We start from the raw sequence: 120,855 nt of genomic DNA, 5'->3' as shown, positions 1-120,855 counted from the left end.
GAACCCCGGACAGCGTCCACTGCCCCTCAAAGGCATCCCAGAAGTCAGTGGACAATGCTTAGAGGAACTCTACCCAGAGGCGTGACTGGATGAGACACTGGAGATAGGCCCCTCAGTCACAGAGCAGTATCTCTATCCAGCTTCCTCCTCCGGCTATGATGGATGGGCATCTTGGCTCTGGCCTCTGCAGGAAACAGGCTACTGGACTAGATCCACAGGTCTGATCCAGTCTTGCAGTTCTGTGTTTAATAGCGTGAAGTCCCTGTCAGGAGTTAATGTTTATCAGCTGGTGTTTTCTCTTTTTGATTGTCAGTGAGTGCCATCCATAACATCAATCATTGTTATTGATTGGCTTCAATCCAGACACTTGCATTTATAAACTATGATCAGAGTTGCAAAGTTTGATTAGCATAGACCATAAGGAGGGGCAGAGGGAAGGGGGAGGGGTTGGAAACAGTTTAGCAAGCCTGAGTCTCTGCTTGGCAATGCTTTTCAGACAGCAGCATTTGTCTTTTAATTATTATTTCCTTAAAGACAAGGAGAGTAGCTACAGACAAAACGGCCCTTCTTGTAGTGAGCTGGAATTTGATGTCATAACAACTGTTTTTGTACATGCCTGTTAGAAGAAAGAGCTCTGCAGGAGGGGGAAGGAAAGATTTAATTATAGAGCTGCATTGTGATTTTGCACACATAGCTGGCGGTTGTAATCAGGTTACAAGTGTATTTGATTTTCTGTTTTCTTTTTTTCTTTTTTTTTTTGTGGTCCAAATTAGTTGTGTATGTTTGGGTGTCTCTGAGACAAGCTGTTATTTGGCTTCTCTGACGGAGATTTTGATCAAGTGAGCAACATTTCAGAAAAGAAACCATTACAGCCCTTTGCCCGGGAAATAAATGCATGCCAGGGTTATGCAGAAATCTGACAGTTGCCTATGGATCTAAAAGGTTAGGGGGAGTTTGGATTCCCCATCCTTATCTTTTCAGGCAGTACTTCCCTTGCAAGTCTGCATGAAAAAGAAATGGGGAAAATATTTCTTCCCTCATACTCGACCTTAGGAACCCTAACTCCAGCATATTTATTTAGATTTCCCCCTGAAAGACTTTGAAGGTTAGGAGTTTGATTTCCTTCTGTTGGGAAGGGGGAAACAAATATTAAGAAGGAACTTAATATTTTCCCCAGACCATGTGAGCTATGTTTCATGTGGTTCTTGTACAGGTGGTTCATTTAGGAATCCATTGTTGGCCCTGAACATTCTTTTTTACATTTCAAATAACAAGATTATTTCCCCAGGGGGTAAAACCCTGTAATTTGAACACAATAATAGGAATAAATTAGTTACTTAGAACTAATAAGGACAGCCTGACTCCAATATATATAGGGACTGTAACAGCTTTGGTTAGTTAAAATGTAATTGTGTCAACAGATGACATTTTCTTTCAAAGGAATTTGAATGACTTAATTAAATTTGTTGGGGGGTGGGGAAATAAAAAAAGAAAGAGAGAAGATTTTTGTAGATTGGGTTGTTATTTGCTTTATGGCTGGGGCAAGGACTAACGGAAGGAGAACTGGTAACACATTTCAGCACAGGCTTCCCTCATCTCATTGTATTTTCACAAAGTTCCTGCATTGCCAAACCAGACACAATGCAGAAAAAAATCTAACTAAACTAGAGCTGTTTGAAACTAGTTAGAAACAATTGCTAACTTATTTTTAAGGTGACTTGGAGCAGGATGCAAAAAATCCTTTTTGGACATATTCTGGTTTAGGCCCCAATCAGGAAAGTCTGTTGTTCCAATACTTATTCAGGTGGGAACAACAAACCATGGTGGACTCTTCCAAGGTGAATAGTCCTGGGGGAATGGAGAAGGGAGAGGTACCGATGAAAGTGTAGAGTATTATTAGACATTTTACTTTATGGACACTTCAGATTGAGATTTTACCAGCATATGGATCATATAATTTCTTCTGTTTCAAAAATGCATAGCCAAGCATGGCTGCTACTAGAAATAAATAAATTAATAAATCAGATTTGGGGCAGTGGGGGAAATGTTTGTTCGGCCCACTCATTCCACAGTGCAGCAAGCTGGTGGTGGCTGATGGCAGGAGCAGGGCATACAGCTGTTGCCGTGCCAACCCAATAAGCAGGAGGAGAAACTAGGGTTGCCAACCCTCCGGGAGGGTCCTGGTGTCTTCAGGAAGATTAATCTTCAATTAAAGATTATGGTATGTGATGAAACCTCCAGGAATAGGTCCAACCAAAACCGGCAACCCTAGGAGAATTCTCAGCCCAAGAAGGTCCAATTGTTTTCCCACCCAACCTAACCTGGACCCAACACTTGCAGGGCTCTGCTAGGTGCTGTACAAAACACAGAACAGACGACCAAAAAACCAGTCCCTGCCCCCAAACGTGCTTGCACTCAAAGGGTATGTCTTCACTGCAAACCCTAACCCCATCCCATCCACACACAAAACCCTCTCATCAGAGCTGGGTGGTGCTTTCAACCCAGGCTAGCTGGCCTGGCTGAGGGTATAGAGCTCAGGTGCTGCTTTCAACCCAGGCTAGTAACTCACCCACTTTGCATTGAGGATGCAGAATAAAATCACAAAGGCATGCATAGTCCTCCAATGCCTTCCCACAATTCCCTCTCTCCCCAGAAGGACAGACAAGTTCTTCCACAATTCCCAGGGAAAGATTTAGACTGGCTCAGCTTATTGCAACACAGAGAACCATGGGACGTGCCCCCAGAAGTCTTAGCAAAGCGGACTCGGGCATTGGCATTGCAGTGTAGCTGTTCACACAGGTTAGGCTAACCCTAATGCTGATCACCTGTGTTAACTCCGCAGTGAAGACCTCACCCAAGAATTTACAACAAAGCTGGTTAAGAGCCTTGCTGGGCCAGGTAATGGATTGTTTAGTTAGTTAGACAAGAGCAATGTTAGTTATTATATCTTCTTTAGCTCCTTCCATGCCCAGTCCTGACGTTAATTTGATGCTGTTCATCCTTGTCTAATGTTAGTAAATTAAAAAAAAAAAAAACCTTTATTCAGCGCCTCCCCACTCTCACCCCCCAGCAAATTCACCCCTGCTTCAGTTTGCAATGAGCCTACTGTAACCTTTCACTCTTTTTCAGTTTAAGAGTTTTTATAAGATAATGCTGGGTTGTTCTTCCTACTGTCCCCAGTGGCCCACAATCTTGTATTTTTTGCTTAAGCAGTTGTTTTTGTTATATGCCCTAGAGAATTCCTTGAACTTAGCCTTCATTTCTTTCTCGTCTCCGCTCCATGCCAGTCCCCTGCTCTGCCAGTATGTAAAGACTTTCAAAGCAAATTAGCATCACTATTATGGAACCCACTTGAAGACAATCCAGCATGTCTCCATGGTGCCCCTTGCTTTTGCTATGACAATGGTTGGGTTTAATCTTTGTGTCCAGCACACCTTTTTATTTGTTTCTCCAAAGATTCACACAGTAAAATATTTTCTTGGCATCCTTTGTCCGTCCATCAAGAGATCAGGCCACCATGCCGTAATTGCTACAGATCTCCAACCATCTAGTGGAATCAGCAGTAATTAGAGTCTCAATCCTGCAGTTCCATGCAAATGGTCAAACTGAAGTCCCAATGGGATGATTCCCATGAGCAAGGGCGATCGGATCAGGCCCTCTTCCCCTCCTGGCACTATGAAACGTCTTTCCTAAGAACTCAAAAAGCCCCTGGCTGTTGGGTTAGTAATGCGTCCTGCTGCCCACTGAATCCTAGATTTAAAAAAGTCTAAACATTTCTTTTAAAACACACTTTTCAGCCATGGTACATTAAAAGCAAGTATCCTGCTACAAAATATTTCTAGGATCAGCTTCTAGCTGGGTGACTGCAGGCAGCCTCAGCCTTCTCCAGAACTCATTTTCCCTTGTTTACCTTAAAAATATTTCTGTGCTGAGGTCCCACCCACTGCCAGGGAGCCTTTAGAAGCCAACTTCAGCCTGACACACACGCTGTTGTTTATCTAGACAGCTTTACAAATGGCTTATTAAGCCCAAAGTCTTGTTTACTTCTCTGAAGAGCCCTATAGGAAAACTGATCAAAGCATCCAGCCCTGAGGCAGCTTCCATTGGCCTTGGCAGAGTCACTCTTTATGCTTTACCCAGAGACTGTGTTTTCAAAGTATCTTGTGTTTTCACCTTCTACCTCATCAGGCTATATGTATCAATATAATTAAGACCCCTCTAGAGACAGATCACAGAATCTGTTAACTGTTACTAAGTTTTCAAGTTACTTGGAGCTTTAAGTATGTAGACATTCATGGTACCAGCATCTGTTATCTATCGTCTTATGGCACCCATCACTAATGTCCATGTCTCCAGGTTGCCAACTTTTGATCATGTGATTACATGCGAATTGCCGTCTTTTTTTAAAACAAGTTTCTAACCATCCTGGTTGCAGAGAAAAAGCTTGAAAATGTGACTTGAGTATAACCTAAAGGTCAGACTGCAGAAGGCAAAAAAAGAGAACTGCATTTTTTTACCAAAGAGTCTCATGATTTTTTGTGGTCTAACTTGGGATTTTTGAATACTTAGGATAAGCAACAGAGCAGATATTAATAAAATTAGCCTAACTCCCCTTGAGAGAAGGCAAGTTTTATTCCAGTTTCTACACAAGTGGAACTGAAGCACAAAGATTAAATTACTTGCCCAAAGTCACATACAAAGTTTGTGGCAGATCTGGAAATTGCACTCAGATCTCCCAAGTGAGCAAGGCTGCCTGCATCTATCTGCCTTTACATTTAAATACTATACGAGTGTTGTTTATTCAGCCTAGTGATTGTAGCTTTTTAAAAATATAACTTAATTCAAGGAAGTCCTATGGCCAGTGTAACACAGGAGATCAGACTAGATACTCACAGTGGTCCCTTCTTGCCTTGTAATCTATTGTTTTAGTAACAAATGTACTACTTTAACGTAGGGCCCTAAACAATGAATGAAAGCCATCCCACATAAGAGAAAATGAAATACTGGTAACAAGCCATAATCATCATACCTCAGGTGGGTTTGGTTGTGGATGTATAATTCATCTGAGCCATTTATTTGTTCTAGTGCACATTTTTTTTAAAAGCCAGGGAGGTTTTTTTTTTCAGGAAGATACTGCCTAACTGTGCATCACTGCTTTATTTTAATTTAATTTTATTTATTTAAAGATTCTGGCCATCTGCATATAAACAGAGCTGTGTGGATGTGGTATGGTCACAGACAATATGCACACAGCTTGGCTTGGCTTACGTTTTGGATTTACAATAAGTGTACTGATTTGTTCCTAAATTATTAATATACAGAATGACCTTCACCCTCCCTTCCTCAGTATTCTCTCCAATCTAGAAAACAAAGCACACTTGCAATGGTAATATACTGTACATGTTTGAAAGGGAGGTTAGGTGTGGGGCCTCCAGCCCTTGATAAAGTCCCTTTAAGGTAATCTCCACACATCTGGGTATTACATTGCTTAGGAGATTGATGTTAATGGAAATGTGCAACTCTGTTATGTAATATAAAGCATGTCTAAACTCAGTGATGGATGAGTATGTGTAAGTAGAGCATTAGCATATCTGATGTTATTGCTTTACTATAATCTCAAGCAGACACACTGGATGGGGCCCAGAAGGCCACACAATGAGTAGGGTGGGGGTGGGGGAGAAAGGAGAGCACCATGGGTGAGGAGCAAACTGGACCATCATTGTTGATTTTCAATAAGTCTTGGCGCACTGGGGAAGTTCCAGAAGAAAGCTAATGTTGTACCAATTTTTAAAAAGGGTAAATGGGATGACTTGGGTAATTATAGACCTGTCAGCCTGACATGGATTCCAGGTAAGATAATGGAGCATCTAATATGGGACTTGATTAATAAAGATCTAATACAACTAATGCAAATCAACATGGGCTTATGGAAAATAAATCCTGTCAAACTTACTTGCTATCTTTTTTCGATGAGATTGCAAGTTTGGTTGATAACGGTCATAATGCTGATGTAGTACACTTAGACTTCTGGAAGGCATTTGACTTGGTACCACATGACATTTTGATGAAAAAATGAGAACGATATAAAATTACAATGGCACACATTAAATGGATTAAAACTGGCTAATTGATAGGTCTCACAATGTAACTGTAAACAGGGAATCATTATCGACTGAGTTTTTCCAGTGGAGTCCTGCAGGATCAGTTCTTGTCCCTACACTATTTAACATTTTTATCAATGACCTGGAAGAAAACATAAAACAATCACAGCTTAAAGTTTGCAGATGACACAAACATTGGGAGAGTGGTAAATAATGAAGAGGACAGGTCACTGATACAGAGCGATCTGGATTGCTTGGTAAACTGGGCTCAAGGAAACCATATTTGTTTTAATACGGCTAAATAAACATACGATAAGATAACATAAGAATGGCCATACCAATGGTCCAGCAACCCAGTATCCTGTCTTCTGACAGTGGCCAGTGCCAGATGCTTCAGAGGGAATGAACAGAACAGGGCAATTTTGAGTGATCCCTCCCGTCACCCAGTCCCAGCTTCTGGCAGTCAGAGGTTTAGGAACACCCAGAACATGGGGTTGCATCTCTGATCATCTTGCCTAATGGCTACTGATAGACCTAGCCTCCATGAACTCTTCTCATTCTCTTTTGAACCCTGTTATAAATTTGGTCTTCACAACATCCCCTGGCAAGGAGTTCCACAACTTGCCTGTGCACCGTGTGATGAAGTACTTCCTTACGTTTGTTTTAAACCTGCTGACCATTCATTTCGTTGGGTGACCCCTGGTTATTGTGTTATGTGAAGGGGTATTGAACATTTCCCTATTCACTTTCTCCCACCATTCACGATTTTAGAGACACTCCCTCTCTCCCCCGTTAGCCATCTATTTTCTAAGATGAACTGTCCCCATCTTTCAATCTTGCCTCATATGGAAGCTGTTTCATACCCTTAATCATTTTTGTTGCCCTTCTCTGTATCTTTTCCAATTCTAATATATCTTTTTTGAGAGGGGGGTGAATAGAACTCACACCAAGCTTATTCTTGATTCACTCTGGTGAAAGTGAAATCAGAATCAAATTTGCTGTCTAGGAAGAGGCACCTCTGCATCACAATTACTAATGGGGTCATATTGCCAGTGGCCAGTTCAACACCTGCAGTGGTGCCAAACAGCACAGCCTGCGAAGAGCAAGGGGTGCCAGATGTGGAGCTGCTCTATAATCATTTAGGAACACTATGTTGACCTGGTTATTAGGATGTTTAATGTATGAATATGTTGGTTTAGATTAATTGGGGCTGGAAGGAAGACTAACAGGAAGGAATCAAAATGGCTTTAGAGAAGTCAGTTCTCTGCAACCACGAGGGTTGTTAAGAGAAAATGCCATTATGGGCCAAGCCTGGGAACCAGAAGAATAAAAGGACTGACGCAGTTTGAAAAAGGACCTCTCTTTCAAGACAACAGAACTCAGCCTGACACAGATACCTGCGGGGGAGGTCTGAAGTTAGGCCTGCCTAGTTTACCAGCAGGGGATGGTAAGACAGACGTGTGTAGACTTATTTTAAAATCCTTTTTCCTTTAAGTGCTTAGTTCCTACTGTTAAAACAAGCACTACTTTTGTTTAAGAAGGCTGTCTGATCACTCTATTCACCACTGCTCATGCAGGTTCCTCAAGAGAAGAGCCACAGGTGTCTGATCTCAGCTGGGTAAGAGGGTGGATGCCCAGCATTCTACTTCATGGGGGCAAACACAGGATGTGTGAGACCTGGGGGGGGGGCCCTCAGAAAGACCTGAGAGGGGACAGAGACCTCTATCCATGATACAAGTGTATGTCTAAAAGCACTCTCCTGCTATCAGATGATACACCTTTGTGCCTAGTCCTGTCTGGAGCTGAACTGAGGGCTCTCAGTCAGAACTTTGTAGAAATGAGTTATCAGGGTAAGTGGTGCAAGGTTTCTATGTAGCATAAGAGCATCTGATACAACCTTCTGAATTACAGACTTCTACAAGTTTCAGAGTAGCAGCCGTGTTAGTCTGTATCAGCAAAAAAAACAAGGAGTACTTGTGGCACCTTAGAGACTAACAAATTTATCCACAAAAGCTTATGCCCAAATACATTTGTTAGTCTCTAAGGTGCCACAAGTAGACTTCTACAAGCCTCATCCCACAGCCCTTACTCATGTGAGGAGTCACTTAACATACCAGGGCTACTCCCGCATAAAGGCAGCAGGATCTCCGTTTACAGACCAGAGAGTGAGGCAGTGTATTGCCCAGTCATATCCTGACTCACATTGCTACGCCAGGAATTCGAACGCAGGGGCCTCAAGTCCATAGCCGCTTCTCTAATCACTAGGCAGACTCCCATAACAGCTCTCATTCTCCAGCGTCAGAGTTGCACACTTTTAAACCTTGGACAGTTAGGTTAGCTGCTCTGACATGTGTTCATTTGGGGCCAGCAGGACCAGGACTTGAATTTGGAGGGAGCACAGTTACACAAACAGATGCCTCCCAGAATGATATGTACACAGGAAAGAGAAGGTGTGTTTTGCATCAGAAGAGATACTCTATGGTCCTGCTCCTGTTTCCAGTAATGCCCTAAGTTGAGCCACTCTGCTTTCTTTGATTTGCAAAGTGTGTAGCAGCCCCTGTTCCTTCTACATTAAACTGCAGCTCAGATCAGCACCATGAATTTAAATAAGGGGGAGGGTGAACAGTTGCAGGCCAAGAACGTAGGAGCCTTCTCCCCCCTCCCCCATTTGTCTTTAAAATTAAGACACTACGTTCACAGCGCTCTCATTAGAGAGCGGTGGATAAAAAGGGATGTTAGGGCCCAAGAATTATTTACTTCTGGTGCTTTAGGAACAGATTGTCTTGTGGCATTTACCAAGCAAATGAACACATCTGTGGTCTCAGCCCAACCCCAGGTCACTGAAGTGTCCAGTTGAAAGCAGTGCAGCATGCTTCAGATGTTTTCGTATTCGCCGCGTAAATCTGTAGCCAAAGAACTTACAGCGCAAGGGCAGCAAGCTAGAGGAGTTACCATAGCGGAACTTCATCACTGTCACGTTGGAAGGTGGCAACTCTCTCTGAAGAAATATAGGAACAGCCAGGGCCATCCCTAGACATTGTGGTGCCCTACGCAGCCCCCCCACGGGGGGAGGAGGCTGGCCTCAGGCCTCCGCGGTGGGGAGGGGCGTGCCATCCCTCAGCACTAGCTGACAGAGCAGACCGGGTTGGGGCTGGGTTGCTCCACTTCCTGCTGCCTGGTGATGGCAGGGTGGGCCTGACCCCGCACTCACAGGGCGGCGGGAAATGGAGCGACCCAGACCCAGCCTGCTCCACTCTGCTCCCCTTGCTCCCAGCCTGGGGACTTGGGAGGCAGGGGGGAACCACCCCCCGGCACTTACCATTGGCATGGCTGGGAGCCAGCAGCCCAACTCCTTCTGCAGTTCCCTGGGACATAGCTCAGGGGAAGGGATGGAGTGGGGGCGGGGTTGGGGTGGGGGCCGATCGGGGCAGGGGCTTTGGGGAAGAGACGGGCTGGGGACGGAGCAAGGGCCAGGGCAGCTTTCCTGGCCAGTTTAGCCAGGGATCAGGCTGGCCGCTGGAGCAGCATGCAGCTCCGTAGGTGCCCCAAATTTCCAGCTGCGTAGCTTGTATATGGATCAGGACGGCCCTGGGAACAGCAAAAGTTGGAAGAAAAAGTGTCACCAAAACTATACAGGCAGCTGTTTCAACAGTGCCCTTCTACCTTGCCTCCCCACAGACAGAGCTGCTCTCTGCGCTCATTTTGCTCAGTCCCATGATGGTATATCCTCTTGGAACTCTTCCATTGCTTCGCTGGGGACAGAGGATTGGCTAGCACCATCTGGGACACAGACTGGTCATTTTCTCAGAACCCGGGGCCTTATCAGGGGGTGCCAGAGGGAACCAGGAGAAGATTGGCTGCAATCCTGTTGTGCAGGCTGCCAGCAAAGGGGACTGGATGATGCGCTGTCCCCCGCCCCCACATTTGAGATAGCCTCCTTCCGACACCAGTGAATCATCTGACTCTGATTTGAAATATTCACAGAATTTGATGCATAATTTCTCCCTTCTCATATGGCAGCATTTAAAAGGTTCTTCTCCCTCCAGATCAGAATCTCTGGCCAGAGGCCCAAATTCATGTCTGCCACACTTTCGGCTGTACGTGCTGGAAGTCACAAAGCTGCCTCCTCCATTGTTTTGGGAGCAATTCTTCCAAGCCCCATCCCGCCATGGCCCAAGGTGGGGCTGGATTCTTGCATGGGCTGCGTTAATGCCAGCTCTCCTCCCCAGGGTTTTGCCTGTGAGCGGCGAAGCTTCCGGAGGTCAGTCAGGAAGAATGAGAGGTAATGTGAAGGAGAGTGGTTGCGTGAGACTGGAGCTGATTTGAGGCCATTCACCTGGAAAACTGGGTAGTAGAGTTTGGTCCTGTGTGACCCTGCTTCTCCTGCACAGGGCCCAGTGGTGCCTACTGCTGGTTGCACCTGGCTCATATCAGCCTGGCAGTTGCTCTGTTGTGATCACTACAGGCCTCGGTCACCCTTTGACATTCTGGTTCGTATCACATTATATTCTAGCCACTAACATAAATCATGCCCCCAAACTGCCAGCACTTTGGAGTTAAGCTTTCTGCTAAAACCAGTCCCATTTTAGGATCCAAATTTCTGCCCAGCCCATAGAAACTTCATATTCTTAGATCTTTAAAATAATTTGGAGGGGGGCAACTGGACTCCTGGGGCAATTCTGCAAGTCTTTTGTTTGGCCATCTGGGGTGAATTGTTACCTATAAGAGGGAGGGATAGATTAGATCCATTAGAGGCATCAGCACATGGCTTTTCCAGTGCAGTGGTCTCAGAACTAGAGATGGGCTCCCACAAAGCCCCACATGTCCACTCCCTGCACTTTGGATCCAGCATGGAACTTCTAAGCTTCTCAGTTCAGGCCATCTATGGTGGGCCATACTGTACCATACACTTATAAGTGTTCCTAATGCTACAAAAGGAAGAGCTACAACTTTGATACACTGAAGCAGCTTAGGACATCACGAGCAGTGTCTAAAGTGGCAGGTTGCAGACATTGCAGCCCTGGCTACAGAGGAATCGCAACCCCCTTAGTTAGCTACAGTATTTTAATTGAATTTAAGCCATGGTTGTTAAGAAGTTAGAAGGGCAGGAGATCCAGGGCTGTGGTGCACAGTGGGCCAGGTTTTCAGAAGAACTTTGGGTTAGACTTTGAGTGCTCAGCAGCACCCCACAACTGGGCCACATCCTCAAAGGACTCAGCACCTACCATGCACCCAACCTGCTGAGCTCTTCTGAAACACTGACCCAAAATGGCTAACACTGTTTTCAGGAAAGACATCCCCGGCGACACTCATTTGCAAGGTCATATTAGAATAGGGTGACCAGACAGCAAATGTGAAAAATCGGGACGGGGCTGGGAGGGTAATAGAAGCCTATATAAGAAAAAGACCCAAACATTGGGACTGTCCCTATAAAATCGGGACATCTGGTCACCCTATGTTAGAACCCTCCTAGCAATAGCCATATTTAAACATGGCTGCATCCTTACTTTCAAAATTTCTGAGCCTCTAGGGTCTACATTTTCATTATAACCATTTTTCCTTCCTGACCCACAACCCTCTACTTCTTATAGGGTGTCCCTTTCCTTCATGTACACAAAACCCACCAAACCTCCCAACGGTTCTTTTTTGGCAGTGGTTTGAGTCATTCCCCTTCATCTCCATAGCTCACATTTCATTAGAGAAGGACCCCTGCTGTGGGATCATAAATTTCCCTTTTACAACACCACTATGCATTTCATTCCAGCGCTGCCCTGAGATTTGGGTATACATCACTGTCTGGCTTTTGAGCCAGTGTTGATGAACCAATGTGCTAGTCAAATCACAATCCTGGGCTAAGACATCCATAGATTCTAAGACCAAGAGGGACCAATGTGATCATCTATTCTAATCTCCTGTATTATAACACAGACCATAGGACCTCCCTGAATTAATTCCTGTTTGAACTGGAGCATATCTTTTCGAATAACATCAAAACCTTGATTTATAAATCTCCGGTGATAGAGAATCCACAGTCCTTGTTAAACTGTTCCAATTGTTAATTGCCCTCACTGTTTAAAATTTGTACTTTATTTCAAGTCTGAATTTGTCCAGCTTAGACTTCCATTGGATTTTATATCTTTGCAAGCTAGACTGAAGAGCCCATTATCACGTTTGTTCCACATGCAGGTACTTAAACTGTGATCTTTTGTTAAGATAAATAGATTGACATAGATTTAAGGCATGTTTTCCAATTCTCTAATCATTATCATGGTTCTTCCTGGAAGTCTTTCTGATTTATCAGCATCCTTCTTGAATTGTTGACACCAGAACCGGACACAATACTCCAGTAGCAGTCACACCACTGCCAAACAGAGATAAAATAACCTCTCTATTCCTACTTGCTATTCCTCCACTTATACATCCAAGGATTGCATTGGCTCTTTTGGCCATGGCACTACGTGCTCACGTTTAGCTGATTATCCACCAGGACCCCTCAAGACTTTCAGAGTCACAGCTTCCCGGAACAAAGTCCCCCATCCCTATTATCTCTATACAAGATGCATGATTTCTTGTTGAGGGAGCCTAAGGTTAATCTCAACCGGTTACATTGAGGTCAAGTACAATTTGTCCTGTCTCCACTAGAATGTTACGGGAGCTCTCTCATTCGAAGAGCACATCTTCCCCCCAGCGTAGGCCTTGTCTTACAAAGCTGCATCTGGAGTAACTACACTGGGAAGTCAGTATAATTACCCTGGCTTTATATTGGTATGAATTAGATCAGAATCTGGTCCAACAGCCTAATAGGGATTTTCCATCTCTAGATACTATGGGCCAATTTCTGATCTCTCTTAAAACTAGCACAGAAAGGAGTAACTCCACTGGCACTGCTGTGAGAGAGCAGGAATTGGCCCTATACAGACAGAAAATTATTCTACTTTGGTTTTACTTTCAAGGCTGCAGAGTTGAAAGAGCCTGTTCCCTTGATGCTAAAGCCTACATGTCAAATTTCATACTGATTAGAATGTGTGCAATTTCCTCCTTCAATTAAAATAATTTTTATTTTTTTTTACATTTTGGTAATAAATTCCTCCAATCATCAGGCATCTATTATAGTCTGAGTGATCAGCTAAGGTGGGGGGCAGAGGGGGAAGAATGCATTTCAATGCTTGTTAATGTTGGGCTAATAGCCCCGGTTCATCATCAGGTGTGACTCTGTCATTGTTACTCAACAGACACATGAATTAAGAGATAAGTCCTCACAACCACACTTTTTTTTAGAAAGCTGGGTGCATTTCTTTGTTAGCAGAGATGGACTAGAATTCCAGATGGCATGGAAGAGGTTCCCTCCCTCTCAATACATACTTTGCAACTGCCTCTATGTCTTCCCCACTCGCCCCCTTTAAGAAGTTGAAGTCTAGAAAGAAAAAAGGGGATAGAGAGGAAAATCAACTCTGTGCCATAAGGGAAGCCAGTTGTTGGGCTCAGGGATGGTTTAGCAGGGCATCTTGCACGGAGCTTGCCATTTTTTATTTTCAGATCTATCCCATTGCTGACAGCCTTGAGAAGAAAAGAAAAATCTATGTGACAGCAGTAAAACCAGCCTGCAGAGCACTTCAGAGATAGGGGAGAGACGCGATACCATTTTTAGTTTCCACAGAAATTTTCTGCAGTTAATTTTGAGACACAGCTACATGGATAATGATTCTTCCTCTTGGCATAAGAAGTTAAAGTGGCATGAGGCAGAGTGCAACCTTCCGGGCAACCTTTGCAGAGTGTGTAGAGACAGGATTCCAAGAGTATTGGCGGGAAGGGGGGCGTATGCACAGTGGGGTGGGAGGATAAAGCTGGCAGATTTGGATTTACTCTATAGAGTAGTGAGATGCAAAGAGAAATGTGATTGGCTAACAAAGGTTCCTGCCGTACCTGACCTAATGGGTCTGGGCTTGTCGGACAAATGTTACAAAACAGTCTTTCTAGAAAAAAAAGCAGCTTTATGTGTTGTATCTGTACCAATAGTGCTTGTCTGACTGAACGCAGTGTGGATTAGTGATTAATCTGAGAGTCTGGGTCTACTTCCAACTCTGCCAATGACCACAGAGCCTTCAGCAAGTCATGGAACCTGTCTGTGCCTCAGTTTCCCTATTTGTATACTAGGGGTAGTAATCTTAACCTATTTTTGGAATGCACTTTGATAGCTCTTCTGAAATTCCAGATGGCGTGGAAGATAGGTGTGTTGGCACCTGGAATAACCTTACTGCATGTTAATTACTTAACTTAGATACATTACTACAGAATAGGAAAGATATTTCTACTAGAAACACCTTGTTTCCATTCCAAATTCCATAGCTAGCACTACATGATGTGTAGCATCCTATTGCCAGAGAGAGGGAGAGGTACCAGCTTCTTGGCACACACAGGAGATTCATGCAATTTTCTAAACTATTACAAGCATTTTTAGACAGCAGCCATCAGGGTAAATAGTTTCCAGCACAGCTAGAAACCACTTTGTTGTGCTGTTTAAATGAACGACTCAGTACCATCTCACATCCTTTCTTCTCCATTATAAGGGCTTGTCTACACATGAATGTAAAGTGGAATAGCTATTCTGGAGTAACTATTCTGCTTTAAATTCACACACCTCCGCCTTATTTGGGAATAACTTTCATAACTTAGGGCTTGTCTACAAATGAAACTCCAAGCAGCGAGACTGAAGACTCAGTCCCTTCGTAAGAGGAAGAACTGGAAGACTCAGAGAGAAGTAACACGGCGGGTTTTGTTCCGGAGCAGTTGGTTTTGCAGGTGACTTGGGTTCAGGAGAGGACCTGGGTCCTTTGTGGAGACTGTCATGGGAGAGAGGATGAAGGGATTTCCTAGCTTTTACTTGCAAATTCCAGTTGCATATTCCAATAAGTATTCAGGTCCATCCACCAAACAAACACTCAGGCAAACAACCCTGCAACAAGCCAATGTGCCGGGCTAGGCCCTCAGACCAGCAGCCCTACAAGAAGATATTCCAGTCCAGAATAGAGAGGGGATTTTTCTCCTTTGTAAGCCTTGACAAGCATGTGAGAGGAAAGTGAAGTGAAGAGCTGGTCTTTTGCGATTCTAGTGAACCTAAGGATTTGACTAAATCTGAACTAGATCCCAGATAACAGGTATATCCTGAAAGGCAAAAAGGGTGAGCTAGCTTAACATGGTTGAAAAGCCCCATCAAGATGAAGGTGAACATGTTTGAAGCAGCATTAGCTGGCTGTATCATAGACGGGAGTCAGGCTACATCTACACTAGAGGCCTTACAGTGGCACAGCTGTACCATTGAGGCTGCACCCGCTGTAAGGTCTCCCATGTAGCTGCTCCATGCCGACAGGAGAGAGCTCTCCCATTGGCTTAATTAACCAATCTCTAACGAGCAGCAGCGGCTATGCTGGCAGGAGAGCATCTCCCGCTGACATAGCACTGTCCACACTGGCGCTTCTGTCGGTGTAACTTGTCATCAGTCAGGGGGGATGTATTTTTTACACTGCTGAGCGACATAAGTTTTACTAACAAAAGTGCTATTGTAGACATAGTCTAAAACACATCCAGTTCGCACAGCTTCAAAGGTGCTAGCCTGCTTTTTGATGGGGCGTTTCAGCCATGTTAAGATAGGGTGTTTTTTGCCCATCAAGACAAGGCCAGTGGGACAGTAATGACACCTGGCTGTTTGGTTTTGAGTGCTTACGGCAAGATGCCATTAAGAAAGGTGATTCAGGCCAGGTCTCCACTAGAAGCACTTTGCCTATACAGCTATAGACCCAGTATACTGTCCTGGCAAAACACTTTGTGGATGCAGCTACACTGGCAAAACTGCTTTGCTGGTACAGTTTATTCCAGTTCCCCACAACCCTTTCCCCCCAAGCAAAATGAGCCACACTGCACGGGTAGGAATGAACCAAATGAGTTCTACCAGGAAGAGCACAATGTACTGTAATGAGTAACGTATATTTGTACATTAATCTCCTTGTTATGCTCACTAGTGCACTATAACACAGGACTGTTTCAGCACACACACACAGACTCTCCTTAGATTAGCCCTTAGATAAAAGTAACCCTTCCTAGTGTTTTTCTGGTGTTTATTTGATAAACATTGCTTTCCTTTTTTATAGGGGTGTGTCATCCATGTTTATCAGCTAAAACAAAAATCAGAAGCCCTACTCATGACCTGTGAGCATGTGTCTGTGAAAAGTGCAACCAAGCCCTTGCATCTCCAAAGTGACCTTCCAAGGAGGAGACATGGTAGACAATCCTGTCTCTTTCCATCACAGTTAGTTATCTAAGGTACATTTCAAATACCCACTCCAGGCTGAATAAAAAGAGGGGCGAGGCCAGAGGTTGTTACAACTTTTGATCCAACTCCTTTGCTTCCAAGTTCTATGAACAAGAACCGTTCTGAGATGCAATTAAAGAAATGAATGGTTGGTTTGTGCCCCATTTGTCACCTAAATTATCAATTTGCACCACGAAAGGGGCAGGAGCTCCCCCAGGAACAGGACTATTGATCACCTAGCATAAAATTTCGTGGCCTCAGGGCCATCAGTTAAGTTAATTTCAGAGTTTCTGCTGCTGAAATCTTCCCTAAGGGCTAGTCTACACTAGAAATGCTACATCAGCGCAGCTGCACTGATGCAGCTGTGCCGCTGTAGCGTGTCTGGTGAAGATGCTCTATGCGGCCAGGAGAGCTCTCCCATTGGCATAGTTAATCCACCTCTATGAGAGGTGGTAGCTAGGTCAGCAGGAGAAGCTCTCCCAGTGACATAACACTGTCCACACGGGTGCGTAGGTCACTGTAACTTGTGTTGCTGAGGGGGGGGGCTTAGTCACACCCCTGAGTGATGCAAGTTATACCGAAGTAAGTGGTAGTGTAGATGTGGCCTCAAATGCATATCAGAGGTAGCTGTTCCCTGCCAGAGTGTAACCTTATGACTCCCTCTGCAGGGGGAATTTAAGCGTTGGAAAGATGGAAGAGATATCAGAGTTCCACAAAGCTTACGACATCGTCCATAGCTTTTTACTATAAAGGGACACTCTTTGGGTTACAGATCATGGGCTAACAAAATCAACAGCAGAACTCCAAGTAACTTCAACAGGAGAACAATCAGGTCCCAGATGTTTTCTTACAAACGCATTAGATTATTGCAACCAAAGAGATTTGAAAGACAGTTGACCTGTCATCATTTCTACTTTTTCCTGCCTGTCACTCTACTTGGACAGTGAAAAAAAACTATACAGTTTTTCATGCATTAAGACAGTGCTGAATAGTCTGAGCTATAAAGACAGCAAGGGATATTTAGAATCCAAACATAGGAAGCCCCTATTTTCATTGAAGTGTACAGAAACATTCATGGAAAAGCCTAGAATTCTCAGCTGTGTGTAACTTTTTTTTCCAGTGGAGATTACATGGCCAGATGTTGCTCCCTTTGTTTATTATTTCATTCACAGATTTGTATGTCCAGAACGACCATGATGACACTGTAGTCTCATCCTCTTGCATAAGGGCAAAAAATGTCACCCTTTTAATTTATAAAGGAAACACACACACACACACACACACGAGTCACCTATAAACAAGCTGCTTTTTTCAACAGGGAGTTTCACTTTGATAGCAACCCTCTAGCCATAAGAACCTTCACTTACTGACCCAAACTTTCCAATTAGCACATCAAAAACCTAATTCCATTTACCCAGCTCATTTTCCCTTTAATATCAAGATGAATAAATCCTCTACCCCTCCATCAGGAGTTCCCTTATCTTTTAAACAAACCTTTAAGTGTATAAAACAGGCTGCACTTACACAGAGGCAGTTAAATCCCCTTTATGAAATTAACCATTTCCTTTGACACTTTTTGCTAATTAGCAAAGGTATTTGCATTGAAAAAAGAGCTGGGCCAGGAAGGGGATTGGGAATGGCAAGGGGGCTAACGGGAAGAGAACAGACAAGACCTTTGGGAGCTACACACCAGACTTAGGATATAGCCGACATGCCAAACTCATGAAAAAAAAAAGTAGAAATTGGGCTTGGTTTTGGCTTAGTTGGCTTGTGAGTTGCTTGTTGGCTAGTTTTTGGCTTGTTGCTTGCTGCTTCTTTTTTTCTGATCGGCTCCCGGCAAGCAGAGGTAAAGGGGGGTAAGCGGGGACAAGCGATAAGCAGGGGCAAGGGGGGGAGAGAGTCAGGGGTGCACAGCGGGCCCACCACAGTCCCAGATGACATGCTGGGGAGAATCTAGTCACAGAATGTTGGGGTTCTTAGGGATTGGCTTGTTTTGAAATGGGATTACCTTGATTTTTGGCTTATTGTGAAAGTCGGGGTGCTTATTTACTGCGTGAAAGTTGGCAACTGTGGGATATATTGGTCTACATTTTAAGCTTCTGAATCTTTTGGGGGGTGGCAACCATTTCCAATCAGCACCGATAATGGTGGTGGTGGTGGGAAATAATCTGTTCACACTTGAAAATTAAACCGGCTGGACTGGACCCAGCAGAAATGGAAATTACACAAGGCATTAACCCATGTGCAAGCAAGGAATGCCTATGGACTGGCATTCAATGAGTGTGAGCCATTAGAGTCAGAGTCACGACTACTACAGTTATGCTGGTTTGTGTGAGACTTGGATTTTCCTGGGAATGAAGCAGATGTCATTGGGGCAGGAGGCTGGGGGGGGCAGGGGAGGGCTGAAGTGGGGAGCCTACTTTATTTGACAGCCTTCTGCTAATTGTTCTCCCTGCTACACTCCCTCTTCCATGCCCTCAGCACACAAGTTATTCTTGTTTGGCTATCACTCACACCCACTCACTTACCTTGTCACTACATCTGGCCTGAATTTGGCCTCAAGCTGCCCCGGGAGTGGCCCTGGCTTAGTCCAGGCTGAGTTTTGTGCTCTGGTCTCTTTTTAAAAAGCCACTGTTTAAAGCAGGCTGAAAGTAACATCATGGCTCCTCCCGCAGTTGGGCTCAGGCAGCTGAGACACATTTCTGACATTATGCGATGGCAGCCTTTGCCCAACAAGCCGATACACTTATCGGCGCTGAAGTGGCCAGGGACTGTGCAGGCTGGAAGGTCCCTGCAGCCTATTTGGCAAGGATCTGGGTACAACCGTGGGCCCAGCATTCTGCCCACCATTTCCTCTCTCTATTGGCCAGGACAGTGCAATCACATAATGCGGCCACCACGAAGTTTCCTATTACACTGCTAGAACCTAACTCTGTAGTATCAGGGGCCTAGGGATACTTTAATTATGGGAAGTGTTATAAACAAATCCAATCCTATTCCTTTCCTTTAAGCAGGTAGAAGACCCAGGAGATTACAATCTATTTCAGGTGGAGGCCTTGGAGGCTGAATTCCAAATTTACAGCGATAAACAGTCTAACAAAGCCCGCCTAACCAGGGCACACACAAACCATAATTCAAAATAAGCAATGGAAAATACAGCTGCACACAAGAGAACACAACACAAAATGGCTACAACCCCACAGCATGCTGCAGAAAAGGACAGGCATGGAAAAGAAGGCAAAAGGCAGGCAGTGTGTTTTGGGTAGTGGCAAGGGAAGAGATGATTGCTAGGCTGTAAATCAGGGGCTAGGTTCTGATGATGCTACAGGCTTGCAATAGCTTCTGAAATCAGAGGCTGATTTACACCTTGGTAACCACCTATCCCCATTCATTATTTGCACACAGAAAAGAGGTTTAAAACATTGACAAAGCAAGGAAACATTTTGTTCTGCTGATTTCTTTGACAGAAGCATGCTGGCAGCAGGCTGGTGGTGTGACCCATGGGGCAGCATGATTGCCAAATGCTCATAAGGGAATCGGGCTGTTCCATCGCCATGTCAGTAACGGGCAGGAGAGTAACACAGAGACTGCATACAGCAATACCTGGTGCAGTGTTCAGTCAGGGGGTCGAATCCGTGAGGTTAGGGCAGTCCTATGCCCATATGCTCTGACAGATTTGCAGCTGGGTCATCAGATAGTTAGAAGAAAAGGAGTACTTGTGGCACCTTAGAGACTAACAAATTTATTAGAGCATAAGCTTTCGTGAGCTACAGCTCACTTCATCGGATGCAGATAGTTAGGAAGCCCAATACCACTGTTTGAGAAGACAGAGGCATAAGAATTTCAGGCTTGCTTCAAAGAGCAAGTGCACCATCAATACAGCCACAGACAGTAGCTTGCAAGCATTGAGAGGCTAGCTCGCCTGAGTTCACTGGGGCAAAAGGATAAAGTAGAATCCGAATCACTGTATCTTGCCTGGAGATGGCAACATTTTCTGGGAATATTCATTTGACTTTTAACTGAAATCATTCCAGCTGCCTTTGAACCCCTTGAGAATTTGCTTTCGGAGAACATTGATGCAAGATCACTAGTGTAATGCACTGGCCTAGTGGATGCTAGCACAACCCCTCTGGTGGCTGGCTCTAGGACGACATCCTCCTCTAAAAGAAAAGAGTACTTGTGGCACCTTAGAGACTAACAAATTTATTAGAGCATAAGCTTTCGTGAGCTACAGCTCACACGAAAGCTTATGCTCTAATAAATTTGTTAGTCTCTAAGGTGCCACAAGTACTCCTTTTCTTTTTGCGAATACAGACTAACACGGCTGCTACTCTGAATCCTCCTCTACTATGAGAAGTAGAGTTCTCCTATGGCTTGAGTGGTAGGGCCTCATGCCCCACCAACAAACCTTGATGTCAGTGTATCTGATCAAGGCTCATGACACCGTATAAACGCTCGCAAGAACCAGTTTTGAAGCTAGCACCTTCTACCTCAGACAGGGGTGTTTGGGTTCACTTTGTGTAACCATTCACAACAGAAATCCAGTTGTAAAGTCAGGCTCATCCAATCAGGAACAGAAAAAAATATCACATGGTTTATACAACCAGTCACAACTCAGAAGCCGTTCAGATTTCTAATAGAGCCTGGAGAGGTTTTCCCAGATAATATCAAACATCAGCTACATCTGGGAAAACTGATCAGAGAAAGGAGCAGAGTTTGTTGTTCCAAGGCGGAAGATTTCTCCTAGAACTGAGGCACAGTCTTGCCTTCTCACATGGGGAAAAAGGGTGTCTCCTTACTTTGTGTTAGGGAAAGCCAAAGAGTACGTCTACATTGCAGCTGGAAGCGAGCCTCCTGGCCCAAACAGACGGACTCACACAAGTGTGCTAAAAATAGCAGTGATGGTAGCTCGGGCTAGCCACCAGAGCTCGGACAGGAGGGCTTGGACTCCAGCAGTTAGTCTGAGTTGCCACTCGCGTTGCAACGTCCACAGTATTTTTAGCATGCTAGCTTGAGCAGAGCTAGCCCAGGTCTGTCTCCTGGACTGGAAGGCTCGCTCCTAACTGCATTGTAGACATACCCTAAGAGACTGGGACAAAAAAAGATCCCATCCTTTCTACAGCAGTTTGGCAGCACCGATCAATGGCACAGCCGAGTGAGAGAGTGGTGAGTGTCTGGAACTAAAAGGCACATAGGGATCAGTGAGGAGGAGGAGAAGGAGGAAGAGGAAGGCGAGAGCAGGAGAAGCTGCTTTGTTTGCCTCTAATCCAATCTGCGTTTGGATCTGTCACTGCTCTCTTCCCACAGCCCATCTTTCATCTCAGCGAGTACTGGAATCAGTCTCCCATTTATCACAGCGATGTCAGGGTACCAGCATTAGGATGTCAGAGTGCAATCCAATCCCACAGCCCCCTCTCCTTTGTCCTTCTCTTGTATCTTCCAGCCAAGGATCTCAAAGCATGTTACCCAACATTAATAAACTAAGCCTCCCAAGTCCCCATGAGGAAGGGACGTGTTACCCACACTGCAACTGGAGGGACTGGATGATCAGGGCCCACTCCTGCCCTGTGGTCACTGGGAGCAGGGTCAGGCTTTGGGTGACCAGCTCAAAAGCTCTCAGAACATGATAGAACTGTTGTAGAGCCCAGATCTCTTATTTCCGCACCATGTGCATGGTGGGGAGATGGACTGGGAAAGGCGGAAACCCTAGTTTAAAATAAAGTCATTTGATAGGGAGTTAAAATTGAAAGGGACATTGGCTGGGGCAGGAGGAAGCAGCTCAGCATATGGCGAGGGCACTTTGCTGCTCTTTGTGGGAGGTGTATTGAATTAACAAAGGTGAAGGGCAGTTATTACACTCTCCAATAGCTCAGGGGTCTTCACATTCCCCGCCCACCCACGCCACAGAATTCACCAATCGGTTTTGAATAAACATGAGAAATGTCACCACAGGCTGTACTTGGAGTGAGTTATAAGTGACTGAAAACAGGGATTTATCTACTGGACTGTAGTGTGTTGTATGCCACATGGCTCACTTGGGCAGGCTATTTCCGCCTCCAGCTCTAGACTGGATCAGCGTTCACCCCAGCACCTAGGGGCTTCCCAGAACCCAGCTACACACAAAGACAATACCTCCAGGATGGGAAAAGCACTCTCATGCCACCCACAGATTAAACACAGTCCCCTCACAAACATGAAGTGGAACCTCATTAAATGGGTTAGGCCATTTAGCGCCCTTTGGCTCTTCTTTCCCCATTGTTTCTACAGACAATGCACTATGACAGGTAATTATTAAGAAGGGCAAACTATGCCCCAAAGTACACGGCCAGAGGTCCACCTGCACAGGTCAGCCTCTAGGCTTGGGGCCCAATGGTGTGTGTGTGTTTACGTGCCTATATGTGTGTGCATTAGAGCAGTGCCAACAAGCCCCAACTGGAATCAGGGCCCCCACATTGCTAGACACACAGTAAGCGAGTCTCTACCCTGAAGACCTTACAGTTTCAACAGATAAGACAGGGTAGGAGAAAGGGAATATGATCCCTATTTTACAAAGAGGGAACAGAAGCACAAAAAAATTAAACTGATTTCCCCAAGTCTGTGGCAGAGCTGGAATTTGAACCCCCATATTTAGATCCAGTGCCTTAACCATCCTCTCTGAATAAAGTGCATGGACCTTTGGTGTTCCGACATGTTCGTTCTTTTGTATGTGCGGAGAGAAATGCATCACAAATATTAGACCAAAAAGGACGGATCTTTCCCTGAGCGACAGTCAGCTCCTTTACCCTGGATAGTGCTCCCTTTCGTGGCGTGATGTCACTAAGAGAGGTTAATAACCGGGTGATCCGGAACATACAGTATCTGTCTTTTCCAATGAGTTCAGTTCCGTTTATTACAATAGTTATTGCACCATATTGCACCAGCAATGGATTATTTGAAACATGCTGTTCTGAGGTTTAACTCTGTTCTTTATCTCTTACACAGCTGTTAATCCTCAGTACACACGTTTCCTATCCACCATGGTATTTAACATACAATAAGTGTCTTATTAAATCTAAACTATAGATTTATTTTTGGAGCCTCCATACAGAGCGTTACCCATGAAATGGAGAATTTTAAAAAAACCAAAAACAAACCAGGCTGTGCTGTCTGGGCTCCCCCCTGGGGATATTCAGGGGAAGGGAATGCTTTACTGGCAGCCGGTTCACCAGCCACAGGCAGAGACATGCTCACCTGGGGCGTGAAATATTCAGGGAGGCTGGGAAGCATGCGATGGTACTTTGTATAAAGCAAGTTTGCTTAACCTTTAGAGCTGAGACTCCAGTGTTTTAGCTCTGTGGACATGGGGTCTGTTACCATTTATCAGCTCTTGAGGCTGGACTCGCAGACATGGGAATGTGTGGGAGAGTGTCAGGCCTCACCTATGCTAGAACAGTGCATTGCATTAACTGTACCAGTATGGTCAGAGCAGTACAACCCCTGGAGCATGGACAGTGAGCCTGGAATAAAGGTGCTTATACCTATATAAAGGTGTACAGATCAGACCTTAGTTACGCACCACACCAGAAGGTGCTGCAAAAAGGAGCTGGAGAGGACAAACTTGTCTTTCTGGAAGCAGCACCCCTCTGCCTGATCCTTCCAACCATTACATGGTACTTTGTTTCCCCTCAAGCAGCAATGCTGGACCTTTTCAACATCCTAGGAATGTCTGACTCTCAGGACACCGGCTTCCTGTCTCTCCAATAGGCTGTCCATTGGGATATACGGGCAAAAATGAAACTTTTGGCATCTTGGTTCTTGTTATTGTTGGACGTGGCCGGACAGCACTTGGAGCTCTGACTCTTGGACAAAGCCTGGAGGGAAAAGGGGAAAGGCGAGCTAAAGGAAGAACTTTCCTGAGCAGTTTTATACAGAGCTTCACCTTGACAGAGACTATGAGCTGCCCTTTGGCTCTCCTATCAGTTTGCAGATTTCCAGAATAGTTTATAACGGAGTTGGTTTTTAGACTGGTTTAAAAAAAAAAAGAAAAACTGTCACCTGGCACGTGGTGTGAACTCAGCCTGAAGATTGTGTTAAGAAACATTTCATCCCACAGTTACTATTAATAGAGTTGGTTTCATGCCCTTTTAAAAAACGGATTTTGGTTGGATTTAAACATTCCCTGCACCGTGTCTGTAGGCTGAGCATTCCAGCATTGGCTATTCCTGTAGACATATTATATCTTTCACCTCAGTAGGGCCCTGATCCTGTGCCATTAAAGTCAATGGGAGCTCTGCAATTGACTTCACTGTGTGTAGGATCAATTCTTATCTGAGCGCTAGTGTATGACAGCCAGGAAGCCAAATGGACTTGAGACAAAAGTGAAAGTGACAAGCCCAGTAGAGACTAGGGGGGTATAGGGCTGGGGGGGTAAGACTAGCCCCAATAGCAAGAAGCAATTTGGGCTTTTGAAATTGTCCTTTTTAAACATGCCAGGCATTATTCATAACACCGGCAAGGAGAATTCTGTGTGTTTTAACCAGCTGGTGGTCCTTTTAATGTAGCCATGTAAATAAAGACAGCAGCCTAGCGCTCATAAACAACCCCTACCATAACAAGCCAATGAGCAGGATGGCACAGCTAGAAATGCACTGAGGAAAATACTGTAGCATGAGCTCTTGGACCAGGGGCAGGGGAGGATCACAACCAGGTTTCAGGGGTCAGGGCCAACATCTAACCACTTTCTAGCTAGATGTGAGGAAGTGTCCTGAAAAATTTGCTGTACCATGATGATGGTCGGGGAGAGGTTTTGAGAACTGTACTATAGGGACCAGTCCTGCAGTGGTAGAGACTGGGAATGGACTAGATCACTAGATGGAGCTTTTCCCCATCTCTGAGGGCCGATCTGCATTGATAAGATGGTGTATTTTTTACCTCATGGTAACTTACACACAAGCTATCCCAAGGTACAGAAAACACCATGAAGGCCAGTACCATGAAGGCTAGTTTTAGTAAAAGGTAAGCAGCCCTATACCCCTCCAGGATTTGACTTTGGGGAGTTTAACCTCATGATAAAACCAGAGTGCCTAATCTGCCCTGTTTTTACCTCAGGATAGCGGAGGTGTGCGTTAGTTACTCTGAGGTTTAAAAAAAAAAAAAAAAAAAAAAAAAAGCGCCTTCATTAGCTGTGAAGACAGGCCCTTACCGTGGAAATCCTTCAATGGTCAGACTCTGAGCCTCAACTAATGAGGGAAGCAAATGCTAAGGAAAGTGCTTACAAGGGGGTGGCCAAGAGGAGCGCAGTTTTCCCATTGACCCAGGGAACCCCGACAATCCATGGTGGAGCAGATACTACTCGAGGAAGCCCACTGCTGTGAGGCATGCACAGTGGTACTATGCTGATTGAGGGTCATCACCGCAGCTGAGAGCAGGTCTAAACATAAAACGCTGCATTGGCGCAGCTGTCCCGCTGTAGTGCTTAAGTGAAGATGCTGCTATGCCGACAGGGGAGCTTCTCCTGTCTACATAGTTAATCCAGCTCCCAAAGTGGCAATAGCTCTGTTGACCAGAGAAGCCCTCCTGTCAGCATAGCACTGTCTACACAGGGGGTTAGGTCAGTATAACGGTATTGCTCAGGGGTTTCACACCCAAGTGACACAGTTATACTGATATAGGTCTGTAGTGGAGACCTGGACGGAGTAGGGAGAATGCTGCTGGGAGCTGCAAATATACACAAAGTGTACTGCTTAGGGTGAGCAAGGCAGTAGAGTGACTATCTGGAACGTATCTGCAGGAAAATGAGACACCCCTACACACACAGCTACAATTTTATCAGCATCTGACCTTTATACAGTCGCTTAGAAACAGACTTTATAATCTGATCAGACACTCCCTGGCCACTCCTTATTGGGTACAGATAATGGTTGGTAAGCACTACATAAGGGACATCTATTAACAGACAGGACGGGTGGTCATGCTACAGGAAAGACTGCATTGTAGATGTTCAGAGAGCAAGTATGAGCAATGCCACTACAACTACATGTCCATAGAGGGAATAACGTACGGATCTGAACTGGAATCCCCTCCTCCAACAGAATCATTTTTTCTCATGCCTCACATGAGCTAGGCTTCCACCCCTTTGTCTGTTGGAGGATACACATTGTCTGAAGTAGTGTTTCTTCTATGGCCATCTTGGCCGAGTAGAATCTCAAGGTTGCTCACGGCATTACCAGATCAGAAGAGCAAATGTCACCCCGACCTCTGGGAGGAAGGCACGTGTTTGAAGGCAGAAAGCAATGTGCCGGATGAAAAGTTGCCCAGGATCATCTGCTCACCATTCAGAGCCAGGGTTTGAGACCCAGGAGTGAAAGGAGCACCCCCGAGTTGCCCAGAAGAACATAGGCCTTTTGAGCAGGCACTGAGGCTGTCCAATTGAGGGAAGAGATTGAGAGACATGGCCAAGAGACTGAAATGGCCCACAGCCCAAAAGGAGCAGCCTTAATGGTGTCAGTGCACCACTGGAACGGAAGCTATAGCACAGCTGCTTTGCAGCAGCCATCAGGGCATCACATCTTGGTTGCTGCGGCTCAGGCTTGAAGCGTGCAGACATTCGGAGAAGGAGAAGCGTTGTTGCACAAGAGCACTTGTAGGGCTCCTGTTTCTACTGTCTTTCCAGCATCTCTGGGATCCTATCCGCTGCTGAAAGAGTGCAAGGGGAAAGTGACAATTGGAAGCAGATCTAGTTGAAATGTGGTTGATTTTTACCATGAAAGATTGAAAGAAAATATACAGTTTTCATTTCATTTAAAATTTCTCACTTTGAATTAAATAAATTGAAGTGGAAAATAAATTTGTTGCATTTTGAAAAATTCCATTTCATGCCTACACTTCTTAAAACTCAAAACCAACCCGCTCCCCAGCATTTCCTTTCCCTCCTCCCCTACTTTTTCAAGTTTTTTGGAAACAAAAAGATGTTGCAAAAAAATGTTCTACAGCCAACCCATTTTCATCCAAAACAACACTATCATATATATGTGGACAGGTTCCTATTTGGCCGAGATTACTTCTGTTCCTTCTCTCTCTGCCCACTGAATAATCCAGTCAAACAAAGGCTGTCACCCTACAGGACCAAAATGCACCTGCGCGCGCGTGCACCCCTTCCCCCCCCCAAAAGCAGGATATCAGCGCATGGAGCTCTACGGCAAAGCAGCCTGTGGTGCTGGAATGAAAAAGTGGTCACTTGCCTTGAAGCTTCCTTAATTGCTTTAATTTGCTCACCCCCTCTAGTGATGGCATGTTTGTAAATGACAGAAGAGGGTTGCCGCCTGCAGGAGTGCCTGTCTCCCCATTTCAATTTGTAGCAGTGATGGTTGCTACAGCGATGAGCTTACAGCTTCAGGAGAGTGGGAGAGTTTTGGGGCTCTGTTGCAGGCACTTTCATTTGTGGCAGGGAGAGGGAAAGTGCTCAGAGATCAGGTAGGGCTCAATTCCTCAAGGTGCCAGGCACTCCCTGCAAACATTTTCAGCACAGATGCCAGAAAGTTTGTGGGTGCTCAGCACTTCCCAGGATCAGATCCCTTACAGAGGTCTCAGGAGTCAAGATAGGACTTTTTTTTTTTTTTTTTTTTTTTAATATAATGGTTGCTCCTCCTCGGTGAGGGCTCTTCAAAAACCACAACACGAAATCTCATTCTGTTTCTAATTTGGGGGTTGAAAATAACTTTCCATCCTCCTTTCCAAACTAAGCCATAAAGTCATCATTCCAAAAAACGGCTGAAAGGACGGCGGGGGGGAGTGTGTGTGTGGGGGGGAAGGAATGACAAGATAAAATTTAGTGGAAAATGGTGGGGGTTGGAGGGGGGGGGGGAAGATGATTGCCACTTATCTGTAAACGATCCCAAGAAAAACCAGGGCAGTTAAATATAAAGCAGTCTCAGTGAGCCTCTACAATTAGACAGTTTAATCGTAGTCTTGGCATTTGCCTTTCCAGTCCCAGCGGGCAAACTTTGACCATAGATGGTGTTATCATGCAAGAGGTTCAGATTGTCCCAGGGATTCTGCATGCAAACTGGCCCACGATGAATCTCCCAAGTGCCTCACAAGGGAAAATAAAATGAGAGTCTGGAAGGAAATGGGACCCTGATGTTACCAGTTCCTCCTCCTCTCCCCATCCCTCCAACAGCCACAAAACCCAGTGCCATTTTCAGAGGGTTCTAACTTAGCACTGCAATGGTGGGATTCCCCAGCCAAACACAGGTACCCTCATGAGCAGAATAGGAGACAAACTAGTCTGGGTCACTCCTGACACGGATCCCTAAGTAGCATCATTTAAACTTGGAAGTCTCAAAACAAACCAAGAGTCTGAAGGCTCAGGAGAGTTTCTGGACATTAGGAATGTGACATTCTATTCCTTGGGGGAGCATCCTGGAACCCCCATATTCTACATTTTCATATAATCGTGATCTTACATATAAAGCATGCCTTGTAAGGTATCAGGGGAAAGGGTCTGATCTGCTGAAAGTCATTTCTCTATCCATATATGTATATCATTAATGCATATGAAGTTATGAGAATTATGTTTTATGGTGGTCATTAAAACATGCTGTAAGTTGGGGAATAGCTAGATATTAGCTCCCCTGAGGCAACAGCAAGGAAAGTAGCCAACACCCAGGCAGAGTCAATCAACCCATCAAAAACCATTGTCCAGCAAGGGAACTATGATGCAATGACACACCTGCATGAGGCCACACCAAGGGAATTGCTCAACCTTGCTGGAGACTCAGCAATGCACCCAGACATGCCTGGATTTGTCTTTTCCAAGCACATGGACTGAGGGTATAAAACAGACAGTGGCCACATGCTTGGCCTTTTCCCTTCATCCACCTAAGCTGCAAGCAACAAGGACACTCTGAAGAGGAGACTGGCCCAGATTTCAAGGGTGAAATCTGCAAAAAGAAAAGGAGTACCGGTGGCACCTTAGAGACTAACAAATTTATTAGAGCATAAGCTTTCGTGAGCTACAGCTCACTTCATCGGATGCATCCGATGAAGTGAGCTGTAGCTCACGAAAGCTTATGCTCTAATAAATTTGTTAGTCTCTAAGGTGCCACCGGTGCTCCTTTTCTTTTTGCGAATACAGACTAACACGGCTGCTACTCTGAAAAGGGTGAAATCTGTGTACTATGAACTGCAATATCCAGTGGGGTGAGAAAAAATTGCTGATTCTAGTTGTTCCTCAGTCTAATAGGGTTGAGAGTTTAGACTGCATGCTTATATTTTATTTTGGTAACTAACTGACTTTTTGCCTATCTATTGTTTGTAGTCCATTAACTTGTTTAACTGTTTATCTTTACCAGCGAGTTTGCTTGAAGTGTGTGGCAAATCTGCTCAGGTTTGGCAAAGGCTGGTGTCTATCCACTTTTCATTGATGAAGTGGTGAACACATAAAGCAGTCTGCATTGCTCATCTTAAGCAGTGCAAGACAGTATATTCCTGGGATACAGTGCTGGGAGCTGGGAGGGTTTGGCTCTGGTGCCTTTCTCCGTGTGATTCATGAGTGGCTCTGGGAGCATTCATGCGATCTAGCTGGGTGTGGGGCTCCACATGCGGTTGCGCTGAGTAAAAACAGCCCCTGGAGGGGTTTGCAGCTGGTCACTAGCAAGGCATTGTGAGAGATAACCCAGGCTGGGAAGTTAAGGGGGCATGTCCCACAGTCCCAGGCTGCACCAGGGCGGGGGGGGAGGGAAATCTCATCACAAGGATCATGAGAAGCTTTAAAAAAAAAAAAAAAAAAAAAAAAAAAGGCTGAATAGGAGTCGCATCAGCTGCAGCGTTGGGAGACACCTCCCACCATTAGAAGATGCAAAATTAGGGCAGGAGAAGGGCACATGGAAATCAAACAGGAGAACTGGGAAGCAGGGGTTCTTACACATGGACGCTTCCCCCAGACCAGTTGCTTAAAGAACCTGAAAACTGTCCATTCATCCTGATGTTCCATGTGCAGAGCGGCTGAACTCCCCTGGGCAGAATTCAGCAGCTCTCTGCAGCAATGAAGAAAGTCTTTCAACGTTTTCTGTATTTTCCAGTACAGATGAGCCTAGCGGCAGAATTCAGATCTGGATCCAAACTGCTCTGAAATCTGAGACTATGCAAACTCGGGGGTCTGATTTAGCCCACTGCAGAGATTGGAGGCAATCAGGAATTTCAGATTCAAGTGTCCTGAAAGCTCCAGGCTGCTGAGATCCAGAGCTTTGGTTCTGACCCATCACTAATTTTTGGATGGCAGTTTGACAATACAACGTATTTCAAGACACAGGACGGGCCTACTCATGGGAAGCTTGGAAAAAAACATTCTGTTGAGATGCATCTAAACCATATGTTCTATATTTTTTTCCCCCACTCATTTATGTTAGCAGGGATATTTTCATGAAAACAGGCTAACAGTGCATTAGTCTGAGTAATATTTCCAAAGGGGCCTCTTTTGAGCCACTAGAATTGCAAATGCAATTTTGCACTCTGATTTTGCATAGCCACGCTTGGGTTCATGTGAACACTCATCCTAGCCCACACAAACCACAGCCGGGCACACGTACACCAATGCACTTGTGTATGCATAGTGTAACTTGTTGTTGTTCATACTAGGGTATAAAAAGCTGCACAGGCAAGATGGAAACATGCCAGATTCCCTCTGCAGTTTCAGGGCTGAATTCAGGAGCAGCCTCTAAAAATCCAGTCAGCTCATTCCCCACCCAAAAGTGTAATCCTCCATTAGTGGCATCATAATTTCCATAGCAAACATTCCAGACAGAGCAATGCCTTCAGGTGGAGAATGAGTAAATAGGCTCTGAAGGTCAAGGATCCTGGAAGTTTTCATTCTAACGTCCCTAGAAGAAAAAAAGGACAAAAGATGGAAAATTTGACAGAGTTGTCTCTACCCATGAAGTATTTTCCATTTGTGGGTTTTCCTGAGCATAAGAGCAGATCACTCAGCAGATCAGCAGACAACTGCTCCTTCACGGTCATGCGCAGGCCAGCACAGAGCAGGTCTACACTACAAACTTGCATTGGAGCCAGTGCCCTGATGCAGCTGCACCACTGTAGCGATTCTGGTGAAGACTCTCTAAGCAGACGGGAGAGCGCGCTCATGTCAGCGCAATAACTCCACCGCTGCACTGTCTACACGGCAGGTTATGGTCGGTGTAACTATGTCACTCAGGGTGGGATTTTTCACACCCGAGAGACATTGCTATCCCAAAGTGCGTAGTGTAGACCTGGCCTCATTTATACATCCTTGCTCCCATTTCTTCCCAGTTCCCCTCCCTGCCCTCTTCCTGCTTCACCACACCCTCTAGATCCTCCTTCCTTTCATGCTTCCTCTGGCCTTGGGAGTTCCCCCTCAGCCCAACTGCTGCAAGGGTGCCATAGGCTCTTCGCACAAATCCACCCTTCTCCCTCCAGCATTAACTCAGCTACATTCAAAGCACTTGGCCTGCAGGCTCCTTGGGGCAGGGGCCAGCTGTCTAGAAAGCACCATACAAACTTATGGCACCAAGTAACCTGAATCACTTCCTTCTGGCCAAAGAGCCATTTGCATCCATTATGCGTCTTGTTTAAACCAAGTTCCACGCAGCAAGGACCCCATCCCAGTGTGTTCTGTACAGGGTCTCACTTTCTCTTGACATTGAAAGACACTTAAATGGCTTCTCCGTTTCAAAAGAAAGAATCCCCCCCATTCCCCAAATAAAGCTGGGCTCATTCTGGTTGCTCGGAGCACACGGAATATTTGTAAATCAGAACAGTGTTCAGCAAGCAACACTATGCATGTTTTCCTCTGTTTCCTCTTGTAGCTCCTTTTTTACAGAGGCCAGGCCAGGGCTGTTTGGTTAACTGTCCGTGGTTGGGTTGGGTTTTGGCTGGCAAAGCCCACACCCCGGACATCAGCGATCCAGCCAGCCAGTGCAGGGCACTTGTTTACAGAGGAGTGGTTCCAGTCTGTGTCCACAGCACGCCCTTTATGGGCCTTAGAGGTTCCTTAAACCCTCAAGCAAGACATCCAGGATCTGGTCAAAGCACAGCCTTAAACCCAGCCACACAATAAAAACCCAGTTGGGTGGCAACCCCTAGGTGAGATCTGCTGAAATTTCAATACTTGACTCAGGTTTATTTCAATGGTAAACAAGGGATCCATTTAGATGAAAAACTGGTTAGGGGTGTGGTGGGGGGGGGTGTTGAATTTTTCACTCCTTCCTGCTCCCCCCCACCCACCTTCAACAGAGTCAGGGAGAGATTCCCCACATGCAGCAGACTGAAGCTCTGCAGAGAGCCAGGCTGTCCCAGTGCTGTCACACGAGTGCAATTACTGCAGAGAGAGGCCATGGCAGGAAAATGAAACAAACAGTTTTGATTTATTGTTCTCGAAAAGAAATGGAGCATGTTGAAAGAAAGCACAGGAAGTCCTGGGGATAATAAATCCTGCTTAGGAGCAGATAAAGAAAACGTGCTTCAATTCTTGGGGACAGCAAGGGGGTTATTGGGAGGGCGGCCGATTAAAGTTTAGGGAGTCTGTTTTCAGAGCGGTTGTTACAAAGCCAGTCACAGCTTCTGCTGCTCCAGTAAAACTGAAATTTACAAATACGATTCCAGCCAGCATTTGGGTTTGGTCTAATTGAAGAGGAGAGGGAAATATTGTAAGCACCCCCTAAATCAGAGAAACACAGAGTGGCCCTGGCAACTTGACAGCAGCCCAAAGGCTGCACCTAATTAGCATACATGTTTACATACGAGCAATACACACAACCCTAATATTTGCTTGTACTTGACTCTTCCGAGGCAGATGATTAGAAATTGCTACTTTGCATTCATCAGCAATAAGCCTTCAGCCTCCTCATTTCCCAGTAGTTACAAGGAGAGGGCTAAACAATTGGCCCAGTTCCTAATCTTCAGTTGCTCTTCCTCCCCCATACATTTGCTCTCCACTGAGGCCCTATCTATACTGCAATTCCTACCATGTGGAGGGCAGAGGGATCTGCTGGGGGACCTTGCCTTGAATGTTATTATTTATTACTTTTACTGCAGGAGCACTTAGGGGCCCCAGTCCTGGATCAGGGCCCCATGATGCTAGACACCATATACTTATAATAAAGAGGCAGTCCCTGAAAAGCCGACAGTTCAGGAACATGAATGGTGCCTCTATGCCACAGCCAAGGGCTTTTGCAGGGTGAAAGCATCAAGGTTAACACATGGCTCAGTCCCAAGGCCAAGCAAAATGGAGATTAAGGCCCTTCCCCATGCTACACGCCTTTTTGTAACCAATACATGCCACTCCCCTGACCCAGTTGAAACAAACATGGCTGAGCTGGGTCTACACGGCAACATTTTCACAACACAGCCATGCACCACTGCCTACCATGCTCCCGGACTGCGTTTGCCCTGGTGCATCCTGAGCAGTTCTCCCTTAGTACTTCAGCAGGAGAACGGACTCTCTCTCTCTCTCTCTCTCACACACACACACACACACACACCCCCTCTGAAGCAGCGCACTTGAGGCGCTCCTACTGTAGAGAGCTGGAAGGAACGAGGAGCAGCCCTCACCATTACATGGGCACGTGTAAGAGGGCCCAGTACCACGCCCAGTATTAACACTCTAATCCTGGGCAAAGTTGTAGATTGGCTATGGTAGTGCCATGGGGCACACAAGGGGGTTCCTGCATCGGGGGAGCAGCACTGAAGGGGAAGCTGGTGCTGGAAATCCTGCACTTCCCCCTTGGCCCCATGCAAATGTGTGGAAGGGGCAGGAAGTGGCTCCACCCCAGCACGTGTAGCTGTGCCGAGACGCCTACGGTGCACCACCTATAGATCCAGCACAGTTTACTCTCTCCCTGTTGCTGTGGGGAGACCAGGAGAAACACAGCAAGTCAGGGCTCCCCTCCTGGGCTGCTCCAGAGGCAGTGCAACCATGCCTGACCCCTTGCTTGTGTCTCATGGTAAAACTATGATTCATGCCTCTTGCAAGAAGGGATTCTACTATAATGAAGAGTCATTCCCAGCATGAGAGAGTTTAGCTGCGGGCAGAGTACGTGACCCCATCTTAGTGCTTAAAATGGTACAGTGATAGGTGGCCAGAAACGTCTCTGAATAATCCAGGGAAGAAGGCAAAGAATTTACAGTCAGAGTGAATCAGTCACTATGGGTTTGATCCTGCAAGGACCTGTGCACTCCAGCTCCAATCCAGAAGAGCACTTATAGCCCATAGACATCAGTAGGGCTTTGCATGTGCTTAAAGTTAGGCATGCACTTACATGCTGTGCTAGACGGGGCCGGAGCACTCAGCACCCAATAGGACTGAATACCAGCAAGATCAAAAAGTAACAGAGGTGCTTATGGGTGGCAACTTAAAACCTCTTCCAATCAACCAACCAAATAAAAAAAAAAAAATAAGAAGATTGTTTTGCTGTGGGTAGAATCAGCACATACTTGTTTCTGGCTGCATTTCCTGGCAGCTCCAGCGAGGAGTTGGCTATGCACGAATTTGGAAGCCTTGTTAAATCCAAGAGAAGTGAACAAAAAAGGTTAAACCTGTTTTCTGAACAGAGGTCGCTGACAAATCTTTACTCAACGGTGGCCAGCAAAGGCAAAAAAATAAATGTTGCTGCCCTCTCCTGCTTCTGTGTGATGTACAAGGGCCGCATCGGAGTTTTAAGAAGCATTCTTGCTGGCTTGCTTGTCACCAGAGGTGAAAGTAAGCTGGTACACCCTGGTACGGCATACCGGCAAGAGCCAATGCACTGTACTGGGGCAGCCCGGCTTCCCCAGGGGGCAATTTAAAGGGCCTGGGGCTCCCAGCAGGGGCTGGAGCCCCAGGCCCTTTACATTGCCTCCAGAGCCCCGCTGCTGGAGCCCTGGGGTAGCGGCTGCAGCTACCCCGGTTGGAGAGGAGGAGGAGGAGGAGGAGAAGAAAGGGGGGGAAGTTACCTCACAGGGTGGGCTGTCTCTGGCCCCCTCAGCCCCGCCCTTTCCGGGGGCCAGAGCTGACCCTAGCATACCGGTAAGTCACTCGACTTACTGTGACAAGCAGGGTGAAAGTTAGAATGATCAGGTCCTCGATTCGCTTGCTGTGCTGGAGCTTGGCACAGCCAAATGGTAGGTGAGCTGTAGCTCAGGTTATATTCTCACAGGCCATCACTAGCAGAGTCTTCCTAAGATCATCCTAAATTCCTTCAGCAAAAAAAGGGAAGCACAGACCTGGGTTTCAAATGGGAAGAAGCAAGCACACAGAAAGATTGTTTTAAAAACTTTGAAGCCATTTTTATACCAAGTGGAGGCACAGTCAAGGGCAGGCATGAAAGAGGTTTTAGGTTGCTTAAAATCCTGTCTGATGGTATAAGCATTGGAGCTGTAAAAATACAGTCACCTACACCCAGACAAAGTAGGTTACGAGGTTCGATTCTACTTCCAATCCAGGGGAAAGACAGTTCTGACCATCTCATCAAGTTTGCATTCAAGCGTGGGAGGTCTGAGATGCACAGAAAGGTTTGGTGTCAAGAAGGTGAAAGTCTTTGCGACCTGAAGCCTGGTATCTTAATTGATGAGCCAATGCAGAAATAAAGCCCTCAGTTCACCAGGGTAATAACACAATACCAACAAAAGTACCTAAATTTTACAGCTTCTCCCTGCAAGGCATGGAAGACAAACTCCCCAAACCTAGAACGGCCTTTCGATAGATTCCCCAGCAAACTGGATCCAGATGCCCTGCCCTCCTCCCTAGAGCTCCTCAGAGGATTCCTCTGGGTCCAAACACCCCTTCTTAGTGAAACGCTGGCATAGGGGATTCAAGACCATGATGGCTCTTCTCTGAGTCCTGATGGCCTTTATCACCCATCACACTACCTAATCCACACTTTGACTATTCTGGCCACTCAGCTGCTAGATTCATCTTTGACCCATGCTGGGTCCTAAGGAACACACAGTATCTGGGTGACGGTGACAAGCTGGAGAAATCCCAGCTGCGAACGGAAGGGAGGGCTGGGGTGATCTCTCAGCCTCGGAAAGAGAGTCACCCCTACTCAATGACCCTACACAACCCCTGCCACAGATGGCTTCTCTAGGAGCCGCATCCAAGTCCTTCTCCAGAGCACTGTCTTTGCCTTTGGAGCCCTGCAGCCATTTTCAAAATGTTCCCTGGGGCTGGGGAGAAGGAAATGATTATTTCCTGAACCCTGCCCTCCCCCATCCTCAATGAGCTGGGCTGCACACACTGCTATACTCCCACGACACTCGGCATAGTTCTGAGAAGCCAAGTATAAACTTTCCCAGGTGATGTGCCCTTAGTATACGTTTCTTTGCCTTCTTCTTCAGTTATTAGAAAGCCTTTATGTTTCAAAGGGGATTTGGATAGATTCCCTGGTCATTCACTACAACCATGCCTGCCTTGGGACACAAAGGCTAAGGAAGAAAATATAGGTTGTAGCTTCAGAGAGACTTAAGCCCAGATCCTCAAAGGTATTTAGGTGCCTAACTTTCACTGAAATCAGTGGAAGTTAGACATCTATATACCTTTGTGGTTCTGGGCCTTAGCCTTAATTAATTAAGAGATGGACCAGAATCCAAACCCTGGCTCCAAACCTTCCTTGACTTCAAGAGTGTTCAGCTCCTGGTCACAATACTTTAGTAATAAGGAAAACAAAACACCTTTGGAGGGTGAAGCAGCAGCCTCCATCCAAGGTACAAAAACGACATTCACTGCAACAACTCCCCCCCCCCTTCACCCACTTCCCCAGCTCCGCACAAGCAGAGACCGAAGAAAAGAGCAGGAGAGGCCATGAATTCCCCCAGGGACTTTGCTATTGCCAACCCAAACATATACTGGTATAACTATGTTGCTCAGGGGTATCAAAAAATCCATACCTCGGAGTGACCTCCCACCCCTCATATAGACAGCACTATGTCAATGGGACGGCTTCTCCCATCAACATAACTACTGCCTCTTGGGGAGCAGCTGTGTCACTGTAGCACTGTCCATGAAGACAAGCCCTAGCACAGGGAGTATTCTGATACTACGATGATGAGCAGCAGAATAGAGCCCCAAGATAGAAAGAGAGGAAGGGAGGCAGACAACTCAAACAGTTGTTCTTGATGCTATTTGTGAGCTAAAAGTAGGTGTGTGGCACAGTCGATATAGTATCTCCCCAGCCAGAGTTACAGGTTAGTGTACAGTGACAACCTTGACACACTGTATTCTGTGCATAACTCCACATTCACACTGTTGGTGGAGCCTCTCCATTTTTCATTGTCCTTCTTAAATGGTATTGGCAAGAATCTTGATTCCCACAAAGAATTTGCAATAGGCTAAAGAGAACCCTCAGCTTTTTTGTGAGAACAGCCAGCAGTGGAAAAGCAAGGATTAAAAAACCCTTCAAAACCTACGAGCCATGGAAGGGATAAAACCGACATGCTTCAGGGCACAAGCCAACCTCTAACTAGCAGGGGCCAGGAGGAGATTATCCCGTGAAAGCCTCCTGTGAGCTTTCTTGAACCTTCCTCTGATGCATCTGGTGCTGGCCACTCCTGGGGACAGATGGGTTAGATGGGCCACTGGTTCAGGATGACCATCCCTCTGTCCCGAATTCTATGCCAGGTCTCTCAACGAGAGGGACAGCCATTTATCATCAGGGGTGGGATATCAATGGACAAAATTTCACCCATTGGCTTTGGAAGAGATGGACACAAGGATTTTAGTCCCTAAAGGAGTCATCCCACAAACTCTTTGGGAAGTGGATGAAAAAAAGTCTCCACTGTCCCGCTCAGAGAAGCCAAGAGAGAATTCAGGTTAAAGGCATCACCTCTCAGCATCTAGGAGTCTGCCTTAGCCCGACTGCAGAGTCTGTTTATACAAGAGGAAGGAGAAAAGAAAAATACTGTGAAGTAAAACCCTAGAGGCAGCTCCAAGCTGGCCAAGTGCCTCCTGGTAACAGGGAGCCTGGCTAGGAACTCCTGCGTTGCTAGAAGATGGTGGTTCACTCCCTGCCGTGACTAGTCAGTCCAGGGACTTGACAATGACAGCCTAAATGGAGGACAAAACCAAAGCCAGCTTGTCACTTTGTACTGAAGTTGAGCACTGGAGATCAGAGGAGCATGGAGAAGGGGTGGGGCACAACACTCCCTCTGCTTTGGAATCCCCATGTGCCCATGCTGGGCTTAGGACTTACAAACGGCCCCATCACCGGTCAGTTCCCACAGACCCTTGGTGTTCCATCCTTTCCTTTCCATGGAGTGTTGGAGCTCCAAACTTCCCCCATTTCCCTGATCCCTCTCACCCATCACATTTTCTGCCAACACAGACAGGCCAGGTCTCCCTCCTGCACTAGTCAATGGTGCCCCCCAACCCCATTAGCTGCAGGGGTTTTTATTGTGCAGCCACAGACACTCCCTCTGCCCAATGGTCTTCACATATCAGCACATTTCAAATGACAAGTGTGTGTGCTTGGTTTGCCTTTTATTTTCTAAGGGAAGCTCAGCTCAAACAATTGAGGGAATTCCAGCAAGGTTCTTGCTTCAAGTCTGTTCTCCAACTGTATGAGAGACTTTTCTCCTTCAAAGCTACGTGCTCAGCCAGTAGTTTGGAGGGAATCTGAACCCAGAGAAGGCTCCAGTTATCAAATTTTTGCTGAAATCACTGTAGAAAACCCAACCTCTTCTGCTATTTTAGGAGCTTCCTGATGTTAAAAGCTAGTGTAGTACAGACACAAAAAAGATTCAGTCTGTTGTAAACACTGAGCTAATACAAGCATTTACACAAATCTCTGCCAATGCACAGAGGGCACTGCTGGAGGGAAACTTGTTGCACTCTGACTCATTACTGCATCTAGTAACTATTAGCACAATGCATGTCCAGAAATGGAAGTTCACCTTTCAGCTCTGAAGCCTGAAGCCATGAGTAAATCCCACTGAATTCACTCCCACTGGAAAAGGAGTACTTGTGGCACCTTGGAGACTAACAAATTTATTTGAGCATGAGCTTTCGTGAGCTACAGTTCACTTCATCGGATGCATTCAGGTCATGCTCAAATAAATTTGTTAGTCTCTAAGGTGCCACAAGTACTCCTTTTCTTTTTGCAAATATAGACCAATGCGGCTGCTACTCTGAAACTCCCAATAGGATCCTAGAATCAAGTGGTCTCTAACCTTATTTCTGATACTCATGGAATTTAAGGCCAGATGGGACCATCATCATCTAGTCTGACCTCCTACACATCACAGGCCACAGAACTTCACCCACCCACTCCTGTAATAGACCCCTAACCTCTGGCTGAGTTACAGAAGTCCTCAAATCATGATTTAAAGACCTCAAGTTTCAGAGAATCCACCATTTGCTCTAGTTCAAACCAGCAAGTGACCCGTGCCTAATGCTGCAGAGGAATGTGAAACCCCCTGGGTCTCTGCCAATCTAACGTGGGGGGAAATTCCTTCCCGACCCCAAATATGGCAATCGATTAGACTTTGAGCATGTGGGCAAGACCCACCAGCCAGACACCTGGGAAAGAATTCTCTGTAGTAATTCCACCACCAGCCTTTAGAGATATTTGTGCATGCGTGTGTGTGCGCGCGAGAGAGATCTGATACACTCACTCATGAAAAGTCCAAGATGGCAACAGCAGTAAAACAGGTCAGGTCTGAGGTGCATCCCCAGGCTGATAGGAAGAAGGAGTTGGGGCAAGACTGGACTTACATGGGCACGATTTATCTATTATATCCAATCTGCATGAGGCCAAGCCATGGGGATGGGAGAAAGGGTAGGAGAGAAAGCTAGAGAATGGAAAGGGGGAAAGAATTCCAGATGCGGTGTGCCACGGTTTATTGCTGCTTCTAAACCTCTTTCCCAGGACTACCCTCCTCCTCCCCACCACCCCGACATCTTCAAAATCACTACCTCTGTCAAAAGTGCAGTAATTGTGCTTGTTGCAACAACCCCCGAGACAGCCTGGCAATCAATAGTGCAAATATTAAAACCCATAAATCTAACCAACCTTTGACACCGGACTGCAGTTTGCCGATCTAACCGCACAGATGTGATTTTTCATCTGGGGAGCGATGCAAGGGGTTGTTGATGACCTCTAGATTAAAGGGTCAATTTATTTTAACACCGCTCTTTTCCAACAGTCTTCTTTCCCCTCCCGCAACCCACCCCATGTTTTCATGTTGGCGTTTGATTGATTCTGCTGTTCAGACAATCAGGGTGCAGTGAGTAAAAAGGGAAGAAAATGGCCTGGCACAGCCCCAACGCGCTCAGATACAAAATAATGGAGGAAAGATGTCATGTGAAAAGAATGCACGCAGGCAAACGCGGGAGGCAGATCGCGTATCAACCCCCGAACCGCCCTTTAACCAAGACTAGTGTAGTTGGAACAAACACAGCATCACAAAGCAACAGAAAATATTCCCTTCCCCAGCTTGCCCGGAACAGAACCGTGTGGCTGAATAAACAGAGAGAAGCACAGACCCAGCTGAATGCTGAAGAAGAGTGGGATCCTAGAGCCTTGAATGGGGAGATGGAAAGGGGGAAGGAAAAAAATGGCCCTGAGCCCTTTTAGGCTTCTTTAAGATGTATACAGAAGAATGAAACTTCTTTAATTTTTTTTTTTTTTTTAAAAAAGGGTTTGTTGTCTGAATTGAAGATCAGAAATCACTTATCTTCCGGTGTTTGTTGTGAGCTATGGAATTGTAATTGATGGGGTTCCTTTACCCAAAGTTAGTCGTCGGAGTTAAATAAAGATTAAGCTTTTAAAAGAGGAAGAAAAGGAAAAAGGCCCAATTTTCCAGCAGTAGATGCCTGAAGGGAGGTCCCTAAATCCATCTCTGATTTCCAAAGGGCCACAGCACCCCCAGTTCCTATTGATATCACTGTGAGTACTCAGAACATTTACACTCTGTGGGAAGGGGCTGAGTGTGTAATAGGAAGGCAGGGTCAGGCCACCATGGAGGACCAGATGGAGGGGCCAGGGATTTGGCAACAGAGGCAGGGGACTCTCCCCACCTCTGCGTCACCACTTCAAATACAGAGCAAGTATGAAATAAGCAGGTGACTTATCTCCATCTCCAGTGGATACCTCTCCAAACCCATCGAGCCATCTCTGCTTACAAGAATGGCTGCTCTCCTGAGTGCCTGCAGCACTGCAGGTCAAGAATCGCATGAACTGGCAGAGCTGTCAAGGGACCACAATTTGGAGCAGCAGGGAGGCTGCAGGTCAGGACATGAGTCCAGCTGTGTGGAGGAAGCCTGCGGAGCTACCCACTCTCTAGCTCTCTTTCGTAAGTTCTGGAATTAACTGAATTCCCCTAGAAATTTAAAAAAAAAAGAATTGCCTTCCAAAGGCTGCAGGGATCTCAGTGGCTCTGCCTAGGCCAGCAGGCTGGGACTTGTCAAGCTGAGTGCAAATGAAAGGACTCCTCAAGGGGCTGAAAGTCTGCAGATGGAATGAAATAGACAAGTCTGCTAGGTTTCTGATCTAGCTTACTGAACTTTATTCACTGTGCATTTGAGCCTCTAACCACATGGATTTTGGAGGCTACACGTCTTCGAAGCAAGGCTCTTCCTTCTCGGTCCATCTTCCCCAGCTGCCTGCAATACCAAGAGACCACGGGAGTGGCACGCCATTGCTGTAGAAGGAGCCTTAGTCTTCCGATTTGTATTGCAGCAGCTCTGCAGGCTCCAGTCAGGATCAGCTTCCCCACTGTGCAGGCTCTGCCCAAACACAGAGACAGATATGGTTCCTGCCCCAAAGAGCTTATGGTTTACTTGAAGACAAAACACAAGAGGTGGACGTAACAGACAACTGGAGGGAATGAGGGCAGGAGGAGGGTAGCAGTGAGAGGAACCACAAGCTCCCTCTCTGTTTTCTCTCTCATTCGCATGAGTGAATCCCGGAGTTGGGGTGGTTCTGGAGATCTGTTCCCACCTCTTTCCCCAGATGTGTTTTAAGCTCTGCTGAGGGTCAATAGATCCAAGGCCAGCCTTACCTTTAAAAGAAATCCCTCCTACTACAGAAAAGCCTGTCAGCCCTCTGAAACCAGAGGCCTAATAAACATTATCTGGTAGAAAGCAACTGTCCTCTTTGGAAAGAATTTCCAATCCACATTGGGACTGAGCCAAAGCCGTCTTTAGTAACTTGGATCAGGCCACTGTACTGCCTCGCTACCAGCTTTTATGTGACAAACTCCAGGAGTTACAAAAATAATATTCTTAAAAGTTGTTTTTTTTTTGTTGCCTCTGACATGGGAGCACACAATAACCTGGAGTAAAGCTTCCAGGGCCTGATCCAAAGCCTTTGTAAGTACCAAACAGGCTTTGGTTTAGATCCTAACTGGGGACTTTACTTTGTTAGAAGCCACTTTTAATAACCTCCCGAACCTGTGGCTGAGCCGTAACTTTGCGACAAAAGTTCTTTGCATCCTCTGCTCCTCTCTATCACCAACAAAAGCCAGTTCCTGCTCAGAGCTGAATGACCACTCATCTCTGCAGGGGGCAGCGACAGCCATAAAAACCCTGAGCTCTCTTCCAAAGCTCCTGGGCCTGAGGGGTTTTAAAGCTTAAGTTTCAGTAGTCTCTAAGGTGCCACAAGTACTCCTTTTCTAGAAGCAGCTGTGTTACTCTGTATTCGCAAAAAGAAAAGGAGTACTTGTGGCACAAATTTGTTAGTCTCTAAGGTGCCACAAGTATTCCTTTTCTTAAAGCTTAAGTTGTTAGACATACGGCTCCCTCAAGAGCCTCCCTCCTCCTCCTCCTCCCTCTAACGGATCTTTAACTAGAAATATTTCACCCAATCCCTGCAACGACACTGCTATGTCCTTCAGTTCCATGCTATGCTGGGGTTCCTAAGGATCAGACATTTTTGGTGTTGCCAGTGCCCATTTCCTCCTCCACGAAGTCCTCAGTCTCCTGTAGTTCCTGGTTAGTTTCATACTAGGGAGGGTGTGATCAGTTTCAGGAAAAAGCACCAAGAACGAGCAGCTTTGGGGCTTTAAATGCTAAGATCAGTGGCCCAAAATATTCAATACAGCCATGAAAAAAAAAAAAAAAAAAAAAAGCAGGAAGCTCTTATACAAAGCCTTATCTGCACAGGGATTTTTGCTCCCAGTATAACTGTCCTGGTGCAATCCTAAGTGTAGACATGGTTTACTCCAGTGCAGAGATATTCACATTGGTGCAGCTATGTCGACTTCAAACCAGAATAAGCAGTTCCACTAAATCGCATTCACGCTAGGGATCTGCACTGATGTAGCTACTCCAGTGGCTAGTAGAGAAAAGCCTAATTTCCCCAAAGCATCCCATGGTGACTAGCTATTTCCACTAGTACATGTGACCAGAAGAGGAGCAACAGATCAGGGCTGCTCTCCTATCTCCACTATAATCTGTGTTACCTAGGGAAGCCATGGTGATGTCCTTGAGGAGCATGGAGAGCATTGTGCAATTCCTCTTGGAGGAACCATCCCTCTGTGCACCTGCAGTGTCTTCTTGTTTAAATCTCATTCTTACACTCCACTTCCTGCAATTATCTCTGCAACTGATCAGTTTGGTTCCTCTCCAGCTTTAAAATAAAACGAGAACTCGCACGCTCTGGTTATTTCTTTTAACAGGTCAGTGCCTCCCTATGGGTTTCACACGTGTGTTTGTGCACTGCAGCCACTGATGGAAGGATTTCTAAAGAACGCAAAATACTCCCTATATTTTGAGAGTCAAAAAGGAGCAAAAACCACTGTGAAAAGTGTTTTTTTATCTCATGTAAGACAACATTTTTAATTAATATTACACCACACACACAGCATAAACATGGCATCTCCTTAGTATCTTAAAAGGCACAAAATCATGCACTTTAATTAATATATCTCAAGGGGTAAATAACCTAGGCTTAAATTTATGTTAAAAGGAAGGGGACAAGTCCAAGACAGACAAAGATTTGCTTTCCCCAACTTTAAAATGGTATAAATATTGGGTGTCTAGTTAAGACAGGCCAAAGAATTGTCTACTGGCTGCTCAAGTTCAGCTGAATTCACATTTGCGTTCCCACCCCTCTTAAATTTCTTTTTTTGTTTGTTTGCATTGTACTTTCTCCTCCATGTCACAGGAACTTTAATGGAATCCTACTGAGTAGGAATACGGTCTGAAAATGAACACTCTTGCTTTAAACAAGCCTCCTTAAGGCTTATTGTGTCCCTCTTCCTAGCTTTCTCCCTGACCTGAGCCATGGGACAAGGCCTAATTTTGGTGAACCCCAGACCATGGCCCAGATGAATCACTGACCATGGAGATTAACTTGCCTAACGGGCACTTTTATGCCTGTTTGGAAAGGAGACATGATGTGCTTTTATATTACTCAGATATAAGTCTCAAGCACCATTCCCCTCCTCTTACACAGCAGGCAAGGCAAATGCTATTAAGCATCCAGATAGTTAAAAGACTTTCAAAAATTCTTCTAAATTTAAGCTTACATGGGAAACACAAAGAATTGCAAGAAAGGAATCTGAATTCTTACAACAAACTGGATTTACAGCAGTCGGAGCCCATTCTGCAGGCATCCCTGTTTAAACTGTTCCAGAGAATGTTCCCAAGGCTCCGTGTTGATCCAGACCAATGCTATGGTGGTTATGTCCGCACCAAACACGAATCTGCTCCTGCCTAGCTCTTTGGTTTGTCCCTTTTGTACGTTAGGATTCCTTTTAAATGCCTTTATTTTAAAATCCTGCCCTCTGTTACTAACACCTTCCATTAGTGCATCTGATATGATTTTTGAAATCTAGTTCACTTTTCTTCTGCCGATGGCATTTACAGCTTCCCTCAGTTTGGACTGTGAAAAGACTGGAAACTGGTCAGTTTCACTTGTTTAAAGTGAGTTCCCTGACAATTTCACTTTCAGGCTCTCTTTGCACTGTTACTAGAAGTTGCAAACACTGCAGGAAATTGCAAGGGGGAAGGGTTAGTTTTTTTGTTTTTAAACATTTTCCAATGGGTTTTATTTTAAATAATGGAAATATGTTTTATTTATCTTAGGCTTTGTAAGAGCTTGTTTTAAATAGGACATCTTAAATTGGAGGCCTAAACTATCCAGGAATAAATCTTTTGGAAATTAAATCTGTTGGCTCTTCATTAGATTTTCCACAGAGACACAACTGTACGGGTCCCGCTGCCTTAGCCAGTGGGAATGGGGAGGTAGTTGCTCTGAGCATCTAACTTTAATGTTCAGCCAAAGCGCTCACTGGGTAGTTGGGGCTCTCTGTGAATCCTGGCGTTCTGTACTACCACATCCTTCCAGAATTTAAATCCATTTGACACACAGAGACTGGAATTAATTGAAAAATAACTTCACCACCCTTCTGAGGGGTAAGGGTTAGGGCTTTTGTTCTTTTATTTGTCATCCTAGATGATTTGCGCATATTATAGATTTCAAAATCACATTGATGCTACCGACAGGTTTCAGAATAGCAGCCGTGTTAGTCTGTATTCGCAAAAAGAAAAGGAGTACTTGTGGCACCTTAGAGACTAACAAATTTATTAGAGCATAAGCTTTCGTGAGCTACAGCTCACTTCATCGGATGCATCCGATGAAGTGAGCTGTAGCTCACGAAAGCTTATGCTCTAATAAATTTGTTAGTCTCTAAGGTGCCACAAGTACTCCTTTTCTTATTGGTGCTACCCAGAGGCAAATTATTGACATTTAAGAAAACTTGGGTGACTCACTGCTTTGCAGAAGATCAAAGTTTGAGTCTGCTTTTTAAAATCTGCATCAGAAAAATGCGGCAAACACCAAAACAAATAATTTGTGCTCCTCTTCAATAATTCATTTAAAAAAAAATTATTCCCCATGTCCCAACTTCCATACAGAAAAGAAAATGCCATAAAAACCCCACCACTGAAGGGGGGGGAGGAGAATCCAACCACCTATCATAAACATTAAAGGGGCTGTTTACTGAATGATCAGTGTTTCAATAGAATTGCAAAGCACATTCAACCAGGGAAGGACCAGTAAGGAGGAAAAAAAAAAAAGGAGGGCCCACCTTCATGAATGCAGACAATATTTATGAAAACTCGCTTTGATGAGCTGGGCAACATTCAGCCCAGATGTTCATTTGTCAGTGAAGGGAGGGCAGGGAGAGGAGGTTTTAAATTAATCTTCACAACTAGAAAGGCGCTTGTAACACGCACCATATGGGTACAAATATCCATTAACCTCCCCACCAGAGCAGCTTGCTTGGTATCCGACTGTGACTATGATGTTTCCAGCCCAGTCAAGGGCTCCTTAACCCAGCCTGAATTTCATCTCTCCCCCCACCTCCTCCATAGATCCCCTCTCTCCAAACACAGCTTCCTCCTTCACAAAATATTCCAGCGAAGAAAAAACATTTTCAAAGCCGCCTGCCCACAGTTTCTTTCACATGCATTTTTTAAAGGCAAGCCCAACTGCACACTGCGATTCAACTTCGCCACCTCCAGTTACAAAATCATCTCCCGAACATTTTGATCACAACTGCCTCCCTTCCCAAAAATCCTTTGCCTATGAGTGATTTTTTTAACCCTCCCCAAACTGTTGGGTTTTTTCGGGGGGGGGGGGGAAGGGGTGTTTATTAAGTGCAATTATTCAAATGAATCCCGCTAATGGAGTCGTCTGCGGCAAGTTGCGCATTCAAATGAACGTTTTGTGCCAATTGTAGGGCCAACCCGCCGCCCTGCTGAACGAGCTGGTGTGAAACTCGTTACCCCGGGACCAGAATAAAACAATCAATCAATCAAGTGCCCCCGTAAAGGAGACCCAGAGAACCTCACGCAACCGAATACCGCACCCGGGGGCACGGAGAGCGACTCCCGCACGTAACAACGCCACAGAGAAGCAACAAGCGCTTTGTTCTCTACATACACACACATGCTTGCTGATGGGGAAAGGGTTGCAAAAATACCCACACACACTTAAACAACCCTCAACCCACTCCCCAGAGAGCAGCAACATAAATGGGGGGGGGGGGGGCGCTACACACGCAACAAACCCAACGGCACTTTTTTGTTTGTTTGGTGGTGGGGTTTTGGTTTTGTTGGTGTTTTTTTGTTTTTTTTTTTTAAAAGCCTAGGGGAAAACCCCCAGGGGGAGCTCTGAAAAAGGCAAACTACCGGGGACTTAAAGACCCACAGTCAGCGCCGGCCTTTGCCGCCTCCCTAACCTGCATCACATATGCGCACACGCAACCCCCTCGCTCGCCCATGAAAGCTCAGAAGGAGCCTTTCCCCGGGAGCCAGGACGCGGGCGAACGCTGCTGCATGCACAATTCGGGAGCCGGCGGCGCAGTCCCCTCCACGGCGCCCTTGGAAAAGTGAAGCCCCGGCCACCTTCTCATCTGTAACCCCGAGCGAGGGGCAGGGGCGCCCCCTTAGGAAACGGACCACCCAGTCTAGGGCTAGCCCGGCTCCTCATGGGCCTCCAGCAGAGAGCCAGGCACAGAAAAGCGGAGCCTTATTTTGGTTCTGAGGCTCCAAGGAGTTTGTTCCCTTGCAAAGCGGAGTACGCCACGGTGCTCCTGCGGCTTCTCGCACACCCGCCTCTAGCTCTGAGCGGGGCGGCAGGCTGCGCCTGGAAACCCAATGCCGCCGTGCCAGGCTGTTGCAATGAAGCACCTGGCCTCCCTCGCTCCTGGCTGAGCCTTTCCACAGCTCTTCAGTAAACAGTTCCTTCCTCCCCCTGTAAAGACCAGCAGAGCCACAGGTTACTTAGCTTGATCTTAAAGAGACCTCAGCCCTTTAATCATTCTGATGGAAAGTCAACACACACGCACACTCATTCTCTCTCTCTCTCTCTGCAGGAATCAGCAATCTCCTGGCTGCAGGCAAATCTGGTTTTGAACCTTATCCTCCCAACTTGTTCCCTTTCTTTCCTCCTTAATAGCTGCAGTGGAATTTTTTTTTTCTAATGCACTCCCATTATGGAGCAGCCTAAAGTGGAGAGATTTTTTTTCTGCCTCCCTTCTCTCTCCTAGAGGAAAAAACACCCACATTTTTGTACGAAACAATTTGCTGTCGCAAGTACCTATAGATCCCTTCACATCTGCTTGATAAGTAACCAGTCAAAACAAGTTTTCTGCTCCCATCAGTCCTGCTGGGGCTCATGGAAAGCCCTCTGTTTTCCTTCTGCTGGGTACATCTATATCCCAAACCAGGCCAGGAAAGGAAAGAACACAGCACAATTCAACATCATGTGCGAAACAGGAAAAAAGAAACAGCTGACACGTTTGGGGTTCTAAAGTGTTGTAGCTGTTGTCGGTCTCAGGATATTAGAGAGACAAGGTAGGTGAGGTACTCTTTTATTGGACCAACTTATATTGGTGAGAAAGACAAGCTTTTGAGCTTACGCAGAGTTAGTCTTCTAGGTCACATTTGTGGTTGTTTTTTTTAAGATAAGTAAGTTGAATTTAACGAGGACCAGGAGAAGGAGGAAACTTGTAAAGAGCGTCCCCATCACCTCCCTTCTCCAGGCAATCTCTGCTTTGATAGAGGTCTCTTGAAACACAACACATAAGTGCAACAAGCCATATCCTAGTGAGCCCCTGTGACAGCCACCCTCTTGGCCAACACACCAAGGACCTACAGAGTTATCAACATGAGTCTCTATAGTTTGAGCTTGTGAGCCAGGCAGTCAAGATGGGAGTTGTAACAGACCCATATTCTCTATGGGTTGGGTACAGAGTGGGATCTCCAACACACACACACACACACAAGCGAGTTACACATCATGATTCTGTGAAGAACTGGCATGTGTAGTTGAGCACTGCTTCCCTCCACTGGGCAGATTTGGGAATGCCTGACTGTGTGTCAGAGACCCTGTACTGCTAACAGGTAATGAAGATTCTCCATTCATTTAAGTGGCTGGGGTCTGTGCTTTTGGAGCAAGAGGATCTGGATTCTCTCTCTATTGTCTTGATGGAGTTCCAAGCATGTCACCATGTTGTGGAGCACAAGAAGAACTGCAAATTTCCTACTTAGACGTGGATCTATGACAATACAATGTTTTTCTATTACTGTGTACAAGAACTTATTTTTTTAAAAAATATCAGTTTAGTGGCAGGACTTAAGGTGCATCTCTGGGGTGCCCCAGTCTGTGCTGGGGGGGGGGGGAAGGTGCCACTAGAGTTATTTGCCTAACTAGAGGAGCTGCTCTCAGCTGGTAATATAGCGAGTAGCTCACAAAAGTTAACAACAGCCTTCTCAGTCCATCTCTCTGCTCACTATGGTACATACCAATTAGTGTTTTGTCCTGTCCAATTTGTGGTACTTATGTGGTCTCCATTTATCCTCACAACCCCCCAAGAGGTAGGGCAGTGCTATTATCCCCATTGTACAGGTGGGGAACTGAATCCCTGAGAGGCTAAGTGACTTGCCCCACATCAGACAGGAAACCTGTTGCAGAGCACTAGAAACCCAGGTTCAATTCCCTACCCACTGAACCATCCTGCTCCTCTTCCAGACAGACTAAGCGATGTGGCTTCCATTCCAGCGAGTGCAGCACCAAGCTGATTGCAGGCAGGCTCCTCATTCTGACTGAGCTGGGAGAGCTCCCCTATCTCAACCTGTCACTTGCTGGGGACTTCAACCGTTTTTCTGGCAGGCCAAACACGGACAATGGACCCCACCCATCCAGCTGCAGCAAGGGCCCTTTCATGTCACTGCCATCACACGGCACTGCTGCTGTCAGAGGGGCTGTCAACCCCCCTGGTAGATGTATTTCATCAGCAGATCAACTCCATTCTTGTCCAGAGACTGTACTGCATTTTCATCATCATCAGCTATGAAAGAGATGAGGATGAGCAGGAATGCTGAGTGAACAAACCGGGCTGGGCGGGAGACACCCGATCTCCTACCCATCCTGGAGCTGGCTGATGGTGACTCACTACACTCTTTAGGGAGGCCCACAGGCTGAAGGAAAGACAGATGAGACACGCCCCCTCTCCCAGCCAGACGATGATGTAAGTGTCCCTTTGTAACATGGGGATATATAGTGCATCCTCTGCATTGGGGTGGGGCTCCTTATAGGCCTGATCCTGTAAACTGCTCCACACAGGCAGACCTGCACAGAACCCCATTCACTTCAGCACAGATCCACATAGGTCTGTCTTCACTGAGCTCATTACAGGATCGAGGTCTTATGTTCATGGTAAACATCATCATCACCCCATCTCCTGATCAACCAGGATCAGATAGAACAGTGGTTCTCAAACTTTTTTACAGACCACTTGAAAATTGCTGAGGTCTCAGCAGACCACTTAATGATCTTTCCAAATGTTGTTAGTACCGTTAGCTAACTGTTGTAAAGCGCTTTGGATAAAAGCACTATATTAAAAAAAACCTTAATAATTAACTTTTTTTGTTCTACAAATAAAAGCACACCATTCATATTTTAATATCAATAGTCTTACCTTTCTAATGTGATGGATTTGCCCTCTCTCTCCCCTGCCATGGCAGCCCCCGAGCTGGGGTTGGAAAGGAGGGGGAGTCTCTCTCCTACTCCCACCATAGCAGGCACAGAGCTGAGGCCAGGAAGGAGGGCAGTCTCTCCCCGGCAGCCGCAGCCTGGAGCTGGGGAAAGTCACCTCTTTCTCTGGCTGCCACAGCCCTGCACATCCCAAATTCCTCCACCCCCTCTTCTTGGGGCAGCAAAATTAACGGATTGGAGAGGATCTTAGAAGTAGCAAAAATACCCCAGCAGAAGCTTGATCTACCTCTTAAAAGATGGGAACTTTTACCGCTAACCACATTCTTTAGCTAAGGTTTAAGGTTTCCCTTTCGCACCCAGATATTTTGGGGAACTCTGCTTCACTGGAACAATCTGTTCCCAAGAAAGAAAAAAGCAGCAAGGAAGAGAACTGGGCAGCAGTACATGCTGAGAGTTGCAACATCAGAAGGGTAGGACATGAACTTTTCATGGCTTCTTGGCTGCTTTTGAAGCGGGTCTCAAAGCCCTGGATATTTTGCTGGAATGTCTCCTGTACATGATCCTAACTGTTTATGCAAGTGTTAGCCCCGGAATGGCTGAGTTATTTGTAACGTGCAGAAGACCAGAGGCAAGGCATTTATGTAATTTTGAGCCGCAGTTATTGTTCTATTTTGTAGCATAAGTGGCTATTCTGTGCTTTGCTCCATTACAGACAGCATGTTTTGTTAAGTGTGTGGATTTAATGTGCACACATTCTTAGGCTACATAGTGGAGTGCAACTCTGTACAGGCTTTCTGCTCTGCTACACTCAGGGAGCAACTGGAATATTTTCTATCTGGTCTTTTTTCTCCCCTATTCTTTCCTATTCCAGAGGGGAAGGGCTGGCAAAACTGAAACAGATCCTTAGCTGGGATGAATCAGCATAGCTCCACCAAAGTCAGTTTACACCATTTGAGAATCTAGCCCAGTGATGTAACTCCACTGAAGTCAGTGTGGTTACATCAGGGATTAATTTAGCCCAGTGGTTTTCAACCTGTGGTCTGCGGACCCCTGGGGTCTGCAGACTATGTCTCAGGGGTCTGCGGAAAGTTGTCGTTACCATAGAACAGTGGTTTTCAGCCTATGGTCTGCAGACTCCGGAGGGTCCGCAGACTATGTCTACGATTTCCAAAGGAGTCCGCACTTCCACTCAAAATATTTTAGGGGTCCACAAATGAAAAAGCTGAGAACCACTGCATTAGCCCATGGCACGGAGGCAAGAGCACTGGGTACAGCTTCAAGTCAGCCATTTTAGTTGATTGTACATTGTGTCCTTGTGACTCACTGGTGGCTAATTCTTCCCTGTGTAGAGTATCACACTAACTACGGGCAAAACTCCCGTTGACTTCAATGGACTAGGGTCTGGTCCTGGGTGAATCCCCTACCACTGTCCCCCCACCATCCACAAACAGCCCCCCCCCAAAAAAAATTCAAAGTAAATAATATTGCAACCATTCAAGCTGTAAAAGACAAAGATCCACCAGCACAATTTACATGTTTTAACGGGTCAGATAAGTTAAGCCCCACATTTGTAAAGGGTTGTATAAAAACTAATGGGAATAGAAGAGTGTCCAGGGTTACTTGTGTTTAAGTTGAGCAAGCCAGGCACAAACATTAGAAGCCAAACACAACAACATGGTATCAGTGCCGGGGCAGGGATGCAACCATGGAGCCAATGAAGCCCAGAAAGCATCCCCCTCCCACCCTGCTTCTCCCTCCCCATAAGAGCAGGGCAATGACAATAAGCTGTTGTTATGGTTATGGGCATTTATGTCTCACTGACAGATGTACATTGCTGTACCAGCCAATTAGGGATGCCCCTCAGACTCCAACATCGTACTGGCAATTGACCAGGGAACTCCAGCCAAGTGCCCAGAATGGCTGCTTGTGTCCTGCCTCTGTCCTGGTGCACAAGAACCAGAGAATGAAACTGATCAGAATCATCAGTGAAACTAACCAGGCTGGACTGGAGTCCCAGTCTGAGCGCAATGCAGGCAGTAAACAAAGAGCGTGCATTCCCACAAGTCTGTTAGCAACATCAGTAAAGGCGCATCTACACAGACAGATTGCTTGTCTCAGCAGTGTCCTTTTAACCTTGTATGTTTCTTTGAACATACAAGCTTCGTCTTAGCTGAGAACTGAGAGTTTTTGGTGCAGAAAAGGATTCAGGGTGCTAATGCCCAGGCTACTAGTGCCAGAAATGACAAGCTACTTATGCAAGAAGTGACACAGTTTCCATCCCCCACACCAGCACCCATCCCACATCACAAAGGAAGCAAAGTGTGGAGACCCAGACTTGACACAGGGCTTAGCAGGTTGGGTTTGGAGCCTTTTCATAGAATATCAGGATTGGAAGGGACCTCAGGAGGTCATCTAGTCCAACCCCCTGCTCAAAGCAGGACCAATCCCCAATTTTTTCCCCAGATCCCTAAATGGCCCCCTCAAGGATTGAACTCACAACTCTGGGTTTAGCAGGACAATGCTCAAACACTGAGCTATCCCTCCCTAGTGTCTGCTATATTGTTTATTCTAAAGGTGGAGGAGACGTCAGGACAGACAATGGGTGGAAAAGCCAGGATGGGGTGCGACAAGGTACAGCTAGGTAGCATGAACCAGCAGAACCACCCTGACAGGGTATCTGGGGAGATACCAGGCATGCCTTCCCTGCACTGTGCCTTTTCTGCCATAGATACTTAAAGCAGACTAATCACCCTTCCTGCTGCAGGTCATATAGACCAAAGCTGAGTGCAGGAGAAACAGCCCAGTTTTTGGGGCTCATAGGAATGGCCCCTATTATAGAGACACCAGGGATCTCTGAATATTTCTCCATGATCCTAGAGTCTGTCCAAATGTGCACAGCCAGCCTGACTCAAAATACAGCTCCAAGGTTCTCTCCCTAATGGAGCTAGTTCCAATTGAGTCCAGCCACATTTCCACATCAGGGAGCTCCCCGATAACCACTGCACAGAGGGACACTTCTTAGGATTCCCTGCTTCAGCAGAGAGTTAGAGCTATTGATTAGCCTGAACCAAAACCCAGACTTTAACTGAACAGCTCAGGCCCATCTCATGCACTTTATGCCATAGTCAGAACCTATTCTCTAGTAAGGGGTCAGTCCTGCACTCACTGAAGTCAATGGGAAGGGTGCAACTGACTTCACCAGGGGACTAATCCTAATGGAACATTGTCAGCAGGTGCCTCCTGGTCCCAACTGGCAGCTAGGTTTAGAGACAGAATGGGCTAGTGGTCCTTAGAGCTACTGGCACACCAGCAGAAGCCAACAAAAGGATTGTAATTGCATCTCCTCGAATTCCCACTAGGGAACAGGTATGAGCTGTGATCACTTTGATGCAGTGCTTTAAGATTTCCTTCTTCCAGAGGAGAGGGAAGGTGAGAGAAACGGCGCAGAGTTCCCGCAGAAAACATTGGTGCTCCTGGGATGGCATTGAAAGGAGCCCCTTCCCTTGCGGCACCACAATTAGGATTTAACCCTGGGATTCCCCTAATGAACACTCACCACGTAATTAACATTATTCCCAGTAACATAACTATTAGGGTCTCATTTACCAGGCTTTATAGAGGAAAAAGAAACTTGATTCTTCAAGGAGAGCAGGAATAGAAAAATTCAGGTTCTCTGACTGCACCTCAGACAGCATATTTCATCCTTTACAATGAATTGTAGGTTTCAGAGTAGCAGCCGTGTTAGTCTGTATTCGCAAAAAGAAAAGGAGTACTTGTGGCACTTTAGAGACTAACAAATTTATTAGAGCATAAGCTTTCGTGAGCTGTAGCTCACGAAAGCTTATGCTCAAATAAATTTGTTAGTCTCTAAGGTGCCACAAGTACTCCTTTTCTTTTTTTTTTAATGAATTGTAGTGGCCGAGCCTAGCCAGGCCAATGGTTCTTGATCTTTTCCACCCTGTGTTACAACAGAACATCCTCACCCTCCCCTTGTTTTGGGGGCCCATCCCATTTAGCCAGACAGAAAGTAAGGGTGGTTATTTCCCCCCACCAACATATTCTTGACTCTCAGGAGGAGAGCCTATGTTCTAGACAATAAGGGTCCAATCCTCAGCTGGTGCAAATCAGCATCACTCCATTCAAGTCAATAGAGCTATGGCAATATACAACAGCTGAGGATCTGGCCATCAGAATGTGTGTGAAAATCTGTCCAATCATCATTTTCTCCCCCATATTTCCAAGGACATGCCAACATCCCACCATGGCTGGGCAATGGATAGAGATGGCTTTTCGGCAGGGAGTGGGGAGTAGATGATTAAATTAGATTCAGGTTTGTATTGCCAAGTTTAAGGGTGCTAATATCCAGGTTGTGGTTCAGCCCATTGTGAGGAGATCATATCCCCCCCCCCGCCATTCTATGGTGAATTTGGGGTCTGTATTTGGATTTTACACCCCACAGTTCAGGGGTGTTTGAATCTGAAGTTTTGTTTCACACTCACCCCTAGACCAAAATACATGTTTTCCTGCACAGGGTGGGACTTCCAATATCATTACAGTGAGTTGGAGGAGGTTCAGTGCTGAACTCCCTTAGGGGTTTTTGAAAATCTCACCCACAGCGTCTATGACTCTATGTCCCACTTTTCAGAGTAGCAGCCGTGTTAGTCTGTATTCGCAAAAAGAAAAGGAGTACTTGTGGCACCTTAGAGACTAACAAATTTATTAGAGCATAAGCTTTCGTGAGCTACAGCTCACTTCATCGGATGCATCCGATGAAGTGAGCTGTAGCTCACGAAAGCTTATGCTCTAATAAATTTGTTAGTCTCTAAGGTGCCACAAGTACTCCTTTTCTTTTTATGTCCCACTTAAAACCCATCAGCAAAGAACAGATTCCAAACTATCCTCCGGAAAAATGTCCTCTCCATGGTGGTGAGAAGCCTCTCAGCTCATGGCCTCTCCCTGTAAGATTGTAACAGGGCAGAAACCAGAGAAGAAATTAACATTTTTATTTTGCGAGAAGTTCCCAACTTGTGCCTAAAAGGCTGGATACAGAGATCTGAGTACAGCTTTGGATCAAGAGTTCCTAGGGAAACACTGAAGAGTAAAGGAGGTGAGGGCAGCCTATGTCTGTCTTCTCTCTAAATACTTTATAGCTCTCTGCACCAGCCTGCCTCGCAAACATTAACAAATGTACCCTCTCCACACCCCTGTGATATTATCAACCCCACCTTACAGGCAGGGAATGGAGGTACAGAGAGATTGATTTGCCCAAGATCACACAGGGCAAGCTTGATGGTATTTCTCTGGCTATCTGAATGTAATGCAATAAAACTTCTGAACACTGCATCAGTTATCTCCAACACCGAAAGAGGAGAAATAATGTGGTGGGGGAAGGGAGGCACACAGAGCCCCCTCGTATGGGAGAGAAGAATGGGGGATCCTAGTATGGGGGGCACACAAGTCCTGGGAGGCGTGAAGATTGGTGGACACTGGCGGTGGTGGGGGGGTACACAGAGCCCCTCATGTGGGAGACTGTGTGAGGGGGAAGTTGCAGAGTGTCCCAGAAATAGAGGGGAATGGAAGCGTGGCACCCAGGGCACTTATAGGGGGAATGAAGGGAGGCAAGGAGTCCCTGGGGAGTGCAATAAACCCAGCCTACTGAAGCCAAAGTGTGAGACCCCCCCCCCTCGTGGTGAAGCCACGAACTGAGCCCCAGTCCTCCTGTGTCCACAACCTGTGCATCCCCCAGAAACCACCCTCCCTCCTTGACACGGCTGCTTAGTGCTGGGTTCAGTGTAGCGATCCCTGAACAGGATGGCACCCAGTCAGCTGTCACGTCAGTACACGGCCTCCGAGCACAAACAGGGCTGTGTCATTTTAACACTGGAGTTTTCTTTCTCTGTAAAAAGAAAGTATGGCTGGTTTGCAGAAGGCTCTCACTAAGGGGAACGCCTGGAGTCAGCACGTCTTCCCTGAAGGATCGTGAAGCATCCAGAGAACATCAGTCTGGGTGTGCACTCTGGGGGAGGAGGAGCAAAGAGCTGACCATTCTAGTCCCTAGAGGACTGGAAATCACATGTTCTCTCACAGTATCTACTACCTGCAATCTAATGCCAAAGTTTAGCAAAGCCCCTTCACTACACACCCAGGCCCCAGGACTCAGACACAGCTTTGATCACCATACACTTCTGGGGCCTTTTCATTAGCAATGTAAACCACCCAGGGATTCTGGGCCACCGAATCCTGCTCTTTAGTGCAGTCACACCACACAAGTGCAGTGCCCCGAACAATCCAGTACAATGAAAGATCCCTAATGTGTAACTACTCTGAAAGATGACTCTGTACAAGTGACATTGGGGGGAGGGATAGCTCAGTGGTTTGAGCATTGGCCTGCTAAACCCAGGATTGTGAGTTCAATCCTTGAGAGGGCCGTTTAGGGATCTGGGGCAAAAATTAGGAATTGGTCCTGCTTTGAGCAGGGGGTTGGACTAGATGACCTCGAGGTCCCTTCCAACCCTGATATTCTATGATACAGTCAGGTCCCCGGCTTAGTGTGTCAGTGATTGCCAGGCCAAATGTGCTCCATTTTTAGGTGAAAGGATGTCTTCCCCCCCCCCCCCCCACCAAACTGCCAGAACTGTAAACTCCGTGCCATATCCCACTTCCAATCAAGTCAATGGAAAGACTCCCACTGATTTCAATGGGAGGTGGATCAGACCCCATCTATGTATCTGAAGGCTTTTATGCTGCACACCAGAGTACCTAAGGGCTGAATACAGACTGGGATCTGAGGGCCAAGCTGGGTTCTTTCCCTCTTGCACACCATCACTACTGAGATTTCGGCCTGGTCTACACCTACAACTTAGGTCTATCTAGCTGTGTTGCTCAGAGGTGTGAAAACTGTTGCGTCCTAAGCAGTGTATTAGGTTGACCTACCCCCTGGTGTAGACCTGGCTAAGTCAACAAAGGATTCTTCCGTTGACTTAACTACCACTGCTCAGGGAGGTGGATCAACTACATCAAAGGTAGATGCTTCCTGCATCATTGGAAGGGGATTTTCACTATGGTGCTACAACTTCAGTGCTGTAGCAGTGCCGCTGTAGCAAAGACATACCCAAAAGTTCTGCAGGGCAAATTACAGCCTCACTGACACTCGTGCAATCCCATTATCATCACCGGAATTTAGTGATCAGTTCTAGTGATGAGGTCCTGGTAGGACTAGAAGGCAGGTCACCTCTCTTAGGCTAGGTCTACACTAAACTTTTGTCACTTTAGCAATGTTGATTAGGGGTGTGACTTTATGGTGGCATTTCTACCCCGGCAAAATCCCTCGTGTAGATGCAGATCTACTGGCATAATGTGCTTTTGCTGGTATAGTTTATTTTGCTTGCCGAACCAGCATAAGATGTATCTGGCAAATGCACTCTTGGCGATCAAAGGTGTGTCTATTCTAGGAGGGTTTGTTAGTTCACCTAAACCAGTATAGCTAAACAGGCAAAGCTTTTTTAGTGTAGACCTGGCCTTAGTTGTTTTGGCTCTGTAGGGCTAACCAAGATAAGCACGCAGGACTTTGATACACACGAAGGGCAGAGCTGCTGGTTTAGAAGGTGATATTTTTGCAGTCACTTTTCAAAGCAGAACCGCACTTTGTAGGTCCAATTTAAAGCAACAACCACAAATGGTACAGCTGTAGTCTACCCCACTGAACCCTGGTATGGCAGCACTCATGACACTGCAACAAATCCATGCTCGAGCCCACCTAGGACCATGCTGCATGCCATGGTCACACAAGAAAGTCACGCAGGACCACCTGCTCTGAAATCACAGAGTTAAAGAAGAATCTCCATTAGGATCTAGGACACATTGCCTTGTCTCAGAGAGCAGTGGGGCATGTGCATCGAAACTGGTACATTACATTATAGTCCCTGGGGTGTGGCAAGGACAGAGATTCAGCTTTAGTGAAATTCCCTTACTTTCCTTGGACTTAGTCAGAGCATAAATACACCATTGAAGTTGGCAAACATGCTCCATACTTCCCAGAATAGTCAAGTAGGGCTGGCCTAGCTGTGGAGCCATTTGAGGGAATGCAGTTTTCGTGCCTACCCTCAGCCTCTTGCTTCCCAGCCTCGGTATATCTATGCTCCTCCACCACGCCCACTACTACCACAACGGAGGGGAGAAGGGGAAGGCAGGGGAGTGTCACCCTGTGTCACTCAACAGAAAGTCCAGCTGATCTGGGAAGGGTACTGATGGTCTCTGGAGGAATCTTATTCCAGGCTCTCTCACCCAGAAGGAAGGTGGCAGTGTCACAGAGACTTGAGTGGCCTCCTGATCCCATGGGGAACATGGAGACGATTGTGGGCATGTGGAGAGAAGTGTTGTACAAAGCCAGCATACTGCCCCTGGGCATGTCTGGGGTCCGGTAACCTAGGACCGTGTCCGTAGCTGAAACACTGGAAGACTCCTCCACTGTCACCAAGACAGCAAAGAGCAAAACCAGCGGGATGCATCTGTGGCACAACAGCAGAGACCATGGCTGCCCCGAGGGGAACATCACCGCCTCCTTCCAGCCCGCCCAGTCTGAACCCCATGCGGCAGGCATCTCGCCAGCGAGTACCCAGGAGAGCTCTGCACCAGCCATGCCTGGGGGAAATTGTAGCCTGTGCCGGCAGGGTGGGCCCTGGTGTTCTAGTAGCTGAACGAATTTCCAGATAAAAGGGGATCCCATTCACTTACAACGACAGACAATTAAGGTGTCAACAAAACACCCGTTAAAGCCACAGGCCTGATAAAAGACACTGCTTCCATAGCACAAAGCTGCGTTCCAGAGGGTTCTGACTGTAAGCTCTGGGTGAACGTGGAGGGGGTCAGGAAGCCAACCCCAAAGCCAGCCATCCCCTCATCCATTCCAGAGGCTCTAGTGACATCTGCTGGACTCCTGCTCCACAAGTCCCTAACCCTTGTGCTCTAGCCTGAGGATGCAGCAGAGCTCAGCCACCATGAAAATGCTGGGGAGAGACAGCATGGAAGAGGGTTGAGGTTTCTGTCTATTGAATCTCTCCTCGGCGTTCAAACCACCACACTCTCCGTGAGCAGCGATTTATGGACGTCGCACCAGAGGAGAGCGTATTCGCGCACGCACACTCCCACCTCACTGTGCCTTGGGCTGTAAGTTTTGTTGGTGCTCCTGGAGTGCCTGGGAGGACAGCCAGGCCTCGTCATTAACTCATGCCCAGGCTTTACAGTCTTGTGAATTCAGGAGCCATCCTGGTGACTGCTGCATTGGATGTCATCACAGACCTTGTCAAACTAATTACAGAGTCCCAGTGAGTGAAGGCAGCAGCTCCAGTTCACTACACTGGAGAAACAAGTTCACAGTTTGGTACCAGCAGATCAACATTCACTTCCTCCCTCCAGCCACCAGCAAACATCCTTGGGCCCAACTAGTCCATACCTGTTAAAGTGCCTAGTGCTAGAGCAGGCTGTAGGAGTCACGCTTGGGGGACTGCAGCCCCAGACAGCTTGAATAAGCTACATCCCCTACTGAATAGTCCCCCAGACTGGCTGGCTTTAGGAAACATAACCCTTGTTAGTGAAGGGGAATTGTGTCTGCTCAAGCGGGCATCAGCTATTTTACCCTGAGTATCCAGTGCCCGGGTAATAATGCATGGGTTACCTAGAGCACCCTTCACAAACATCAGAGCAATAAGGTTCACCATCTGTAGGAGGAAGGTGTTATTACAAAGCAGATACAGGGAGTTGGCCAGGGTCACAGTGTGTCTATAGCAGGGCCAGGGATACAATTCCAATCCCATATTCTAACCATTGGGCACACTGTCTCCAATACATGCAATATATTCAGACACATAATCCTTCACCCTCACAATAGAGCGTGTATTTCTTGGGGCAATTTTAGTGAGCAACATTGAGTATATACGTGGCCATTTAGGTACTGTCACGGGATTCACTCACTCGCTGGCAGCACCTCCTGCTGGTCATCCTGGGGATTAGACACCCTCTGGTAGTATCTTCTCTTGCCTTGTCTTACTCTGTAGCCCCACTCTCTCCCAGATCTGCAGTCTCCTCTTCATGGCTTCATCCTCCGGCCAGGTCACTAAAGTCCTCCCCTTCTGGTGAATTCACACAGTCTTTCCAGACCAGCTGTCTGGCTGAAATCTCCAGTGCCCTGTGCCATTACCTAGTGGCTGGTTGGGGAACCCAGGCCCACCCTATACACCAGGTTCCAGCCCAGTGACCCTATAACAAGCAGCGACGGTCCCTGTACAGCCCTACCTGTCTGATGCTGTTATCCTGGCCTTCTTCCTACGTATATGGCTTCCCCACTCTCTGGGTTAGTCAGCCTACAACTCGCTCCATTCAGGAAGTGAATGCAGCCTTTATCCCTCCAGCCTTTCCTAACAACAGCGACCTTCCTACACTGCAGCCAGCTACCTGGCTTTATACAGGCCCCATTGGTTCCTGCACAGGTGAGCCTGTTCCTCTAATTAGGGTTTTCTTCTCAGAATTTACTCTATTAACTTAATTGGCCCACCTGGCCTCCATTAACCCCTTCCACTCCAGTGTGGAGTGGACACTGCATCACAGGTACCCCTTCGGGGACGCAGCCGTATAGCACCATGAAGAAATCTGAATCTACAGAGAAATAATGTGGCCATTTGCCTTTCCACTGGCGTATAGGCATTCACTGGCTGTGTGGAGTGCTATGTTCTCTGGTTGATCACTTGTCTATGCAAAGGTAGCTAAGGCTTCCATTGGAACAGACTGGCCAGTTGTGTGAATCATGGCCGGCCAGCTGGTTTACTAATGGTGAAGCTGGTACCCTGCGCTCTTTGGACTCACAGCACAGTGCCTCTGGATCCAGCTTGAGCTGTGGCAGTATTGGGAGGCTGCTCCCATCTGACAATGCTGGGATATCCTATGCCCCAGAGTAGCCCACAGGCATCAACATGATCTCATCTCAGAGAGAGAACATCTACCAGGAATACTCTTTCCTGACAACTCTCACTTACACTGTGACAGTGTTCCGGATCATAGAAATATCGGACTGGAAGGGACCTTGATAGGTCATCTAGTCCAGTTCCCTGCACTGAGACAGGGCAAACTATTATCTAGAACATCCCTGACAGGTGTCTGTCTAATCTGTTCTTCAAAATCACCAATGACAGAGATTCCACAGCCTCCCTAGGGAATTTGTTTCAGTGCTTAACCACCCTGACAGGAAGTTTTTCCTAATGTCCAACTTAAATCTCCCTTGCTGCAGTTTAAGCCCATTACTTCTTGTCCTGTCCTCCATGGTTAAGGAGAACAATTTATAACCCTCCTCTTTATAACATGCTTGAAGACTGTTATCATGTATCTCCCCCACACACACACCTGTTTTCTCTTCTCCAAACTAAACAAACCCAAATTTTTCAATTTTTCCTCATAGGCCATGTTTTCTAGACCTTTAATCGTTGTTGTTCCTGTCCTCTGACTTTTCTCCAATTTGTCCACATCTTTCCCAAAGTGTGGTGACCAGAACTGGATATAGTACTCTAACTGAGGCCTTATCAGTGCAGAGAAGAAAAGAATTATTTCTTGTGTCTTATTTACAACATTCCTGCAGATCCAACATACCATCTGTCTATCCAGTACATGTGTGTGTGTAAATGGCCACCCCACTCCTGCCTGAAGGTCAGGGATTTCATACAGGGCCAGCCCAGATTTAAACTATAACCCTGTCACAGCAACAAAAACATTCTGTAGCTGCCTCAGAATTCAGCCATCTCCATACAAAGTGTAGCGCAGTCCTGTCGAGTCACTCTCAGTGACTGCCGTTGGGGCCACGGCTGCATCGCTCTGAAGCCTTAGCAAGGAAAATGCTAACATTTCTGATCATGGAAATTAAAAGTTGCAAGACTGTAGGATTGTAACAGGTTGTAAAACAAACAAGCACTTTTTCCCTGGCTGTAGGCTGGGGTCTTTTCCAGATACTGAAACAGCTACATGCTGACACAAGTGGTGCTTACGTTAGAGGCCTGAAACCTGCTAATCAGATTTCGACAGTGAATTAATAAGTGTGTATACATGTTACTGTGTTTGCCAATCCTCCATTCTGGATATCAGAAAAGCACAGTGCAGGGGCACAGCCATAGACTGTTTTAGGCACAGAGGGCTTGATTCAACTCCCAGTGAAATCAAGGTGGGGGGGGGTGAAAGGAGGTCTTTCCATTTCACTAGGAGTTGGATCAGGCCCTGAAAAACAGAACAGGAAAAAAAAACAGGCGACTTTGAGCATAAGGTCCGAAAGCTGGGCTTATGGCTCACTTCCCTTCCCCCGCCCCCCATAATTTTTGACACTGCTTCCTTCCAGTGTGCTGGAGCCAAAGGGTAAAACCAGAGTAGCCCGGCCCCCTCCCTGAGGACAGCAGTGCTACTTTCGAGCCAGGTTCTAATCTTTCCTGGCTCCCAGCTGAGAATGCTGCTCCTTTGGAGCCGTCTTTCTGCAAAGTTTAGGGTAAAATTTGTATTTTTTAAATGATTAACAACTTCCTGAAGCCAGCATGATTGTCTCCAACTCACACCTGCTGTTCAGACATGGCGCAAAGGTTTCAACATTGTTTCTGGGTGCTGGCACCTGTGATTATCCCCAAGTAATCCCTCTTTAAGGACTGAGCCCCGGGCCCGTTCTGATAAGGGGTGTCAGTGGCTTGGTGTTGCTCTGTTGAACAGGCAGAAAAGCGTTACCAAGACTTTGCCGGGTCCTCAGGAAGAAAAAGGAGCTGAAAAATTGTATTCAGCATTAAGGGAGAGAATGATCAAATGGGTGTGGGGGGGAGTTGTTTATCTAGAGCTGATTTTGATTTTCTTCTTTCAAATATCAGCAGGATGCTGAGCCCAGCCTCATTATGCAAATAGAAGCAATTAGAGCTCACCCAGGCTCTTGCCATGTGATGTAGTTTATGGTGCTCTCAGAAATTCTTCCTGCTACATGAGAAGAATAACAACAGGGCTTGTGTTGCTATGTTCTGTCTCTCTCTGTGACTCAGACTAGGGTGGATGTTGCCATTTGGGAAAGTAAACAATTTTTTATTTTATTTTTGTTACAGAAAGAAATTCTCAGATCTCTGAAAGTCTCTTTAATCTCCATCCCTGGGATCATCCTTTTAATGGGCTTTGGGTAACGAAAGCAGTGCTCTGGGGAGACAACAACCTTGCATGGAACTAGGGCCATGTCTACGCAATGGGCACAGCAATGGTACGGTATGCCGCCAGAGCTCGTAGTGAAGATGCTTCCTACAGCAATGAAAGGGGTATTTCTGTCACTGCACATAATCCACCTCCCTCAGTAGCTAGGTCAAAGGAGGGTTCTTCTGCCAACCCAGCTGTGTATACACCAGGAGCTAGCCCTGAGCGACGCAGCTATGTCAATCTAAATGTTAAGTTTAGACCAGGGCTCAATTCCCCCTCGTTCTGGTACTGGAGAGGGGTGAAGATTTTTACAGTGAAACAGAAAAGGGCAGCACAAACAACTCAGAAACAGACCAATTTTCACAAAAATACATCGCTGAGCTATGGCATTTTTCAGAGTGCAAGCAGATTTGCACTGAAAATGTGCCAAAATGGGTGGGTGTTGCATAAAAGAGGAAACAACCATTTTGTCTTTGAAATGATGTGAAACTAATTGAATTTGGGTAAGAAACAGAAATTCACATGAAATGCCACAAAAAGGAAATAATTAATTTTGCATCTGCTGAAAAGTCCTATTTAGGCTTTGTCTACACACAAAAGCTGCACCAGTTTAAAAACCGGTTTAGCTAAACAGGTGCAAACCCTTGTGAGGACACACTGATTTGGGTGGTGTATATCACATTAATAATATTGACACATGGAGTTTGCATCAGTTTAACTCAAACAATTTAAAAACTCACCTCTACTTAAACTGGTGCAACTCTGCATTTAGAGGAGGCCTCAGCTGTTTGATCATGGAATGCCAATAAAGGCGCGTAATGTCCTCCTCTAAAGACCACTTCACTCTTCCATCAGCCCATAAGAAACCAAGAATTTTACACGTTGGGCTAGATTCTGATCTCAGTTACGATGGGGCGTAAATCCAGAGCAACTTCACTGACCTCTTTGGCTTTCTCCTCATTCACACCAGTGCGACAGATCAGAATTAGACTCATTATTTTGTTCTCTTTTTCCGTGGATTTCTCTCACACACACAAAAGAAAGAAAAAGAAAAAGGCAGGCTTGCAGTACTGTTGGTACAGAAAGTATGTCATGCATGTTAATGATGCTTTTTTAATTTTGATCTCTCTCCTGAGACCCCTTTCAATGCAACTGGAGGTTAGTGAGTTAGCTAGGATCTGCCATACCAAGCAAACTTTGCAGCCTGTAAGAAGAGGTCGGGGATTCTTTACTCTGCCTTTGAGGGTAATTAACTATGTGCATTCACTGGGTGTAGAGTCAACACACAAGATCTTCAGTCGACAAATCTGCGTTGAGGTGGAAAGTTCTCATGCATTTCACTCAAGCCCAAGACATTTAGGGAAAAGTGTGCTGAGATTCTTTGAGACACAAAGTGGGTAAGGTAATATCTTTCTCAAACCCCCTTCTCTGGCCTTCAAACAACTCCTCAACGTCACCACGCTCATTATCAGAAGCAAGCTCCCCACAGACCAGGACACACGACAGAAAGCACCACTAGACCTTGCCATGACAGATGCAAAACCTACACACATATCTCCACTGCTATAATTATTCATATTCCCCACAGCACACCTTTCAAGATCCATGGGGGATCTAAGCCATCCAAGATCCACGCCTATCACAACATGTGGTGTACCTCATCCAGTGTACTAAATGCCCCAATAACAGCTACGTGGGTGAAAAAAACACTGTGAGTGACATAAATTGTGCTGGCATAAGTGGTCGTGTGCACAGCGCTAGGTCAGCGGGAGAAGGAACAGGCCCTATTGACTCTAGAGATCAGAACTCGCTACTCACATTTAAAAAAATCAACTTTCTGTCCACATTTGAATCCTCCTCTGTTTTAAAGGGAGGGCGTCAGCTTATAAAAATGGTGGAAAATATGTTTCCTTCTCTGCATTAACAACAGATGTGTATGATTAAGACTGAAATAATTTTTTTACGTCTGATTTACTTTGAATCACTCCTGATGGCTGTCCATCCTGCATGGTATGCAAACAGCAATGAAAGACACTAGTTTTAGTTTCTGGTCCTCAAGTACTACGCAAAACTGCAAGTGTTTGATCTGTAATCCCAACAGAGGGGGGGAGTTAAATCAAGGCAGATGCTTCTTTTCATTTCCTCCTCCCCTTAAATTCCACAAACACATTCTTATTAGTACCAGGTCTTATAAAAACGTTACCCAGAAGCTACATTTTGGGCCTGAAATACTTGCCAGTATCCCATTAACAGAAAGAAATCACAGGCTTTAGGACCCTGAAGACTGTAGAGGAGCTCTGCTCAACCAGCAGGTCATGACCTGGAAATGGGGTTGCACCCCACCAACTGAGAGCAGCAAAACCCCTGTGTCTCTAAGACCCAGAATGAGCCTTTCATGAAAACAGCTGATTCATATTCAGTAAAGTCCTTGTGAGAGGCAGACCATTTGGCAGCCAAAGGCTGGGAAGATGCTGTTCTTCAGTAACAGAGCTGAGCGAATAATTCATAGTGAATCAATTATTCACTATGAATTTAGCCTCTCTCTGTTAGTGAACTGTCCATGAGCTGGTTACAATTATCCCATATTTATTTGTTACTCAGAATCATTAGCTAAATAATTCATCATCCTTGATTTATAGATCATTGAGGAGATGCTTATGGAAAGCACTCGATACCTGAAATTAAAAAAAATCAAGCTGTTTGGTTAGCTTGGATTGGATATACAGTATTGTTATAATTATTATTTAACATTTATATTGTGGTAACACCGATAGACCACAGTCAGGTTGGATCCCATTGTGCTAGTGTAACAATCTGTAATAAATGAGACGGTTTTTGTTATCTGATTGGCTGACTGTAACGCTCAGAATAATCACATTTCTGGTGCAAACATTCCTGATCACACATTCACCCTCCATGAATATTCTCTAATATCTCCTTAAAATTGTCTGCTTCCTGCAAACATTCCTGCCGCTAAATTCGTTCACTGGAAGATTTGCAAAAAGGAATGTGAAAGGAATGAGAGCTCAAGCAAAGCAAATTCAAGTTTTGCTTTGACGGAATATTCACGTAGTTGTTAAAATAAGGTGTTCACCCTGCTCTCTCTAATAACTCACAAAAACACACACAAAAGCTAAATAGAATTCATTCGCATTGGAGTCATCTGTTGCTACTAAATCCAATGGGCTAGATTCTGTTTCTACAGTCAAAATAAGGGGCAAATATATAAACTTGTCTGCATAATGAATTTAAGAAGTTTTGAACAGTTATTTCAAACAGAAGATACACATTCTTGCTTGACACATGGAACCAATTCACAAACAAAAAGGGTGCGATTGTATATTTGATTGCCTGTTATCTGGAGAATTGGCATAAATTTGGACTAGTACGAGATAGAATATTGTGGCTGTGGTCCCTTTAAGGGTGGGGTTGCTGAACCAGTTCATATTTACAAGAAACTGGAGGCTTTGCTCCTCCCACTCCCAGAGCAGAAAAGCCCTTTGTAATAACAAGGGAGCTCTTATTTTGTTTGTGTTTGGCCATAGCAGTTAAGGAGCCCCCCGACAGTTCAGTATCCTTTGTAATTTAAGGGGGAAAATATTACTAACAGAGAAGACCTAAAACAAAACCTTGTTTTTAAACATTCAGTGTTGCTGACTCATAATTTTATCACCAATCTCACCAAATTTGGTGCTTTTCTTAAAGCTCCAGCTCCTGGAGTTAGGTGATTATGTGAAAATATCAGCTTTTAATAATTAATAAAAAAAGTTAGTTTCTAGCCCTCCTGGATGCAGAGAAAAGCTTGGAAACATGGCTGCTAAAAGCTCAAAAACTACAAGGCAAATAAAAAGAATCTAAAATTTATTATTATTTTCTAAAAATCTCATAATTTTTAAGACAATCTCATGCTTTTGGGACCTGACTCATGATTATTGAATGCTTGGGGTTGGCAAAGCTACATCTTCTGACTACAGCGGACTCCTCCTGCAGAGTGAAACTGGAGCCCTTGTAATATCCAGACATGGGAAGCAACTTTACCCAAACTGGTGCCAGCTGAAGCTAGGTACTGCCTGCTATAAGTTTAGAAAGTTGCTGAGCTGGAGCATAAACCGTCCCCGCATGGAGAGCGGCCTGGTTTTCAGTTGTATATAATTTTTCTTCACCCGCCTGAATGCTGAATAAATAAACGGTCTCATTTTTATGTGCTGTTGTGATCTACAGCAATCGCTGAACACTGTAATGTGCGGGCTGGGAGGTATGAGCAACATTGCCCTCTACTGAATGGACTCAGAGCTGCTCAATTGTGTGGCATTGTTCCTATACTCCTAACCATTAGTGAATATTCTCTTTTAGCCCAAGTGATCGGGGATTGCTTTGTTTTGTTTTGAGTTGAGGTTTGGCGTTCTATCCTTGCTACTTTTGAGAGGCCACTGTGCACAGCAAATTAACAGCCAAGGTGTCCAAGGGTTTTTTCTGATACCATCTGCTGCCCCACAAGACAAGGTGGCACTATTGTTATGAAGAGCTGGTGCAACAACTGTTATCCTGATCAATCTGGGGGTTGAGCCACAGATCTCCTGAACTAAAAGCAAGAACCTGTACAGCTTGAGCTAAAGAACTAAGGCCCCTATCAGCCTAACTCCCATTGCTGTCAATAGAAGTTTGAGGCCTAAATACCTTTGAGGATGTGGGCCAAAACCCTGAACTGGGAGTTGTCTCAGACTCATACCCTCCAGGGGCAGAGGGCACATAATATATGCTGAAATGGCATTTCTGACAGACTGCAGTGACTTTAAGCAGACTGGTTCTTAAATGAGCAGAGCGCTACAGGCTATTGTGGGTTAATATTCACATAGGATAAACTAAACAGGGAGAAAATAAGAAAAGAATAAGAAATCTTCATGACTATTTCCTGACAGATGTTGCATTACACAAAAGGAACATTCCCCCCTCCCCCCGCCCGTATTGATATCCTGAATAATAATAAGCTCTTGTTCAAAATACAGTACATTCTTTTCCTCCATTTGTCAGTCACACTTAAAAAGTCACAGGAACAATTCTACCAGGAGCATAGTAACATGGCAAACAAGGTCACTAATAGGGTCCAGTTACTAGTGCAGCAAAAGAGGCCATAGCTATTCGCTGTGTGCGGTACCAGAGAAAGCCAACTTCTGGAGCAACCAGGGCCTGATCCAAACCCTACTAAAGCCAAAGGGTGTTTTCTCCATTGAGTTTAATGGGCTTTGTATTGGGCTGTAAATGGACGTGAAGTTTCTGGATGGAGGAAATTTGTGGAGTTTGTGTGTGTGTGTGTATATTGTGCGGGGTGCAGTTGAGCCTGTGAGCTTGGATTGTGGTACAAAATGTTAAAATATATTAAACATAAGTATTGATCCAGGTGGTAACTCTCATCAAGGCATGTGTGGGGAGCGAGATATCCCAGCTCGCATATCTTGGAGCCTGCAGACTCATGCATGCAGCTGCAAACCCTGCAGGGCCATTTCTTAATTTCCCAGTGCAGCTGAATAATGTTTAAGTGTAGTCTAGTGGCTGGAGCTGGGACTTCAGGGCTCTCTGCCACAGATTGCTCTCTCTCTTCTGGCCTACTGTAGGATCGGGTATGAATCCCAACCTCAAAGGGAGATGGTACGGTATAAGCTCTAGCTCCTTGGCCACAAGATGCTATACAAGTGCAAAATAATCATTGTTAAGTGAAACAAAGCTAGATTCAGTGCATGAAACAACAGTACGCTCCCTTCTATAGCGCCTTCCCTTACAGGGTCTCAGAGCTCTATAAAAACACCAGTGAACAAAGGTTCACAACAACCCAATGAGGCAGGTAAGTTTTAACCCCATTTTACAGCTAGGGAAACTGAGGCACAGAGAGGCTAAGTGACTTGCTCAGTCTTATGCCACAAATTAGGATCAGAACCCAGGCGTCCTGACTCCCAATCCTGCATGGCATTAAGCATCCTCTGCTCCTGCTGAGTTCAGTGAGAGAGGAGGGCTCTTTTTATGAGCAACTCAGAAGAGTCTTCCTAAGTTTTCATCCAAAAGCCAAGGGCATTTCTTTGTGCCCTCAGCATCAGCCCCTCTGAGTGAGCTGACTTGCTAATGGGGCACTTGCGGGCCTTACAAATCTCTAATGAATAAAAGCCACTGAATAGTTTCCTGGGGTTGGTCTACACTGGGAGCAAGTCAGGAGCAAGATTTTCTATATTCATCTAGGACAGATCCAGCAGCAACCAGCAGTCGTGATCTCAGTGTAATGGTTCACCTCTAAAAGAGCAGCACCCAGTCTTTCATTGTCGGCAATGGCCATGAGCTCACCCAGGATAGGACTCGAACCCAGGGTGACTTTGTGAGAGTCTGGGTGCTATAGACTCCTAGAGATGGGTCCACAATACAAAAATCCAGATGCAGATCTGGCTTTCTAACTTCCCCAATGTTTGGGGTGAAAGGACTGATCTGTTGTGAAGCTCGGGGCCACTTGCAAGATCAGGCTCCATCAGATTCCTACCACTCTTCCCACCACGTACAGGGTACTCACATCTGCAGTTTAGGGCTAGGCCCATCTCTTCTGCTCCTTGCACAAACTGGCCTCCCCTGCCACAGCAGTGTGCACCCACAAGCTGTTTCATTTAGCTACAAGAGCTGAAGTAAATGCTAATTTTCATGTCTAATTATGCAGTGCTGGAAGAATCAATATAACTAGCCCCCCTCCATGCCATTGCAATTAGAAGCTGCACATTCTCACATGAAACAGGCTTTAAAAGAATGTTGAGTGTCAGCACTTACCGGCTAATAAATAAGGAAGGAATGTGACATTCTTGGCCTGCAGGATTTGCCAGTGTCCCCTTTATAGATGTAATAAGAACTCTGCAGACACACACACACGCACGCACCCGACCCCAAACCAGGCCCACGTATTATGAAGGCAGGATCCAGCCAGGAGTTTCTTTCTTGCATGTATTTATCCTCTTAAGGCACAAACAGAGAATTATGGACCTGTGCGGTAAAGACACTGGGGGCTGCATGGAGACCACGTGTATACTGGTATCTCAGCTTAAATGCAACAGGTCTTTCCGTGAGGCTGGATTACCTAAAGCTAATTTGTTTGTCTGTTTCTGTTGCCTGTGAGAGATTCCTCAGGAAACTAAATTTCCACCCCATTTGATAGCCATGGTTACTGGAAACTCCAGGGCCTTGACAGAATGGGTTGCTCCCCGTCATTCTTTGAGTTCTACACCTACAGGTGAAGGAAATCCATGTGGTTTTCACTCTGTTCCTTTCCACATCCAGCTTTGGCATTAGCTGGCCCAATTTCCACTGACATGAAAGGGAGTTGCCTCTGCTTATTGCCAGAGCTTTCATTCCTACGAACCCCTATTGACACCATAAGCCTCCTCCTGCATGCACCAGGTTTCAAAACCAATAGTTCCCCTCTCTTCCTGCCCCACGGGGCTCTGTGCAAAAACTCAGACGGAGTGGGAGAGGTGGCATTTAAGAGAGGTAATCCTGGGCCCTGCACTGATGCAGGCACTCAGGAAAAAGGACAAACAAAAAGAACATTGTGTATGAAATAGGCACTGAAACTACAATTCAACTTACGTCCAAAACCAACAGCTGGGACTTCTCAGAACAAGGGAAAAGAAGGAAAAAGACAAATGTGGTTAAGTTTGGGCCTCCCTTGTCTAATCACAGTTGTTGACTCTTTTCTGGGAGTAGCAAAGGGGTGGAGATTAAAAATCAGCCAGACCTAAAACCAGCCAGAACTATTTCCACATGCCAATAAAATATGGTACATGAAGGACTTTCTGGAACTGTTTGGGCCTCATGCTGCATTTAAAACAAAACAGAAGGGCTCGGAAATTCACCCAAGCAGAGGCTGAAGTTTGGAATGAACCATGGTGACTACGCACGGCCTTTCTTCTCCTCCAAGAGGTATTGGAGAGTGGGGAGGGGATTCCTATGTTGTGTGGCACTCCCAGACCTGACTCAGATACGATTCCTAACCAAGTAACTGTGCAGCATAGATTACAGCCTGCTTAGTGTGTGGCTCAGTTTGCTTTGTGGCCTCAATCTTGGGGAGATGGGTCACAATCAGTCCTGAGCCGCAAATTCATCTCACTTGTGTCTCTGACAGGCTCAGAGCCTAGAAGCGCTTGAGAGAGGAGGGGAAACCACCAAAGAGTTAAAAAGCTTTGTTGCATCTGTGAAGCCCAACATTCCAGCTGGTCTTGCCAGGATGCATCTTTGGCTTTATTGTTCCCTCCCAGGAACGTGCCTTTTGCTCATTCAACTGTGTTTATTTCACAAAAACAAACTGAAGAGCAGGTGGATTTATTTCTGAGCCAGGCTGGAGCTTGGTGGTGGAACTTGGCAGGGCTGTGAAGGAGACAGTTGCTGTGACAGCCTGGCCTAGTTTGAAACGTGGTGGGTTATTGAGTCTGTTCAGCATCAGATGTCTAGATGTGGCTCCCCCTGCTCTCTTCCTTTTAGTCACTGTCGAAGAGCTCAGGTCAGAGAACTGAGCAAAAAGGCTTTAAAAGATACACAACGGGCCCAATTCAACCCTGCTCCCTTTGAAGGCAAGGAGAGGTTTGCTACTGATGTCAATGGGATCAGCCTCATGCCCTCTCTTTGCAGTGAAGAGTGGCTGCTCAAAGGCTGGGAAAGGCTTTTGCTCTGGGAAGTGCCTAAGACAAACAGATCAGAATGCTTTGCATTTTCAATTGGCATGACTGGGTCTTCAAGCTCTTCCTGGCACTGGCCGCTTCTCCATTGCAGACCTGGTCTTGTGATTACAGTACTGGGCTGGGACTCTGATCTGGGTTCAGCTTCCTGCTATCACAGACTCCATGTGTGACCTCGAGCAAGTCACTTTCTCTCTACCTCAGATCCTCCACCTGTAAAATGGGGATATAACGCTACCCTTTGGCCGTCCAATCAGTTTATACTGTAAGCTCCGGGGCATGGATTGTCTCTAACTGTGTGATTCTAGAGTGCCTAGAGAATGGGGCCCTAAGCTACAGGAATATAAACAACAAGGCAGCCTTGCACAGCTCTTCTCCATCATGATGGGTCCTGCTTGGATGGCAAAAGTCTGCAGATCTGGACCCTACCAAGCATGCTATATAGGTGAGATAACAAGGTCCGATTCACAGAGACAGACGTTTCCTCTGGGGACTGTGGGCCTTCCAGGCCACTGAAGTACATGGTACAGCTTGTATGAAATTATTAAAGGTGACAAACGGTGGTGAAATTCCCTCCTTCTGCCATCTGGATCCTCACACCTCCAGGCGCTCATTGCTGCTTCCAAAGGAACAGATAAGTGCATCCATCAAAGAGTTCATGACAGGAGGGCTCACACTTGGAACAGCTTGACACAGAAGAAGCCGGGTCTAGTGGTTAAAGCACAGGATGGGAAATCAGGAGGTTTGCGTTCTATTTCCTGCTCTTCTGCAGTTAAGCTCCTCGACTGCATTGTTAAGCAAGTTGCTTAACTGTTCTGTGCCTCGGTTACCCTGGGAGGGATTCTCCCTTCTCTGCTCCAGCCCATGTATGCCGCTGTGCAAGGGTGCACTTACTCAGTCTATGCAGCACCTGGAGCCTAACCAGCCCAGAATCCAAGGAATCCAAGGTGGTTCAAAGCCACCCTCTGGCTTCACTCTACACTCTAAAACTGCCAGGCCCTGCTATTATTGTTAACTTGCCAGGAGCCCAAGGGCTGCAGCCAGTCTGAATACAAGGGAGCAGACTGGTACCACCCTCATCTATAAAAAAAAGAGGTCTTGCCTGCAGCCACTAGCTACAGCTGCAGCCCTGGGAACAACAGCAGGAAACTTTGGGCCAAAAAGGCCCAGCTCAGATAAAACCTTTAGCTCTTCATTGCATCAGCACAGAAAGGCTGCTGGCTGACTCAGCCCATTGACCAAGTTACCGTGCCCAGCTGCAAGTTATCATATAGGCACTGGAAAGGCAGGTAGAGCAATGGGAAACAGTGTTATCTAGTGAGTTCTGCTAAGGCCTTGGAATCAGAAAGGGCCTCAAGTCACCGGGACCTCAGGCAAGTCATTTAACTTCCTCGTTACTTAGTCATCCCACCTGTAAAATTAGGAAAAAGCAAGGACCTGGCTGGAAAAGGACACAGATGCTGCCCCTGAGCTGAAATGCTGTAAGCTGCCGAAAAGAAAACTAAGGAATCTTCCCCATATCCCCGGAGCAATAAATCTCAGAACGCATAAACCAGAGTGATTTTTCGTTAGAGTCCAGGTACACACCACACCCTGCGCTTAGCCCTGCCCACTTCACTGTGAGGCACACATACTGCTGAATTCAGAGAGTTGGTACAGTGCAAAGCTCTGGGATGTCCCTCTAATACCTGTGAGCGCTGGGCTTTTCCGCACATCTTCAGAAGAAAGAGGATACCTGTTTAATATTAACCATGGTCACCACGCTCATTTCCTTATGAGATCGACACTGGATGTTCAGCATCTGTTAAGAGTCACACCACCTGTGACACTCAGCTAACACTAATTGTTGCTTTAATAGAGCTTGTAATGGAATGCCCCCTGCCCAGCAGCTGGTGATCTGAGCCTTGAGAAGTGACCGCGCTGTTGTGGGGAAGGAGGGAGTCTCCATGCACTGGGTTCAGGGGACTTAATCTAGATGCTTCTCTGGTCTACACTCATACCACTGCTGCCTCCAGGAGCTAGTTGCCACCTCTCTCTATTGTGCTTGCATTTCATCTCCCCCCTTCCCTCCCACATGTGTATAAACACCTCCATACCCTATACCTTCTACTCCAGCTTTGTCACCTAACAATTAAATGATACATAAGCAAATTCCCTCAGCTTGGAAACGAGCCATTTGCCGTAACTCCTTTGAAGTCATCAGGAATTAATTTGGATCAATAAATCCAGCCTCATGAGTTTCCCAGGCAACAACCACACTTTAGCCTTCAATTTGAGACTCTCCACACATTTTAGAAACCCTCCCAACCACCCAGCTACATAGGTATTTATTATTTTGTACGACTGTAGCACTTTAGAGGCCCCAACTGAGCTCAGGGCCCCTTTGTGCGAGGCATTGTATAAACATATAGCAATAGCGGCTCCCTGCCCCAAACAGCTTGCAGTCGAAAGAGATGAGACAGACAAAGGATAGGCAAAAAAGTATCAGTATCACCATTTTACAGCTGGGAAACAGGCACAGAGAGCTTAAGAAATGTGCTCAAGGCCACACAGGAAAATGGTGACAGAACTGGGAAATGAACCCATATATCCTGAGTCCCGGTCCACTAATACTCACAACACCCTCTTTCCTCTCATTTTAGCATAATTATCCTCACTTTACAGTAGGCAAACAGGCACAGCAAGGTTAACTGACTTGCCGATGCTCTGACAGCCAGACAGTGGCACATCTGGGAACAGCACTTAGTACTCCTGACTCCCTCTTGTACTCTAACAATTAGGTCTTACACTTCTTATGTCTGGACCCCTTGTGTGTGTCCTGGGCATGTTACTACAGGTCTAACGAACCACAGGCTACAGCTTAAACAGCTAAGCTGCAGCAAAGCTGTCCTCTGGACCCACCACGAGGAGCCATGCTGAGATTGTCTCAGCTGGAAGTTGCTTCTTGCATGTCTTACAGAGTGTAAAGTTATAGTGGATTGTGACAAGGATTGTGCAGTAAGCCATGCTTTGAACAGCCACAATGCGCTGATCAGCCATTAGAACAATGGGCAGTGACTTGCTTTAGGCTAACCGATATTTCAGTTGCATAAGCATTTTCAGAACAGTAGTTTAAAGGGATGCAGTTCAAATGGCAGTTCTGAGTCACTGCCATCCCGTTATCTTGACTCAACCAATTATGGCTTTAACCATTCCAAGAATGTCTTCAACTTTGTTCTATTCATTAACATTGTGAAAGAAAAATCTAGCACCAGCCTCCCCTCTGTTCTATTACAGTCACTACTGGAGCGATAGTTTTATCCTCTGCAGCTCCAACCCTCTGGAGCAGCCTTCTGTTTCTCCATCTCAATGATCTTCACATTTCATCAGAAAACAAGAATTAAAATGCTCCCCCCTTGCCCTTACTTTTATTCTCGCTGCCATTATTTCTATTCTATTCAGGTTCTTATACTGCGCTCATCATCATAGTATCTGAGTGCCTTCCCGTAGTGCATTAAGCAACGTGACTAACAGCTGTCATGTGTCTGTTCTCTCCGCCTCTCCCCAGAGGGAGAACTGTGTGCAGTGGAGAGTTTTGTTTTGAAATTTATTATAACATAGACATATGTATGTTAGAGAAGCCAAGGTCAAAAGATGCATCTGGCATTTGGAGCGGACAGTGGGGAGGTCTGTGATGGTCTTTAGTTCCTGGGGGAGTTAATTCACCAGTCTTGGGCTGACTCCCAAGAACGTTCTGTCTCCTGCGCAGACGAGCTTTACCCTTATTGTGTCAGAGGAGCAGAACTGTCAACCACAGCCTTCATCCCAGAGCTTCAGCTGATCTTTTAGATACCCTGGGCCCAGGCCACAGAGCACTTAGATAAGGACTGAGACACCCAAACTTGATTCTCTCTTCTATGAGAAGCCAGCATAGGGAGCGGAGGACAGATGTGATGTGTTTGTGGTGGCCTGGGTTGCTGAGAAGACGCGCTTCAGCATTTTCGAAGTGCTGAAGATTTAATGCCCAGGTATATTGCATTGCTGTAGTCCAGCTGAGAGGTGAGAATAATTGAGGCGGGGTCATTGTTTGCTGGGATGGAATAGAGTCTCCTAGGTAACTGGAGATGGTAGAAAGCATTACTCACAGATTTGCAATATGAAAACAGCGTCAGTTAGGAATCTACACTATGGATCTAATGGATCAAGTGTGGATGTGTACCTTCAGACAAAGATGACCCACGCTGTGGCAAAAACTCTTCAAAAAGCTTTCTTCTGCCCACCAGCATCATCTTTATCTTGCTCAAGTTAAGCTTCAACCAGCTGTTTTTCATCCATGATATCATCCAAGCACTGGGCCAACTTGACTTAGTGGGGCGTTTGTGAAGGACAGGCAGAGCTGTGCATCATCTGCATATTATTGGCACTTAACTCCATGTCATCTAACCAGGAAGGATGTTAGATGGCATGTAATGGAAACTACAGTATGGCGGGTACAGTGAGTTTTCAACTGCACAAAAAGAGCCCTCAGTGAAGCAAATACTCTTTGAGCGACGTATACATTGAATCAGACTTTGCCTCATAGAGTGTCTCACCCTGCCACGGCCAAGGCGTTCCAGTGGTGCCTGGCCAAACAGTTCCAGATTACTGATCTTTTTCCCTTTAAAGAAAAACAATTTAAGAAATCCCATTAAAAAAAAATGTTAAAGGAAAGTTAAAGTTGCACAATTAAGCACTTAAGGGAGGCACATTAAACTCTGCTCTCTTGTGCCTACACTTCTTCAGTTACATGATCTCATGCTCTTTCTCACATAAGGCAATATACCATTTTTTCTCCTGCTTTGAAAGATGCAGCTTGTAAGACGAAGAGGAATAAAGCAGGCTTCTGCAGGAGTCCCTGGCCTCATTCATGATGCATTTCTGTGAGAGACTTTCATAGTCTCTATTTGTCTGGTATACACAGAGTGATACAAATGAGGAGATGGTGCTTACACATGTAACTAAAAGTCGCAGAAAGAATTGTATTATCCTATTTTATTCTTTAAAATGGTATGTGATCATGTAATTAAAGGCTGCATCTTAATGCCAAGAAAAGGTTGCACATGTAACTTTCTCCAGCATACCCTGACTTTCGAGTACTTAATTGTGCAACTTTAATGTTCTTTTCGGGTTTTTGATAGAATTGCAAACAGTGCTGGATTCATGGAATTAATTCCATTACTGGGGTCCGGTGCCTCTAGTGCCATCCTTGCAGTTTATACTGTCACTAATAGAGCTCCCCTGAATTAATTAGATTACTGCAGTCTCTGTATGAATCACTGTAATGGGAGGGAAGCTGAACTTGGCCACCAACTTCTGCTGGCTTTTATTATACACATCCCTCACCCTAAGGCACATGCCACTAGCACATGGCAATATCTGGAATCCTAGGACCTGCTGTTCAGGAAAAGGGACACATGTATCTATCTACTTACAGTAATAAACCCTGGTGTGACAGCATGCCACAGAAACCCTCACAGACAGGCTCCTGTGAACATCTGGGGAAAGTAGAGAACTCAAAGCAATAACAAAACCCTACAAAAACCAATGAGCAGCACCTTCTGATTATAACAACCTACTGTCCTAAGTAAAGCTGGCTAGCCAACATCTGCACACAGCCTGCTGAAGCTGAGTCAACTCACACATAACAGATCTCCAGGCCAAGGGTTAGGCGATTGGGAGATTGATGCTGGAAAGAGCAAGAAAATCACGTTTAAATCTCAACAGGAACAGTCGTCCTTCCAAGGAAAACTGACCTACAAAAATCAGAGATTTTTACTCCAAAGCACCTAAGTCACTTTTGAAAACAGGACTTAAGCTCTGAAGTCACTTGGGCCCTTTTAAAAATGTTACCCAAGATTGTAAAAGAACAAAGCCCTGGGTGGATAGCCAAGATTCTGTGATATTTTGGAAAGAGCAGTAGGGGCTTAAACTAGTCCCCTGGGCCATAATTTCTGCTCTTGCTGTTTGCTATTTGGTTGCTGCCCTCCGCCCCAGGGGTGGCTGCATTTCAATGATGTGCTATATATATTGTGACAGGCTTTGGGAGTCTTCAGGATGGAAGGTTCCAGATACACGTAAGCTATGGTTACAAATATTGCTAGATTTGTAGGTGTGGTTATAACATGTTGGCAGTGAAATGTAGGGCTGGCATTGAGATTTAGGGTATGAAGGTTCAGGATCAGAGCTTTGGTTTTAGGGGGACGTCAAGAGCCCAGCAGCATTTCACTCCCGTGATGAGAAGGCATCTGGTTTGCCAGGGAGATAAAGTGACCTCTTCTATACCTGCTATAGTGGCTATTCAGCAGTGACAGGTCCAAATGCCTTCCAAAGTAAAACCCCAAGAACACAGGCACAAAGAGCAGTTCCCTGTTGCGTGAGTGAGATGCCCCAGATACCGTCTACTTCCTGAGGCCCCATCTGTGCATGCTACACCCGTCCATGCTACGTAGACTCTGCTGTGGAGAAAACTCATGTCTTTCTGTGTGAAAGCAGGGCCGAAATTGGCCTTCCTGCCTGGCTACTGCAGGGAATGGAAACCACAGCAGTGTTTTACGACAGCATTAAACTCAAATGTTCCCAGCGTCTCAGGTAGTGGAGATCCTGCCTGGCCCAGTGCCACAGAGGCCAGCGCTGTCAGGGAGGCTATTTCAGCCTGAAGGGCAATTTACCAGAAGCGATACAAAGGGAGAATATACCGCAGAGCTATTAACATTCCTTCCAGTGGAGATCCTGAGGCTTTGATTTGTAAAGAGGCAATATTTAGCCTTTCCTTCTCTCTTTCCTATAAAATTGAAAAGCCTTCAGCTATATCCTCCCTGGCCAGGAGGCTGGTTTCATTTAGACTCTCCCCCATGTCCGGGGGCTATGGTGCTGGTGTGTGGGATGAATAAAGATGGATTTTTAGCCTCATTCTATCCTAAAATTACCCCTGTTCTTTCCTAAACTGGCCCAGCTTCCCCACCCCGAATTGGCTGACCAGGATAAACTTCCATTTCCAGTGCATAATTCTTGCCCCGGCATCATTAGGGTTGGCAGTTCGTAGCCCTGGCATCTCTGGGCTCAAGACCAGCAGTGCAGCGGTAAGGGTGGCAATACATCCTCCCAGGCCATCCTTACTTCTGTGCTGCTTCTGGCGGTGGCTCCGCCTTTGGAGCTGGGCACCTGGCCTGCAACCGCCACTCTCCAGCTAAACAGCTTGAGCCTCGGCACCTTTTTCATTACAAGTTAAGCACTGCCTCTTCCGATCCATATGAGCCAGGCAATCTCTCCTACGATGTTTCCTATTTAAAGGTGGCACAGTCAGTGTCTAGCTAGTTAGGTTCTAGCTAGACTCCAGGGTGGTTATGCCAGGCCTTATTCCTTACAAAAAGAAGGCACGGTGACCATTTACATTAATACGGTATTCTTACGGCTATCCTAGGGGTACATGAAGCTAAAGAATGGCCCTTTGGCAGTGAAGACTGATCCTTCATTCACGCTGTACACATGAAGCTAAAAATAAACATACTGTGCTTATGTCACAGGTGCCATTTGAAGCTCTTTGCTTCCAAGTATTATTTCCATTTTACAGATGCGCCAACAGAGGTGATTTTCTTAAGATCACCAAGCTGGTCATAGGCAGAGCTCAGAAGAAAACCTAGATCTCCTGCCACCCAACCTTGTGCCTTAACCCCTAGGCGACATTACAGGGGCCTTAACTGATTTGTGGTGAATGGTGGTCCTTGGTTTTCTTATGGCTACGCCCAGCCGATGAAATGACTTCAGTTACCAGGGCAAAGGTCTTTCTCTTCAGCTGAGTGGAAGCAGAGATGGCTCCAGCGTGTCATGCACGCATGCCCCATGCTGAAGGGTAGGCCTGAGCAAGTGTATGGTGTGATGGAAGATCAGGCTGCAGCATCACATACACCAGGGCATTATGGCACCTGCCACTTCTGAATGTGTATTTTGAAAATATCTGCCATGATGTGCAAGGTCACATCTTTGCCCTTGAGCACTGTGTCACCTCCCATTTGCTGCAACCTGCTGCCTGTGGCTACACAGCACATCATGTTGCAGCAGACGCGAGAAAGTGATCTCGACACTTATGGAATGATGGGCCAAATCTATCCCTGCTGTAACTCTGACAACTGCAGTACGTTCCAGCACAGAATCTCCCATCCCCTAACTGAGGAAAAGGGACCCGCGAGAGGCCCAGACACAAAGCTGGAGCTATGCCAGAGGCCAAGCCATCTCCCTCTTCAAATACCATCCTTACTCATTGAAACACAGTGTCAAACATTTAGCCAGCTTACAGTACTTCAGAACAGTCCCCTGATTTCCAATTCACGGATTGCCAGCACTACATACCCTAGGATGCCTGGCACCACACAGCTCACTTTAAAACCCTCAAAAAAATTTTTTTACTTTTTTTTTTTGGTTAAAAAAAAAAAAAGAGAAGGCCATAAAATCTCTTATATTTATACTTCAAAACAGCTTATTTGTGTAATTGCCAAAAAATTGGCACAATGACTAATTAGTGAGCTCCTGCTTCGTACCCTGTAAACAAATGTATTTGTAACCAATTTGCAAGCACTTTGCATAAGGAGCCCAGAACACTCGTGCCTGTTTGATGCATTTTGACATTAATTTGATAACAGGGCTTAACAAGGAATCCAGGCTCCCTGGCTATAAATATGCCGCTTTTCCGTTTCCTTTATCTGCACAGTGAAATAATGTTTTTCCCCTGCTGCAATAACAACCATCCAGCCCTTTCATGAATGCCCTTTATGTCCTTAGCATTTTCAAGGTATTTGTTCTGCAGACAGCAAAAGGTTTTTTTTTAAAGTATATATATATTTTAATTCTTATATATTTTGGGGGAAAAGTAGTGCTGGTTCTGTGATAATGGGCTTCTGGGAAGTGCTGCTGAGAGCCTTGTTTGTTCAAAGGGAAATACGTCTCCATCCATTAATAAATTCTGTGCTTGCGCTATCAATCTCATTTTCCTATCCCGCATCTTCAGGGCATTGGCCTGCCTTCCTCGTTTCAGGCTTTACCCAGAAAGCAAACAAAACAGGAACTGGAGGCCACTGGAACAAGAAAACTAGCATGAAACAGGGTATGGAATGATGACTGTCGAACACTCTGCACCTGGGCACATTGTCAGAGCACTTTACACCTTTTGATCTCAGTCACTAGTGTCCTTGGAGGCTAGGGATTGAGTCCATCCAATGGATGGATAGGAAGAGCCAAAAGGATATGGCATAAAGATAGTCAAAATCTCCAGTAGGATCTTCATTTTTCAGCCAAAGGTGGAGAGTGGATGTGTGGTAGGAGATCGCGGGGAGGGGGAGGGACCACTACTGAGAGCAAGATTGCTGTCCTAATTCTACTACTAAAACCCTTTTCACACTTTGGCCATTGCTTGTGCCAACCACGGCAACCACCTTCTCCTGCTCCTCTCAGGCCTCCCCTCATTCATCCCATTTCATCCTATTCCAACCTACCTAAACTGCAGCTGTTGAAACAGTCTCCCATTCCTGATGCTGGGAGCACATCACTCTCCTCTTCAGAGCCCTTTGCAGGCTTCCCCTCTCCCTCAGTATCCAAGTCAGGCTCTGCACGGCTCTGTATTGTCTACATCTCTGCTTCCAATTCTTCCTACTTCCTCCCAGGCAGCTCCTCCCATGTCTCCTGCCCACCTGAGCCCTTTGCATCCTTTTCCAATGCTATTCCTTGTACTATCTTCATGTTGCCTGTTACACAGTGAACTCTATGTTAATCTGCATAAAACCACCATAGCACCTAAAGATCCTAACCAATATCTCCTCTTCAGAGGAGGCAGGCAAAGAGTGGCAGAAAGGCAGCACCAATGTTGATAAATGCAAAGTAATGCATGTTGGAAAACATAATCCCAACTATACATATAAAATGATGGGATCTAAATTAGCTGTTACTACTCAAGAGAGAAATCTTGGAGTCATTGTGGATAGTTCTCTGAAAACATCCACGCAATGTGCAGCAGTCATCAGAAAAGCAAACAGAATGTTGGGCTTAATGAAGAAAGGGATAGATAATATGACAGAAAATATCATATTGCCTCTATTAAAGTCCATGGTACACCCACATCTTGAATACTGCGTGCAGATGTGGTCACCCCATCTCAAAAAAAAAAAAAAAAGATATATTGGACTTGGAAAAGGTTCAGAAAAGGGCAACTAAAAAGATTAGGAGTATGGAACAGCTGCCATATGAGGAGAGATTAATAAAACTGGGACTTTTCAGCTTGGAAAAGAGACAACTAAGGGGAGATATGATAAAATCCTGACTGGTGTGGAGAAAATAAATAAGGAAGTGTAGCAGGGTGGGTGGTTACCTGCTCCGGCCCTAAGTGGCTTAAAACAGCCCAAGAGAGGGCTGTGGCTGGGGGCAAGTAGCTCCCAGGCTGATTGGGGAAGTAAGCACAGCTGGGGCAACGCCCCAAACAGAACACAGCTGGTCCTTATAAAAGGGCTGTGAGCCAGATACTCAGACAGAGTCTCCTCTAGTTGTGGAGAGAGATGGGCCTGGTACTGGGGAGCATGCCAGAGGTGGATCAAGGCTGGGGGAGCTCTGGCCTGGAAACCCCACAGGCTGGAGGCCTAGAGTAAGGCCAAATAGGTACTGGGGTTTCAGGGGGCAGCCAAAGGTAGGCAGAGGCAGCAGGTCCAAACTCCCCTTGCCTGTGATGAGTGGCCCTTACACTGCAGTTGGTCCCAGGAAACGGGGACTAGGTGATGACTGGCAGTGGCCATAGACTGAGGAGAGGTGGGGGTAGAAGGTTGGGGGATTCCCTGGGAAGGGGAGACCCAGATCTTCGGGGGTACTGCCAGGGGGCAGCACCCTGGGTAAAAGGGGCACTGGGATCTGGGAGGGACATGGTGGCAAGCAGGACACAGGCCTGCAGAGGGTGCTCCAGAGGCTGAGAAATGAGTTAATTCCCAGATGACCAGCAGGAGGCGCTGCAGGGGTGAGGCGCCACAGGAAGTGTTATTTACTCCTTCTCATAACATAAGAACTAGGGGCCACCAATGAAATTAGTAGGCAGCCAGGTTTAAAGCAACATAAGTTTGTTTGTTTTTTTTTTTACACAATGCACAGTCAGCCTGTGGAACTCCTTGCCAGAGGATGTTGAAGGCCAAGACTATAACAGGGGTTCAAAAAAGAACTGATAAATGCATGGAGGATAGGTCCATCAGTGGCTATTACCCAGGATGGGAAGGGATGGTTCCCTAGCCTCTGTTTTGCCAGAAGCTGGGAATAGGCGATGGGGATGGATCACTTGATGTTACCTGCTCTGTTTCATTCCCTCTGGGGCACCTAGCATCAGCCACGTCGAGACAGGATACTGGGCTAGATGGACCTTTGGTCTGACCCCGTATGGCCATTATGTTCTTATGTTCATTAGCCCCATTTTACAGATGCAGAACTGAGACAGACAGAGATTGACAAATGCACAAGTGTTTGGCTAACCCGTTCGTAAAAACCTCCAATGCCAGGGATTCCACAACCTCCCCAGGTAATCTGTTCTGGTGCTCAACTATCCTTAGAGCTAGAATTCTTTTTCTTAATATCTAATCTAAAGCTCCCTTGCTGCAAACTAAGCTGATTGTTTCTTATCCTGCCCTCAGTGGACACGGAGAACAATTGATCAGTCTTCTTTATAACAACCTTTTACATATTTGAAGACTTGCGTCCCCCTGAGCCTTCTCTTCAGTAGACTAAACGTGCTCGATATTTTTTCAACCTTTCCTCCTAGATCATGGTTTAACTCATTCAGTTTGGGATTCACTCTGACTCCCAGATCCTTGTCTGCAGTACTGCTGCCTAGCCAGTTATTCCCCAGTTTGTTTGTACATTTGATTTTTTTCCCATCTTTATTGAGTTTCATCTCGTTGATTTCAGACCAATTCTCTAGTTTATTAAGAGCAGGTTTCTCGTTTAAACATCTTGGGCCAAATTCAGCCCTGGTGTAACTCCACTGATTGTACTGACTTCCATCTACAGCAGGGAGTCCCAAACCTTTTACCAGTACCAGCCCGTTTAAATGAAGTATTTCCTGCTGGACTCCAGCTAGCATGGAGTATGCCATTTAGAAGAGCCAAATGGCACCCTTCACACTGTGTGACCTCATACATATGGTGCATGTGAGGTCATACTGTGCGGAGGACCCCATGTTGTAGAGCAAAATGTCATCCTCCCTGCATTGTGACCTCACGCACACTGTACATGCAAGGTCATGGTGTGTGGAGCAAAATGGTGTCCTCAGCCCACTAAGGATTGCCAGGACCCCATGTGCTGGTGGTGCGACCCCATTTGGGATTGTGACTCCCAGTTTGGGAACCACTGATCTATGGCATATGGGCGCTCTTAGCTAAAGAATCCTGTCTTCGAAATTCACTGTCTTTGAGGGTCCACCAGAGCCCATGTCTTCCAGTCTTCAAGCCAAGATGCAAGACATTTGTTTCAGTAGCTCTAAATTCTAGTTTTGTTGCCTCCTTAATTTTCTGTTTGAAAACCTGTTTTAAATCTGCCATGGTGGGTAACCGGAGTTACACAAATTGAAACAACAACAGGAAGTTAACACACCCAGTCTACAGGACCCATTCCCTGCACCAATGCAAGCCCCATAGCCTCACTGCACTCTTGAGAGAGCAGGTCTGTTTCTCAGAGTGCATGACAACACAAGAAGCCAATTCAAAAGTATGGAGACTGGGAGCAGATCTCACAGAAAACAAGGATGGAGGAGATTTAGATCATCTCCTCCATCTTCTCACCCATGAGGGATTGTTCCCTACCTTGCACAGCCATTGATAAGAAGCTGAGTTTTTGTGCACAGTCCAGGCTGCTTTCATTGCCAGGTGATTTCTTTTCGATACTTAGATTCATTATCTTGTCTGCAGATGACTTTCTGAATGTTCAGGTCTCCTTCCAAACAAAGCTTTGTAAGTAAATATTTGTGCAGGCCCATTCCTTGTGCCTGACACCCTGACTTTCCCTTGGCCTGAGAATGCCAGCCCTAATCTATCATCTTGCTAGGGACAGTGCTGATTTCTGAGCCAGCCAATGGTCGAAGTCCAGTGAGACTGAACAAACAAGACAGACCTCCACATCTGGAAATGTTTACACTTCACACAAAGGAGTAACTACAAAGAAAAGTGGAGGGGTGGGGGTGGAGCATGCAGACAGGCTGCTGTTAATCTGCGTGGGCAGAGGCACATCAGCTCAGTTTATTTAAAAAAAAGGTAATAATTAAGGTGAGCCCCTGCCTGGAAGGCGCAATAACTTTTCCTGTCTGGAAACTTTATGAAAGAGGCACAACCATCTTCTCCCACTTTACCCTACAGCTTGCAACATACCAACCTGTCCTCCTGCTACTTCATTTGGAGAGCGATGAGAGATCTTGGAGCCTTTGCTCAGACTAGCTGTACCTAGAGACTCTCACATTCCTTCTCTATCATTCCCAAAGGGAGCTTTCTTTGACACACTTCTTAGGGCAGATAGGTGGGCAGAGAACCAGTTACATGATGATCTTTACCTAGTGCTGGAATCTAGCGCCAGAGTTCACCTTTTCATGTCAGTTTGACCTCCTGGCCTTCACTTGGCATCAGACTCAAGGGGTGAATTGGTAGTCTTCCGGAATATTATTCCATGTCCTAAACAGTTGGATGACTGATGAGGGCTGTTATACAACTACCACGTTCCCCTCTTCTCCAAAAGTAGCTGCAGAGCCTCTTTATCTCCCTTGCCCAAGTTATGGGACGGCTAAGAAACTTAGTAGCACAGAAGTGACTGGATAGAGTGGAATGATAGTCAAAGGTTAGAACAGTTCAGCTCCCAGGTGGGCCCCTCTCATACTAGGCAAGTCCCTTAATTTCTGTGCATGTTTCTCTATCTGGAAAATGGGAATACCACCCCATCTTGGCAACAGGTTTCAGAGTAGCAGCCGTATTAGTCTGTAGCCGCAAAAAGAAAAGGAGACTAACAAATTTATTTGAGCATAAGCTTTCATGAGCTACAGCTCACTTCATCAGATGCATTCAGTGGAAAATACAGGGGGGAGATTTATATACACAGAGAACATGAAACAATGGGTGTTACCATACACACTGTAACAAGAGTGATCACGTAAGGTGAGCTACTATCAGCAGGAGAGCGGGAGGCAGGGGACCTTTTGTAGTGATAATCAAGGTGGGTCATTTCCAGCAGTTGACAAGAACGTCTGAGGAACAATGGGGTGAGGGGGAATAAACATGGGGAAATAGTTTATGCTCAAATAAATGTTAGTCTCTAAGGTGCCACAAGTGCTCCTTTTCTTTTTGCCATCTTGGTAAAGCGCTCCTAGATAGTCTGCTGAAAGGCACCATTACCAGTAAAAGATTTGAAGGCGAGTTGTTTCTAGGCATATGTTTCCTTTACATTCCATCCTAGTGGGACTCCCCCCTCATCTGCCAATTCATCTGATGCTAGAGTTGCAGGCTAAAACGTTTGTCATTTTCCCCCCAATTCCTCCTCTCAGATTATTAATGCTGAAACAATGCAGCAAACCTCAGCAATAATGTTTGGCATTCTATAATAGACTCAGACAGCACATTCCTTCCTCAACCTCCTCCTCTCTTATCTCTTTCCTCTCCCCTAAAAGCACATTTAGATAAGTTATTAGAACGATAAAACAAAACCAGAACTTAAGCATTTGTGAGTGAAATGTAGAGGAGGCTCCTCACAGGTTGCACCTTAGGTCAAACCTGCCAAAGCAGCAAAGGAAAAGATATGCTCTAGTTCAAGCAAGTTATTTTGGAGAAGTTCTATGGCCTGTGTTACGCAGGAGGTCAGGCTAAATTAGCACATGTTCCTTTTGTCCTTAGATTCTATGAAGGTCATTGAAATCGGGAGCCACTTTCAGGAGACTTGCCTCTGTCACTCCGTAGTGCTATTCCACCAGACGCAAGATGCTCAATATTCTATGATCTTGTTTACACACAAATTTAATTGGTTTAGTTAAACTGGTGAAATACCAGTTTTAAACAAATGTCCACACTGGGTTATGTTTCAGTTTAGCTTGCCCCGGAACATTTAAACTCAAGTAAGCCAGATACACTTCTGCTCCCAGCTGGTTTCAGAGTAGCAGCCTTGTTAGTCTGTATTTGCAAAAAAGAAAAAGGAGTACTTGTGGCACCTTAGAGACTAAATATAAATAAAATAAAATAAATTTGTTAGTCTCTAAGGTGCCACAAGTACTCTTTTTTTGCTCCCAGCTGGGCCTCATGCTAGCAAGTCACTTAATTTCAATGATTTAAGCATGTGCAAACATGCAGCTACATCATTTTCAAATTTAAAATCACACCTTTAGTGAAACAGGCACAACTCTGATTGTGGACCAGGCCTCAGATATCTGCTCTAGCAAACTGCATAGCTGTTGGTCATTAATGGAGAAACAGTGATGGAAGCTGTAGTATAGAGAGGAAGCAAGAATTTTTACCACCATGGTTAGAGCCTATTTGTTCTACTGTAGACAGATAGAGGCTGCCGCCACTCCAGCTGTTACTATGTATGAGGAGGACTTGGTACAGCACTCCAAAAATACCCCTCCATCAGGCTTACACAGTTGATGGCACAAACATATATAATCAACAACCTACACAGACTCCTCATGAAACCAGACATCAGGATTCTATCTGATGTGGCAAAAGAGGTTATGGACCCAGAGGTGCTGATCCAAGTTAATCCTCATCCAGTTGGGAGGTCACAGAAAAAGGTTTGATTAGTCGTGATTCAGACAGTTGATTATTTTTAATGCTTTCACCATTTCGTTGTATTTCCTGGTTTTAATTTACTAAATTTTAGATTCCCTTCTCTCTCACTCCATTACTGCAATGATCTCAGGTCAAATGAGTCTCTGAAATAAAGATGGTGTAATTTCACTCAACTACACAAATTGACTCCTAATACCCTCTGGGTCACATTTTGCTGCAGTCAGATTAGTCAGCTCCTTCCTGTACTAGTGAGGATGCTTGTGGGGCACCAAGCAAATCTTTTCAAAGAGATTCTCCCCTCCAGCTGTGGTAACAAGTACATAGGTCTCTGAAAGTTCACATTATTTAGCTTGGCCAAGGCATGGGGACCAGCTGGCTGCAATGCATTACTTAATCTACCTTGAGAACTTGGGCTCAAATTTAGGGTAGGCAAAGTTCATATGTAAGTTACAGTCTCAGCTTGGTGCCAGACAGACACAAGGGGGAGGATTTTCAAGACTGGGCATGTGAAGTCACTATTGTTCTCCCTGCAATAGTGCACACACCAGTTAGCAGTTACAGGTTAAATGGTCATTTTGTGCACAAAGTTACTGTGATTACGTGCATTTTTGCATAAGTAATTCTGAAAGTCCAGGCTTGTGCCATAAGACTAAAGGTCTGGGAGTCAGAAGCTCTGGTTCTACTCCAGAGTCTGCCACAGACTGAGTGAACTTGGGTAAGTCATTTCACCTCTGTATGCCTCCATTTACTCATCTGTAAACTGGAGAGTAGTTCCTACCTCAGGCAGCATTGTGAAGCTTAGTTCATTTAGTCAAGTGCTTTGTGATCCAGGGAGGAAAGATATATAAATACAAGCCAACATCGGTCTCCATTAAATACATAACTGAGCCCCTAACTGCAAACAGTAGTGGTGTTCCAAGTCAAAACTGAAGTGGGTTAGCACAGCTGTGTCCGAATGCTTAGAACATTCCTACCCACAACATGCTTGGCTGTAGCCAGTACCAATATGGTCCTAAACATAACCATATAGCTTCTGTTTAACTTTAAACACAACAGTGTGCTTCTTAGCAACACGTTTCTTTCCCCGCTCTCGTTGTTGTTGAAGACAATAACAAGGCAGGAGGCAATGAACTGGACCTGTTTTAAAATCAGTTTCACTCTTTATTTGAAATCTTTTACATGCCACAAATGCACACGAAAAATTGCACATTGAGAATGTGGTTCACTATTATGAACAAAGAGCGAGCTGTAAATACAAGTGTAAAACCAGTGCACAGATGGAGCTGTTAAAACTGGGGAGTTTGTCAGTCATTTGCAAACTGGCTGCTTGGGTTCCTGGTGTCATTTAGCACATAACAGGCGAAATCTTGATTTCGGGAGCCACCTCCTCTAGCTTTCATGTTATTGGTGTAACATATGTGTTCACTCTCATTGTAACACAATTCTCTTACAGCAAGCTGAAACAACGGTTTCGGTAACAGTTACACCAAAAAAGTGAGTGTTATTTAAGGAACAGTTGATCTCTAAGTGTCTTTTTTTTAATTCAACATTATGACACCAAAGTTGCACCCTCTGTTTATATAGGAGTGAATACAGGAGATTCTCAACAGAATAGGGACTTTACACTGACATTTTTCAAAGAAAATTCTGACCAAAACAACATTTGCCTAGCAGCCTTGGACAGTGTTGCAGCTTCCACTTCAAAGGACAAACTTCAAAAACAAATCCGACGTCCTAATGGTTTTGTGCTACATTACTTAATTGTCATACAGCTAATTAGCAATGCCTGATTTCACATTCTCAGTATTGAGAAGTTGTTCACATAAGAGGGGCTACTTACAAAAAAATAAATAAATAAAACAAGGCACCAGGCATCCAGACTCAGATGACAGTAACATAAAACGCTACACTTGAGCATTTACAAAGCTAAAATAAAAAACATTTAGTAATTAAACCTAAACTGATCGGCCTTCTTTCAGATCTAGGAGTTTTGAATTTCCATGAGGGGTGGGGTAGGGGGATGTACACATGTGTGTGTATATATAGTGCTAGTACATTGTAGATCTTTTACAATTCTAATTATTTCCCTATCACCAAGTAAGATCAGGATCAATAGATGGTACAAACTGACCCCTCTCCCCAAGTATCAGGGGGAAATAAAAGACCGAGGGAGAAGGAGAAGTGAGTGTCAGAGGTCAATGCCACTGAAAACAATAGATATTGATGTCTCCATTCATTTCAAAACAGCAGAAAGGTCAATGTCTCCCTTGCTTCATGTTTTATGGCTGAGATCCTGCTGCTAACAGCAACCATGTTAATAGCCAGGCCTCATCCATCCTTTTATCATTATTTCTAACCAGGTTAGCCATTTTGAAAATTCAAAGGAAGCTGGAAAGCAGCCGCCGAGGGAGGGAGAAGAGGGGAGCTGCCCTGGAAATTAATGGAAGAGATGTTTTTCATTAGTGACTGCATCTCCCCCTACCTGGGCTCTGCTTCATTCTGGTTTGTCCCTTGCTGCCCCCGAAAAAATGAAAAAGGCCTGAGGCAACGTCCCTTCACTATTAATCATTATTCTCTCTACAACCTCCCAATCGGTTTCTATGGAAATGATTCTCCTGCTAGAGAGCCCTGGCTGCCTATGCATCTAATCGAACAGGGAGGCAGCCTACGGACCCTGCAATGGAGAGAGATTTTCCTCTGCAATAGCCAAGTCATGTTCACGTTGCTCCTTTTACAGACTTATTCTCCTCCAGGTAAGAGTGAAAGGCTTTGGCTGTACATGGCATCTGCCAGGATCAGCACTGGATTTAGTGTCCCATGAGCAGACCAGACAAACTACCGCACCACCTGGAGTATTAATTTTCTGGTAAATTAAGTATTGGGATTTTGTTTCTGAAGTTAGGAGACTCCACTGCAAAAGGTTAAAGGCTGGACCTACAAGGTGCTGAGCACCCGCAATTCTCATTGGAATAAACAAAAGTTGAGGGCTCTTGGCAAGCCCTAGAGTAGCATTCATCTGCAAGACTTTCATCCCTTCCTCTCAATACAAGGAGAGCAATAGAGAATTCCTTTAGCCCATAGTCACTGGCAGTCATGGGGCAGCCCATTGCCAGCAGCAGGGTAAGTCCCAGAAACAGATAGTTATGGAAGGTGACCACCGCCTACGGGAGTGTTAGTAGTACATGGTTCATGTGGACTTTCACGGGGAATGGAAATGTTCAACAGCAGTTTCCATTGTTGGGAAGCTCCCCAATGCCCTTTTTATTCTGCGTTTTTAACTCTGTCACCTGAAACAATCAGGATATTGATACTGGGATTGCAGCTGGCAGCACCAGGGATCTGCTCCACATCAGGCCACGTAAGGAAACTCAAGACAGCTGCTATAATTCATCCCATTTTCCCCCCCTCCTCTTAAATTAGCACTGTCCTCAGTTGTTTGTCCTCCAAGAAAGACAACACTTTAGAGCTTTACAATAGCCTAGTGTGAGCTGGGAGCCAGATGGGGGACTTGAGGCACAGAGAGGTTGAACAACTTGCCAAAGGTCACACAATGAGCAAGTGGCAGAGAGGAAACTGAAAACCAGCTCCCAGTCCGATGCTCCAGCCAACAGATCAAGCTGCCTCAATTCTCTTTAATCTCTTTCCTTACTGCTGATGTGCCATGCCGCATGGTGACAGGTTAGCATCACTCCCTGCACTCGGGAAACCTGATGATGTGACGTATTGTTGCTGTACAGTGGTTGGGTGGGAGGGTTTTAAACAAGGTGACAAAAGAGAGCCCAAACTGAGCTTTGCCAAAAGGCAGAGGAAGAGACCCTAGCAGGATTATATCCTCTTTGAGGTGCCTTTTTTCGACTCAGGTGATATTTGGTCCAGTCAGCTTCTCCTTACCAAAAAATAAAACCACTTTAAAAAAAAGTCTAGAACCCACCAGGCAGCAGGAATGGAAAGCCACTTTGTTAAACATGTTTTAGCATCAGTGATCCTGTGACTGTAACTCTTAATTTAACTTTAGCATCCGATCCAATTAGCGTCAAAATGCATCCATCCAAACACGTGCAAAGAACGGGAGTTTTTGGCCAACCCAGTGTGTTCGCTCCTCTGTAGTGGGCTACATTGCTAGCCGTCAGAGTTCTGATCTAAAAACTGGTGTTCCTTCACTGGCCAGCTGTGGCAGCCAGTGGGAAGCGCACCTGATGCAGTTCAGGGTGCTCAAGAGAACGGGGTCAGTCAGAAGATAGTCTCATCCAGACTTCCACAGATGGCAGGGAAGGATTTTTGGAGTGGAGGGGATGGAAAGTAAAGAAAAAAGGGCATTTTGAATCAAAGAAAAACTAAGAACAAGAATGACGACAAAAAGTCCTCCCCAAAAACTGCACATGGAACCTTAATGCTGACTACACTTTGAATCTCATATACTTCTCTGCTCAGAACATATGGTGCTACGTTTAATAGCCCAGCACTGCCAATTGGGGACTATTAGGGTGGGTTCTTTTCCCAGTGTAAACGTTGCAGAATATAAATTGTAATTAACAGTGATGCCAAAATAGCACTTAGAGAAAATAAGCACATTATTAACATCTGGTGACTCCTGCCTGGAGTGCAGAAGCAGTGGAAATTCTCACTCGCAATCAGGAGGATGTGTTGTAGGGATGCAGAGCACGGTCCACTGTTTTGGGATAGAGATTCTTTTCAGTTCCTTTAGCACGACCTGAGGTGCGAGTGGCTGGCATTTCCTAGCCCTTATTGTGAATGTTATGGTTCACATTAAGAACACAGACTGCTCACGTGAATACAGATGTCTAAGCATCATGCCACAGGCAATACAATAATGGTTGTATACATATTTGATAAAGGAATCCACTCCCATTTTACCTAGAGGTAAGAAAGAATACAGCATCTCTTTACAAAGGAACTGACCCACATGAAGCATATTTTATCACACCAACACAGTCTTTAAAAGAAAAGGATTAGGAAAAGCATTGACCTGCTAGAACACACCTTTTTGAACAACAGAGCCAAATCTGAATCTTTTTTTTTCCAGCAGATATCACAGAAATCAGATCCTTCCAGCAGGGAGAAAATGGGAGCTAGAAGTTTCCTTGTGACTAGAATCCATTGAGCCATCTCTTAACGGTGCCCCATTGCTTGTTAGAAAGAAATCCCTGCTCAAGTGCAAAAGCGTTCTTACCTATAGCATTCAGGCACCACACTATGCACTACTTGAGGTCGTTGTTTATTGGCTAGGATAGTTCCCATTATGGACTGAATAGCAGAGGACTGTCTCCAGACCTGTAACCACTCAGCTTTCCCTCTGCTCCATGCTGAAGTTGCTAGGATTCAGGAGGAAAAGAAATGCAACTTTAGTGATGCTTCAATATCTCCTCATTGCCTAACCCCAATAGTCTGTGTTGGAGAAGGGATCTACTCAGCAACTGCACAGAGTGGCATCACCTGGACAAAGCAGTAACTTATTTTCCTGCGGGGGCCGCCCCCCCCCCCCCCAAAAAAAGTACATCTGATTTGTGAGGGAGAAAGGAGCCCAGCCTGACAAAGAAAGGGGCTCAACGAAGCCACAGATACAAGAAGAGGTTGGAAGAGAGAGACAGGATTCTGGAGAGAACTAGGTAGAAAACAGTGGTAGGACCCTAGTGAAGGGGTAACAGCTACCTACCTACCCACCCATGCTTAACAGAAACCTCCCACAAGTCAGGGATATTTTGGAAACCTAGTTTAGTTCTGGAGCACCTCATCCAGTGGTCCAGCTGTGAGGGCTCTGGCTAAAGCTGCTGAAATGCTACAAGGCACCTGCTTCACGTAAAAGCATAAAACCCATCTGCTTATTTATTTAATAGCTACAAGACTAGCAGCTCGCACTCCCACACCCTTGCTAGCCAATCTGTCCTGTGGGAAGGGAAAGGAAAAGATAGCTTCAATCTGAAAGTCCCACTCAGTGAAGGAGCTGCTGAAAAGTAAGTGTACAGAAAGATAAGGCAAAAATTAACTACTTGATGCTCTTAAAGGTAAGGGTGACCTCTAAAGCAAAGCAGAGTACAAATGTGCTCATATGGATTAATATGGTAATATGCAGTCTCACTCTTAATAAATGGCTAATGCTGAGAAAGCATCAATGAGCACATGTGTAGTTATGTCCTATTTGTACACATGGGTTGCATCAGGCTGGCCCATGATTAAAAGTGTCAGACAGGATAAACAAGTCTGGAAATTGTTAAGCAGTAGGAAGGGGACTAGAGAATAGTGTCTGAAGCCTGCGTAAAGATGTATTCTGCAATCCAATCCACCCTTTGAAACCAGGATGTTTTTGACACCATTCCCAGTAGCCTCTGCTTATGAAACTATGGTACTGCTGTAGGAAACACTGACTAGCTGATTCTGTGATGTCACCCACAGAAGTACTGAGTTCCCAAGCAGTGATGTCACAGCACAGCTGTTTAGCATACCACTGGATAGAAACTGTTCAGACTCAAATGGATAACCTCTAAGGAAAAGATTAGCCCCACATTTGACCATGGAATATTCCATTTCAAGGGAAATCCTACCACCACCCAGAACGTTTGTATTAAATACACGCACTTTGGCTTTTGGCACTGCGATTTGACACTTTAGAAAGTGCTAAATCAATAAGGCACTCTGAAAAGTGATCCAGCCTACTACAAATTCCCAAGGACATTCAGTAGAGCAGGCAAGGCTTATGAAGTTACCCTTTGAAAATGCTCCATATAATCTCCAAAATTAGTGTGTGCTCATCCACATGAGTTGGGGATAGAGCTGGTCCACTAGGCTCCCACCTACACAGAGTTGGAACGGTGTTCTAACATCTCTAGATCACTGTTGATTTATTATTTTTAGGGTAGATGGGACTCAGGCTGGAGATTTGGTAACACGGAGTTTGTGAAATCTAGAGGGGAAACTCAAGACAAATGAGGAATTCTTCCCCACAAGCCAAACGGCCCAAACACTAACAGCAAGAAGAATGTAGCAATGGGCTTGAAAGGTTAACAATCACGATTTGCTACTGGAGTGGGTAGGGGGGAACAAACCTGAAGTACTTCTCTCAAAAGAGAATACCCTGAAATATTTCTCATCACACGTGCGTAACTATGTACGCACATTTATAATAAGAGCTATGATGCATTTCATTCGAGCAATACACCTTTGTGCCCATTGTAACTGAGGGACACTAACTCGCACAGAATCAGGCCCCCTACTTTGCCATTAATAACAGACTCAAGCAAAGAATGATCACTGAGGAAACAACAGCGCATACAAACAAAGTACACAGGAACTCTACAGAAATATATCAGGTAACAAGGGGTGAAGGGTAAGAAAGGGAGCATTCTTTAAATTAGTTTCTCTTACCTTTAACTAATATAAAGTAAAAGAGGAATTCATTATTAACCACAAGGAAATCCCCATATGGTTCCAAAAGGCTTTAGATATTGTATATTCTTGTGCAAGGTCTGTTTGCCCACCACAATGTTTGTCCAGGCTCTTTTGCTTTTCAATTGCACTGATTTAAAGTGATTGTATAGCATCCCATAAGGCGGCCATAAGCTCAAGAAGGGGGATCCAGGCCAATAAGAAGCTGTTTCACATGTTCATCCCAACTGTTCTACATGTGCTATGACATAATCACCACCACAGGTTTGGAGGTTCCTCAGCCACTCTGCTTTTAAACAATGTAATTTCATCCAAGTGCATCATGGGGACATCTCTGATGACCTCCGTCAAGTCCTCATGTAGTAGAGGGAAAATGATGACATTTAATGCAGGGCGGTCTGCCTGGAAACTAAATCAGATACAAGTTATTAGCCAAGGAGAAATGCTAGTTCTGCGACAAGAGAAAAAACTTGCATGGGTAGAGTAGGAGGCGGCAAAGGGGGAAGGGGAGTCTTGCTGAGACAGGAAATCAAGTTTTCCCACCTGTGTGGGACTTTATTACTTTGCAGTGGGTCCGTGTGGTTAATTTAGGAGGCGTCTGAAAGGAGTCCTGATCCAAAATGGAGATTGGGAACCACAACATGGAGATCTTACAAGAGGAGGAAAGGATCCTCAGAACTTTGCATGAGACATTCCTTAGCTGAGTAAGATGCTGGTGGGTAGCAACTTAAGCTCTCGCTAACAACGGCAGGTTGTACAGCCTGCAAAACCTGGACTAAATTGTCTGGGATTTGCCCAAGGACTGGGCCTTGGATTATCACTGAAGGGTCAGTTGTACAGCACATGGAGGATAAACACTGCAGTCAGAGAAAAAGGAAAGCTCTACTGCTGCAGATACTAAATGTTTATCAGTGTTAGAATAATACACTGGCAACGGTGTCATATTTAATAAAAGTCACAACAGCCTGTGACGGATGCACACAGTTCCAGTTTTGAGTAAACCCAAAAGCAAATAGCCACATTTGCCACTAGAAATTTTGGTTTACTACTTTTTGGTTTTTAAATCTATTAGCCCTTTACCTCCACTCCTTTCTACACCAATCTTTTTAGCCCCAGCCCCTTCTGCTCCTAATTTTTTTGCCACTTCGTTCAGCAGAAGTTGAGCATCACAGACCTTTCAATGGAGAGCAGACTGATGTGACAACAGGAGAGACAGGAGCAGCAGGGTTGTAATTACGGAGCAGGAGAAAAAAACAGCAGAAGTTAAATCCATATGCAATATTTTTGAAATGAAAGCAGGCCCAGATAGCAAGTACTATGCATGACAGCAACCCAGAGAAGTAACAGAAGAACACAGGTATGGGGGGGGAAGAGGAGGACGGATTACAGGGTAAGAGAAGATCATCAGTATGAGGACAGGTAAGTCTTTTACTATTGATTGGCTGATTGGGCAGAGCCATGTCTAGGTTGCTGTTATTGGAATAGACATGCACCCATATTTAAAAACACATGGGTTGTTGCTAGCAGGGTTACAGCAATCTCCCTGAGTAGTGCGTCCGGAGTTTATTCCTTAACTGTTATAGGGTAGGCTGGATCCATGTTAGAACATAAACCCACTAAGGCAGAGCCTAGTTTGACATTCAGCCTGTGAATCATGCGTCTGAACTGTAGTGGTGTCCGCTGTAGACCAAGATTGTCTACCCATGTGTCTGTACAATTCTGAGCACACTCATCACGCTAAAATAATTATCCATATCATGGTGTTACAGGACTGCAGAGTGATCGTAAGTTCAGGTGCTAGAATCCCACATGAAACTTCAGAGTATTGTTGCTGATTAAAGATTAATGCTGGCAGATATATCATGCTGCAGTTCGATCCACATGAGGCTCGCATTTCTCTCTGGCTGACGGATCTAAGGAGCACCTCCCACAAACGTATTAGTGCTTCCTTCCATGCCAACTCTTATGCGCTGAAACTTCTCCCGAAACAAATCCATAAACCTGTCACTCTTGCCTCCAATTCCCATCTCAGGACCTATTTCTGCAGCAATACTTGCAAGAAACTAGCCAACAAATAATGGCTAGGTAAAAGGCAATTGGGTAAAGTTGGTATTTATGCAATTTCAACACTAGAATATAGCAAACATATTGGATATTCTCTCCCCACCTCAGCTCTTCATATGGTACTCATTTAAGGCCCACAACACTGCTGAAGAAGGAACCATGTTAATAACCTCACTCCCCCTCAACCACAAGTTCACTGGGGCTCTGTGCAGGGGTCCACCCACGCAGGCAGATCTCTTTTTAGGACTGGTGCCTTAGATTGTAAGCTCTTCATGGCCAAAAAAAAAATATCTTCTATTTCTGTGGTTGTACAGCATCCAGCATAGCAAAGGCCAATCTCAGTTGAGGTCTCTGGATGCTACCGTACCACCACACAAACGACAAACTATATTTATACACAAGTTAAAAAGTGGGACTCTAACCAAGTTTACACATAATTTGCCTCAGAGTACTGCAAAAATACACATTAAATATGCCTTCCAAGAAGCCGGATTTATGGAAATATTTTTTTGAAGAGCTTTGAACTTGATCTGCAGCAAAAAAAGCCAAAATATGCCTTTGAATTTTGTGATTTGTATTTTTTTAAAACTGGAATCTGTATGTTGCTCTGAAACTTATAAATTGCGTACCACAGCCAGTTTATGCCTGCGAATTCTTTCCATGTTTGATTTGCGCAATTTAAAATGAAAATGAAACGCACATGGTTTACCATTACTCTCAGCAGTGTGTGCATGCAAAGCCGCTGCTTTAGCTGCACATTTCAAAACAACTTTTAACGAGCTGCTGTCACAATGCTAAAATGGGATTAGCATTTCCCAAAAGCAGACTCCTCTACAGATGCTGTGTGTATGTTCCTTCAGTCCTCTGCCAGAAGGCAATTCCATTCTTCATACACCTGTCCAGGTGGGCTAGATTAAGTGAACAGCACTTAGTACTAGCACTAAAAGACCTCAGGCATGGGGTGGAGAAGAGGAAGAGATTGAGTTAATGACTTGCAGCATAGCTGCTGTAATCTTCTTGAAGCTTCTTCCCTCATTCCACACTTGGATGAATTTCAAACTGGATCTACCTCTGAAAGTCTATGGTGTGGATAGTGAAAATCTGTCAGATGCAGGGAGATGTGGATTTGGGGAGACAAAAGAATTGCAGCTCCAGACTTGAATCCCTGTTCTATTCCAAGGAAAACAAGCCAAAAATTGTGAATGTTGCTTACTTTCTCCTACAAATCAATCTCCAAACTAGACTCATCATGATTAATTACATGAAAATAAGTTTTCTATGCAATTGACTAGCTGGCTCTTTAGTATTTATCCTTGGGGGAAATGGCGGGGGGGAAATCTCTGGGATAACAAAGAAAAGGACAAGCTTTCCATAGCAGCCTCTGATCCAGTATACTTAGCCTCAAAGCAACAAGAGCCCAGTAGCGCTTTATGCAAAAGCAGGTTTCTGAAGGTTTTCTAAATTTGGATGTGAACATCTGCAATTGGCTATAGTCATCCATGGAGCCTGAAAATGGACACACCAATGGTGATGCAAGGCACACTTAAAATTTATTCTGACATTAGCAAAAGCAAGACCCTTGCCTTCCTATCCCGTCCTTTAATTATACCTAATGTACTGCAAAAGGCTGTTAGCCAAAAAGGGTTAATGGAGCTTTGTTGCCTGCCCCAAAATTATGTCAGAGCAAGTATGGACTGGGCACAGTAAGAGTATTTTCAAAGGAAGAGTCTGGTAAATAACCTACACTACAATCTCAATTATTTCCAACTGGCACGGCAGGATCCAATATGTAGGTCACGGACAAAGTCAAAAAGGAAGGAAAAGTTGAAAGCAAATCTGTACTTCAATCAGATTTCCTTGATTTTCTGCAGGACAAAAGAGTCACTAGGCTGAATTCATTATCTCATGGCAAACACCCATATATGTGTTGTTAGATGTACTTTTAAAGTGGAATGAGTCCCTTAAACTCTAGAAAGGACAGCTGAGAACAAGCAAAGTTTAGCAAAGATTATGCAACACTAGGGCACAGATTATTAAAACCTCAATTTAGTTATTTGCATTGCAGTAGCTCCCAGAGACTGTCATTAGGAAAAAGGCCCCAATGCGGTAGGCACTGTATCAACTTATTTTCTCTTGCTTATAAGGAGGAACTTTGCAGGATGTCACCAAGTCCCTTCATTGAAACAAATCTCCCAGAGTCCTCCAGAGGAATATAAAGGTTCTGTATGTTACACATCTTCTGAATTTGGCACATCACTTCACACATGCCAGTAAGTAGGTGTAAGGGCAGCTAAGATGGTATAATTTACACAACGAGGGGATGGAGGAGAGGGGTGTAGCACAAAAAGCAGCTAAAGGACGACGACTCTAGCTCCTCTGCTAGAAGATTACAGCAGGATCCATTAATCCACAAATTCAGGACCTGGGCTAGGAGGATCACAAAGACACCAAATTTAAATCCACAGGGGAGGGGAAGAGGATACCATCTAGGAGTTTTGGGACCCTACATGGAGACTAGGGAGGAAGTAGTACTGGTAGGGAGCCAGGAATGCCATGCATTGGGGGGAACCAGGGTATCTTTTAGTTGAACTGGATCCAGTCTCCATTTAGAATTAATCCACTATTCTTCCAATCCTACCACCCTCTGGCTTACCTTCTGCCAGCCTCTCAATGCATAAATTATACAATCTTAGACTCCTTTACACCCACTTACCATTTTGTAAGAGCACTTGTACATCACTTCTAACTTTGGAGCATTACTTCAGAAAGCAGCTAATTAACCAGGAAAGGGGAATTCAGTACAACTCAAATTTTTCCCTATATCTGGTCATATCAATTTGTTTCAGCCACATGTGTACATATGTGCACGCTGTTTCACCTTAAACCAGAAACTCCAGCAGTTTTGTTTTCACTGGAAGAGTCATTTGTGATTTAAATGTCGGGCTGAAGCCTATAAGCGATGCCAGGGCTTGAAATCCCCTTCCCTGAAACACGGCATGGCAGAAGCTACAAAGAAAACATGAGCAGCAGGGCACAGTTCATAGTGGATTAATTTAGTATTAAAAAAGATTGTGAGTCAGAGTGGCAGACAAGTCATCTTAAGTGGCATGACATATATGCACTTTTCTCCTCCTTCCAATCACACCAAGCATACACACCATTAGGTTCTGATGCTTGGGTCCTTTCCAGCACATTATATTGGCACTAGGAACTGTTAATTGTCATATCCTGATATGACAGTCTCCAAAACAAACATGCACGCATGCGCACACACACCTCCCTACCCCAATAACTTCTATGGGACTAATTTCCATCCGTACCAAAGCTCTGGCTCCCTGAAATGTGCTGGTATAATTATCCCCAAGATGCCTTCTTTCATGAGGCAGAGAGCTCCATTTACATCTACCTGTCCTTCACCAAGTCTCCCGAGAGGGGTACAAAGCTGGTTTGTAGCTACTGTAAAGTGGGCCAATTCCCCCGTGCCATTCTTGCTGTGGACCCCTTTGGAATATCAATGATTAGCAGACTCCAGTTCATAACCTCAGAGCAGGAGTTGCAGTCAAGAGCTTCACAGGAAAGCAAGATTCTTGGGTTCATTAAAATATCCACAATTTGTTCATATTCAGCAAAACCAGCCACATGTACAGTACAGCTCTGTTCTGAAAGTGCTTTTTGGTAGCCAGGTCTCTTCGTCCCCACATTTGCTATGACCGAGCTGTCCCCAATAGCATCCTAAGGAACCCCATCATTTCCCTCATTTTAAGACTCTTAACTGCAGCCTCCAAACTCTGACCAATGGGTGTGGACAGGACTCGTTGGAAGCCAGTCAAGTAATGACAAGCCAGATTATCCTGCTGCTTGTCCCTAGGTTTCAGTGACACAATGTCATTTCCCAGCAGGGAAAGTATAGTGTTGTGGGTAGGAAACATGAACAGGGAGTGAGATCTGTCACACTCACTCTCTGAACCTGGGCAAATTACTTCATCGCTCTGTGCCTCAGTTTCTCCATTTGTAAAATGGGGATGATACATCACTAACTCCACATGGGTGCTGTGAGGCTTAACAATAGAGTGCTTTGAGATTCTGGGGTACTGAAAAGGTGGAAGTTACTATGCCCACTGAGCTGCAGACCAACAGTCAAACATGAGTGGGCAGTTGGAGATTAAGAGACGAGAACCAACAGGAAAGATGCCAGTGCACCGCACACAAGTCCTAGAGCTGCACTCTGCCAGAACAAGCTGAAACGCATTGGAAAGTTTTTTCTTAACATCTTCTGCAGATTAAGATATTATTGCAATAGCTGCTCAATTAAGTGAAACGCATTAAAGCTGCATTTCTGTTCAAACCTCTTCATACCCACGTTCATGTATGCAAAGAGGCACCAGGGCAGAGTTTCCATTAGGACTGCATAGCCAGGAGAAAGTAAGAGATCATGCTGCACAGGACACAGGGCTATAGATCTATTTGAGGGGGACTGTGTCGAGACCATGCAATCCTCTAACACTTCCCCAACTGAGTACCCACCACAGCATGCATACAAGTAATTAGGAAGAGTGGTGCAGGCTAACAACAGGAATGCAGCCAGAAAGGGGATAGATGGGTGGCCCCAAAAAGAAAATATTAAAATGTCATCAGGCATGCCCCTACAAATCAGATCAGCTTGCCCACAGAGAGGTATCCGTATCTGGCCCATGTCGAAGCTAGGCAGTACTAATGATGGTTGCAATACCATGCCCAGAACACAGTCAAATTTCACCAAGCACTCCAACAGGTAATGTAAGCGGATAAGGATGCAGTTTATTATTAATTCAGTCTGAGACAGGATGATTCTGGGGTTTATAAGAGCAGGAAACAAACAGATAATGAAAGCTGGAACAAGATTTGAATGATTCACTATACCAGTCTAGCGATACATTAAGTCTTCTTGCAATCAGAAGCAGAGACCGAGTCCACAATATGCTTAGGCTAGTGAAGTGGGTTTGGCAGCTAACGTGCAAACACTGAGTTCACAAAGAACAGCAGTGTACTGGGGGTCGTTTTTCAAGGTCAGAAAGAAGTGGAGAGAAGAGAAGACAAAGGCTCAGCTTTCAATCTAGCATAAGCCATAGGCAGTAATACCTGCTCTTTGCAATGTCAAAGTAATCGCAACACCCAGGTGGGCAGCATAGAAGAGAATGGTGGAGAATTCTGCAGAATACACAAGGAAGATTTGTAATTTTGCACTAGCTTCTCACCCTCACAGGATTCCCCCCCCCCCGAGCTTTAGCTCTGCAAGTCAGAGGTAACATCCATAGCAGCTATTCAGAGTTTGAACCAAAATCGGAACGGAGCATCATGCGGAATAAGAATCCACTGGGTCAAAAAAGTGCATTCACTAGAAAGAGGTTGACCAATTGGGATTTTCAGAGAACAGCTACAATGATTAATGGGGTCGAGGGACTGACGTCTGAGGAAAGTGAGAATTAAATAGTCATAGCTAGACTAAATGATAACTAAGGAGAGTCAGGGGAGGGGAACTGGGTAAACATTTTAAGAGTGTAACCATCATCATAGGGGAAAGTATTGAGGAGGATCCAAGAGTTTAGGGTTAGAAAAGGATGAAAGTGAGCAGAGGAAGACTTAGGCTAAATACTAGGAAAGTTTCCTAACAGGGAGGTGTAATTAGACTGTGGGATAGCCATGCCAGGGAAGTGGTAGGCTTTAGAATATTATACCATTCAAAGTCCATTTAAACTAGACATGGCACTCCATTTACAATGCTGGGAAGAACCCTACAGTGGCATGGGGTCAGAAAAGATGACTTGGTACTTTTCCTCCTCTCTCCCCAGTCTCCAGTTCCTAGGATTCACAATTGGGGCTGGGAACAGTGGTGGCTAGAGGAATAGAATTGTGGAGTCAGTCACTTTGCAGCATTGCTGTACTATTAAACACAACATTTTAAATGCACAAAGCACTGCATAAACAATCTTCATCAGCCCTATGGAGACAGGTAACCAATACAGATGGAAAAACAGAGGGAGAGAGGCTGACTTGTCCCAGGCCAACAGCAAGACAGTTATATAGCCAGGACTGGAAAACAGGAGCGTCTGGCTCCCAATCCTGCATCAGTCCCCTGGACCACCTTTTAACTAATGCCGCTAGAGTAGCTGGCCACTCCCTTGCTAGCCAGCAGACTTCAATAGTCGCAGCAAGTATAGGGCACTACAATAATGCATTCTCGAGACAAACAACTGTACCAGGCAGTGCAATCACCACCCTTCAGCACATACCTCTTCAAAACACTGCAGTTAGTCTGAAACCACAAGCTGTCCAGCTCGGATCTGACATCTCAGTCTTAACTGTGATCCCATTACTATAAATATCATAACTCTAATGTATTCCTTGATGTTTTAGCTTTATATTCCAAAAATCCTCAATGATACTTCTCTCTGATAAAGGCCTTTTTAATCGCTGAGATATAGTTGCATTTCCATTCTATTTCTATGGTGTCTTGTCAGGGACTTTTCAGAGATTTCTACTATTCACTACTGAAGAGTGGCTGAAAATTGCAGCCGTGATAGGTGCTATAGGTGTAATATTCTGAAGACTGAGTATTACCAGTTGCAAATGATTAAAAATAAACTGGGGGGGAAAAAGTCTCTGGAGCCAGTAAGACATTTGCCAAACATTTAATACCACACATCTTTCTGCAGTCCATTTTTTTGCTGGTAAACTGCAGGAAAAGGAACTTCTCTTCCACATTTGTGAAGTACCATGCCCACTAATGGTGCCATGTAGAAGTACTATGCAAAAGTGATTTGAATTCCATCCTTTTCTGCAAGATTTCTGGGGTGAAGAAATACATGGTCCGCAAGACACAAAAAAGTTAACATTGGTGGTAGATCTACTATATACCACAGCTCTATCTAGTGGAGATTTATGAGAATTACAATTCAAAAATCTACTCTGGGAAAGAGGCTTGGAGAAAGCAATGTCCTAATGCTATGGAAGTGTCTGCCTGGAATAGGATTTGACACACTGGCTATGTACAACTATCTTTAAAATCTACAGCAAGAGTTAGTGAAACAAATCCCAGAAGGAAGCATTTAATTTTGCCACCTGAGGAAACTTCCTTGCTCAACAGAATTGGTCAGACTGGAATCTAAAACCGTCATGCTCCATATTCATGAAACATAATATTTACAGAACGGTTCTAGAATTAACACGTGGAGCAGTGTTAATGGAACGCCTACTTAAGTAAATGCAACACCCATCTGGAGTGAAATATTTCAGAAGTGTATTTCTGGTAGTGGTAATGTGCAAATCTAAAAAGGAAAAAGCAGTATTCTCATTCACTCCATTTTTAGCTAGGTACTCAGATGGTCGCCATCACCAAATAATCTCCCCACAATCTTTTTATATATTTATTCTCACAACATTCCATGAGGTAAGGCAAAGCCGCGATCCCAGTTTCACAGATGGGGAATGGAGACACAGAGATACTAAGTGATTTATCCAAGGACACATAGGAAGTCTGTGGCAGCACAGGGAACCAAACCTGGGTTTCCCAAGTCCCAAATTAATGTTCTAATTAATCCCTTCCTTTCCTAAGAGAGACTTGTGTGTGCTTGGACAACATGAGAAGTGAATGAAAGAACACCCCTCTTCCCCCACCTCACCCCAAATGCCAAGAAACATATTTGCTTACAGTGATGTAGTCAGTCTCCTCTGCAGTTCAGAGGGGAATGTGGCCTTGTCATCCTGTTTGCTGAACTATCGGGGGGGGGCCCTCCATATCAGTTCTACAATCTCTACTGCGTGCAAATGCAGTGAACACAAAATTATATCAGAGGCATCTGGAGGAAAAGGTGACCACCACAGCCAACGCATGGATAGCAAACAGGTGAGGGAAGCTAGAACCGAATACCACAAACATACCAATGTTTAAAAAGTCACAAATATGCATCTACATTAGAGACTGAAATAAACTGCATGCACAGAGACCATTAATACTCAGCTATCAATTGGGACAACTATATTTCTGAAGCTGGCTACACGCCAACATTTACACAAAACCTTCCAGTTATAAAGTTGTCAAGAGTCAGGACGCAATATATTCCACAGCCATGGAAGGCACCCCCACCACAGAGCTGTGCTCCAAAATTTAAGTTTTTGTTTAAAATAAAAATGGTTTCTACCCCTTATGATGGGAAGAAAACCTTGAAAACATGAACCAAATGTAAACTGAGGTAGCAATCTCTTCTTGACTCTGTAGACAGCCGACACAATAGCTCTGAGAGGTGTGAACTGTCCAAATCTTATGATTGACAATAATTTAAGTTTCAACATTTTTTAGCTATTTCACTGATTATAGCATAAGCATCCAATCACTGTAATACCTCTTCTTTGCTAATGACAAAAACCCCAACTATCCCCCGTCAACTGCCAGTAAACCCAGCTTCACCCCTGCAACTTTTATGTTACAACTGTGCTGTTCATCTGAACATCTCTAGTGCAACAAAGATGTTGGGACATAAAATAGAATTGAATATCAATGTATTCAGAGAGGGTACTGTACTGATTTAAATATGAAAACTCATTTGTTAAATGCCTACACTTAAGACAATGAGATGATCCTGCTGTAGAACTCCCAGCTCATATCATAGTGCTGCAGAATCCAGGAACCTTACCATAGAACGAATTCCATGAAAAGCTGGGCCTACACATCTTCTTGCCTATAGTAGCCACAAGACTGAAAGGATACAATTATCATCCTCTCCATCTGTACCCAACAGGAGCTAAACTTCTGGGCCTCCCACTAGTCAATCAGAGAGTTAGGCACAAATATGATCCCCATTGTACAGATGAGGAGAAAGTTTAAGAGAATTAACTGAGGACTTAAAGCAAGGCAATACCAAGCTGGTATTGAACCACCAGAGTTCCTGGCTCCACTCCCCCTGCAGTCCATCTACCAGACAAGGATTGTCAAACTTTGGACATTTGAACAGTGTCTCCTAAACACCAACCCTCTTTATGATTATGGGCCACCTCCCCTCCTGCTGACAGTCTACAATTACCTACACAGAAAAACAGTATTAGAAAAATAATGTATTTTCAGCTTCTTCTAATGCAACTCAGCAGCTGGAGAGAGAAACAGCACCACATGACCAATCCGCTCTCCCTGGATCACCAGCATGAGTCCCTTCATGGGCCAGCATCCAAATATCACTGCTCTAGACCATGTTTTTGAGTGCTCCAAACTCTAAAGGCTCCAACAAGAGCACCTCTGCATCTTTAACAGTAAACTTTTCCAGAGTCGCCCTTCAAGTCTCCAAATCCCTTTAAAACAGGGATGGGCAAACTATGGCCTGCGGGTTCCATCCGGCCCATCAGAACTTTTAATCTGGCCCTCGAGGTCCCACCAGGGAACAAGGTCGGGGGGTTGTCCCACTCCGGCGCTTCAGCTGGTGAGCAGGGTTGGGGGCTTTCCGTACAGCTCCCGGAAGCAGCGGCATGTCCCCACTCCGGCTCCTACACGTAGGGGCAGCCAGGGGGCTCTGCACACTGCCCCTGCCCTAAGTGCCGCCCCACGCAGTTCCCATTGGCCAGGAACTGGGGCCAATGGGAGCTGCACAGGCGGCGCCTGCAGATGGGCCGCACCTCCACATAGGAGCTGGACTGGAGAGACATGCTGCTGCTTCCAGGAGCTGCTTGAGGTAAGCACTGCCCAGAGCCTGCACCTGAGCCCCCCTGACCCAGCCCCTTGCCCCAGCCTTGATCCCCCTCCTGCCCTCCAAACCCCTCAGTCCCAGCCTGAAGCACCTTCCTGCACCCCAAACCTCTCATCCCCAGCCCCACCCCAAAGCCTTCACCCCCAGCCAGAGCCCTCAACCCCCCAGTGCCTCAGCCCTGATGCCCCTCCCACCCTCCAAACCCCTCAGTCCCAGCCCAGAGCACCCTTCTGCACCCCAATTCCCTCATCCCCAGCCCCACCCCAGAGCCCATTCCCCCAGCCGGAGCCCTCATTCCCCTCCCTTCCCACCCCCAATCTTTTGAGCATTCATGGCCCGCCATACAATTTCTATACCCAGATGTTGCCCTTGGGCCAAAAAGTTTGCCCACCCCCGTTTTAAAACAACAAATCTCACTTAAGGTGCACCTCCCCATTCAAAACTAGCCATACCCAGGACCCTCCAGAATCCAAACCAAATCATCTAGTCCATAGCGGTGACAGAGAAAGTCCCATGTACTCCCACATGGCTCAGAGGGAGGGAAGAAAAAACGTTCAGCTTGAGAGTCCCCGCCCCATCCCCACACACACAACCCTTCATGTTTTTCTGCCTTACAGAGCCCATATATAATCAGTTCCAAAAGCAAAATCACTATTTCTTACTCTGAAATAAGATAGTTTAATCTCATCTTGCTGGTGTTTTCTGTAGTATTAGATTGTTTGGATTTAGGGGTACAAATACCAGCATACTAAAGAGCTACACTGGGCAAGCTACAATCATCATCCGAAGACCTAGCAATGAACTAGCTAGCAAAAATAATCTCGTCTCAATTTTATTGCATATCTTTTTACCCTCGCAGCTGCGGATAAACCACAGTCAAGAGAGTCAATTATTGACCCTATCTGAAAGCATATTTGTACAAGGACTAAAATGGTAATGCTGGAAAAGTCACATGGTTAAAGACTTGCTGATGTGGCATGGAAGTTTTCGTGCTCTGCTTACACATAATTTTCTGTATTTCTTTCCTTGTATTTTATTACTAGAGACAGTTGCACGAGAACAGGATCTTTGTTGCTTAGGAGAGCATCTGCTCCTGCTGCTTATCCTCTTCCTGAAGTCATAATCTTACGTGACATCAAAATCATTTCCAGAGCCACCAATTACAGTGTCAGAGGATTATGACTTCAGGTGGGGAATTAACAGCAGGAGCAGATGCTCTCTTTAAAAAACCCCCAAAGATCCTGTTTTCATACAAACATCCCTATTAATAAAACACAAAGGAAGTATAATATGACAGGCAGAGTTGTTTCTAAATATAAGACAGTTTTCAGCATTTTCCACAAGGCATCAGCTGCTCTTTGGAAAATTACTGGGTGTTAAAATATAGAGAGACGCAGAATTTACAAAAGTGATATGTAGCACAGAAAAGACGAGGAGAAGGAGATCTGCAATACGGGTGAGGGATAGCCTAGTTCTGCATAATAAAACGATATTAAAATTCTGGCCAGCACTGCAATGACATCTCAAACAGGCATGTAGGAGAAAAGCGGACAGGGGATTTTTGGATCTTACTAAAGATCCCCATGGCACACAAATGAATTAGATAAAGAAATGCCTTTACGGATATGACAGCCCAGTAAAACAAAAAATGCTTGACATCACAGGGACTTTATTTACTCAGATGTTGGTATGTTTTCCAATCCCAAGGAACAGGCATGCTCCTAGAGGCAGTAATAAGCAGTCTTGTACATAGTTTGCTAGGTAGATAACACAGTCATAGCCTCTGCTGGATTTAGTCCTAGAAAACAAGCCTGAAGCTGGGGAAGGGCTGGGATAGCTACCATCTAGGATGCAATAATAATAATAATGCCATTTGATTTGAATTTTTTTATTAAAATGTAATAGAGAAAAGCCACAGTAGGTGACTAAGAAAACACACCAAATGCCTTAAGAAAAGGGGGGCGGGGGGGAAATATTATGAAGCCTCTGTTGAATGGGAAATATTTTGTGAGCTAGCTGCCACCATGTCAAGTGTAATTAAAAGCTTTATTCTCAAAAGGAGTTCACAGTTCATACACAAACGCTTCCCACCATGTGAGCTTCAGAACACTGCAAGAGGCTAGGCAAGACTTATTTAAGAACTGCCAAACATGCAAGGGCTACACCAAAAAGAACCCACCTTAGCCAATCAGATGGCTTTGAACTGCTCTACTGGGGCACTATCAGAAAGCGACAATCACAAGGGATTAGTAATCTGTGAATGAGCTGTAGTTACTTGTGGGGAAGGAGGAAAAGCTCAAAGTCGGACATCTTCAGTACTTAAAATGCTGCCAGTTTTTTTTTTTTGTTTACATGAAGTTCACTTGATCATGCAACTGTATGATTGAAGCTTCAAATCAATCATGATGGGACAAGAGGATTAAAAGAATCGTACGAATACCTACAAGTAGCTCATTGACTGGCTCTTATTAAAATGAGAGGCCAGACCTCTTGTGCCAAGGAGTTAAATTTCACCTGTCAACTTCTTAGCATGCTAAAAGGCCTGGAGAACATTACACAGTGCTCCCACACCTGACCCATATAAAAGCTGGAGGGAAAGGCAATGGGGATAAATCCTGAATAGCCCCAGAAATCCTACCTCAGCCCCTTTCTCACTCACCTCCGTACAATGGACTGCTGAAGATTTTTGCAAACTGTGAGAGATTCTCCCATAAACATGTGGCACATGATGACCTCAAGACAGTTGGCCATGAATGACATCACTGCATCAGACTGCAGAGTCCCACTCCGGGAGATGATACAAAGGCGCTGGAGAGAAGAACAATGGCTCAGTGCCTGGAAGAACTGGGTGTTAGCACTGAAGTACGGCTGCTCTAGCCTGCAAGAAAAAACACAAACAAGTCAGAGGATGAATTTTAATTCTGCTTTAAAACAAGTGGGGGATGCAGCATTCGTATGGGGCTCTGAATGGTGCAATAAGCGTCTCCAAATTAGCCATGTGTTGCTCCCACTTGAAAACAGCTGGTGGATTCAGAGATCAGGAGTGGCCTGGCACTATCTATCTACACAGTACACATGGTAGTCTCATATCTGAGTGGGAGCACCATAGCAAAGGTGATATTCCAATCTCAGCCCTCTTGCTTACAGAGTGCTACTGTTCAGCAATGAGCTGTTTACAAGACAGCAGTAAACAGAGACTGAGTCAGGCCCAGACTTGGCTACGTGGCATCTGGTCAGAAGGCTAGAAGCTGGCATGGACCATGGGGCCTTGCTGCTCCAGAGGACCAAACGCTGAGCAAGCTAGTCACCATCCTCTAGGCAACAACTTCAATGTAAAAGACTCCAGGCAGAGCGAACTAAGTATGAAAAACTGATTCACGACGGACACTGATGGAGACCTAGTGCTTTTGAGCCACCCAGCTGAACATCTTCAAGCCCTGATAGGTCAGCAGAGAGGAGCTGGAAAAAGAAGAGGGGTCAGAGAAGAATCTGTCAGCACAAGCTTCTATGTGACCTCTTCTATATTTCACATGGGTTAAAGAGCTGGTCTGGATTTGATTAAGTAAAGGAATCTGACAGTCAGTCTGCAGCACATGGACTATTTCAGGAAGAAATGTGTCAATTTGAAAATGCACAGTAGAAAGTACTAAATACCTTCCCTTCCCTTTCAGAAGTTTCTGGAAGCTATCAGTTTCCACGCTGTAACTTGCAGCCTAACTAGATTCTGCATTTACAAAATAATAATTTTACAGAAAGTATCTCCACTGCAAAAGGTCAGTGTCACCAGGAAGATATGGCTGCTCAGTCCAGGTTTGCTAGAAGGATCTCAAAGCCGTTATGAGACTCAGTCATTGGGTCAGCAAAGCCAGGAGCTTGGAGATGTGTAATCCATTAGATGATAACTAGCAGACAATCCCACCCTGAACTGGATAATCTCTATCCAGCCTTCTGTGGTATGGGGGCGTATCTGAGCAACTCTTTGTCCTGATAATTGTTAAGTCATGTTTTGCGAGTCCAGAACTTTCTGGCAGTAAGGATGCTTGTGGAATGGTGTTTTTATTTGATAGCTACCCAGCAATTCACTATAGAGGTGAGCAATACCTGGTTGTCACTGAAGATCCTGCATTATACTCATTTCTCCAGTTGTGTTAAATGAAAATCAGAAACCTGCCTGATTTTTCCACATAATGGAATTTTTCGGCTGCAAGGGGAAAGTGAGTTCCGAATTGCGGGCTCATTCCGGGGCATGGCAGAGGAAAAGCTGGACCCAATTAACTCCAAGTTTTTCAAAAATGGGAGGTTCTCCATTATGTCATCATCCTAATGTGAATCTGACACAAAGACACACTGGCTCCCATTTTCTGGGTTAATAACTTCCAAACATGGGTAGGGAAAGTGGCAGAAAAATGCATACTAGTAATACTCTATTTTATTCACTAGGTGACACTGCTGCTTTGTAACATCACCTGAAATTAATTTCTAGGCTTGCAGAAAATTCTTGGTGGTTGTGGAATTAGCCAAATGTCACCCAATCCGGTTTTCAACTGACTTTATTAGAAGGTTTTAAATGTTGAGCAGCTCCTCCAGATAAAACCTTCCCCAACTCCATTTGGAAAGTTATGACACCTTAAGTAGCATTTTAGAGTAGCAGCCATGTTAGTCTGTATCTGCAAAAAGAACAGGAGTACTTGTGGCACATTAGAGACTAACAAATTTATTAGAGCATAAGCTTTTGTGGGCTACAGCCCACTTCATCGGATGTATAGAATGGCACATATAGTAAGAAGATTTTATGTACACACACACACACACACACACACACACACACACAAGTTGGAAGTTACCATACAAACTGTAAGAGGCTAATTAGTTAAGATGAGGCTTATATCATCAGAGAAAAAAAACTTATTCTAGTGATAATCAAGATGGCCCATTTAGACAGTTACAAGAAGTGTGAGGGATACGTTTACACTAGTTGAATCGATTTCCCTAAAGTTTGACCCAGCCACTCCCAGCTGGGTCATTACACATATTAATCGATTTCCCTAAAGTTAAGTATCCTCACACCTCTTGTCAACTGTCTACATGGGCCATCTGATTATCACTAGAAAAGTTTTTTTTTTCTCCTGCTGATAATAAGCTCATCTTAACTAATTAGCCTCTCACAGTTTGTATAGCAACTTCCAACTTATCTGTATGTGTGTGTATATATATAGGGATATAGATATAGAGATATCTTACTACATGTTCCATTCAATAAATCCAATGAAGTGGGCTGTAACGCACGAAAGCTTATGCTCTAATAAACTGGTTAGTCTCTAAGGTGCCACAAGTACTCCTGTTTTTTTTTTTTTCTTAAGTAGAGTGTTCTTATGGCACTGCCATGGGAGACATACAGACTTTTCCTTTGTGGGAAGCTGTACAAACCCTCTTCACCACAGACTGGGCACTCCTGAGGACAGGCATACCATAGTCCCTGCAAAGTTCTCTGGGCCTGGCCAAATGGAAACGACCACTGCATGTCAAATTGTTTTCTCCAAAGATTAGTTTTGCTATGCAACTAGCTCTTTTTGGAGATGCTTAGCCTCTCAAAGGCCAGCTCTACATTAGAAGCCCTATACCAGTATATTAGACTGGCAAAACACTCAGTGTGCACACAGCTATAATGACAAAATTGTGCTTTGTACTGGCATAAAACCGACCCCCAAGTGAAATAAGCTGTATCTGTAGCTTTACCAGTATAGTTGCATCTGCGCTAGGGATTTTTGCTGACATAGCTATGTCGGCCAGCGATCATGCCACTGTCTTTTGTGCCAGCAAAAGCCCCTCGTGTAGACAAAGCCAAAGGCTAAGCTGCTCTCCTGGCTTCTACTGCTGCTGTGCATGCTGCACCTGCTACAGACAGAAGGTGTCAGTCAGAGCTCTGAATCCAGCAGCTTTCACCAACACAAAAATATTTTTAAAAAGAAACATTTCTATTGACCTAAGTACCATCTGCAGAGCTCATGAAGAAACTTGGTGTGAGAATATTTACAGAATTTAAACCATGTCATTTCCATCACTGTTATTTAGTTATAGCTGAGGTTTCTTTATGTATCCGGATGAGTCTTGCTACCTTTGTTTGGGAGAGTTAAAGCATTCAGACTCTATGGAGAAAGGCCAATTCAGAAGCAGCAATGAAGAGAGCTTTTGGAGGGTAAATGTTCTGTGATGCTGGGCAGCATAGAGCAAACACCAGCTAAGAGAGCTAACCGGAGGTCCAATAAGAGACCAGGAGAGATGAAAGGGCTCTTTGTAGACCAACATGTTAACTTGTAATGCGCTGCACTGCCAAGACACAGTCTTAGGAATATGGCCTCCTTGGAGCCCACAGGGGCTTGAGGGTATACGGACCAGCTCTGCTTCTCAAGAACAATACAGGACACACCATCCACTCCCATCTCCACAATCCTGCTATTCAGGAGGAAAACCCTCTAATTTTCAAGCCAACACAGCTACCTTCCTTGGGACCTAGAAGCTAGTATACTCTCCTCCTTACGTTGGTCCAATAAGAACCCCCTCTTTTCCACATACACACCTTTCTAGACATGCAAGAATGAAAATGGAGATCAATAACAGGCCCTCACCTGAGATCCCTCAAGCACTTGCAGTGCTTCAGCATGTCCATGAGGGCAGACATATAGACCACTTTTCCCATCATGCCCAGATTGGCTAACGAGAGAGTCCGCAGATGCTGGCACTGCAATCCAATGCTAACAAGCCCAGAACCAGTCAGGATATTAGGCATCTGTGCTAAAGTGAGGTTCTGCAAAAAGTTCAACTGGCCAATGGAAGCCACCTCTGAATCCCCAACACTCTGTGCCCGGCTGCAAGGGGGCAGAGAGTTCCGAATTGCTGGCTCATTCCGGGGCATGGCAGAGGAAAAGCTGGACCCAATTAACTCCAAGTTTTTCAAAAATGGGAGGTTCTCCAATAGAGTCCAAAACACAGAGGATTGAGACTTCTGATTTGACTGTTCCAAGAAGTTCCTGGCATATGTTGGCACCCCAATCCGGATTTTCTTTCCAAGGCCTGGGGACACCACATTAGTCACAGACTGCACAGGTGGCTTGTCTGTGATTGTAGGAACATCTGTGATGGAGCAAACTGGCAGCGCCAAAGACAGCAGGTGCCTTAGCCGTGCCAGGAGCTGGCACAAATGCTTCCCTAGGCTTTCCGAGCTGTGATGGTGAGCAGCAGAAAGATTCAGATGTTTCAAATTGCAGCAGGAAACAACCAGACTCTCCAGAATGCTGCTGTCAATATCATCTTCTGCCTTCCGAAACAAAGCGTCAGAAGACAAACAGTGAATGCAGCCACTGAGATTCAAACTGGTCAAGCTTTTGAGGTCCTTCCCACCATTAATAACCCGCAGGATAAGGTGGCCACCAGATAAGGTGCAGCGGCTAAAGCTGAAGTAGAAAGGGTTGTTGAACTTCAAGTGCTGAAGGAGGCCAGATCCATTAATCCAGGATTTGGGCAACTGCAAAGCATCCAAACATACATTTCGAGCCATGGAGTCCAAAAGGTTTTTAGTGGTTCCACTCTCTGCAAAACTGCCAGGGGCAGAAATGAGGAAGGCATGAAGATTCTCTGGGGTCCGGTCACTTAGCACTGCCAGATACAGCCTCACCACCTCCTGATTGACATAGCCAGGGGCCAACCTAGCATAAAAGATACGAAGTTTCTGGTAGTGGGGGACGTTACTTTCACCCACCATCAGCTGGCCAGACAAAATGAAGCCTTCTCGGGATCGGTCTAGGATCTCAAAATAGAGCAGCAATTTCTCAAGGCTGGTGCAGCACGGAACCACCCCATATGATGGTGTGTAAAGGGTCTGCTTGAGCTCCAGTACATGACTAAGTGTGGCTTTACATTCACTGCTCAACTGGCTGGCATCAAAACCAGGGTTTACATCAATTGCCAGTGATCGCAAGTGCTGGAGAGCAGAGAGCATCTTGGAGAGGCGGAGGGAGGTGAGATGGCAGCCAGACAAGTTCAGCTTCACCAGGTCCTTGCATCGTATTACATGGTCAATGGTGGAACTGGGCAGCCAGTAGCAGCCAGCCATGTTCAGCTGGTGGATCTCTTTTCCAATCCCCCTCATTAGCTGCTTCACTTTGTCCTTGTTGACCTATATTTAAAACACAAACTGCTTTAGTAACATTGAAGAGGATGCTTAATTATACTGCCTCACTTCTCTGTGCCTCAGTTTCCCATCTCACAATGGGGATAATGACACACACACCCTCTATTAGAGTGTTTTGAGACCCTTGGATGAAATGCACAATATAAATATTAAGTATCTTATTGTTGTAACTGCTGGTAGTTTGTTTTACCCTTCAGACTTAGGATCTTGAAGATTACATTTCACTTAGTTTCTAGTTTGAGTTTGCATTACTGACTGACCCTAACAGGTGCTAAGTGACAATGACTGACAGGAATTGAGGGCATTCACCATTTCTCAGCTTCAGGCCCTATGTCTTCAGAATTATGCATCTGTGGAACAGCTCAAGTTGACAGAGGAACAACTGCTTCTTCTCTCTGCTTCATCCACTTTCCAGCCCATTCCACATTAGATGAAATAAGCTTTCTCCCTTTCCTACACTTAGAGACACAGTCAACTTAAAAGTCACACTTCTACCTGGAAGTTTTTTACTACCTAATATCATTACAACACTTAAAATTTTCTATAACCAAGAGACAGGAAAATACATTTGTCGGTTTTAGTTTACTTTGTGTAGTCATTTCCCCCTGTTCACGTGGGTGCTTCACTAACATGAAGAGAAACAAATTCTAAAGAAATAAGAAACATTGTAATGACATCTTATTATCATCCTGGGAAGAAAAATGATCAAAGCTACATTTAACTTTTTTTAAAGCTACTTGTTTTCAAGTTGTTACTATCCCTTTAGTTTATCACCTGCGGGATATTACATACAATAAGTTGTTTTAAAATATAGTTAAGTGATTTGGAATTCTGTGACATTCTGAAATAGTTCTACTGTACATTCTAGTTAAGAATTTTTTTTAAAACAGCAATATGGAAAACCCGAAGTGGTTGTAACATTGGCTTTCTGGACTACATCCTAAACTAAGTGACACAGGTCTCTGGAGTAGCCATACTAACTGTTCTAATTCTTAAGAAATCCCCCCCCCCACCCCTTCCCTCCAAGTCAGGGCTTGAAGGATATAACTATGTTTATGATTTGTTTTGTACTTGGAGAAATCAGTCTGCCTTCATATTCTCAGAAGCAGCCCCCTCTGGCAGCCTGCCACAATCCCCATGCCCCATCTGGGCATAAAACCAGCCTCTCACGCACCTGATATTCTTTATGAAGTAGCACCGTGTGGGTTAAACTCTTGTCAAGACAAAGAGTTGCAAGCTTCCTGCAGGTTCTCCTCACATTCAGAACAAGGTCTGTGCAAGGAACATAGCTCAGGATGTGCAAAAGGATCTCATCTGAGAACTCCATCAGGTTGATGCCATTACTGTCCTCCCCAATCTCTGCACTCAGCATCTCCTGAAAGGAAAGAGCAGCAAGTCAGCTCAGAAGCCTCATGGAGTTAATGAGAGACAGAGGAGAAAAAACAGACCTGGAAAGAACAGGATTTATAAAATAAGCCAAGGTGGAAATGGATGAAGCCTCACGTATTCAGCCATTGGCTACTACTGTCTACAGAGTCAAACTTTCCTCTAGATCAGATTTTGCACTCTTGCCTTGCCAATACTGCAGTGTCTTCTCCTTGTTTTGCCAATTCATCAGACTCCTTCTAAATGCTGATTTAGAAACAGAATAAAACCCCTTTATGCTTATTCTGCTTTTGTAGTTTATTGCTATGGTGTTGTTACTAAACTAGTTAATTCCCAGTACTGCCCAAGACCTGCTTTGGAATTGGGAAAGTGATTTCCCCCTACTTCAGAAATGCAACCTATCACCTCTATTCCCCCGACCCTCAAGACATGTGACCTAAGTAAGAACCTCTACTTAGTCTCATCCTTTATAACAACATCTGCCTTCAGTTTATTTGTACATTTTACATCAGCTGTTTACATCATTTGAAACTACAGAAATTGCAAAGCCATATTCCCTCTATGGTTAGTACAAAGCCATATTTCACCTCTGTTTTTCCTTTGTATCCTCTCTCCCTTGAGATCACATGTCATGGCAAGAATTCCCAGGTAACAGACTATTAATCCCAGAGCTCATCAACACTGCAGCAGCCACTGGGAATGATTCTGTAGCAAAGTGATACTGCATTCTCCCTCTCCACCCAGGCATAAGTGCAGGGCATTTACAGCATGCCTACACAGAGATAAGAACCAAACTAGATTATTAAAGACCCTCAAGGAAATTCTGTCCCATTGAAATCAATGGGAGTTTTGCCACTGATTTTGATGAGGGCCAGGATTTCTCCTCCTGTCTTTAAAAGAGCTCAAATTGAGTTTGCTGAACTGACTGAAAGCCATGCAGTATCCTAAACATATATGATATATGAGTTTGGTCCTATGGTCAGACTCTGTTTTAAGAGTCTAGACATGCATTTTCTAAACTACGGAGAAAACATTTTAAGCCAGTACAGAAAATAAATACCCAGCACAGACATGGCCAAATATCCCACCAACACACTGCACTACAGCTAGAGCACTGAAAGAGCTGAACCGCTCCTTTAACTATCATTTCAGTGATACGTGATTATGCAGTTCTCATGGATAATGAAAGATGCATGAAGCAAAAACCACAATTTATACATTCCTACTAACTCAGAAAGAATTCATCCATGAGTAAGAACCTAGACAACTCCCCTTCCAGTTTAACTAAACAACTCATAGGCGGGCACTGATCGCCAAACATGGAAGTGAAAGGATCGCCTAGCAGGCCCCAGAATTAGCCTACCTTGATCTAAGGTTACTTTCCGTTCATTTTGACATTCTAATCCCTTCCATAGTGCTTTCCTTTGTTCTAATCAAGAACAACTATGACAACAGTCCTTGGGTCTCGAAAGAAAACGAAGCCAAAACACCACCAATGGGATCAAAACAACTCGGGAGCAGGGGAGCGTGAGGTTAGAATCATAGAAATGTAGGGCTGCAGGGGCTCGCAAGAGAAGAGTCCAGCCCCCTGCCCTGAGACAGGCCCAAATAAACCCGGACCATCCCGGACAGAGGTTTGTTCCGCCGATTCTTAAAAGCCTGCGAGGAAGGGGATTCCACGAAGTGAAAGGCGGGGAATGGTGATTGTACCGCTGAGAAAGGCGGCAGCCTGCCCTCGAGGGCCCCCGCCAGAGCAAGGGGGCATCGGTGCGGCGCCCCCGCCCGAGAGTGGGGGCTAGGAGAGCTCAGCCTCCCTGGCCCACTCAGGACAGGGCCTTGCGGCGGGGGCGGGGCGGAATATACGGGGAAGCTGGGCCGGCCGGGCCCCTAAGGAAGAGGCTTTGTGTGGAGGGATGCAGGCGGGAGGGGGCGGAGTGGGGTAGAGAGGGAGGGGCGGGGGGTTGCTATGGGGCCGGGCCGCTGCCGCTGCCCCTCCCCCCCAGCTTTACCTGTCCCGGGGCGAACATGGTCTCCCAACAGCCGCCTCCGGAGCCCGGGCCGCCCTCCCGAGCCGCTTAAACAAGCCGCTTCTCCGGCTTCAGGATCACGCCCACGCTTCCGGCGCACCTCTGACCTCACTTCCGCTCTGTCTCCTGGGCCGGCCCCGCCCCCTCGCCTTCATCTTGGGAGTGGCAGCGGCTTCTCGGCGCTGTCCTTTTGCCGCCATGTTGGGAGTGGCACAGCCGCTCATTCGTGCCGCCATCTTGAGTGTGGCAGTGACTCTCGCCCCCTTCCTAGCCGTCATGTTGGGAGTGGCACTAGGCAATCCCTGATCCCTTATGCAAAAAGAAAAGGAGTACTTGTGGCACCTTAGAGACTAAAAAATTTATTAGAGCATAAGCTTTCGTGAGCTACAGCTCACTTCATCGGATGCATCCGATGAAGTGAGCTGTAGCTCACGAAAGCTTATGCTCTAATAAATTTGTTAGTCTCTAAGGTGCCACAAGTACTCCTTTTCTTTTTGAGAATACAGACTAACACGGCTGCTACTCTGATCCCTTATGGCAATTCTTCCAAGCGTTCTTTGAGCCATGGTATGAGATTAGACGGAGAATCGTCTCTAGACTCTCTGCCATAGGTCCTGATAGCCTGGGCCAACAAAACCTCCCTCTAGAAAAGATCTCATCATTCCATACTACAGTCATAGGGTTTTCACTGTTGCCAACCCCAAGCAACATGAGTCAGGTGCCAAAAAAACCCCATAAACTTGGTTTAGAAAGCAAGAGATGTTATTAAAGTAATACCTGGGAGAGGGGGTCTTTTAACTTCCCTTCCAGTTTCTGAGCCATTAGGGAATCACGTTTTCAAGCATTTATCGCAGCTAATAATTTACTCTTTTTTTTTAAATGAAAGCCAGGGGTTGTTGCATAATCCCATGACTCCAAGAGCTGGGACTTTAGGACAAGCAGAAAATATGGTGAGATTCACGATAAACTCATAAGAGTTGGTAACTCTGGTTTCAGCTTCGTGTCTATAGAACCCTGTGAAATTTCTGCAGCTTCATATTGGTTTCAGCCCTATTAAATTGTATAGGACTTTGCCTGAAGGCCTGTCTATCCGCTATCACACACTACTCCCTCATTGAAAGCATTTATTGTACCCTGTTACAAACAGAGTACAACACTTCAGACATTTATTAATTAATTAAGCCTCAATCCTGCAGTCGGATCGTGCAGATGGACTCTTTTGTTTGTGTGGATCAAGCAGCAGGGTCGTGGCCTTATATTGTGTGATGCCAAGCCACAATGAGGCCCAGATCCCATCAGTGGCCTCTATGTGTTATCGCATTACACACAAAAAATGATATTATGAACGGGAATGCATTCAATATCAAGTGAAATAAAAATAGACATATAGGAAAAATTAAACCGATCTGTTTAGTCAAGTTTTGCTCAATAAGCTGAAAATGGGGTATACAGACGGCATACAGCTGATTGTAGGGTTAAGTTTCTTTAGATTTACCTCTATATTGTTTAAAACAATTTTTGAGCAGTAAAACCTAGACAAGAATCCATCCTCATGGGTCAATGCATG

General features: G+C 45.3%; 1 protein-coding gene across 7 annotated transcripts; it reads right to left on the bottom strand.

Moving 5' to 3' along the window:
• Nucleotides 1-30,777: 30,777 nt before the first annotated feature.
• Nucleotides 30,778-119,416, bottom strand: FBXL18 (F-box and leucine rich repeat protein 18). Of its 7 annotated transcripts, none has more exons than XR_005295333.2 (6): nt 119,271-119,405; nt 117,050-117,250; nt 114,314-115,860; nt 110,347-110,565; nt 95,893-96,322; nt 31,159-31,265 (listed from the first exon to the last, which is right to left on the bottom strand). XR_005295333.2 is itself a non-coding variant. In XM_038419856.2 (5 exons), the coding sequence occupies exons 1-5, from the start codon at nt 119,286-119,288 to the stop codon at nt 31,115-31,117; spliced, it is 2,136 nt and encodes a 711-aa protein (XP_038275784.1). In that variant the 5' UTR covers nt 119,289-119,405; the 3' UTR covers nt 30,778-31,114. The 7 variants fall into 7 exon arrangements, 5 of the variants coding, with proteins under 5 accessions (XP_038275784.1, XP_043349569.1, XP_038275783.1 ...); XR_005295332.2 differs by lacking the exon at nt 31,159-31,265 and adding an exon at nt 89,653-93,845; XM_038419856.2 differs by lacking the exon at nt 95,893-96,322 and having other exon boundaries at nt 30,778-31,265.
• Nucleotides 119,417-120,855: the final 1,439 nt, after the last annotated feature.

This window comes from Dermochelys coriacea, chromosome 10 (genome assembly GCF_009764565.3).
Source record: "Dermochelys coriacea isolate rDerCor1 chromosome 10, rDerCor1.pri.v4, whole genome shotgun sequence".
Classification (NCBI taxonomy): domain Eukaryota; kingdom Metazoa; phylum Chordata; order Testudines; family Dermochelyidae; genus Dermochelys; species Dermochelys coriacea.
Note: the sequence above shows the minus strand (reverse complement) of the source record. Positions and strands in the feature narration are given on the sequence as shown.

What these genes read in the sequence shown, in the direction of transcription:
- FBXL18 (XM_038419855.2), bottom strand. An exon ending in TACTTCATAAAGAATATCAG is followed by an intron (nt 115,861 to 117,049) that starts GTGCGTGAGAGG and finishes TTTTAAATATAG; the next exon opens with GTCAACAAGGACAAAGTGAA. An exon ending in AAGTGCTTGAGGGATCTCAG is followed by an intron (nt 110,566 to 114,313) that starts GTGAGGGCCTGT and finishes TTTTTCTTGCAG; the next exon opens with GCTAGAGCAGCCGTACTTCA.